General features: G+C 40.8%; 1 protein-coding gene and 2 long non-coding RNA genes across 7 annotated transcripts; 2 read left to right on the top strand and 1 right to left on the bottom strand.

Annotated features, from left to right (window-relative positions):
• Positions 1-41,809: 41,809 nt before the first annotated feature.
• LOC119695352 lies at positions 41,810-44,836 on the bottom strand. Its single transcript, XR_005255186.1, has 2 exons — positions 42,618-44,836; positions 41,810-42,276 (listed from the first exon to the last, which is right to left on the bottom strand). It is a non-coding gene; the product is annotated as an uncharacterized LOC119695352 (long non-coding RNA).
• Positions 44,837-52,118: 7,282 nt separating this feature from the next.
• LOC119695353 lies at positions 52,119-62,592 on the top strand. Its single transcript, XR_005255187.1, has 3 exons — positions 52,119-52,249; positions 59,440-59,531; positions 62,396-62,592. It is a non-coding gene; the product is annotated as an uncharacterized LOC119695353 (long non-coding RNA).
• A 6,187-nt stretch (positions 62,593-68,779) lies between these two features.
• Positions 68,780-142,897, top strand: LPAR1 (lysophosphatidic acid receptor 1). Of its 5 annotated transcripts, XM_038123660.1 has the most exons (6): positions 68,790-68,849; positions 69,317-69,440; positions 70,254-70,287; positions 92,290-92,461; positions 103,806-104,553; positions 134,689-142,897. In XM_038123660.1, the coding sequence occupies exons 4-6, from the start codon at positions 92,402-92,404 to the stop codon at positions 134,988-134,990; spliced, it is 1,110 nt and encodes a 369-aa protein (XP_037979588.1). In that variant the 5' UTR covers positions 68,790-68,849; positions 69,317-69,440; positions 70,254-70,287; positions 92,290-92,401; the 3' UTR covers positions 134,991-142,897. The 5 variants fall into 5 exon arrangements, 4 of the variants coding, with proteins under 4 accessions (XP_037979586.1, XP_037979588.1, XP_037979587.1 ...); XR_005255182.1 differs by lacking the exons at positions 69,317-69,440; positions 70,254-70,287 and adding an exon at positions 131,332-131,459 and having other exon boundaries at positions 68,780-68,849; positions 134,689-134,808; XM_038123659.1 differs by lacking the exon at positions 70,254-70,287.
• The last annotated feature ends 1,282 nt before the right edge of the window (positions 142,898-144,179 follow it).

The raw sequence follows: 144,179 nt of genomic DNA, 5'->3' as shown, positions 1-144,179 counted from the left end.
GGGATGATGTCTGCGAGTGCCCTGGATCCTGCATCTCTATATGCTTGGACTGCTTATGTGTAAAGCAGCAGTAATCATCTTATGCAGCAGGTAATGCTGAGGTTCTGGCCATTCATCTGGTGCTACTGGTATTTTTTAGTCATCACTGTTCTATACAGGCCTCCCAGGGTTTATAACATCATTGAAGATGAAGATGATTAGTAAAAAACATCAGCAATCCCTTATGAGTAACAGAACCAGCTATAACTGTTGTCTCAAAATGAATGGTTAAGTTCTAACCTTATTCTAAGTTGGAAACTAGTCAGTAAAATAAATCCTTAAGAATTTTATTCCTTTCCGTCTTAATTCCCCTGTCTAGATTTCCTGAACGATAGCTTAATAATTTATTGCCTACCCACTCATTATTTTTTTTTCTTTTCCCTTACACTCAGGAGAGAAGTATTTATGACACCCAGACTCTCCTTCCCACAACATCCTTATTAATTTTTACTTAACTTAAAATTATGAATCCTTTCTCATCTAGTCTTACAGTTGGAAAGAGTAGTCAAGCCTGCAGGGCTGGTCTCTGCAAAATTAGCTCCCCTTGAACTAGTTGTTTCCTTGCATGGTCTGCAGGGTTCAGCTTTCAGAAAACAAAGTGAATTTACATGAGTCATCTTTGTCGATTACAGCCTTATGTTAAGGGCACCACAGCAATGTGGAAGCATAGGCTGAGGTTCACTAAGGGGAAAGATGAATGCATGATGAATAAGCCTGCTTGACATGACTGATCCAGAGCACCTAGCTTGTCTCTTGAACAAGCCATGTTTTGCAAATCATATCAGACATTGCATGAACTATCATATTTTGAAATAGTAATCTGTAAATCCAAGTCCAGTGCTCCTCTTGGTAGGACTCCAAGATCTGGTCTTATGTTAAAGAGGTCCATGGTCTTCAAAATTCAAGTCTATCAGCCTCTCCTGTGTTCTCCTGCATGTCTGTTGTTGGACTCCCAGAGATCCAGGCTGAGGTGAATGTTACCAATAAAAAGCTAAGTTGCTAGTGTCTGTGTGACATCCGCTTGCATCACTTAAAAATAAAAAAACAAAACTCTCAGAACTGTGTGACTGGGAAGAAATTATGTGTGAGACAGTACTTGCATTGCTCCTAAGCTCCATGGATGTTACCTCTATTTGAAGATGCCACAGTTCAATTGCTTGAGTGAAGAAAGCAAGTTCTTTTGGAGCCAACAGCTGTAATTTTGCATTTGTTGACTGGGCAGCAGAACAACTTTCTTTCCTGAGCATTTCATTATCACAGTACTTTCTTTTTCCCCATCTCTTTCACTTGCCTGTCCTGCCTCCCCTGCTGCCTCGGCCTGGTTTATTTGATTTATTGCGAAGTCACTGGAGAAGCTCAAGTTACAGCTTTGAAGTACACAGTGACTTAAGGGTCCTTGGCATGCACACACTTCCCCTGCCTAAGTTGCGTCAGGCTTTGCCCACTCTCAGAGAGGCCCTTTCCTGAGTAAGGGAACAGACTTTTATAGCTCTTGATCTTTACAAATTACCTGTGGGCCATACATCAGACTTTGGGTTTTCAACTATTTAGATCTGGGGTTTTATTTATTTTCAGGTATAAGGCATGCATAGCAAGGTTAGATTTGAGAAAACTAAAACAACCCAGAGTTAACAATGGCTGAATTTTATGCAGCTGTACGAAGTTATCAAACATCCTAAGCAATAATAAAAGGAAATACACTATGCAAAACTATTAATAAGAGCCTGTTCTAAAAATTTCTCTTCTCTGTTGATGGGCACATTTGTTTTCAAATTCACAGATGTGACTTTCCAAAAACATAGCTGTCTTATACATCTTCCAAACAACTGTGGTTTTTTTTTAAAACATCTTCCAGAAAACCAAAAGAAAGAAAAGGTATTTATATGCAAAAGTCATCCGAGTAACATTGAAGGAGATTTGCACAACTCAGGACAGCAAGCATAGAATTGCCATCATAGCACATTTTTCCTGTGGTGAAGTGGTTGCTTTGGCAATTTTTTTCTATCCTATTTAATGCATAAGCAAACCTTTCATCAAAAGTGGTTAAATACTCAAAACAAGTTATATACAAGATTGTTTTGTTGTCACTGCAGATATATATATATATACATATATATATGAATACCTTTTTCAGCCGTATAAAAATCTACAGGTTATGTTTACAAATGTGAATTAGATCTTACTCTGAAAAAACTTGTAGATTGGTTTTGGTTTTTTTCAAAGTATCTGAGATAGATAAAGTTACTTCATAACCTCTCTAGCTCATTGCAATTGAACTTGTTATTATTCTCTTGAAACTTCTCTTGAAAGCACAAAAACCTAATCTAGATTTTTCAACCCTTTGTCATAGCAGTCAAGATGTTTTAGATGACAAAAATTATTTCTGCTGGTGCTTTTCATAAAAGTAGAAGCACGATTAGTACCACTCCTTTCTGGTTAGTGCAGACATCATGTGATAGGTGAAGCACCTGTAGGTTGGATTTATAAACAAATTCCAAGCGTCAGAGTTCGTGCTGAGGAGATATGGAAAGATTAGAAGTACATAAGTACTTCTACATAAGTACATATTGCAAGAAACCTATTGTGCTTTCCATGCATAAGTCCTTAACCTTGGCATAGTGTAATAGCTTTTCTCAAATAAATTGGCACTGCTGTACTACTAAATTGCCAGCCTATATACAGATTTGTACATAAAATGTTTATGTTTTTATCCATTGAAAAATATGAAACATTTGGAAAATACTTAGAAATACGTAAGTATTCCACTTGCAAGCACTTCTGGCCAAATCACCAGTGCTTCCTTGAGTATTTTTTCTTGCGGTGTACAAATTGTATATGGGATGCTGGGCATAGCAACATTTTACAGGAACACTTCATCTGAGTCATGCTTTCCTGTCATTCAGAGTACTTGAGCTTGAACTCTGCTGAGTTCAGAAGGCACTTTGTTCTGGGTGTCAGCAACTGTGTCTGGCAGGAATGGGTCCGCTGTCCTGCTGGCACAATGCACTTCTGCTCTGCCGAGGGTATACCTTGCCTAAAATGTGCTCTACAAATGCTCACCATTTTGGCTATTTGAATCTGTCAGGAAATACTTAGCAATTAGGAAGTTTTCTGCTGAGACCTTGACCAAATGCTGCAGCAAGCATTTTGATATGCAGTGTATGATGCTCCCTTTAGTTAAACATTCGAATAGCAATAGGCCTGCATGGAAAAGACTAGGTAGCACAGGTTAAAAAAAAAAAAAAAAAAGAAAAAAAAGTTGGTTGTTTGGCTCTGGCTCCTATTTTTTATTTTTTAAATACACATGACAATTCAGGGATTAACTGATTTCAGAACTTCTCTGACAGAACCCTGCTGAGCATCCAGCTTCTGGGATGGGAAACACAGCTTGCCACACACATACCCTCATGCCCACAGCACCCTGTGTACACAGCTATTGCTTTTGGAGACAAGCAGCTGATGCCTCTGGGAATCAGTTTCTGAACCCTTGAATTATTGAAATACAGCATGTCTGCAGGACCCACTCCAACTTTGTGCAGGAAATGATGAAGTGGGCCGTAAGTGTGCACTAGTTTGAATGCCTCTGCTAATTTCACCGTCGATGAAACCTTTTGCACTTCCTGTGCTTTTTCCGGGGTCTGAATGGGCACTAGTGATATATAGGGACTAGCTAGTTATTAGGTAGGGACTAGCTAGTTTAGCAAGATAAACTGTAATAAAATTAGAAGTGTAACACTTGGTTACAGGATGTGATGAAGACATCAATTAGAAGGACCAGTGAGATGCATTTTTTATGTCTTCAAGGTAAGCTTGATACTGGAAAACATATTCTTCTTCAAAAGAAATTTGTTAATCTACTGTTAATGCTCATCAAGCTCCATGAAAACCAATGAAGACGATCATGGTCTCCAGTATGACCTTCAAAATCTGTGCATTTCTGAACTGTCTTTCGCAGCAAGTGGTTCTTTCACTCTATTGAACTAGTTTTAATTATTTATATTTATCTTAATAGGTGAACAGTACTTGGTTATGTGTGAGCCCATGAAACTAACCATCTCCTGTTGTTCCCCACCTGATGCTGAAATCTCTCTTTCTATAACTTTCAGAGTTGCTATTGAGGGCAGACAGAAGGAAAACCATGGGTTGCTTTTCCTACAGCTGCCTAGCTTGGATTTCTATGCCAAGACACCTGTAGGACAGAAGTTCTTTTCTCTGAGGGAATGCACATGGTATTAATGAGATGTGCAGTAATCAGTAATGCATTTTCAATTCCAAAGCTACGCCAAAGAGAGGTGCTTCAAGGATTAATGGAAAGCAAAACACTAGTTATCTTGTTAAAATTTCATTTACTGTCCATCTTATCAGGACTTACAAATATGAAAGTTATTTATGTTTTTAGGATGTGTGATATTTCATTCACTGGAGTGGCTGTTCCTTGAAGATTTGCCTGATGAGGTAAAAAACAAAGACTAAATAAAAGAAGGAAATATCTTTATTTAATGGTAGGGCCTTCTTCCTCAAGGTTTGGATAATGCTGAGAAAAGGCAAGAAGGATTTTTCCTTTGGTTGAAAGGAAAGCATTAGTTAGTTAATTTTTTTTAAACCCTGCATTTCTTGAGCACTCCAGGATAGTTCCCAAAGTTAGATAGGTCAGCCAGGAGAATAAAAGAAGCATGCAACTGCCTTGCCTCTCATTTCCCCTGTTGTTTTCATGAGCAATCTCCTATCCCCTGTGGTATCAGCTAAAAGAACATCTCAAAGCATGCCCTAAAGCCTTAAACAAATTAGCAGAGGACTGTTTTCCACTGAAATTTGCCTTTGGCCTTAGGCTTCAGTTTAGCAGAGGAAAGTATACAAGATGATTTTTTTTTTGGTAATCAAGGTTTTGGGGCAAAACCTTCCAGCTTGACTCTTTTGAAAGTGTACTACTGCTAGCTGAGCAATGTAGGATGCTCTAAATATTCACCAGTTTTCTTTAAATTATTTTCAAAGAACAGATCTGTCAAGAATCAACATTTTCATGCAGATGGAAGCAGGCTTTTTTTCTATGAGAAGATACAAAGGCCCAAGGGTATTCTCAGTAACAGGAAAATTATTTGCAGTTGGTCAGACAAGCTGTCTGACTCAGGTAATCTACAGTTCATCGGGTCATGTGGTTGAAACTGAAGTCCAAAATGAGACACTCTGTTCAGTTAAAATGAATTGTAATGATTTTTTGTGCATGTGAATGGGCCAGCATGTGTGTTTTTCCATGAGAGAATCTGGAATTATTTACTCTATGTGTGCTAAGGTGTCTGCAAAACTTTTGGACAGCAGCAAACCAAACTGAAGAACAAAGCAGACATTTCATTCATCAATTTACTTTAAGGGGGCAAAAAAAAGGACAGACTATTTCAAGAAAGAAGACACAGATGTTCTACATTAAAAACCAAGAGAATTGGGAGAAACACTCCTTTAGCAGATGACTAGTGTCAAAATATGTAAGAGACTGGTATCTAAAAAATGCTGGTGAACAAAGTCACCAAATACTTCCCCTGAAAGAGGGTGAGAGATGTGTTTAGCATTCTCAGTGGCAATCACCAATGGCCGTCTAAGTGTTTTCTCATCAGCAGGGCTGGGAGAGGAAGGACTTTCTTTGTCATTGCTTGACTCTGGAAGTAATAGGAGGAATTTTCAGTTATTGTTTATACTGTAGGTGTAAACCACATATCCCCAGTGGAAACCCAAGTCATGCAGTGTTAAGCTCTGTGTCAGCACACAGTGCTAGATGATCCCTGTCCTGAGATTTTGTTTCTAAATGAGATTTAAAGACAAAGGCAGGGAAAGATGTTTCTCACAGTTTCCACCCTGTGACTAAATCTCTTGGTCTCTCACAAATTAACCAGTGCCCTTGCCTACTCTTGCAGGTGATGAGACAAAGGAAAGTGTAAACCCAGTCTAATCTGGGTAGGAAACTATTCTGCAAGACTGTTGTGAGGCAATCAGCAGAGCTGACTTCTTCACCAAAAACAAGTGACACGGCATTCCCTCAGCAGTATCCCTTATCAAGCCACAGGCTGGGGCGCTGGATTTTGCTGCTGCCCTGGTAGCAAATTGCCCCACAGTGCAGTGGAGGAGGGCAGGAAAAGGACCAGTCCTTAAGCTTCAGTGATGCTGGTCTATTTTTCCTCATCTTTTTCTGCTGGCCAGGCAACTTCCCTGAATAGTTGCTTACAAAAAGGTCCAGCAAATCTCTAGTTAATGCCTACATGTGCTTCTGATTATCTCTTCTTCCTCCTCCCCCTCCACTGAAAACTTCGGTTTGTGTGCAGCTCACAGAAAGCAGTCAGAGGAAGTACAGGGCTGTTTTAGGGAGCTGCTGATTTTCTCCAGTTGGTCCTGACAGTAGCAAATAAACAATTCTTGTACATATAAAACTAGTATGTAACTTTACTGGGCATTCTTCCTGGACAGGAAACTAGCAGAACAGAAAAAAAGAAAAAAAGTATGGTCACAGCAACAATGGCATATCTTTGATCATCTCCTCGCATTGTTTGGTCCAAGAACCATGAGAGTTTAAGCCCTGCCTGTAGACCACTGCCATGGACACCACTTGGGTGCTCAGCTCTGAGTCTGATCGCTCATTTTCTTCTCACTCACTTGAAGAACAGGAATTTTGCTTCACTGTAGCATCAGGACACACTGCTTTCATCATATGTTCAAAAATTCCTGGATACCTCGAGAATTTTTATCTATATTCCCATGTGCACCTTGTGAAGTCTCCAGTAGACTTTAGTGAAGTAATCAGCAGCACAAGATTCTTCACCAAAAACAAGTGATCTGGCCTGCTCTCTACCATGTGTTTGTAGGAGTCACTGCTCCCTGGGAAGAACCACAAGATACCTAAGTACTGACTTACAAAAAGCTATATTTGAAAAAGTAGCAGGTACTCATGCACAAGTTTTATGCTTGCTCTTTAGGAAAAGGTTTCTTCTCCCAAGGAAGGAAAAATTGCCTATGAGGAGGAGACAAGATTTGCCAAGAAAGCAAGATTGATAGGGAATAATCCTGTGCTTAAAACAAGCATCTTGAGAGCTAGAACAGAAGTCAGAAGATTGGTGGTGGTGTGTTTGTATGCCCTGCATAGTAAATTCCAAAACTGGCAAAAAACGGGCTAAAGGTCACAAATGTCAAAACACCATTTCCAGTCCTCCCTTCCTACTTCATTCGCCGTGTTCAGGAAAATAAGTAGCTGATTATTATGTTGCAAGTCAAGTCCAGGAAAGCTCCCTCATGGGCAGTCATATCTCGTCAGATGGAATTGCTTAGAGATGGTCTCCAACAGTTACAGCACATGTCCTTCCAGCTGTATGGAAGTTTTCCCTGTTATTTGTATTATAATAACATTTTATAATGTATTTTAGAAATACTTGGAGTCCCAGCTGACATAAGTTCCTTACCATATCATTTGCATGGCTGGGGAGAGAATATCCTGTGGTTTTTCAAGCCTGCATATAAACAGTTACTCAGAGATCCACAAACTCTTTCCATAGTATGGTGATAGCACTGGTTTCACCTCATCTTTTGGGTGCAATTATATGGAATTACAATAATGAGAATTTTTAATCCACCCCATTACTTCAGTGAATAGTATCATCCACAACCACCACAATGTGACTTGAAAGTTCTGATGGAATTTCCTGAGAGAAAACAGCTGTTGACTGAAATTTAATTATTTCTGCTTGTGTTTCTAAAAAAAAACCCTAAAACTAAAAAAAAATTCTCAACCAAAGTTTTTGTTGTAAAATTTAAATACTCAAATTGAAATTTTACTGGTTTACACTGAAAATAAGGTTTGTCAGTGGCTTCATTTTGCTCTTTTTTTATGAGAGCAGGGTAGAAAATAATTTTATGGTTTCTACAAAAATACCAATTTTTTAAAAGCTCTGGGTCTGTTCAGAATTGTACATTAACTTATCTATGGGACTTTCAGAAAATACCCATCTGCAAGTAATATATTCCCCAGTGGAACTTATGGACTGACTGGTGGGAGGGAGGGGATGGTGGAAAGGGGAGCAAGAGGAGAGCAGACATACCCTCCTCCAGTGTTTGCAGTCCCAGCACTCAGTGCTCATCCCTGCCTTGCTCCAGCATTGCCATGTGCTGGAGCAGAGCTCCCAGACAGCCTCACAAAGGGCTGCCACAGCACGTCCCCATCTGATCTCAATTTCCGTGGAAAACCTGCCAGCCTTGTGTCGGCAGTGGCCAGCACCCTTCTCCTGCTCAACAAAATACTGAGCAATCTCCGGAGTTGGATGGCATCCAGCCTCCAAGAGGGCTTGGAGGAGGAGTGTCCCCTTTGAAGATTCTGTAGCTTGGACAATGGATCCTTGAGAACAGCACTATCAAACTTGCTAGTTTCTAATGGGGAGTCATTACCCAGTGGAAGATTTATGGCATTATGAAAAAACAAACATTATCAAAATGGCGTTATCAAACAATATTGGAGGAATGAAGATAAAGGTGAGCTTGTCCACACACCTGAAGTCTCCCTGCCCCATGGCAATGCATTTTAAGGACCCCATGTACACCAGGTGTGAGTAATTTACTGTGGGATGGAGTTATGTGTCAGCAGGAAAAGGAAAATGGAAAAAAGGAAAAAGAGAAGGAAAAGGAAAAGGAAAAGGAAAAGGAAAAGGAAAAGGAAAAGGAAAAGGAAAAGGAATAGGAATATTTCTGGCTTTTCTTCTGGAAAATTTATCTCTTTTTTACCTGTTTTGAACCAAATTATCAAGGATATGAAATATTAATAGGGGTTAAAAAGTCTTAGAGTTTTGCTTAAACAGTTACATTTACTTGATGGGGTCTGGCAGAATGAGAAAATACATCGTGATAGCTGATTCTGTCATCAGGTGAGAACCTGTAGCATGACTTTCAACAGTGTCAACCCTTCTACCTTATGACACAGTCTCTCATTTACCCTGACCTGCCTGTGCCTCTAAGTCCTGTTTTTGTAGCTGATGAACTGTAAGCAATGGCTGGCTTTGCACAAAGCAATCGCAAATTGCACTGAGACAGATACCAGCACATTACGCCCAAACTTCACTCCTCGTATTCCTGACTCCCCATGGTGACTGCGGTAGCATTTGTCAGCAGAATGATTCTGATGCTCCATAGTGATAGAAGAAAATTAATGCTTGAGAGGCTGGGTTGCAAAAACAAATGAACTTTTGAATTCTGCTAAATGGAAGAAACCAGATCATTAAGAAAGACAGACTAATGTACTTAGTCTGACGATGATATAAGTAGCCAGAGCATCATCTCATCCATTAAATGCTGCCTTCATTTCCATTTCTGCTACAATTCTCTTTTTTCATCAGTAGGTGCTCTAGTTTTGGTACTGTTAACTGTTAGTAGAGATCTGTCAAATCTAAATTAAAAAGCCATCTATCTGATCATCCTAATTATTGGAGTTTTTTACAATATGGCTCTTTAAATGTCATAAAGGAAGATGGGGACACTTCAAATGTTAATTTCCAAAAGCCTTTGAGCCCATAAAAAAATTGAAGAATTTTACACTATTAACTATATTCTGTAGTTAACTATATGAGCTATATAATAGCAGAGACCTTCCAAATAAGATTGAAAATCTTGAGTGCCATAAAGGAATGCCCAGTTGACACAGAACCACACTTTGCCTGGCATGATCTCCAGCAACTCATGACCTGATTTTTGATATTGGTATTTTTGATCATGTCCAACTTGTCTCAAGTTTTAACCTTCTGCTGTTATCAGGTGCAAAATCTCAGTTTGAGGCAATGTGAAGGAAGTAGCTCATAAGCACTGGGACTAATTGCTAGTTCCCTCCCATTCAGGTGATTTCCACTTTGCACATTTTGATTTTGTGCCTAAATGGTATCAGAACTACTGTGCAGCCCATGCTGAACGGAACACTATCACCTACATGAAAGACAAGCAGTGTGCATAACCTGTCTTCAGGGAAGCCTAAATCTAAGCATAAGCCCTATGAGTCCAGATAAGAAAGAGCCCTTGAAAAATAGAACATGACCTCTGCTTAGTTTTGGCAAACGTGGATACCCAGAACCACCATTCACTGATGGGGAGGGTCCCCCATGTCCAAGGGGACCCTTTAAGAGGGCAAATTGATTTGTTCCTTTTTCCTTAAAGAAGGCATGAGTATAGTTATTTTGCTTCCATGGGCTGCCTCTTTCTACCAAATCAGCTGAAATGGGGGGCTGCCTTCTGTTTAATTCAGATGAGAATGGATAAGAGCCTTTAAAGCTGCTGGGGGACAGAAGCAATCATCTAACTGTTCCCATCATGCACAGAGGGAATGTGATCACATGCACTGAAACAAATAAACAAGATTTGTTTGTTTTCATTTCTGATAATGTCTTTTAGTTGTGCCAGGGTTGAAATGTTGGAAGATTGAACTGGCTTTACCTCTACCTGTGAGATCTGTGCAGTATAGAAACAGTATTGTTACTTCACCCTTCTGTGCAAAAAAATAACTATAGACAGAGAAACATTTCTTATTATATTTAATAGTACAGCACTTGGCTCTTGTTTACCCTTATTTATGCTTAACATTGTAGTTTTAGGCAGCAATATGAGAAGACAGTATAACAAAGGTTCCTGAAACATTCTGATTTTAAAACAAATTCTCTTTTACTATCTCCAGCTCCCTATTGTATTAGTAAATGTTTTAAGCCCAGATTTGGCACAGGACTTAGGGACAAGTCTAAAACAAAGACTATGTTTACTTCCTAGTGTCTCCAGTGCTTTTGAAACTAAACATGTTTACCATTAAGTATAGGCATGAATCTTTCACTAGTGAGTGGTGTAGAACTTGTTCCAAAGCCTTGTGGAATCAACAAAAAGGGTTACATTAATGTTCTTGGTTTCTCTCAAAGAGAGAGCTTTGTTGCTTCAGTGTGTTACTTACCAGACAGGAACTTCAAACTGCATAACAAAAAGCCACCAAATTTCTGAGGTTCTCTGAGAACCTGGGTTTATGTTGAGGATAAGACTGCCTTAAAGCACTTTTCTTCTTGACTTTGCCATCTTCAGAGTCCTCGAGAAGTGAAGCTAGAACAGAGTCCAGCATTTCTGGAAATTCAGTCTTTATAGTCCACAAGTAAACAAATGGATTACACTTTCCTGTAGAGACAATCCACTAGAGTGCAGGCTTTATCCACAACTAAAAGAAGAGAAATAGTCAGGACCTCTTCATGCTCCTGTGTTGCTTGTAGAACAGCCAATGATTGCCCAATTACTCCATAGAAGAGAGAAGAGCATGGACGTGCAGTGCACTCCTAGTTCCAGGGAGATGCTGCTGCTGGCAGGTCCTTTGGCTGCATACCAAACAACAGATCAGCAGCCTTCTCCCACAGCGTCCTCTCTGATTTTAGGGTGTTGTTGCAAGTTTTGCTAGAGGTCCTCCTCTAAGTACAGCTCATTCCTAATTCCTCTACTTTGGTTCCCCTTGCTACAGGTCAGGTTAGCTATGGGTGTTGGAAGTTTGTGCTTCTAGTAAAGTTTATGAATAATTTTGTCCAAAAGCATTTTTGAGAAATGCAGCTTTGCCAAAACTCTTTGTTTTATGAAAGCACTTCAAATTCAGGAAAGCATTTCTTTTCCCCATTTTAGAAAAGACACTGTAACCTTTCATTTCCCTTAACTTTTTTTTTAAAGAAAAACCTGCTTTTTATCTTTGTTCCTCTTCTATGTCCTGCATTTTCTAAATACACTTATCTTGGAAAGTGAGGAAAGAGAATTGAAAACCTAGAAGGAGAGGGATGGGAGTAAACAATGAAAACAGGGAGGGAACCCTCTCTCCTTTCACCATCCTCTCACCCATGTTTTTTTTTGTCCTGTGCTCACTCATGGAAAAAGAAGCACAGAAGCACATGTTTATAATTTAAGTCAGCTTGAAAGACGTAAATGCAGGGTCCTTCACATCTCCCTGCCCAGATGTGCAGAAGTGGGCTGCACAGCTGTGTAGCCCCCTACCAGCCCACTTCAAGTCTCCTGGAGCAGCGATCTGGGGATGGTCAACACCCCCAGTGTCTCATGTATCTCTCAGGCCCGTTAGGATGTCATTTTCCCAAACTGGTCATAGTTTCCTCAGCCACAGATTTCTTGCTGCCCCAATATTCTTCCTCACCTGAGCTAAGCCCACCACATTTTATGTAATCTCATTAGACACATACGTAGTGTAGTTTGCTGCCCTTGAGAAAAGTATGAGTGGTTTTGGATTGTGCACCCACAAGCCAAATTTAATTTACAGTTCTTCTGGACACTTGTCTGGCTGTTAGTAGCCGAAGACTGGATACAATATTCTGTGAAGCAAAATACCATGTTTCACCTACAAGATCTTCGGGCCATGGTAAATTTCAAGGTGATCAGGGAGTCTGGTTTAATAGAAGTCCACAAGCTCAAGACAATGAAATTTCATTTTTCAAATAACAGTCAAAAAATTACAAACAACAGGGGGTGAAGTATTTTAACAGGTCACCATGACATGGCAAAGCTACCACTATGCTTATGAAAGCAGTGGAAAATGAACTTTCATCACTGCCAGTTTATGAGGCTGCCATTAAAAAGGAATTGCAAAGTAATTTCATTTGGTAGTGTAGATGTTTAACCCCAGCCGGCAACTAAGTACCATGCAGTCACTAGAGCCAGCTTCTACTGCGGGGAAGCAGAGCAGAATCAGAAAGGCAAAACCTGTAGATTGAGATAAGAACGGTTTAATTATTGAAATAAAACAAAATAAAAATAATAATTGTGATTAAAAGGTCGGCTCTGGTGAGGAAGAGGCTAACTTTCAAGAAAGAAATGTGGCTGCAGATATAGGGCTAACAAAATAGTTGCAGTTAGCTTTCCGTATTATTAATTTCTCAACTTTTTTTTTCTGCTGAAACTCTTTCGTGGGTGCAGCTGGTACCACTCACACACCATCCTGTTGATTCCTGTGATTTTAAGCTCAGTGGATGGTAGCATTTAGATGTGCAGCAGGCCAATTTGTGGGTGTGGAGCTGGCAGCAAGTTGTGAAGTGCTACCATTTGGCAGTCATCTTGTAGAAACCCCATTATTTACAAGCATGAGTGCACATCTATTGTGTTAGGAACATTCCTTGGAGCCTTTTGCTAATTTCACACCTTGATTCTTTGTAATGACCAAGGTGCCTTTCACATTTTGTAAAGTGTAGACTCTGATGGTGCCACTGCTCCTTTCAGTCCTGGTAGATAGATTTGGATTAGGGCTCTTACTTTCTGTTTTGACAAAATTAATTCCCACCATTAACATTCATTGACCATATCTGCTGATTTTATTTCTCAGTTTCTTTCTAGATTTCCATCATCTGGTTTTCAAGGTCATAACTTTGTGTTTGACTGTCAATGATTCTTTTTTGTTTATAATTTGTTTTATTCTTCTGGACTGCCACAGCTTGGGTTTGATGTGTCTGCTCAAGCCTCCTTGCTTTGCAACTTGACAGAAGACAGAGAGAAAAGTTTCTTCTGCTGACTAGAAGAGAATGCAATAAAAATGAATTTTGCCAAAATTTAATTATTTTTCTTGTTGTCTCAGTTTTTAAATTTCTCTGTACAAACAATGGGACTTTTGAGATGTCTTAAGGCTGCTTTAAATGACCATGTAACTGGTTTGGACCTCAGGCACCCATAGTGATAGGAAACTACTACACTGAAAATTGTCTTTGAACAATTCTAAGTGCATTTAGTGCTCTGGCATAGAAAACCTGCAAAAGCAAAGTGTCTTAAAATTTACTTCAGTCTCAAACTCTAATGAGACTGAGGATTTCCTGCTGTTTCTAGAGAAGTTCCCATTGTTACACAATGCAGAAAGATGTTTATTTGTATGTTTTATTCTACATTAGGTCATGGGGAAAATATTTTAAAAGAATGGGCTATGAAGACTGCCCATTACTGGTTTTTGGTTTGAGGTTTTTTTAATGAAATCTGCATTTCCGCTAAAGTCAATCTGTCTAACAACCAGTTAAGACAGGTATTTTTACTGCATCCTCTAATAAGAATACCATATAATGTCAACTATGTAGTTCTAAAATTTGGACTCCTAGTGCCATTTTCTTCTGCTCTGCAGCTTTTTACTGGGGGTTCAGAAAAGCCAGCAGTTCTATGTTTACTGCGAACACAAAGGGGATGGATGGCTCCCCAGTCCGCCATAGCTGCACGCATGTGAGCAAGCAGAGGAGGCACCGCTCCCAAGGGATTAAATGAGAGACTTGCACCAGGCTGTGTGTGGAGGTGTGATTGCAACACGAGTCTGGACTGGAACAGAGAGCCTGCGCATCCACCCTTGTCCCACCTCGCTGCCTGCCCCACCAGATGTGCTGAGGGGTCTGAAGGTGACGCGTACCATCCCAGTCCAGCAGCCCAGGTCAGAGCCCCCTGCAAATGCAAACCTGCTGCAGACGCCATGCACACACCTGCACTGAGCTGCTGGGCTACAACAGGCTGCAGCAAAAACAGACCTCCAGAGAAAAGAATGAAATTGCACATTGTCAGGAGGGTGATGGAGAGGGCTGGAGAACAGAGGGAGAAAACAGAACAGGAAAGCAGATGGCTGCCTTTTTTTATTTTACTTTTTTTTCAAATGGTTCTATGCTTCCTCCAGCAATGTAAGAGGCGCTGCTGAGGTGCTGAAAGGGGAGAAGGAGGCATACACAGAAAGGTGAAATGGATGCTTGATAAAGGAAATTCGGACCAAGGAGAGAAAACCTGGAACTGTTTCAAAGCAAACCTTCCCTTAACTATGGGGAGCTGGCCTGTGAGTCTAAACAGGCTATGTAATTTGCTATAGCTCATACCCTCTAATTTAGCCACTAGGTGTATTTGTACAGAAATACAGAACTGAAAGCAATTCAGAGCATGTCAGGAAGTGGAGTATGTGTTTCTTGGGACTTTGTCTGGTTGAAGTACACTTAAATACCCATTTGGGAATATAGGTTTGGCAAACAGTGTAGCCAGAAAAAAGAAAAAAAAATTATTTTTACTTCAGAACTCCTCAGTCGTTAGTGAGCTGTGCTGGAAGCATTAATGAATTACCATTTCAGAAGTTTGTTCAGAAGCTGTCACCACAATGTAGCAGCAGTACTGTTTGAAAACCAGGAAAAAAAACACTTTTCAACTTGAGAATATTCAGAGGAGTATTGAAAAATACCTGGAGGTGCAAAATCTTTGTTGGTTGCAGGATTTGCATTCATCTGTCAGGCTTTTTTTTTTTCTTCTATCAAGCGGTAATTCATAGACATCCTCATCAATCCTATAATTTATGGTGGGACAGCACACAGAGACCAGTGATGCTAACAGTATGATTATCCTGCACTTCTTTCTGCAGGAATCAGGAAAGAAGTCAGGAAAGAAACCACTGCAGTGTGTATTGCAGTGAGAGCATGACACCCTGACACTGATTTTGTGGGGCTTGGTAGCATTTTGCAGCAGCATGTTGCTGCTGCAGATAGGGATTATTTATATGAAGCCAATGTCCTCAAGTATGCTAGATCCACGCAGTGGGCAATGATGAATGAAGTACACAGCAAAAATCATGTTTAAGAGACAAAAGTGGAAGTAAGAAATAAGAAACCACAAATGGGAACCAACAGGAAAAGACTGCAAAACAGCAAGATCACATCAATCAGGATAAAATGCTGTGCTTTTGGCACCAATGACCTCACTCTCTCTTGGTCCTTCAGTATTACCTCTCTCAGTGCCATTTCCTGAAAAGGTCAAACTTCTTTACCTAAGTCACTTTATTCTCACAATATTTCACCCACAGATGTTGCTGGTGCTCTCCACATGGAGATGAGCACCCTGAGCCTTAAAATAAGGTCACCCACACTCTCTGTAACAAGTGTGAAATATCAAGCACTGTCAAAGTGCTAAATGCATTTGATTGGAGCTCACATCTGGTTTTAGGAGATTACACCTGGATCAGCTAGAAGCTTTGAACTGGCTTATTACAGTGGGTACAGTTTGTGCAGGAGTGCTGGAGAGGTTACTGCATGCACCTATACACACAGACCTGGGAGATGCAGTGGGTTGGTTTGTTGTGGTTGGAGCTATTCTGTATTATTTTTTAATTTTGCTGGTGCATGCTAGAGGACAATGTTAAATGCTGTAGCTTGTGAGAGTTTTTATAGAATTTAAATACAAAACTCATTGACAGGTTATCTGTCCAGCATATCTGATTACAGAGAAAGGGATATATAATAGATAATTTTTAATATTGTCCATATATTGGTCCTATGTTAACTGTTACCAATTTGTCTATGGTTTATAGGCTGTAGTTTTTATGGAGTATAGGTAATACATTAGTCTGTAGTTAATAAATAACTGACATAGTTACAGTATCTGTTATTGACACAGGAATATTTGCAAATACTAAAGCAACTTATATAATCCCTGTAAAAGCTTTCATTTCCTTAATGTCTGGACTAAATGTAATCATGAGTCACCTAATGGCCTGGAATGGTGTCCTTTGTACACCCAAACACATAAGCTTATGAAGAGGATAGGTGAAGGAAAAAGTGGTGTGGTTTACTGAGGAATCCATTTCTGGCTGTTATGTTTACTTGTAAAAAATTCCCAACATGCTGAAAGGAAATTATTTGCCATTGGGTATGTACTGAAAATCTGTGGCATGGCAACAAAGACCATAATTCATATTTAAGAGGATGGGGTCATGGCTGTGGTCACTTCCCTGGGCTTTTGATCAGGGTTGTGGATGGAGTGGAAATCGCTGCAATGTGATGGATGATCTTGGGCTCTCACAGTAAGGACAAACCTGGCAAACATTACTGTCAGTGGGGCTGGGATCTGAACATGGTCATTAAAATGTAAAATTTTAAGTACTTTCATGCCATCACCAAGAGCCTAATAGCAAAAAAAAAAAAAAAAATTTACTTTAGTCAGACCGTTAGCTTTGCTTCTGCCTCTGTGGATGTGAAGATATAAATGGTTTATGCCCTGCTGAAGGCATAATCAAACAGAATGCATTAGTGCAAACAGAAGCAGCAAAATTACTACTTTGGTTTTCATCTCCATTCTTATCTACAAGACACCAGAAGAGCTGTTTGCTGAAGATGTTCTAATGACAGGATGATACTGTCATGCTAACAAGCACATATCCCAGCTTAAACGTATGTACTTGGGAAAAGAGCACTGCTGTATTTCCCACACATGGAATACAGTGTAGGAGAAACAAATGGTCTTCCGTCAGGTTGACTGCACATCAGAGGATCTGGGTAGATATGGCCTCCCTGCAAGGCTTTCTGGTTCTCATGTTGTCATGGTCTGAGACAGTATTCTCAAGGACTGCTGATCCCACAGTCTTGTTTGCTTTCATGAGGTTAGGGGATTTCATGTCCTGTTATGAAATCAAGCTCCCTAAAACACCATGAGTTTTCTAAATCTAGAAAACCTGGGTTTTCTGATGGCACCGAGATGTCATCCTTGGCACTGGGAATGTTCAGATGTCTCTCCATTCTGGATGAATTTCCCCTTCATGTAATCATTTCAGGATGACATGAAATATTCATGGAGATGTTAGTCCAGACCAATATGTAGCTAAGGTGTTTAACCAATCTTTCAATATGTTTAACGTTCATCTACACCTCTTCTCTACAGAAAATTTGTTCCCATGCACTGGCTTCCCTGAAACTTGTGTCACTCAGCTGGCCTCTTTTCCTTCCATGTTTCACATCCCACGGGACAGTTCACAGTCAGGATACAGAACAGCTGCTTATTGCAATTGTTCAAGGCAAACATGTTCCTTGTCCATGCACAATTCTTCAGTGAAACACCTGCAGCCTGGATAAGAGCATCCTGCTACTTAGTTCAGCCCTACAGCGCTCTGTTTGTTGAAGGCCATTTATAATTATGAGGCTACAGCTGAGGCTTGCCTGAGAGTAGTTGCAAAGGCTAGTTCTCTACACATGCTGGTCTAGAATCTGCTCTTCCCAACAAGCCCACAAACAACTTCTCACTGTTGGCACCTTCCCCATGTTTCCTGGGGTTGAAAGAGGACTTGATTTACATTGAGTTTCAAACTAAGCAGATTGACATCAAAGCAACGGAAATCAGGCCCCAGTAAGTGGTTTATAAATGCAGCCTAAGTGTTTTGAATCAAAACAGTTCTTTCAGTGAATTTGGAGGGGTAAGTCTGTTGTCCTTATCATTTTTAGTTTCTGTCTTGAAAACACTGAAAGGTCACTCACATGAAATCCGCTCGGGGGATCATTAGAAAAAAAGTTTCCATTCCTGAATAAAACCCTTACCGGTAGGTTTTTCCTGTTCTTTCTTTGCATGGTATTACTTGGAGAGTATATAGTAATCTAAACAAGAAAAGTATGTATGGATTTTCTCAGAGAAGCCTCCTGTGGGTTGTATTGTACAAAATTAAGGAGCAGAACCTCAGTTTGTGTACGCTTTTCTCATCCCAAATGGAGAAGACAAGGCTTTGCTCTGCAGTCTTTGCAAACAGCCTTGAGACTGCTTCATACCCCTGGAAAAAGAGCTTATGCAGAGGCACCCAGTGAGGACCAGATGGCTGACTCATAAAGTACTTAACTGAAATGACAGCAATATATAAGTCAGCTGGATGTTTGTTTTAGGAAATGTGCTATCTCTAGGTGTATATCTCTAAGCTGTCAATGACAACATTTCCTTCCAAAGCTTAAAGAACAGTGTCTTTTTGTAGTACTAGTGCATCTATTGGCTGCACCAAATAGCATAAAACAAGTACAATGTCACAAGGAAGGAGGAAGGAAAATCCAACAGCTTTTGACATAAACCTTTTGTTGTAATTGGCCATATGAAGCTTCATGGAGTACATGTGTATAAACACAGCACAGAAGAAGATAAATAAGGCTTCAATAAATATTTTGTATTAAAATTTACCCAAACAACAGAATTATTTAAAATCCAGTTTTCATCCAGATTTGACTATTACAAATGGATCTGGGATATCTGATCAGCTGAACTAGAAACAGCAGGTTTTTACTCAGGAGCTGATGCACCTAGTTGCTCAAAAGAAGCACTATGCCTCAGAGCAATCTTGCCTTCTGTCTTCATCTGCCTGAAATGTCTGAGTAGACACAGTGATGTCACCCTGCTGATGTGACCAGTAGGAGAAGGAAAAAATTCCCAAAGGAAGAGCTTAGACTTTGATAAAACAAGGTAAAGAATGAAGCCCAAAAACTGAGGTGCTTCTGTCTCTTTCTGCCATTGAAGCCCTTCAGAGATGGACACTCCCTCAAGCAAGCCTATGTAGAAGCTCACAATAGGGAATCATTCTCCTACAGAATGAAATTTCCTATGTAACTGTTCTCAAAACATTATAGATTGGGTAAATTATTCTTTCAGTTTCAGCTCATCTTTTCAAAATGGAAACTTCAAACCATCCTTTTTCCTTGACCTTGATTTAGAAGACAACCTCCAAAGAATAATAAAAAAAAATCTGTCATGATTGAAACTCTTCTTTGAGCAATGTTGCTATTAAATGTTTAACATTTAATGTTAACTAACTTCTTTGAGCAATGTTGCTATTAAATGTTTAACATTTTTAACAGCCATGAGGCAATGTCATACCCTTTTTACTGTGGCTAAGAACAGGCAGTGCACTGTAGCTCACTCATGAAGTAAGTGAAACTGTATAAATATTCAGTAAATTACTCTTCACAATGAGCAGTCTGTCTAAGCAAAAGCTTGTGTTATAGTCCAGACAATACTGAGAACTTTCTAGCACTGACCTTAGAGAAGACATACTGTATAGCCCAAATCCAAACATGACCAAGCTATGTACAAGCAAACCAGGGGTACTTTCCTTTCATTAGAATTTCTCCCTGACCTCTGGATGACAAGGGCATAGGAAAAGGAAGCAATTTTTCTTCTGTCCTTGGGGAAAGAACATTCGAAAGAGATTTCCTGTGACTGGTCTACATCATCTCTCTGGTGTCTGATGTGAAACCCTGGATGACCACCTTTCTTAGCATCCATCATAGGCATTTATTCTTTTTTTTTTTTTTCTCCATGAAGGGCCCTGTGTGAAATTCACAAAAGTTTCAAGTGGGTAGTGCAGATAGCTGGATGGGATCAATCAAAATATTTTAGCACTTTAGAGAAAAGAAGTGTCTTACTGGGACAATTGTTCCAAAGTTAATCCTTCTGATCTCCTTAAATTTTAAACTACTTCCCATCTTTTTCTCACCAAAGGCTGTAAAAGTCTATTAATAAAGTTCAATGCAATATCCTTCTTTAAGTGTTTTGTTGAAAGTTTGAGAAGGCCTTTTTTTTTAATCTTATGATAAGTTCAAAAATATATTTAGCACCTCAATTTTTGTCATTTTAAGTTACCACATGCATTGCAGAAATAACACTTCTTATGTACTTCCAATCCTTTTGAGCCTGTTTAACATGGTACGGCCATATGCCAAAATCTTTGTTCTCAGACTCACAGGTCCTCAAGGGAGCCCTTGGCTATGACCAGCACACCAGAAATCATTGCTGGACCTCTCCAGATTTCCCTCTCTGGTGGTATCCATCTAAGGGCAATTTATGATTCCGCATTTCCTACCAGAAGGCCTTCCTAATGTACAGCTTACTGCACATTAGAGCTTTCTTTTTGTTCTACCTGGATGAACAGGATGCCTCAACATTTTCTATCCTCTTTCCTGTTGTGCAAGTTCCTGTACTGTTAGGAAGCACCCACCAAGAGTATCATGGTTTACCTGAGTGTTTTACATGGTAACATAAGCAAGGTTATCCTACACAGAGTGACAGCTGCATGAAAAGAGAGGCACTAAGTGAGAGAAATGAAGGCACAAGTGTGGGAAAACAATTGATTCCTATACTAAACAACTGACCAAAAATACACTGCTGAGCTCTTTTAAATACAGGCCTCTCAGATGTTACAATATTATGAGACTAGCCTTGTAGTCTCATAATATTTCTCAGAGAAACAGACATGTCTTACATTTAGGGTGATGCAGGCTACAGCTGTTATCAGGGTAGACATTAGGATCAGCATTAGAGTTTCAAGGAGGCAAAGAAACAATGGGTAATGGTCTCAGGCATCCTAAATTTTTACTTCCTTTGTGCAAACTGGGGATGGTAAGATCATTGTTATGAGGCTTTAGCAATACAGCACTAAGAATAAAACTAGTTGTAACTCTGGTGAGTGATCAGGATGGAAAATATAGCTGGGCTACAGAGAAAGGAAGGACCTGAAAGCAGACTGGAATACGTTAACATTTTGAGCTTCAGAAAGCAACAAGTTTCTGGCACTACTTTTAGGAGTCAGGGAGATAAGGAAAAACTAGAGGTACAGTGAAATTGGGGAATTCAGGAAGGATCAGCTGTGCTATGCTGAGACATGCCTGGGTCCATACTTTCTGGTTCAAAAATTGGTGGTATTATAGTAAATTGATCAAGCATCTTAATGTGATTTAGGCAGCTAGGATCAAGTGGTCACCTCTGATGAAGACGTTCTGGACAAGTTTCCAAAGGGACCTACAAAGAAATATGCATCACTTACAGGGATGCTTTTAGGTCTTCCACGTTTAGTGGCCTGTAGACTATGTCTGGGGGATTATAATTAGAATTTAGACTTCATAAAATTGATTAACTGAGAAGACAGATGTGTTTAGTACAATCGCCCAGTTAGTTTTTTTCTTTCATGTTTATAATGGGATTAGTGTCAAGAAAGGGACGCTTGAAGCAAAGAAGGCGTTTAAAATTGCCAGATAAACTTGTTTAGAACTACTGGTAGTCACTTGGCCCCAAAATTACTTTTAATTCTGGATTTCATGTGTATGACTTGGACAAGTGTCAGGTGTCACGTGTTGGTTTAGGCAGATAATTGGAAGAAATTTTAAATAGGTCCCTAGGTATGTGTGAAGTTAGTATCACCATTATGCCCAAGATATTTTGCTCTGAGGTTCATACATATCTATGACATAAGGCTCATATTTAGAGTATTCCTTGTCTTGGAGTTAGCAGCATTGTGGCATTTGAAGGAAGAAACCATTGAGGAAGTGTTGAGTTCTGCTCTAATGTCACTGAACTAGAGTTTCACTTGCTAAAAGTCCTCAACACAGGATGATATTGAGGTTTGGGTTTCACAGATATCACCAGACCAAACATAAAACTGTTGCTTAAAACAAGGGCTGTGATTAAGGTTGAAGTTCAGGGTGAGAGGAAAAACACAGAAGAAAAAGTCTAAGAATAGGACAGTAGCCTAAGTTAGGGCCTTGTGTGGCTTGCTGCATATTTTTATCTCTTGGGTTTGTGATGTGGTTGGGGCTTTGTCCTAGATTATTGGTGATATTCTGTTATGAAAAACGAGACAGTGAAAGACTACCAAAAAAACCAAAATCAGAAAAAACAAAAAGTCAAGGTCAAGCAAGTCATGGACAGTGTTTGAACCTTGGTCAATGTTTTCTTGCTGCATACTCCTACTCTGAAACGAAGCCCTGGGCACCCACCACCCTCCCATTAGTCCCATGGCTGTTCCCAATTCTCTCCTGGTGTTAGTGGCCCAGGCAGGAAGGATCCTGGGCTCTGCTGAGGAGCACACCTAGGGAAGATTGAAAGTGGAGTATATTTAAGATTTTAATATTCCCCAAATATTTGTGGATTAAAAAGAGTAAGGGGACAAGCTTTTGCACTATTCCTCAGTTCTGCTGAATTATGTATTCTCTGCTTCTGACTCCAGTTTAACACTTTATTTTGACTTTTGATCCTAGATGTTACCTAACCCATCATTATTTTGATATGTAAAAACACTGGAAGACAAGTGCTGAAGGAGCTTTTATGTTAATTAAATGTCCTTTAGGTATGATGACACTTGGGATTTTTGTTTATCACAGTCTTAAACCAAGACATAACTCTCACAATACCCCTAGATACAGCTGTAGTCTCAAGACAGCTGAGAATCTCAAGCCTAAAATATGACAAAGATAATTTTGGACATCAATCTTCAAATTCTCATTGCAGACCACATACTATCTTTTCATTAGAGCCTTTGAATAAGCAGTCTAACATTCTGAAAATCAGAGTTAAATTAACATAAACAAAAGATACCATATGTAAAATGGATTTGAAACAAATTTTGTGGAAAATATCCCTCTGCGCACCTCATTTCTCCTTATCAGAAATGTACTTGAAAGTGAATGCTGGTTAGACATGCCACCCAAGATTTGCCAATGAATGACAAGTTTAAAACTGAGACCCATGTTGTGATAAATCACAGATTTCCTTCTTTAATATCTTCATGCTTTGTGGAAAGACTAGCCTTTATCTGGGTCTCAAAGCAAAAGAGGACAGGAAGTTTAAACTATTGCATGCACTCTTGTTGGAAACAGCCCCCAGGATATTAATATATTTTTGCATTATAATGACTTCAGAAAAACAGAACACCAGTCTACATTTTTTGTTATTTCTTCCACAGTCTAATAATACCTAGAAAATCTAAGTTTAAAAGTTAATACATACACTTGTTGTGCAAACGTTTTCTTTAGAAGGCAGGTGGTATACTGTACAGGTAAAAATATTTGGGGGTTTCTAGCAGGGAGGATGTATTTCTCAGCCTACATTTAGACATGAAACAAGGGAGCTTTAAAAAACTAAACACGTACCAAATTCTATGTATGTGCAAGATCTCAAATTCATCTGTTTTATCCTTCATTAACCAGAACTCCAATTACTCATAGACTGAACCCTAACTCTGATATGAAGATTAGCCTAAATAGCACTTAGACAACTCCTAAGCTTCAGGGTGGATACAGGAGAACCAGGATGGGTGAAATGTCATTATTGTTTCTGTAAAATTTGAAAAAACCTTCTAAATCCTCAAGGGGGGAAAAAACAGTCAAAATCCTCCAGGGAAAAAAAAAAAAATTTAAAAAAGCCAAACCCACAAGATGCATGTCAAGAAGATGTGCAGGAGATGAGAGGGAAGTTGTGTTCCTTGTGTGCCTTGCTCTCATTTCTGTCCAACAAAACCAGTGAGTCCTCCACTGGGCCCCATGTGACACGAAGCTTTCGTCCTCCCTCGGCAGGGGAGTCCCTCACTGTTGGCTGCCAGCATGGGTGATGCATGCTGTGAGCAAGCATTCTCTGCATCCCCCGTAACAAAGCACATTCCCAGCTGGATTACTCATACTCCACTGGCTTCTGTTTTTCTTCATGTGCACTCATTTGCAAGCCATTAAACAAGAGACACAAAGCTGTCGCTAAAATTGGGTCATGTGTGTGTTGCCCTGTCAAGCCACTGGGTTTGCCAAAACCAGGATTTTCTAGCCATTACAATGGATTTTTTAAAGCTCCATCCATGACAAAATTAACAACAACAACAACAACAACAACAAAAACAGGGGGAAAAGGGAGGTAATAAAAAAAAAATCCCCCCATCCCAAAAACCTGTGCTGCCAAGAAGTAAAGATGAAGTTAGTATCCTGTGACACTTTTTTGATATACTGACATACTGTTCTTCACCATGACATTTAATTTCCAACACAAGCTGATGTTTCTTACTATGTTTAATTATTTTCTGGCTAAGATGCATGTGGAAAGACAATTCTATTTTTTACAGAATATTGGTTTTGTGCAGCAAAAACATCTGGGCTGAACATGAACTGAGCCCTGGGATCAGAGAGTAGATAAATATTTACCCAAATCATATGTCAAACTGGCCACCACTGACATTCAGACTCCGCACATATAGCACCTCTTCCTTTCCAAGAACTACACATCCTTTCTGAGCTCAGGGATCTCTCCGGCTTTTGGGAAAACTGTGTCAGGTTCAGTGGGCTAAGAAGGGTTCAGGAATGATTAATTCCCTGAGGCAGCAGAATCTTAAAGAGAAGTGAGGGAATGAAAGCTTGCAAAAATGATGTTGTTGGAATATCTTTGTTAAAAAGCAAAAGATTTTTGCCCCTGATAACAGGAGATTTACCCTGATAAGGGGGCAAATCCAAGCAATCTAGCTATGAGCACTGCTGGCAAAGTAGGAAAGTGCCTTATACAGGACAAAATGGAAGAATGAGACAAGTAAGAGGTTATTCTGAGCCACATCTTGGATATTTTACTTTGGGGTGCAGGAATGCCCTCAAAAGTGGAGCAGAATTGTGCACAGATTTAGATTTCACTGGAATTTGTGGGGAAGTCATGAAGTAATCCAATAGAAAAGTTTAAAAAAATAAAACTTTTGCTGTCCCTTTAGGGTTGCTGTCATCCTGCACCACGAGATCATGAGATTAGAAGTATGGTGGGAGCATTGGGTCTGGGCAGCAGGACCACTGCTGTTTTTCTCAGCCAAGGTAAGGTAAGAGCAGTCAGTAAAAGTTCCAGCCTGTTTTGCTCTGAATGGTTATGTACTGTCTCTGTGCAGACTATGAAGAACATCACATAATTACTTTTAAGAACAGCAGTCCAGAACCTTAGCACTGTCAGATATGTGCCTCTTGCATTTCACTACAGCCTTTCTCCTTTTCTGCCCATCTGCCGTCTCTGCTGCAGCACAAATGGAACAGGAATACCAGACAGAAACCAGCAAGGTCACAAGTGATTTATCCTTTCTTTCTGTGGCTTTGCACTCTAGTTGCTGGGACCAGCGAGGGAGCACGCTGACAAGGTCTCCATTGTGAGCATGCTCTGGAGAGCCAGAACTGGTTTCATATGAACCTGGGCCAGATCAACACTACGGGCAGAGTTCATCTGAAATTTGAGAAGATGCTTTGATAATTTTGATGACAGATTCAGCTGTAGGAAAAATTAAGGTCTTGCTTGGTTCCCAATGCATGTAAACATTGGCATTATCCAATAAAGAGATAAAACAGAACCATCAATTTAGTTTTGCTCCTCCCACAGAAATATGGTCTGTGGTCCTCCCAGTAAGGTGAGGCTGCTACTGAGCAGGCATTTCGGCCTGAGCAGAGAAGAAATAGTCTGCTGTGCATGCCATTTTAATTAGCATTAATGTTTTTGGCCTTCGATCTACCAGCGAGATACATTTGCTCTTTTATAAGGTAGGGACATGAGCTCCAACTGAGAGATCTATGTAGCAGGACACATTGTACACATCAATAGCTCTGGGGTTTGGACATAATAAGCTAGTTTCAGCTACTGCAGCTTTGGTGGTGTTACATTGGGATAAACTTGAGTCAGTGTTCCTAGCAGTACCTCTAATATTCTTGTATTATTTGATGAGTGGGGCTGGAGGCATAATACAAGATATTTCATTTTCTCACTGGTTATTATTTCATAGTGTTCCTTTGCTAGGCAGATGTCTAGGTGGAAAAGCCAGGCTGAGCCTAGCCCTGCTTCTAGCTCTCTCTGAATTGAGAGCAGCCCTGAAGAAAAGGGGTTTGGGGGTGTTGCTAAATGAAAATTTCAACATGATTCAACAATGTACACTCACAGCCCAGAAGGCTAGGCACGTCCTGGGCTGCATCCAAAGCAGTGTGGGCAGCAGGAGAGGGAGGGGATTCTGCCCCCCTGCTCTGCTCTGAGAGACCCCACCTGGAACTCTGCATCCAGCTCTCGGACCCCAGCACAGGAGGGACACGGACCTGTTGGAATGAGTTCAGAGGAGGGCTGTAAAGATGGTGGCTGGAGCACCTCTCCTATGAAAACAGCTGGGAGCATGGCAGTTCTTCAGCCTGGAGAGGAGACGACTTCAGGGAGACCATGTAGCACCTTCCAGTACATACAAGAGAGCTGTAGAGTGACTTTTGACAAGGGCATATAGTGATAGGATATGGGTAATGGCTTTAAAATGAAAGAAGGTGGGTTTAGATTAGATATCAAGAAGAAATTTTTACTGTGAGGGGCTCAGTGCACTGGCACAGGTTGCTCAGAGCACTTGTGGATCCTCTGAAGTGTTCAAGAACAGGTTGGATGGGGCTTTGAGCCAGTGTAAGGTGTCCATGTGTAAGGTGTCCAGTGTAAGGTGTCCCTGTCCATGCTGAAGCAAGTTGGAACTAGATGATCTTTAACATCCCTTCTAACCCAAACTCTTCTATAATTCTATGATTTTGGTGGGATGAGCAAGCAGCTAGGCAAAGCCACAGCGTACCTGCAGTACCTCTGCTATAGTCCTGATTTGTCAGACTGCTCCTCTGGCTCTGCCACAGATATGTGCAACCATGGCGGGATCACACACATCTTGCTGTTGCTACTTAATTTCTGTTCTGCAACACCGAGCTTTGGATAGCCTTGGCATTCACCACTGAAAATGTTTAAAGACTCCTCTGGTTGGATGCACCATTCCACTGCCAGTCTTTCTTTCAGGAGAGCATTTCCATTATTTCCAGTATCTACGACAGAGGTCATCTTCCCATGCCATCAAATCATAGACAATAACTTGCTTTCTGACAGTGGAGGAGCCTGGAAGAAATCTTCATGTATTTCTTAGAAATCCAATAACAGAGTTAGCTTCTAAGCATGAAAACACATATAATCTTAAATGTCATTGTGGAATATCTCGCAGAAATTAAGCACAACTGCTGACTCCAGTGTGTAAGTATTCAAAGGGTTCCACATGGGGCATAACCTTTCTTGGGAGTGGTTGTGCAGATTGCCTTGTAGTTTCCTGTGTTGTGGTATTGAAAGTCTGGATATGTAACTAAAACACAGCAATAGATTTTTGCTGAAAGAAACCTTATATGAGACTAAAACAGTCTCATGAACATAGCTAAAATACCTTAACAAGGCAGAAGACCTATGTCTATATGTCTTACTGTCATGTGTGTCTTTTCTTTGCTGTTGCTCAGAACAAAAATCTGACTACATGCATGTACACACATACAAACACAGAAACGTTTAACACTATTTCATTGTGAATAGGAAGTATGCTACTCTTGTCCATGGGAAGATGGTCAAACCTGCTGCCAGGAAAAGGAAATTCTTTACATGTGGAAAGTGTAAGATATACTTAGGAGTAAATATTTTATGTCCAGGTGTATCTGAAATATGCACATTTCCAGGCAGATTTTGCTGTCACTGTGGACAGTAGTAAAAGTTCTGCTAATAGGAACAGGAGCAGGAGCAGGAGCAGGAGCAGGAGCAGGAACAGGAACAGGAGCAGGAACAGGAACAGGAACAGGAACAGGAACAGGAGCAGGAACAGGAACAGGAACAGACAGACAGTGATGTCTTAGTATTTTGAGATTTACAGTGTACAGGGTCTGAAAGAAAAGAATTCATTACTGCTGTGAATTTGGATATCATGCAGGCAACGAAGGCTGGAAATTACCTCTTGTGTCACCCTTTCGTGTTTAAACACTGGTCAGAGGCAGTCACTCCAGACAAAATGCAGCCCTTTTAGGATAAGATTGGAAGAAATGGTTTTATCTAAAGTCTGTTCTCTAGTCCCCAGAGGTTTATTCTGAGAATGATTATGAGCTTTAGGGTCTCCCAAAACTGATCCAGAGAAAAGTTGATCATCGCTTGCTTGGATCTGATAGCATTTGTTTGACACTGCATAAATTCTTGGTCAGTTGATAAAATGCCATGGCTCAAAATAGAAATCTGGCAGTTCAATGAGATGGTCTGTTCCCCTTAAGTTGTTTTACAGGGTAGTTCATGGTAACCACTGAAAAACCCACTGAAACCAACTCGTTGAACTGTGTACCTCTGCTAGAAACGGTGTACATTTATGACTCTGGGCCATATTTAAATTACAATTCTCTTAGGATGGTTACAAAAACAGACAAACTGTCTTTGGAGAGATGCAGCGTGACTTTCCAAGCCAGGTTTTCTCAAACTGCAGAATGATGATAATGATGCATGAAATATGTCTGTCCATTACTAAGCTAGTGTGTGACCTTTGATGTCCTCATAAAGGAGAGCTGGATGTGGGTGTGTTTGAAGAGCTCAAACACCTGAGCACCACTGATGCATGCTCTGGGAAGGCTGTCAGGAGCCTCCCAAGGCATCTGGGTCTTCCAGAGAGAAAATATCAAAGTTTTGTAAAGGATTTCTCAGCTGTTCTTTAGCTGATATATGATCTTTTAGCTTATTTACCATCTGCAAAGACAGAAATCTTTTTTTCCTAATTTTTTTATCTTACAAATTCTCTTGCTATTTTTTATCCTGTGTCACTTGGCAGTTTTTATGCCTGCAGGCAATTAAAATTTGTACATATACACTTTGTTCTGAAAATGAGAAATAATACAGGAAAAATGAACATGTAAATGTAAAATAGCCATCACATATTTTCAATTTTTCAGCTGATCTCAATGGGAATTTTTAAACTCATCCAATTTTGAATAAGTATTCCCTTTTCCTCTTCTTGTGGAATTGGAGAGCCTCCCTCTCCAAATTCAAACAAACCATTCATAATGTCCCTTACATCTGAAAGATCTTCATTTTCACATGTAAGACAAAAGAAAATTAACACTCTTCTTTCTGGTTGTTCAGTACATTCCCATATATATTAAGCATGTGTGGCATGTCCCACCAGCCAGCTATCTTTCACATAATTATGTGTGTGCTTGGAGCCATTGCTGCTAAGTATGTGTTACCTCAGTGTGACTTTACTGACGGCTGACAGTGCAAGGTTTACTGAGAGGGATGGCACCTCTTATTAGACAAACACATCTTCTACTGACCAAAAAACAGCCCAGGTGACAGGCACACAATCTTTCTCTATATGTCTTAAACCAAAACAACAGGCTAGAAGATAAACACGTGTGGAAATTAATGTTCCATTTCCATAATTAAAGACATTTTGTGTCTGTGGCACAGGATAATGTCAACAAGGTTATAGAACTCAATGTCTGGAAGGATACACAGAAAAAAAACGAATTCATTTTCACCTCTACGCAGTCCTTTGTGAAGTGGAGAAGACTGTAATTTTTTTTTTATATTTTTAATACAGATTGGAAAAGGCTATAGAGGTATAGCATACATTCTCCCTGAGTCAGTCTAGTGGCTTCTGTGCTCTGAAACACATTTTTTTCAGACGGGAAGCTGAAACAACACGAGCTGATCAGATAATGTCTCCAGATAGATCATGTACATAGGAAATGGGTCATTAGTCACTATTATTCAATGATTTTTGCAGGACACTCCTTTCCCTTCTTCACTAAGGCTGCAAGTTTTGTACAGCACATTCACTTCTGCACCATCCCGGGGTCGGCATTCCTGCAGGGTAATTGGAACCAGCTGCTTACCTACAAAAAAGGCAAGAGGTCACGAAACTTGAATTTTTCTAACCAGAGACATCCCTTTGGAGATAAAGATGACTTTGACAGTGATATTTACTGTCTATTTGTCATTGTAACTACTGCATCATTTTCTTTTCCTGGACACCTACAAGGTCTAGTGGCCCTATTTCTGTGAAGAGTGAGTGCATTTAAACTCTTTTTAGCAAGCAGCAATGATTTTTTTTCCTCTCCATAAAAGCAAACCTGTGTAACGGCACTGTCAGTGCAGTTAAATGATTATATATGCAAGCATTTTCAGGAGAGGCTTAGAGGGTGTTAACTGTGAAAGAAGACACTTCAAACTAAACAGATTCAGCTGGGGGACAAATCCCTCAAATTACATGAAGCTCAGGAAGCCTTGGCAGTAATGTGCATTTGCTTTCTCACTTTCTGAAAGACGAGGCAAACAGAAGCCACAAGAAAGTTTGAAAATATTACCTGGCTTCTCCTGCAGACAACTAAGAGTGCTTAATTTAGAGAAGGTGCATTTGCACATAAACCTTCAAAAAAATGATACAACGATCAGTTATTTTGTGCATGTGTTAAGGAGGTGGGAAGAAATAATTCTCATTTTCATCCAAAAACTTAAGACATGAAGCCTGCCTAGGAGGTGGAACAGGGGACTTAGCAAAGCTAATGGAGTGGCTTTGAGAGGCAGTAGGAAGGAAATTGTGGTTTCATTCAACTGCAATGCTACTGCAGTATTTTACCCCAGTGATTCATTGGAACTTGCAGGGTGTGTCACAAAGAGCCAGGATGTTTAGAGTGAGTGAAGGTGCAGTTGATTAGGCTGCATCCACATCTCAAAAAGCTGGGGAGAGATGCAAGATCTGGGAGAATGGGAAAGAAATACCTGAGAGTGGATGAAATCTGAGCTGCAGCAGCAAAGCAAGAGAGGAGAGAGCTGTAGCCAACATGGTCTTGCCTGTACAGAGGAGAGTGCAATGAGCCTCAAGCAGCTCTCAAACACTAATTTGGATCAGTGTTGGTCAGGACTAGACTAGGAACCTGTAGACTCTCTCAGAGCTGGTAGTGGTGCTTGTCTGCCTCTGAGGCAATGAAGTTTTTGTTAGCATCATGAAATGTATGCAGATGCCCACAGCATAAATCAGGAGGTTTTCCAGAGTTGGGGTGTTGCTGGATTCCATCCTGTCAAGCACTCTGTGAAAGTGACTTGTCTCTTCAATCACCATGGTGGCCTCCTTTTTATTTTAGCAGCTTACCTTGTGTCCCTACAAGGGGACAAAACATTCCATGTTTTAATGAAGAAACACCACTAGTGTGCAGATTTATTTAAAATTATATTATATTATCAGAGTCCTTAATGTTATGACATTTGTTCAGAAATCTCAGGAAACTTCTAGATAGAACTCAGTCATGTGGAATTATGATGCAACTGAATGCTGCTAGTAACGTCAAGAATCTCAATTTTCAGCAAATTACAATCAGCATTTACTTCTGCCTTACAACCCTTACCTAGCCAGGATTTCTGAGATTCACTGCAAACTCAGCTTTAGACAAGCAAAAAATTCCATGGGTAAGTCAAGGAACCACCAAGCTTTCCTAATTGTTTTTTCATCACAGCAATGCAAGCAACAACTTATGCTTTGAAAAGAGCATGTGCTGTGTCTCTTAACTACAGTCTGTGTTTGATCCACTTCAGACACTGCTTCTGAACTTCAGCAAAAGTATTCATCCATTTTTGATTTTGTGGCAGCTCAAACACAGGGTATTTTTGTATCTTCTCTGCTTTTTTCCTTGAGCATTTCTTACTTAGCCAAACTTCACATATTGGTATCACTCTATAAATAAATTCTGCAATGTTTTAGAACCACTCTGTTGACTTGCTGTATTTTGCACAGAGAGACAACAACTGCACATGCCTTGGACCAAATAGTTTATATGTATGAAAAAGGCAGAAGATTATTCCAGTACAGAAGGGCAAAGGCCTGCAAATATTATCTGCAATCCAAGCAAGAAGGGAACCAAACCAAATACAACAGTATAGATAGCCCAACTATCTCTTCAGTATCACTGAGGTCTGCCCATAGCTGGCCTGCAACAGGTAATGAAACTTTAGGCAATGACATGGAACTGGAATAGAGGGGTTTGCAAACCGCTTAGCTGCCAGGAGTGGGTTATTGGAAACAGTGGCCAATGTGCCAAGGAATGCTGACATGGAACTTACATGTAATTACTGAGTTAATGATATTTTCCAGAAATGGAAAAATAGACATTAGTAATGCCCACTGAAATCACTTAGAATATCTGTCAGGCTGACTGACACAGGCTGTATCAATATATTTTCCAGGGTGCCTTGTAGCATGTCTCTTTCTTTGAAGAAAAAGATGGGGATTGTCTGTTGACCTAAATGATCTGTGCCAGAAGCATTTTGATACTGTATGTGTATGTTAATTAAAGGAAAAGCCTTCATCCTGGTCTCAGCTCTGTGACACATCCCACCACAGCAGATCCCTTGGGACTTGCTGGTCCTGCAGGTGTGCCCCAGCACAAGGGCAGAACAAGCATGCTAACACACTCTCCTACCTTGAGAAATGCCAAGACATTTTATTTACAGCAACCTCTAACTTAAAAGCCTGTCTGATAGCACTTGAGGAAGGAAACAATGAAATAAATAGTGTAAAATATTCAAAAGGGAAAGCACTAGACAGGAACTTCAGAAGTAGTTTAAAGCATGTTCCAACTACAATGGAAGTTTTAGAAGGAAGTGAATGAAAATAACCACTCTAGCATTCTTTAGATAGTCTGCACTATTTCAGAAAAAAAAATAAATTGAAGCCTACTTATTTTAATTAAAATTAATAAGATTCCAGGGAAAGGAAAATCAAAACCAGTAGCATCAGAAAACAAAAACAAAAACAAAAACAAAAACAAAAACAAAAACAAAAACAAAAACAAAAACAAAAACAAAAACAAAAACAAAAACAAAAACAACACCGCCAGCTGCGTGAGATAGAGGACAAACAAGAGAAATACAACTCAATTTGATAGGGAAAAAAACACAGGGGAAAAAACCCACAATAATGTAAAATAATTAAAACCTCCAACAATAATGTAAAATAGTTATTTTTCTTTTCATTTTCAATTTGAATTTTGGAGTACATTTATTAACCACTTTTGCCCACTGCTGCATATCATTATGAAGGCTACAATGGCAGCAGCAATGCATAATCTGTGAAGTTCAAGAAACAACTTCATGAGTGGAGATGGGCTCAGGGCTGTGTACAGTACTCGAGAAAAGGTTCAAAACTTAACATTTGTGATGATGGGCAGTCAGCTCAGGATCATAGCACCACAGAGTTATTCTGGTGAAATGACATCAATCTAACCAAATCTATTTCTTACTGTGTCAAAACAGATATAACACCTTTGTCAGATATTTAACTTTTCTAAATGGATTTGGATCTAAAACAAGCCCTAAAAGAGATGTAGTCTCAGTGGAGATTCTTTTTTATTATGTGATCTAGGAATTGCTAAATTTTCTTGGTAAGAAAATATTTCTCACCAACTCTCTAGAGTTTTGACCAAAAAGCTGCAGGACTGAGATGAGACTCATGTCTCCTGATTTTCAAGTGCCCCTATTAGTTTGTATTCATTGTGAGACAGTCAGGATGTGAATTGATGAAGTGGTGTAGTTGCACATGTGAAAATAAAGGACAATTTTTGAAATGTTGAATTTGGTGGTAAATTTCTCTAAAAGCTTAGGCTTACACTAGGATTGTCATGATTGTTTTATTACTCAGTGCCAGGTTTGCTATTCCCTTTGCCCATTTGATCTTAATGAGACCCACATTGCAAAAACATCATGCAGTCTGTAGGGAATACATACAACCTTGCTTATTTAATAATGCTTATTGCTATATTAATAATTGCTATATTAATAATGCTTTAATTTAATGCTTATTTAATATTAGTTACTTCAAGACCACTTAGGATGAGGAGAAAGAGGAAGGCTTGATTCCTGCATGTGCAAAAGTAAAGGCATATACAAGCTGTGTTATGAGATTAAGGGAATACTTGGAACTAATTAGTTCATGCATTGCTTTGAGAATATTATATGCTGGTCTTGAGGAGTGTTACTGATGTCATCTGCCATGAAAGCACAGCTGGAGCACAGCGTGAAGGCAGCAAATCCCTGAGACAGAATCACACTCTTGGTATTTCAGCCACGGCCACGTGTGGTTTTCTGGCAACTGGGCTGTCTTACAGAAAAGAAATTTGTTTGGAAGCAAAGACACAGATCTGCCCCTACAGGTAGGAGGGATTCCTGCCCAAAGGCAGGGTGTCCCTCAGAGCCAGCGTGGCACAGCCATGCACTAGTTCCCACACATTCAGTCAAGCCATGGCCTTTGGGGTCTGTCTGCACCTGCACACTAACCTCGGCCTCATAAAAAACTATGAACATTTCTCACGTCTATGTTACAGAGATGTCTCTGTACCCAAGCAGGACAGAGGTACCAACAAAGCACATAGAACAGTAGATTGAGAGCCACAAAGAGGTGAGGAATGATGGTCCCAATTTAGCGACAGGAAGGAAGGGTTTGGGCTGAAAAGATATCACTTCAAGTCCTGCATGCTGCCTTGAACCACAGGCCAGGAATCCGAGCTCTGAATGATAGTGAATTCCCCATTTGGCATATAAATCCGAAGCCAAGAACCCTCTGTGCTAGGGTAGATCCTAACAAAGGAATAGAGAGAAATACCTGGTTGAAATGAGTGCTAGCTGTATTCTGAATTTTCATGGTTTAAAACTTGGAAAAGGAAAGTCAGGCAGAGCTCAGTACAAATCAGAATGAATTAGGCTGTACATTTATTCAGGGCAAAATTACAACTGTAAGTGCACAGCAGTTTTCTACAGTGCTACCTCACATCTTGTTGATGAGCAGCATACACCCTTCCACTAGCTCGCTTTTCTGACACTGCTGTATCTTGAGTCACTGTCTGAGTCCCATCTTCTTAAGAGTGGACTTCCTCTAACCCCAGTGCAATAAAGAAACTTTTGCCCAGGAGTCTATTTGTAATGTAGTGGTCTTTTCAGAAGTAGAGGCAATTTCCTCCTTCTTCAGCCCTTTCATCTTCTCGATCTTGGGCTAAGCATTCTCTATACTGTAATGTGAAATGCTGTTAAATTCATGACATTGCAGATATCTTTACTCATTTTGATAAAATTATGCTTTCTCTTTCTCCATTCCTTCATAAAAGAGCAGCATGTCATCTGTATTGACAGCTCAGGAAAGGCAATGTCATCTTTCAATTGAAATTTGGCTGCACTGTGAATTGTTTTGCTCTTTTTTTCTCTTTCTTTTCCTGCACAGCTGGAAATTAATTCCTCTTCAGTCCTTTTTGGGATGAGGTGAAGAGCGGAGAGGGAAAAAAACCAAAACTGGCAATAACAGTGCTTGTTCTAGATGAAGTGAAATAAGCTGAAGTTAAACAAGGCAGCATCTGCTCTTCAGTTGTGTCAATGCTGGACTCGTGGAGCAGCAGCTGAAGTGTGGGGAGCATAAACTAGAAATGTTCAGCAGTTCGGTGAGAAGGGGGTTGGCTGCTGACCAAAGGTTTGGGCACAGGGCTGTGAAATGCGTACACGCCCTCCTTGGCCTAAAATGGGGGACAGAGAGAAACACCCTGGTGTTTCACACAAACTGTGGCTGACCCCTCATTCGCACTCAGTAGAGGTGGTTAAGCCTGGGTGTAGTAATGCAGCCACCTCCCTCCCTCCCTGGGAAAGGGTAAAAATTACAGCTCGTAAAAGGCATTTGACACAACTGCAAACGATGAGAACACACACTGGAAGTGGAGCTGAGATGCACAAGACTCCTCCTGAAACACAGCTTGATGCTGCAAAGGAGCTCAGAGCATGACTCAGAGCCGGCTCCTTCCCGTCACCACCATTAGGGCTGCGGGACGGCTCGGCAGGCAACGATATACTGAGTCACCAGCTCCCCTACTTTCATGAAGCTCGGAGGGGAAGAAATTAAATCAGACCACGGATCCAGTGAGGTTTTATTGGGGTTTTGCTTTTGGAAAGTATTCTGTGGGTTTCTGTTGGGCCTGAAGTTTTTCCACAAGCCATCTCAGCCGCTTCCCTGCCTACTTCTCCACCCCACTCAGATATACTGGCTTGAGTGTGTATTCTGCTACCAGCTCAGAAATCATAAAGCTTTCAATTAAGATTTTAAACTTACAAGCAGCAGAAGCAAAACCAGAAAAACAGAAGTACTGGCTTAATTACCCTGAAGCTGTTTAGAGTAGTGTTAAGTGACACCAGTTGTGAAGATTCCCGAAGGTTAACCACACACCTCCTAATTGTTTTGAAATTCTCCACTGTTCTTGCAAGAGAATTCACATCTGCAAGGGCTGGTAGAAAGAAGTCTGAGGAGCCACAAAAAATGAAAGGCAGGCTAACAAAATGGGGGAAACCTGTAGCTTGTTCAAGGTGGGACATGGTTTTTAACAGGAAATCCCTAAGGTTCCATAAAGCCCAAAAAATACTAACTCAAACTTTCAAATGAAAACTCCTGCTATTTTCTTCTGTTTGGCAGCATACTACATGCTTATTAGGACACATCCTCCTGTATGTAAATACTCATAATGTTCATTAGAAGTTAATAGGAAAATGCATTACAGCTCTTTGTTCTTTCAGCAGCTCCTTACATTGGGAACATTTCCTTGCAGTGAGTACTTGTTCTTGAATGCTTGTCTTGCTCTGTGTATGGTGCTTCCTTAGGCTGATGGGTAGAAATGGTACAAAAAGAAAAGAAAAGAAAAATAGCAGAATATAAGGACACAAACACAGAGGCTTGGTTTTGCCCCATCTGCCCTGGATGGGCTATTCCATGCAGTGAAAAAAGAACTAGAAAGTTTAGAACTAATAGATTGTCCATTCTTCTTATTTACAGGGGTTCTATATTGATTTATTGTTTAGATATAAATACTCTCCAAGAAACAATGGCCCAGCATTCCACATAGACAAAACATACAGAAAAGAGGGAGAAAGAACCATAAGTTACGCTGCTAGTCTTTAATTAGATTCACTGCAATGCAAAACCCTTTAGTTGTCGAAGAGAAGGGGTTATCAGTGAAATCTTGAAAGGGACTGAGATTCTCACGTGAGTTGACTATACTATGAGAACATATTGCACCATACAATGCTTTCTTGTCCTTTGATACAAGTTTTTTTCTCTTTGTAATAGCTCCATTCATTCATATTTACTTTACAGTGTCATTCATAATTTCATCTATATTCTCACTGTTACTTATTCCTGAACATGTTTACTTGCCTTTTTTTCCCAGAGCTCTCCAACAAGCCACTGTCTTCCATTTTCAAGCAGAACAACATACCAACAAGCCAATACAGCCATAGAATGATAGCCATAACTTAGAAGAAATCTGGCAGTCACTGGTAAGCCTGTGATAGCTGTCCCCTGAATGCCAGTCTAGCAGAAAAGGATAAGTATTTCCTTCTGTGACACATGTGTGACTGCCACACCACTTGTTTAGGACCCAAAGAAGCAGATTGGCACTGCACTACTGAATGTAAAAATTACTCAATGTGATGTTTTGGGTTTTTTTATTCTTCATCCACAAACTTAAAATCCTCACTGCATTTGCACAAGTGCTTTGGACCTACAATTCCACAGGCATTTCAGTTCCTGTATCATCATCCAAAGTAGCAATTCAACAGGTGAAACTGTTCAGCTGACACAAAAACATAAAATAAGTGGCATCACCCATGTGTGTGTGCAAGATAGTTTTCTATCACAATGACTTTTCTAGTTTGCTGTCACTGTGTGAGTGCCTCTGGATTCACTCCCAGTAGAGGGCAGAAATCAACATGAGGTTCACCAGGCACAAATTTGATATCCTCAGGGTTTGCCAGAGATGCTCAGCAGAGATGTGCCCAACCCAAAATTTTGCATCCAGAGGAGATTTGAGAGAGTTTGGTGTTGCATGTGGTGCTAAATTCAGTATTCACTGCAGTAGCAGTGCTCTAATGAAAAGTTCTTCATCCAAACATCACCAGCTTTCGAGCATATTTGAAATTGATTCCCTCATCCAGGTCTCTCTCAGCTGTAGAGTTCCTTGTTTCCAAAGAAGTGAAAAGCCTTTTTTTGTTTTTAAGGCACTTTTTGCAGGTAATGTATTTTTAACTTCTTAGACATAATGCCATTATATGGTCTGTATAGCATACTGTTCAATGCCCTGTTCAGGAGTATGGTAATTATAGCATCTAGAGCCTAACAAGTCAGAAAACAAAGAAGGAGTTACATTTGAGAATAGCAAGTGCTACAGGGGCCCAAGCCTTTTTCATGCAAACTATACTTCCAGAAAGCAAAGTTAAAATACATATGTGAGAAACTCCAGATTGGGAATGACCTGTATTTCGAGCCATTCTTTTTCCTCTCCTTTTCCCATGAGAACCATTCCCCGTATATCTTGCTTTCATCCCCTGCCTACTGGTGGCGACCCTGTCACCCTTGCACCAGAAAAATAAAAAGGCCTCACAGAAGGTGTTATTTCTACCTCTGAGGACTACTGATGATCTCAGAGAGGTTCAAGATCCTCACAAGGCAGCAAATTCTCTCACCCTGTTCCCTGAAAAACATTTCTTCTATAATCTCTTTTAAAAATGCACACAAAAGGTGCATATCATAACCTGTATCCCCTCAAAAAAACCTGAGTCTGTAAGTAAATTATATTTCTAAAAATTATCATCATTTTCTAAATGTTTGCTTGTTATCCTTAATATTGCATATAATCTAGAGTCACTGTGGCTCTTGGGTTTACCTTCTCTGTGATCATTTCACAAGAGCACTCTCTTGTTTAGGCTTGGCAAAATATAAGATGAAAGATGAATTTATGCATCTGCTTTGCAACATTAATTTGGTGAAATTCTTAACTGCATCTCTTTACCTGTGGTAATGGTGGCTGATGAAGAAAACCAATAGCTGAATACCTTCAGCAGCTGAGGTAAGAAAAAGTCTTCAAACAGGAAGGAAAAGGGAAAAAACCCTAAAACATGTTTAAAATAAGAAGAGAAATGAACACTTTTCTATTCTAGAATATAAACTGGGCTCCTCAGTTAAAATGAGGAATAAAACACCCTTCAATAAAATTCCTACTTCTTTATATATTATAATTTTTTTTTCTTATTTTGCATGCAGCTTGTCACTGTGTACCAGATCAGCAGTCACAATCCTCACCTGAGACCTCAGCACCTCACCTGAAACCACTGAGAACTGTGGTTCAACAAGACATTTTGGAAGAAAAACTGGGAGAGAGGTTCTTCTTCAGTTCTGTTTCCATGGCTAAAAGCTTATTTCTGACAAGCTTGATTGGCAGTGGTGTTCATGCTGAGAACTGCCTCTTCTGAAATACTTTGCAGATGTGTTTCTGGGGGCAGCTGCTGTTTGGAAAGAGAGGCAGGGAAGGTACTGCTCGCTCACACCACACACCCTCCATCCTTATCAGTGGCTTATAGATCTCAGTGTCTGCATCCTCCAATTTTACCAGGAAAACCATAGTCAGAAGTGAGTGTGGAAGAACACTTTGCCCACATTGGCTTACCTGGTTTAGCGTACCTGTCTGCACAGTTGAGATCAAGGGTCCAAGGCTGCAGCTGAAAACATCTCGGCCCTGATATTAAAGCCCACAGAAGCCTCACTGGCAGAGGAACTGATACCTATTGTGAGCTGAGCTGTTGATGTCTCAGATACACAAGACTTCCTTTTGTGGTGCAAAGACTCATACTGCACTGCAGCTCTGTGTGTGGGAAGTGCACTGTGGCCATGTAATAACCATAAGCAATTGCTTGGTCATACATCATTTTGCAAATAAAAGCCATTTTTTGTTCTCCAGTGCCAGTAAGCTAATGAGATGGCAGGTGATTTACCAGATGATGCTATCACATTTGGAAAATTGAAATGTCTTATAGAGTCTGAGAAAATGTACCAATTTCATGGAATAGCGCTGAAGGAGGGAGTTGTATGACATTATGTGTCTCTGTCTCCTCCTGTCTTAAGGTCTTCCTTCCTTCCTTCCTTCCTTCCTTCCTTCCTTCCTTCCTTCCTTCCTTCCTTCCTTCCTTCCTTCCTTCCTTCCTTCCTTCCTTCCTTCCTTCCTTCCTTCCTTCCTTCCTTCCTTCCTTCCTTCCGCCACTTCCGCCACTTCCGCCACTTCCGCCACTTCCTTCCACCATTTCCACCACTTCCTTCCTCTTGTGCTGTTAATATATGAGGTTTTATGTGCTTAATATTCTGCATAGCTAAACTGGTCTGTCCAAACCCACATGAATTCTGCTGCTGGCTCCTTTTGCTTCTCTGCCCCTTCTAAAGTATTTCACCCTTTAGGCTTTCTTCTGAACACAGGACTGGATCCATGACAGCCTCCACTCGAGCAGGACTGCCTGCCAGGCTCTGGGAGCCTTCTGTCAGAGGTTATTTGCAAGGGAGCAGCCTTTGTTCCATGGTGTAGGAGCAAGAGAGCGCCTACGTCCTCAGGCAATTATCATGGCAGTAATGACAGTTGTAAGGGTTAGCTTTTTACAGGGCTACAGTGATTTTTAGTAGAGACAGGCCTGATGACAGCAACCTCAAGATGTCTGAAATACCACAGGGATCCTCTAATGGGATACAGGAATGCCTTTATCCTCATTCACTGGCTACAACTGGAAAGACATATGATTTCAATTTTAGCTAGCTCTGCACCATTTCAGAGAGATATTTACAAGAGTATAAATAGACAGAACAGCTCTGCAGACCAGCTCATTGAAGTACCCCAGAGCATAACACCCGCCCCCAATGCCACAACATAGGATCTACAATAACACCTGATGGAATAGACAAAAACAACACAGAAGAGTTTCATGCTTAACACATGTGATTTCATGTATTTTTTCCTGTCTGAGTACATTTGTGCCTCTCCACTGAACAGCCAGCAGAAGATAAATGCTGAACTAGGCATCCAAAAGGGTTTTTTTAAAAAACATGTTGGCTGCCTTCCCTCTAATAATTTTGTTGGATCCTATAATGGATATTTGTTTGTTTGGGTTTTTGTTTGTTTTTTGTTTAATTATATATATACACATATATATATATATACACACATATATATATGTATTTTAGCAGGTGTTCTTTTAGGGTTGGTATGGAATTGGAACACCATGATTATACTGAAGGAGACAGCTGAAATAATATTCATGTTTCATGTGGCCAAAGAAATGATAGGCTTTCTTGAGGAAGGTGGCCCTATTAGTGCAAACCTGAAGGTACTGAGTACAGTAATGACAGAAGAGAAGCAGAAAGTAAGTCAGTAGCATTAAGAGGATCCAATTTGGAACAAATTAGACCTATTGCAGTAGTAGAACAACTACAGAAGAGTGTCTGGAGGACTAGAAAACCCCCCAGGGATAGTTTGTCCTTGGGGTACCTTTGTGAATTAGTCCTGTTTGCCAGAATCAAGGCACAGAAGGGAAAACATCTAAGTCCCATGAGACATTTTTCAGACTTTTTAAAATTTTATTTTTTTAACTGGCTGTGTTTTGTCTGTGTAGCCGAAATCTACAAAACAAATAAAACCCATTATTAAATAACATGTTGAAAGCTCTGGTCAGCTCCCTCACTGTAGGACTTTCCGGTTTTTCAGTCATGGCTGATACATCTGACAGTGTAAATATGATATGGCTTTCTTGATAGGAACTAAACACTCTTAATTTTTTTTTTTTTTTTTTTTAATCTGACACTGGAGAAACCCAGAGCTTCAGGGAGAAGACAAGGCTCAGTCTGAAAGCTCACACTGGAGCTGGGCACTAGGGAACTTTGCCTCTGGCTGATATCTTGCTGTTTGGAAAGACATTTAATTGTCCTTAAATTTTATTATGAAGAATATCTTGAAACTGTAAGGGCAGAAAAAGAACACAGCAGGAGGACATGTGGCTCATACATCTTCTCAGTAGTCCGGCTTTCTGCGAAAAAATGCAAGCAAACAAGGGATAAGAGGATTTTATTAGTCTTGAATTGCAAAGATCTCCTTTTATATCCCCCAAACCAGACTTGCCAGCACACTGTTCTGCCTTTCCTTATTCTTCTTTTACTACTTGTCCCTGGAATGAAGAATAAAAGAACTATCTATCAACCCTTTGATGCTTTTTCAGCAAAATGCCACCCCACCCCTAAGCTTGGCCACTGCAGTAAAATTTGACCTGGTGCTATTGGTCACTGCTTTCTGTTGTATGAGCAGGTCCTGAGTCTCCATGCAGTACCTAGAAAGGATGATATGAAGATTGTACAGGGGCAAGGCACTCACCTACTTTGTGGACTTGTCTGGCAGGGCTCTTACCATCCAACATTCCCAGTTTTGCCAGTGCAGGAGGGGCAGTTGTGCTGCTCCAAGGCATGCGGGGTTGTGAGTTGTGTGACATTTCAGGCATAAAAGCACTCAGGCCCTGCAGCAAGAGAGGTCAAAGTGCTTCAGACAGGTCAGCTAAGTTTAAAATCCAAAGGGAAATCTTACCTTGTAGAGACTGAGAGGGATAAATAATGAATGGCTGCAACTTACCTTACTTACACTAGGCAGTGTCTAGTGTCATATCTGTCTGTACAAAGCAGGGAGCAAGGCAGCAACACACTCTTTGGCATGTGATGTTACATCTTAACTCAGAGATGTAAGCCAGTGGGAGGATCCCTGTGGGAAGTTTGGTTATACTTTTGTTTGAACGGGGAGATTGTGAATGTGTTGCCTTGTGCACACTGGTACATATGGGTGCATTCAGAACCACACTTGTGTTCCCAGGAATGCTGTGACTTGTCCAGCAGAGCTGGGGAGTCCCTGGCCACTCCCAGTAACCCCGTTCAGCAGGCAACAAGTAAGTGCCCAAGTGATACCAGAGAATTTGCTTCTTGGAAGTACTGAGTTACTTTCACTTGACAACTAGTCAAATTTACCTTTGTGAAGTCCTGCAGGAAAAGTCAACATAGTGTCAGGGGTTTATTAGCATGTGTTCTTCCAAAGGATTTTTTGGCAAAGCACAGCACCAAGCAGGTAGCTGCCCCTCTGAGCCCATCAGTATGGAATATCAAAAAGGAAAAGATAACTGAGGTTGGCTCAACACAGTGTTCTATTTGCCATATTGGTAATGCTTCAGTGTAGACAATATTCTCTCTCAACTGTTAAATTGCTTAATTATCTGAACACCAACCACGGCTAAAAACCCAAAGACAAAGTCACTTTTGGCTTTCACCACTCAAAACTGTCACCTTTAGCCACAGCACTCCCATACAAAGGACACCCTGAAATGAAGGTACAACCATGAAGATATGCAGACAATATCTTTGCAGCACTCAGGTAATGGTTCCCTGGGTCCTGCAGGTCCTGCAGTATTTAATGGTGGATTGCCATTAAATTTCCTCCATTGCCAGAGGAAAGCACTGGGTAAAGGGCAACAAAATTATGAGGAGAAGCTGCTTTTGGATGATCCTTCCTCAGTGCCTGATCACAAAGCTACAGGGCCCTCAGAGTCTCTTCTGATGGCCATTCCTGAAAGCCAAAGGAATTTAATTGTCCAAAACAGTAAGCACACAGATCTAAAAGACAGAGAAAAAATGCTTGCACTGGCAAAAATCTCCATTGTAATCATTGAAAAGTAACTCAGGAGTCATCGCAGAGTGTCTCCTATACTCACAAGAGTGTAGGAGAATAAACTAACCAGATACTCAGCTGCTGAAGCACTGGAAGCACAAAGAAGAGACCAGGAACAGCCATCACCCATGGGAACAATGCCATCAAAGTATGGCAGGTCTGGGTCCAAGTAAGGAGCCGGCAGTAAATCCCAGTGTAGTTTTGGACACAGTAATTCCTGAAGATATTAAGAAGGAACACCTGCCTTAGGTGTGTATTATCTACACAAGAGCATTGTTTATGTATTATGTACACAAGAGCATTATTTATGAATAAACAATATATTCACAGCTTAGTGAAGTAGAAGCTGTACAGTGAGAATTGGACTTCAGTTAGATAAGAGACCTCAGATGTACTGAGCACTGTACCCATGAGGTTTCTTAGGGAGAAAATGGAAATTATTTTCCACAGGGTATGTAGATATCACCCAGTAGGCTGAGGCTTGGTGAGCAACAAGAAGAGCTGCCCAACTACTCAACTGACCACAGAACAAAACTGTATTGGTGAGGATTAGCACAAAACAAAAATTGGAGTAAACACAGACAGATTCTTCCTAGGGGAAAAAAAAAGGAGAAACTAATTAAATACAGGAACTTATGGTAACACAAATCAATAATAATAATGATTAGACAATTAACAACCTCCTCTCATCTGGAAAAAATGTTCTTCTGACCTTAGGTTCACTGCATGCTGAACTTCTCACCGGTAAGTACACTGAGACCCCTGCTTCCCTGCAGAAAAAGAAAAAAGATGTGATGGTAAATAGAATAGTAATCTTTCTTCATGTTTTGAAGTTTCTAGGAATTTAATTACTAAGTTTCAATTCCTTTTGTATATAAAATTGTATTTCCTGGCTATTTTTTCATTAAATATTAGTATTCAATAATTGTAATCATTCTGTTCTGTTCTCCAATTATCTTTTCCAGTAAAGATGTTTCAAAGTAAATCCTTTAGAAATTAATCATAGGGTATTTCTGGGATAACCAAAATTAGGTTTATCAGTGAAATAATTAAGGTGTCACTGCTTACATTATGGCTGGAATTAAGATTCATTTGCAAGTTGTGAAGGTCAGGGCTGTAGAGAAAAATCAAGCATGCCACTGCAAAGCAGATCCACATTAAATTTATGAGAGCAGACATTAGATTTTGCAATGAAAAATTAAAGATTTTGTATCTCTGTCTCTAGAGCAAGCATAAATTTTAGAATTCAGGAAGAAGCACTCAGCATGCCAGTCACTAGACTTCACAGAACAAGATCTTAGGCCTTACAATAACAAAATTAGGAACTAGAATAGAATAAGAACTCCATTTGAAAGGTCTAGCATTAAATTTGTAGAAGAAGAGAGCATACCAAATAAATGTAGTACAAAGCTGCATCATCTTAAGAAAGGAACTGCAGACAATGAAGCAAACTATGAAGCAAATAGTAATATTTAAAGCAGAAAAGGCAGGGTAAGGGTAAGGGTAAGGGGAAAGGAGAGGAAAGGAGAGGAAGGAGAGGAGAGGAGAGGAGAGGAGAGGAGAGGAGAGGAGAGGAGAGGAGAGGAGAGGAGAGGAGAGGAGAGGAGAGGAGAGGAGAGGAGAGGAGAGGAGAGGAGAGAGAGGAGAGGAGAGGAGAGGAGAGGAGAGGAGAGGAGAGGAGAGGAGAGGAGAGGAGAGGAGAGGAGAGAAAAGAAAAGAAAAGAAAAGAAAAGAAAAGAAAAGAAAAGAAAAGAAAAGAAAAGAAAAGAAAAGAAAAGAAAAGAAAAGAAAAGAAAAGAAAAGAAAAGAAAAGAAAAGAAAAGAAAAGAAAAGAAAAGAAAAGAAAAGAAAAGAAAAGAAAAGAGGAAAAAAGGGGGGGGGGAAGGGGGGGGGGGGCGGGGGCAGGAAGGGAGAAAAGAAGCTTACAACCAGACAGAGAGCTTTTAAAAAATAGGGAGTTAGAAGTCAAAGTAAACTCTGTACCACTGCTCCAAAAGAAAACAAAGCAAAATAAACCCTTCATCGTTCACAGTCTATAAGAGTTAAAAAGCTTTCAAAAGGAAAACATGGCATTTAAAAAATGGAAAGGTTACTCAAATGAAAACAACAGGAAAGTTTTGCAAAGGGATTGGGGCAAATTGACAAATGACAAGTCTGTCAGTTGGCTCTATAGTGCATAGGGAGGTGCTCTGGAACATCTCTGAAAAAAAGCAGACATGTTCCCACACCTCTCCTCAAAATATTTAGGACAGTAGATTTCTTCTCTAGAGTCTCTGAGAAACTTCTTAGTCTTCTGTTTATCAATCAGGTAAGGAGTAAGATAAAGGTTATATTCAGTGAAGCTGAAGTAAGGGGATATTCATTCATTAATTCATTGTATTCTGCCCTGTCCTAACACTCTCTACCCTTGTAAAAGCCCCTCTCCCTGTGTTTTATAGCCCCCTTTAGGTATTGGAAAGTGCTGTAAGGTCTTCCTGGAGCCTTCTCATCTCCAGGCTGAACATCACTGACCCTCTGAGCCTCTCCTCATAGCAGAGGTCCTCCATCTCTCTACTCATCTTGGTGACCTCCACTGAACTCACTCCAACAGGTCCATGATCTGTGCTGGGACCCTAGAGCTGGATGCAGTGTTCCAGGTGGGGTGTCACCAGAGCAGAGCAGAGCAGAGCAGAGCAGAGCAGAGCAGAGGGGCAGAATCCCCTCACTCCCCTGCTGCCCACGCTGCTTTGGATGCAGCCCAGGACATGTTTGGCTTTCTGGGCTGGGAGTGCTCATGGTCAGGTCATGTCCAGCCTCTCATCCACAAGAATCCCCAAATGCTTCTTCACGGAGCTGCTCTCAATGAATCCTTGTCCCAGTATAATTCTTGTCCCAGTTCTGTATTCATGTCTGGGATTACTCTGAAGACCATCCTTCAAGTAGAAGAGGTAGAAACTTCATTCTACAGGATACCACTTCAATTCATGCAATACTTAGCTTGAGATTTATTTTTTAATTTACTAGAGTGATATTTAAAGAACAATGGCAGCAATAAGGAGCAAGCAGCAAATCCATGACATTAGATTTCTGCTTCCAAAATACAGAAATACAAATTTCATTAGGAATCACTGTGTCTGAGCCTATGTCTACTGTTAGTCCAGGCACATTAAATGACAAAACTCTCTTTTAAAACATATCTGGAACACATGGATTATTCCCATGGATTACTGTGGAGCACCACATGGACATACTATGTACTCCCCATAAAGAACTCCCTACACCACCTCTCTAGATCTTAAAGCAGTACTGCAGTCAGATGGATGCCAATGTACACCTCAATAAGGAGAAAGATTTGCTATTGGTGAAGTATATCCTCAGTAGCAGAAAAAGCTACACAGCTTCATAGTCAAAAAAATGGCAAAATTCCCCAAAGGGCTAGATCTAGTGTTTGCTACATGTTTCCTGAAGCTGTCTTCCGACTCCAAAGCAAACGTGATTAAGATGGCTATGATGCGTCTGCATGCAATTGCACAGCAAACTGCTTTTAGTTTATTCTCTGCCAATCTGTGACTTCAAAAGTTTACCTTACATTTATATTTAGCTAAGACATGGAAGCCTTGTTGCACCAGGATTTACATACTCTCAATAACTCTGCAAGCAATTATGTTCTTTGCCATGTGACACAGCAGGTTAAAAGCACAGGTTTTTCTTATTCCTGAAGCCCATTTTTTTCTCTCATAGCAAAAGCAAAAATTTTAACTCTTTATCAACTGAAGCTGATCCTTATTGTATAACTAATGCCTTTATTAGCAAAATACATTTTTTTTAGTGTTGTTTATTTCCCTCTTAATATGAGAAATGTGGATTGGCTCTTCAGAGTAATTTTTGTCTGATACTGAGGGAAATCTTCCACCCAGAGATTAGAATGGAAGGGCTGTATATCCAGTTTTATGCAGAGGCACCCTTACAGTTTGCATCTAGTATGCACTTGAGTCCAGACAACTACAAAAGGGGTTTGTTGCTGTAGAAGCTATTTCTGTTGAAAAGGCCATACACACAGGGAAGAGAATTTGGATGGAACATATTTGTATTTTCTAAAAACTACCACCTTTTTTTTTCGCAAAAGCATCCCATGTGACTGGAACTCTGGCTGTGAGCTTTTAGGGCTAAATGGGAAGCATAGATATAGTCTAGAATATATTAGTCATGAAGTTGCTCAATTGTGGATTGTGAGTATTGGTGAAGTTGTTATTTCCATACTAACAGTTTTTTCAGCACTCTTTATAGAAAGTGTTTCTTAGAAATAGGCTGCAATTCTAAGGTACCTCAGACTGGGCAAGACTTTAAATTGATATTGGATGAAGAGCACACTGGGAGCTAGGGCGATTCAGACTTCTAACAGAAAGAAAAAACTAAATTTACTCAGAAACTTCCCATGGTGAAATTCTGGAATTCTCCTACAGTTTTCTTTGAGTACCTTCAAGATGGGGATATGAAGATAGAAAAGGGAATTGTTTCCATTAGGCAGGAGAAATTTTTGCTTCGAGTCAAATTAGTCTTATAGAAAAGCCCAATAAGGAAGGATTTGTTTTGTCTTAGCCCAAATGCACAGACTAAGAGATTCTGTTAGGCATCTGGATATTTAACTGCTTTTCCAAACACAACTCAAATGTATTAAAGATGCAGATTACTCCAGACCATATACAAATAGCTTCTGAAATCAGATGGAAACTTGCTGCATTCACATGTTTGCAATTGCTCCATGTCCTCATGGAATGATGAAGCAGCAGGACATTAAATGGCATGAAAAGTATTTGTAGAACTGTGATTTGTTACACTTGTTACCTCTGACCTGCTCATAATTCATGCTGAAGGCGTAGCACTCACTCTTACCCATGACCCTTTCCTGTGGTAATAGTCTTTGTCCTGTGTTGCACTTGGATATATGACTTATTTTCCCAGTACATCAAAAACATTGTTGACCAGATGCAAAATATTGGAATATCACAGTTCCTGAACAGCGTCACATCCTTTACTGAGGAATCTCTAATCTGGAGATTATCCCGTCCTTTCCTTGCTTGGAATGTGAATTTGCTCTGGAACATGAAAGAATGTCATCTCTATTCCTCCCTGCTATGTTCCTGGTCTGAACATAGACTCATGTCAGAATGCTTTAGTGACAAAATTATTATTTTTCATTGGCTTTCATTCTATCCAGCACTCATGAGCCACCCAGGGTAACTGAGAGGAGTTTTCTTCAATTCTTTTTTCTACTTTTCTGCACAATAGGTGCTCTGAGAAAATATGTTGTTATTCTTAGGGGTGGTGCTGTGCAGGGCTAAGAGTTAGACCTGATGATCCTAGTGGTCCTTTCCAACTCATATTCCAACATATTCTGTGATGCTGTGAGTTGCTTTGTTCTTTTAATCAATCAAATTAATACCAAAATGGCTGTATCATTGAGACAAACAATATCCAGAGAAACAGGCTTCTAACTTCTCTGTGAATGAAAGAGTTTGGGCTTGTTTTCATCTTATTGGTTCTGAGAATATTGAGAAAATTTTCGCTGATGCACATGCTCTTAAGATACTAACCATCTTAGCTGATGAAATTTAAAATAAAAAAATAAAGGCTTCTTTGCTGGAGGAAAAATTACATATGTCATAAAGGACATAGGCCATTGAACTGAGTGAAAAACTTCTTTGCACTAACAAGTGGCAGCCTCTTCCTAACCTTCCCAGTTTTTGATCAACTAAAGAAAATATTGCAAAAGCACATGAGCAGTTTCCATATTTTCCTAGTGTCTTGGAATCCTCTTTCAATTCATTGGTAGCACAAAGTTTCCTTGCAAATCTGTTGTGCAGAAGCTGCTGAGGTCATGCCAGTATATCAGAAACAGTTCTGCATGCATGGAATATGCAGAGCTTGGCTCTTTGGGCTGAAGATCGTGGCAGAAAGGAAGGATGGCTTGTTTCTTCATGGGATGAGGCAGAGACAAAAAATTATACTGTGTACACATTATATTCAGTGCAGGGTCATGAGTGACAAAGAGGGGGCTCTTGTGGTGTTATTTGAATAAAGAACAAGCAGAAGGTTTCTTCATATGACTTCTGTTTTCAAACCATAAGGAGATTTTCCTTTAAGAATCTGTGTTCTGGAAGATACAAGCAGAGGCTGAAAAATTCAGACTATTTTCTGTTCTAAACAAGAGCTTCCTTCCGCTACTGACTGATTAAATACAATGGCAAAATACAGCAACCCAACTGTTTGGAGTTCTAAGTATTGGAAGGATTTAATTAATTTTGAGATAGTCAGTTATACAAGTGCAACGTATAAGTGATAATTAGTTGGTGAATCAGTGAAGCACGGCAGGAGGAGGTGCCTTTCTTTCTCCGTCTGCTGACAAGCTTCCACAAAATGAAAAGATTCAAGGCTGAGGAAACGTCCATTACAAAATGGGCTCACCTTTCCTTGCAATACTGTGTTTGTCCCATTAAAGCCAATTGGTGGTTTGGCAGTGTTTAAATGTTGGAAATACAAATGCTTGCAATGGCAGCTCTGCCTGTTGCTTCAGTACAAGCAGAGCTTTCAGTCCTAGGTGTAACCCCAATTTTTCCCTCAGGATCTGCTGTCTGTATTACAAGCTGACAAAGGAAAAATATCCATCAAGCAGAACCACCTCCCACAGAAGTCCACATGTTCACCACATGTGTTCCTGCCTCACCCTTTGAAGACTCTGCTGGGAGCATCTGTAAATGTTTCCTGTCCATATCGGAGAAGGCAGTGAATTCTCACTTCCTTGAGTCAAACCCTGCAACTTTGCAAGAATTTAAACCTGCTACTGACTTAGACCTCCAGTGCTAAGCAGCACCAGTGGAAGGGCTGAGAAAACCTTTCTCCAAAACTATGGACCTTGTTACAAATACCAGTGTTAATAAGGAGTTAGCTCAGCTGGTGCACTGAAGTGATCACAAAATGAATATGAAAAGCTGATCATCACATCCTATACATATTCACCTGTTCTGTGAATTTACAAAAAAAAACTGCTCAGAAATGCCACATTGCAAAATGGATGGGAAAAGGAGTGTGATGGGTGCAAAAGAACTGCATCCATGAGACTGCTCTGTAGCCTAGCTGGCTAAAAGTCAGTGGAGGAGAGCCTTAAGAACCATCATGAAGTTACAGCAGCTCACCTGTCAGTGACTTCTAGCAGAGAAATCAGGAAGTGCGTTTATGACAGTGTCCTCCAGAAGAATAAACACACTTCCATTGATTCTGGCAGAGGAATGAAGACAACACAGTCAACTAACAATAGCTGCAATTTAAGTCTTACTTGGATCTGGTGCTATTTTATAACCAGAAAATTAGTCTGTCATGGAAATAAGGAGGGGTTACTGGACTCCCCACAGTGATAGCAACTTGATGTGTGCTGCAGCCACCGGATGAATACATTCAGCCTACTATCAAGTGCATAGATAAGAAGAGGACCTTAAGAAGTAGCTTGCATGTGTTATTCTGATGGTTGTCTGCCCTTTAGCTTCTCCCAAAGGCCCTTGAAAGCATTCGGGAACTCAGCTCTGCATATGTGTAGCCGAGGCAACTTGAAGATGCCTGATAGTCCACCCCTTCAAGAAACTACTAGATGCTGAGCTCATGAAAAAGATATGATCACAGGTCACAGCCATGGCATAACATCTGCCCTTCATCACTTGGCCAGAAATACTGGAAATTTTAGGGTGGTTAGTTTTGCATATATCCTACCAAAGAAACATCTATGTGGAGTGCATGCACTCAGGGAGCCATGCAAACACAGGCTGCTGAGGACAGCTGAATGAATGAGTTCAACAAGGCCAAGTGCCAAGTCCTGGTCTTGGGTCACAACAACCACCTATAGTGCTACAGGCTGGCGACAGAGGGACTGGAAAGTAGCTCAGCGGAGAAGGACCTGGGGGTGCTGGTTGCCATCCAGCTGAACATGAGCCAGCATGCACCCAGGTGGCCTAAAAGGACAGTGAAATCCTGGCCTGTACTAGCAATAGTGTGGCCAGCAGGACCAGGGCAGTGACTGTCTCTCTGTAATTGACACTGATAAGATCACACCTTAAGTCCTGTCACCAGTTCTGAGTCCCTCACGACTGGAAAGACACTGACGTGCTGGAGTGTGTCCAGAGAAGTGCAATGGAGATGGGAAAGGGTCTGGAGCACAGGTCTGATGAGAAGTGGCTGAGGAAGCTGGGGCTGTTTAACTTGGAGCAAAAGATGCTCGAAGGAGACCTTATCACCCTCTACAACCACCTGAATGGAACGTGTCGCCAGGTGAGGTATGTCTCTTCTCCCAGGTAACAAGTGACAGTACAGGAGGAAATGGCTTCAAGTTGCACCACATTTAGAATGGATCTTAGGGAAAATTTCTTCACTGAAAGAGTTGCAAGGTATCAGAACAGATTGCCCAGGAAAATGGTGAAGTCACCATCCCTGGAAATGTTTAAAAAATGTGTGGTAATGGTGCTTGAGGACATGGTTTAGTGGTGAACATGATGGTGGTTCTACCTTTACAGCTGGATGATTTTAGGGGTCTTTTCCCACCTTAACAATTCTATGATCTAGCCCATCTCTTACGACTACTCCTGAGAAGTTGGGCAATGTGACACAACATGGCAATGAGTTGTACCTAGTAACATTTGTGCTGTCAACAGTGCAGAGGCAGTTTTCATACTTACACAGGAGTAGTATTGTCAGTGCACACTGACACTGTCCATCCATGACAAATCCTAATATCAATGAAAAGGAAAAGTAGCCACATTTCTAAGGGGTGTTTATGCTAAATCACTGTTTACTCTTTCTCAGCAGCACTTGACTTTTTTCTCCCTTATTGTTATGAATAACAAAAGGCAAGTTTCTCTAGGACCAAAAGAGCCAATAACAAAGATTTCTTGGAAATTTTGGAAGATATTTTGGAATGTTTGAAAGCCAGTGATTTGCTTTGCATCTATCTAAAGTGGGCTAAGTGGATGTATCTAGTCTGTAGAGGGCTAAGCCTATATCCAAACTGTTCACAAAACTTTTCATCCATTGCTCTTTTTACTTCATGGAGTGCAGCATTTGCAGAAAACTTTTTAGATTAGATACAGTTCACAACTTGTTTCCAGACATCATGGTTGTTGCAATCCCAGTTTGGAGCATTTTGACAATAATTTTGTGTTTTCAGTATGCTGGAGGGATCTCTTTTTTTCTTAGGCATTGCTGCTGAGCTCTGCCATAGTTTCTTTTAAGTTGTAGATGTCACATATCCTTTGCATTAGTGCTACAACTTTTTTGACTGTTGCTCTGTTGTTTTTCATCTTCTCAATACAGCTTGTATTGCTGACATTTCTATTAGAGTGATATTAATGATATCTTGGCTAAGTTCCCACATTTCACTGGAAATTGCATTAAGGTGGAACTAACTCTGTTTGAAAGTTACATGTCTTTTATTTATTTTTTAATGTGTTGCTCTACCCAAATCTGAAGATGTTTTGCACCTTTACTTTCAATTCACCCATTTCTTCTTTGCAAATTGTCACTTGGGAGAAGGCTCTGCATTTACCCACTTCACTGTAGTTTCTGCTTCAATCATTAGTTCTTCACTTACCTTTTTTTGCTTTGCATTTGCCTGCCCTGTCTACTTCCTCAGGCACCTCACTTTCTCACCCAGAGTTTTCCAGTGAGCTTTGCAAGAGTTTTCATTGTGTTTTTTTTCTTTCCGGAGAAGTTCTCCACATCTCTCTGTTTCTCTAGTTCTTGCTCATGAGATCGATATCCAGTGGTTCCACATACAGCTTGATGTCTGCTGTATCTGGATAATGTCAATTATTCTTCCTGTGTGCCTTTTCTCCTTTCTCTCAATCAATTCCTCAGTAAAGAAGGAGCTTCTTGCAGCACTGTCTTTCTTTTCCAGTACATGTTCTACCTTATATTACTGCATCTACTCTGCATTTTCCATGATCTGATTTTTCTTTGCAGGAGCCTAGCTGCAGTGTTAGCTCAGCTCTCTCTACTATGCAACACCCCTTAAAATAAAATCATGTATTTCTGAGAACTGACTGTTCCTCTTACTGTGACTGTAGGAACAAAAGTGCAACATGATCTTCTTCGTCACAGAAATTATAATGCTTTCTGGCTGAAGGACAGGAGTTCTGTTTCTGCTTTGTGGGTCCTCTTGCCAATGTTATTTGTGCTGAGTACCGTCTTGCTCAGCTGTTCTTGAAATCAAAAGGGGAACCTCAGAATGAGGAAGGGCAAAGGGATCGGTCCTAGTGTTATATATTTATTACTAAAGCTTTTGCTTGAAGTGCTGCACAATCTTCACAAACCTTAAAAAAATAAAACACCAAAATCACTACCCAGAGCCAGAGCATTAGGAAACTGTTCCATTAGGAACTCAGCAGGAAGGTGAAAAGTTTAAACAAGTGAAAAACAGGGTAATAGACAGCCATTGGAGATTGTGGCGTAGATGCATTTGTACAAAAATCTTAATGAAGTACGTTGTCAAAGACACAATACCTCTAATTCAGCCAATATGTAAACAGGCACATTTTCAGACTAGTAAACCAAACTTCACCCACTTAAACTCTGACTTCTTCTTCGTGTGTGTCTGTACACAGAATCTGCATTTGAGAAAGGAGGGGTTTTATTGGTGAATGTTTTGATACATACCAATCATAAAAATCTTTGAGTTTGTTTTTAAAGTATATTTTAATTTCCTTTAATCAGAGCTGGACAAATTTTGAACAAGTCTAGTTTCTTCTTTCTGGCACTTGCTAGCTCTGACAGCAATTATGTGGACAGCTTCGAGCAAATCACTATATCCCTCATTCCTTAATGGACAATACACATCTTCCCTGTCTCCTGCTCTCTGTTTATTTAGAGTGAAATCTTTAGAAAGTATGAATATCTGTTCATATCTGGCACAATACAGTCCTGATCCCCTTGCGTGGAGCCTCAGAGGCAGGAGAGATGCTGCTGCAGTAGAAAGAGTTTCCAGATGCACCAGCAAAGGACTAAGATGCAGTGAAGGGTAAGCAAGCAGGTGAGCAAGAAACACAAGCACTTTGTGTTTGAGTTGCCATGACTCACAGGAGCTTTCATGCAACCTCTTGCTCACTAACAGCACAAGGCAAGGGCTACACAGTCTAAGATTAAACAAAAGAGCAGAGATGTGTAATTCTTGATAGGTTTGGGTTTAAGTTTTTTGTTTTTTTCAACATAGACACAAGCCTTTTAACACTGCTATGGTTTGGTCTTATTTACACGTTTATAGTTATGGCTCTTCCAGTCCTACTGATAAATGATCCCTTCTACCAAGGTCAGTACTGGTTGCTTCTGTCAAAGCACACCTCTCAAAGACACAAGAAAGTGGTATTGTCTGTAAACAACACTGGAGGACTCTTATTACAAGAGATATTCAGTATGACAGAGGTGTTTTTTAGACATAGCTTAGAAATCTCTTTCATAGTATACCGACTGGCAATTTGAAGTAGACACAGATAAAGAAGGTCAGGGTACTTTGAAAGGAAGAGACCCGAATGAGAAAGAAAAATGTGTGTCCTTTGGCATGTACATTTCTGCTTCAAGCAGTTTCCTCAGCCATTGAAAGGCAGCCTACCTCTTCTCACTGAAATGTTCAGATACACAAACCATGTATTGATCAAATCTTAACATGAAATCTAAAATCAGTCATGCCTATAGGGCAAAACAAGTCTTTTACTGCTGGCAGGAGAGATTTATGGCGTCACCAATGATGCCAGTTTTAAAAAAATGAAAGAGAAATATGCTTGCTTTTAAAACATTCATCTTAGGTGAGGTCTTCAGGTATGGTCTAAACTTTTTTTTTAAAAAAGCATAAGTCATTTATTTTGCCGGCACATTCCTGTAGCATATAGATGACTGGAAAGCACCACAATTCTTGGAGTAAATTGAAATTTTGACTGTTCTCCAGATAATGTTGTTTGCAAAAGGAAACAATGAAACCCATGGAATGATATTGAAGACAAAAGGCATTTTATATTTTTTTATTACCATTATTATTATTATTATGCCATACATTTGGTTTTGTCAACTTCTGTTTTCTTGCTTTTTAATAAATTTTTGCTCTAGAATCTCAGAACATTACACAGCCTTCCAACATTTCTGCTCTACACCCAGTCTTTTCACTCCATGTGATTCAACAAAAGGCATCTCCTTAACACAGTTTCCCTTAATGGCAGCAGCACACTGGCAGTGGTGGAGTTAGAAGGGGGTTTGATAGCCAGGTTTGCATCTTTGGTGTTGTCCCCAGCAGCAAGCTATCCATATATCAAGTGCTTCATGGACCAGAGCATGAGGAATGTTCAGAGTTAGCCTGCTTTCAGATTTGCTGCATGGTGGAAGTGGAACTTTATGGGTCACAGCTGTGCTTAATTGATGGTTTCCTGGCTTTTTATAGTTCTGCCACCTGTGAGCCACCAAGCCTGCCATTGCACACTGGTGGGTGGAGCTACTACAGAGTGGCTCCTAGCTGTGACATGATCATTTTAAATTCCCAGCACAGGATTTCTTTTGCTCTTGGAGATTGGCTGCCTTTTGTCATGGAGGCCCCTATTTTTCCCCCATGTTCTGTGGCCCTGCACCACATGTCCTGTGTTCTGCATCACTGAGAGTCAGGCCTGACATTTCCACTGCCAGTTGGCAGAGCAAGGCCAATCTGGTGGCTGTGATGTCTTCAAGGAGCTCTAGTTTATGTACTATTTGTCATTATGGCAGTTTGCACAGAGCTGGAAGTGTGCAGCACAGACTGAGACCAAGACAATGTCTGTGTCAGTAAAAGTGTGTAGCAAGATGTGGTAAGTAGTGAGGATACTCTATGCCAATGTACTTTTTATGTTATTTAAAACTCCAAGCCAGGAGTCACATGCTTCCAACAGCTAAAGATGAATGGAATGGCCATGCACCAACTGCATTTTTGTTGTTCACTTTAAACTATAGTACTTGTGGGCTCCACTTAAAACTGATGTTTCACTCTTCTGTGGACTGTCAAAGCCTGGTTGCTGCCTCAAAGAGTTTACAAATCCCTAGTGTTACTTTGACCAAGTTTTTCATTGGTGCATTTAAATGGAACATTCGAAATGAGCATATGTATTTTTTGACTGTAGTTACTAATGTCAGAGTTTTCAAGGCTCCCCTCTTCAGTCCATATTCTGAGGGACTCTCTTCTTGAAACCTCTGACTCTGGCATGATCCAGAAATCCTGGGAGCTGTTCAGGACTGCAGCAGGTGCCCACAGATGGGTCCCAGAGCTGTACATGCCACCCTTCTTCCTGCTTCTCCTCCCTCCAGCCTAACCTCCACTATTCCATGTGGATGAGAGTTTCTAAGGACAGTGACTTTTTAGGAAACAGATACTTTTTTTACAGGCAACCGTTCCCTATCCACCTGAAGATAATCCTCCTCCAAATAAAATCCATATGTGGGTAGAAGAGAAGCAGATTCACTGTTCTTGGTAGACTCTTGGAGGCAGAGTGGAAACTAGAATGGGATGGTACAGACACAGAGAGGTATGTTCTCATCATGCCAAGGATGCTGAAAGGAGCTTTTCCTGCTCTGCACAGGCAGCATACTTACTATGAGAGATAACCTATTTCTTGTACTCAGAGTATTTTGTACTTCCAGCAATGTAAAGCCAATAAATTTTTGGCATAAAGCCCAAGCTCCTGACTCAGTAGAGAGCAAAACAGGGAAGTCCTGCTGCCTTTTATTCTCAGGCTTCATCCCAGGGAGCATGGGTATTTGTTCTGCTGAATGGGCAGTGTGAGGAGATTTGCAATTTGAGAAGCAGCCCTGTGCACAGTCCTCGCTAGAATGACTGACCAAAAGAGCATCTGGAAGCCACCAGTCCTGAGTCACAAGGAGCACATAGCTCCAGGCTTCCTGTGAATGTGCTAAAATACAAGCCTGTATTCCTATTTTGAATATGAGGGATATTGTTCTGTCACATTCCTTTCAGGTACTAATGGGAGTCACAGGCCAAGCTACCTAGGCGTGCAGACAGTGGTGTGGACGCTTTCATATAAAAGCCCCTTAAATTACATTGGCCCTTTACTGACACTGAGAACTTGGTTTTGACCCCCAACATTAACTCATCATTCCCTCTATGACCTCTGTACTTTGTGGTAGTTACTGATTTCTGGAGTTCACACAAGTTTTGCATGTGGCTGTGTGAATGACTTCATGGTCTTCTTCTTATTAGGTATTACCTCTCAAAAAAATGTAAACTTTTTCTTACTGCAGTAGGTAAAAGCTTGGCTGAATCATACTAGGCACAAAGAATGGGTCACAATTCAAAAAGGAAAAAGACAATAATAGGGTCCAGAACAGTTTGTCTGAGAATATATTCTTTAATGCGAAAAATTTAAAAGCTCTCCTCACAAAGTTCAGGAAGGCATAATAAACCATGGTACTCAAAGGCTTACTTAGCACATTGTACAGATTGTTATTTAAAATTTAGAGAATGTACACAATGCCAGTCCTCTCATAAATATTTTTTAATAATTTTGCATCAGGATTTTTTTCCAATCTCTCACATAATAGGTAACTTCTCTTATTCAGTGCTCACAGGATCACAAAAGCTCACCTTATCTGAGTTGCAGGAAGATTCACTACCATGCAACAATGTTCACCCTTGTCTGGGAAGGGCCCAGAGAAGTGGATTTCATTTGACTCATCCAGCTGCCCATAGTCCTCAAACACTCCTTAAAGAAAAAAGGATAGATTCTTTACAGTCACATAAGGGAATCCTTCTTTTTTGTCATTGCAATTTTCAAAGACACATATTTTTTACTATGTGTCAGAAAGCAAGATGCATTTCTGGGATGATCAGTGACTCAAAATGGTACCTGGGGGATTTTTTCTGAAAAGAAGGATTATTTCTGCTTTACTCCTGCTTATTTCTTTTTCAGGCTATGAGTCTTGTCCAATAGATGCCAGCCAAATGGAAAGAGGCACGGTGATATTGCTGTTTCCAGTGATTCAAGCCTTACTCTGCCTGAGTCAGGAATAATTTCTTTGACCAAGAGATTGGGTCAAATCCATGGTTTAAGCAGTTCTTCCCAACTAGAACAGGTTCAACAGACAACAGTCTGAACAGAGCAGATTTGTGAAGCCTCAATGTTACACAGCTTAAGAAAGTGGCCACAAGTGTGTGCAGTTCAGCAATAAGGCTCCCAGTATATAGAGACAAACAAGCTTGCACCCTGACCCATTTCTTCCCGTTCAACCTCAACATTTTGCAACTTTTTTTGGAGAGTTTTTGCTGAGAAGGGAAAACTCCAAATTTCAATATATCTGTGTAACTGCTAAATCCAAATTTCTGGTTGAGCAATTTAATAATGTGGGGTTTTAATACACTTCCCTGTAGGGCAAATGCTTCTGCAATACCCATTAACCTTCACAGGGCTCGTGCACCTACCTCAAAGAACGAAAATGTCTTTGTTTTCAGAATTCATGCACATCTTATGATCTGGAGACTGAATTTTGGCCCAGAATCTTCTGTGGACAGGTTCCACAACAATTTGAAGAAATCAGTCTCAGGTGGTATATTAAAGATTTCCTATTGCATTTGATTGTTGCATCCACTTAACGATCATTAAAATGATCACATGTTGCATGTTCTTCATTAATTATAAAATGATTACAAAATAATTTTTTAAATCATCTTCATAAAAATTACCATTATTCTGCTGATGTTAAGCTCAAATATTCAATTACAAGTTTGTGTCCTGACTCCTATGGGGAAAAAATTAACATCCATTTTAATCACTCACTGTTAACTTTCTGGTAGTTAATTCAATCCCAAAACTAGTGAATACCTTTGTCTATTCTGTTGAATAGCAGTAGTGGGTAAAACCATACAGCATGGCCTGTTTCTAATTATACTCTCATGTCTCCTTCTAATGAACAAAAAAATCTCCATTTGGTACGTTGCCTGTTAACCTCTGTAGAGGTCAGTGCCTCGTTCCTGTAAAGCAGCACACCTTTTTCCCTTCTATTTTGACACAGTTATTACTTTCTGGGAAGCAGGATGTTTCTTGTTCAGACTGATGCACAATCAAGCTGGCCCTTTTCACTCAAAGTATTACGTACTTCTGTACTTGAAGGCTCAGGGAAAAGTAATTAAGTCTGACCAGTAGTGTAATAGCTGCCACAGAGGTTGCCTTGGCTACTCATCCTTTGTGTGCAAAATTGATGACTGATAAAAAATGTTTTCCATAAAAATATATACATGATCTTGGCTTGAAGACCTTAAGCCATGGTAGAGCAAGGACTTGAATTCAAATATTGCTAATCCTGAAAAACCTGACAGCCATTACTACCATCAACAAAACTATAGGTAACAGCAACCCATATTCTTCTGCCTACCAAACAGCTTATTTCTGTCATGGTCTAAAAAACCCAGTTCTGTGACAGGAAATTTGAACCAATATACTCTATTGCAAATTAACAAGCTGCTAGTTACCAGCTGTGTACTGAGAAATAAAACAAATAAACCAACACATAGAGAAATATCTCAGCTTTGCACCTGACATCTCTCCTCCTCCCTTTTTACTCCCTTTGTTGCACTCAGCCCCTTTTGACATGTGGGTGATGACACAGGGGACTTGGTTGTTGTCCCTTTACTTTTGCTTTTCTCATTCCTGACATCACTGCCCCAGTACAGGGTCCTGCACAGGCTGTATGCCCTCCTAAGCCTCCTCACTGCCCCTCCTGGGTGACTCTTTGTTCTGTGCTGCTTGAGAGGCTCCTGAAGGAAAAAATTAAAAACCAAAATCTGAGGGGGCCCCAGGTTTGTTTTATGGCACAGAGCTGGAGCTATTTTTTGTTTCTCCCAGTGCTGAGGAGGTCACCATCGGGGCAAGTATGTCTCCAAAGAGTTACTATGGAAATTACCATGCACTTTGAACACCTTTTTCCTACTGAAAGAAAGGAGAGCTGGGCATCTAGAAATCTTGGGAAATCACAGTCCAAGCCAGCCAAAATCAGTCAGCTGGTCAAAAGAGTAGATGTGCCACCAAGAAAGGTGTGCTCATCTTTTGAAAATATGGAGTTAGACTTCCATCAGGTTTAAAGTGGCTTTAGCTGATGAGGTCAGGGGCTCTGTTGCCCTACTTTGCTGGCATTAAAAAAATGGCTTTCTGCTTGTTTTCCATTGAAGCCCTTACTCTGCCTGCCCAGTGAAAGAAACACAAAGGAACTACAAGAACAATTGCAAACAAATGCTGCAAATATGATGTGTGGGATTGTAAACACAAGCAGCGATTCAGCCCTAAATTCAGGCAAAGGGAGTAGCAGGCAACCAGGCCTTCAATTATTAACTAACAAGGCTGTACTGACCCCAAGGTTTTCCTCTGTGCTGGTGAGGCAGAGCAGGAGCATTTCACTGAGCGCACAGCATCAGCGTGATTGGGAAAGCAGTGCGGTGGCAGCCAGCCACCAGAGCACTCCTAAGGGTGCAGCAGCTGGATTACACAGGCTTTGCTGCTGGGGAGCTGAGAAAAGCCTTCAGATATCTTGATCATCCTAGCTTACTCTCTCTAGGTGGGGAACTGAATCCAAACCTACACATCTCTTTACATCTAGGGTGCCCCAGAGTGTCCTCTTCCCCTATTCCTGAAAGACACAGAAGGGTGTCCTGTAGCTTCTTTGTGTGCCCAACCCCTACAGGATGGGTGTTAGGTAATCCTAAGTGTGTGGAACAAGTAATAAGATGGTGTGAATACCATTCTTATAGCTGGAGATCATTTCCTGTCCTTTAGTGTCCCTGAGACATGATGCTGAAGTTCAGGAGAAGCAAACCTCACAGAGCATCCCAGGAAAAACCTGGGAAGTTCTTCTTAGAGAAACGGAGTGCCTTCAGAAATGGGCTTCCAGCTCTGTTATCTGGTATCCATGTCTCCTGCCTTCATGCTAAGGAGGGTTGACATGAGGATTTCCTCCTGCCACCCAACCTCTGCTTCTTTCTTGGTGTGGCCTTGTCCTAAAGAGCAGCATCAGAGAAAACTAATCTCTACCAGCACCATCAGGGGTTTGGAGGAGCTAGGTGAAAAGGGCAGCAAAGGAGCCCCAGGGAAGAGAAGAACTTGCCTCCAAGGGTCCTCTGAGCAGTCTGCATCCACACTTGTCTACTTCCATTTTTTCCCTCATGTTTGCTTTTCATTGTTTTTTGGGTTTTTATTTATTTTACTCTAATTTTAGCTTTCTTAATAAGTGCAACCTCTAAATGGATTGAAATGAAAGTAAAATAAGAAACAAGAGACCTGGGGTCACTTCTGACACTAGAGATTGGAGTCTTTCCAGCCTCTTAAAGACAGGTGTATAGCAAAAGCCCTGCTCTGACAGAAATCCTTTACTCACAGCTATATTCTAATATTCTAGATTTTTTTTCTTTTTCCCTTTAGGTCTGTTCAGACACGAGAATCAGCGATGCGCCACAAAGGATAGAAATATGTTTGTCACCTAACTACACCAGGCCTTTTTGTGACAAAAACTGTCTGCAGAACCACAGTGAAGATAGAGCCAGTGTTGGAGTAGAGTATTGAAGCAGAGGGTAAATTTACAGAGGAGCTAAGTAAGCCAGAAAAATTAAACTGCCTGTGGTAACGTACACACAAAGTGGGTTCCTAGACTGTTCATTAATTAAGCTTGGAGACCGGAAAGATTATTGCAATAGGAATTATGTTTAATAAAGAAGGCATCTGCTCTGGAGGAAAAGTGTATCTCCTAGTGCCAGAAATTGTTCCTGTATTTGCACATATCTGGAAGGAATTTCTCCCTACATACCTACAGCTATGATTTTCTTTTGTCCTACATATCCATCACAGGATAACCCCGTTGACTATAATGGAGTGTCACCTGGAATGCATTTTCCTGTGCTTTGGAAGTAAGAATATATTGTGCATGGATCCTGCATACATTATTTAAATTAAAGAACTAAGAAAACAGTATGAAATGTATTCATCAGCTTGACTGACAGAGGTGTTGCACACCTGCAGGTCAGTGGAAAGTGGGGACAGAGGCATCTCCTCTTTTGCATTCTGAGGAATTCTGAGGTTATTGAAGGTTTTTAATGGTGGTGCAATCAAATCATTATAAGCAAAAAGCTACAAAATCAAATTCAGTACAATGAATGCATCAGTTCATTAATGGAACAGTTCCAGCCATCTGGTATTCATATGTTCTACACTGGGGCTGCTATTGTGCAGACATAAATGACCCAATCTTACCTTCCAGCAAGAGCTTTTATTAACTAAATATATCCAAATTCTTTATTGTTCAGCTAGTATTACAGGTCCTATCCTGTGTTTTGGAAAGGCTGGGTTTTGGGGGATTTTGTTCAGTTTTGGTCAGTTCAGTCCCACACTATTTCCCCTTTGGGTTTGTGTGTGTGTTACCCATCCCATTGTGGACATGGCACCTCTTGGAAAACTTTTAGCAACTTCTGCTGCTAAAGCTCTAGAATAGAGAGAAGGGGTCAATCATTATTTCAGTAAAAATAAAAACATTAAGACACTAGTAAGAAATACAGTCTCTTGAAGGAAAAATTCTAATGTAGCACTGAGTTTTTCACTTGGCATTATTTACTTTTTCAAATGATAGCTCCAGCAGCTTTTCAAAGCCCACAGAATCCCAGAATAGGTGGAAAGGACCACAGTGGGTCATGTGGTGCAACCTCTCTGCTCAAGGAGTCAATCCAGAGCACATAGAATGGGATTGTGTCCAAACACTTCTTGAATTCATCTCCAGTGAGGGTGAGTCCACAACCTCTACAAGCAGCTTGCTCCAGTTCTCAGTCACCTGCAGAGTAAAGAAATTCTTCTTCATGTTCAGGTGGAAATTCCTGAGCATCAGTTTCTGTACATTGCCTTTTGTCCTACTGCTTGGCACCACTGGCACCACCAAGAAGAGCCTGGCTCGCTCCTCTTGGCACTGTCCCTTCAGATATTTATAGATGTTGAAGAGGTCCCCTCTCAGTTGTCAGTTCTTGAGGCTGAACAGGCCCAGCTCCCTCATCATTTCCTTGTAAGAGAGATATTCCAGCCCCTTTGTTGTCCTCTGCTGGATTCATTCCAGGAGCTCCATGTAAGACCTGGCATTTAACCAGACCAAACTGATGTACAAAGTTATATACAGTACAGAGGCACTCAATTTATTGGTATAAAAATATCATCCAGTTCAAAATGAAAGGGCACAGACAGGACAAATTGTGGATTTTAGATGCTGTCTGTTGATTAAGGATCACTGTTGGAGCAGGATTTTATATTCATTGGACCTTGCAGTTATAGCCAAAGGGGCAGGGGCTGGAGCAAGGGACCCAACAGCTGCTGCTGCACTTGCTGGAGGTAAAGCTTTCCTTGTTTTCCCTGTATCTGCATTTTCCCCCTCAGTAGAAGGGAGATTTCAGTCATTTTGTGGCAGACCAGGGCCTTGTGCTCGATGAAAAGACAAATCAGAACATTCACTACCTAGTCATTCCTTAACATCCTACAAACAAAGGTTTTTTTCAACAACCTGGAAAACAGAAGGCTGAATGAGTAGCAGTGTTCAGGCAGCATAAACACAGAGTTTCCCTGAAACAGCGATGGTGACCCAGCCCCAGGCTCCAATGCAGGTGTTCCATAGAGCTGAAGGACACATGGGAGTGTTCAATGCTGCAGCGATCCCATGGGAGATGCCTGCCCAACCTCCCCACCACCTTCCCTCCATGGAAACTGCAGCTATCTTTGTGGTAAGCCTGTGCTTACCACAAAACTGTCGCTTCTCCTCACTGTCTTGCCTCCCTCACCACAGTGAATCCACAAACAACAGCTTCCTGGCCTCCCATGCAGGAGCCTCCTGGCAACCTTCTGCCCCCATGCATGCCCCAGACAAACCCCATACGCTTCACACAGCCATCAGCTCTCTGATGCATCTCATGGCATGTGATATTTATGTGATACATAAGACTCTTAACAGCAACACAGAGGTTTATGGTTCTCTATGAGTTGTTACTGGATTAGTCACTAATGCACTGAACTCCTTTGCATCTCTGGCTGTAACTAGCTGAAGCATCTTGCAAACCCTAGTCCAGTCATCTCAAGGCAACATGGATGTTGCAAGTGCAGGACCAACCCAAACCTTCTTTCACAAAGAGCCCTGAGCCCTGGTCATTTGGACAGACACTGCTTTTATTTCTGGTGCAGGCCTTGTCTAAACAGCCTGTTCTGACCTAGACTTTGCATAGAGTCTGTGACAATCAACCACCTCCTCTGCTTTTGTGGATATATTCCTAATCATCAGCATGCTCAGGCACCTATGGCACTCATTTTTCCTGCAATCCTGGCCTTGCAATCTTGCTGTTAGGGGCTGGGCATGGGCAGAAAGCCATGAAGAGCCAAAGCTTGGCTTCCAGGAGCACTATGGTCACATTCACTTTTCAGCAATCTGCTACTCTTCAGAAGGATTAGGATACCTCAGGTCCAGACAACAGGAGGCTGAACTGGGGAGAGACAGAGTTTCCATGGAAAAAGCTGCTCTTTTGCCTTGAGAACTTAGAGGTTTTAGAGAAGTTTGTGGCTCATGGAACGCCATGCACTACTGTTGCATCATAGCAGGAGCTCCAAGAGACTGAAGCAAGGCAGAAGCACTGCCACAGAACAAAGATGACATAGCATTATGGATAGGGATGCTTTCTTTCTGCAAGATTTCTGATGTGTCTGAAGTTTCTCTGGAAAACAGCACGTTTTCTAACTGTAGGTAATGTTATTTGCTCAGTTTTCTAACTGTAGGCAATGTTATTTCCTCTGCATCCTGTTCTGAACAGAGATTAGTGCATGTGAGCACTGGGCTTGAGAGAGTATGTACATAACAAATGAGCAAAAAGTCAAACTCCAGAGAGTGCTTTATTCTTTGTGAATTGTTGGAGCTGCTCTTTGTAATGTACACATGCTTTAGCAATCTGGGACTCCCACAAATGGTGTGACTCTAAGAAACAAAAGCTGATCAATACACAGTGAATATACTGTTCAAGGTCTGTAATTATTCCTATCTCAGAGAGAGCTGAAGCATGCCATTTTTTTCCACAGGAATTAGTAGTGATCTCATTGAATGTTTCATTCAAAGCACTGAAAATTGCACTGAAAATTTCAGCACATTTCTATTCCAAAATCAAATTATCCACTGCTATCCACACCAGAGCATGCTGCATAGAGAAGTGACAGAGTGAAGAGACATCTCAAGTGTAAATTCCCAGAATTTTTTTAAAATTAAAAACACCAGAGGTACTTTCCTGGCCCAGACCGAAGAGGAATTAGATGTTTAACTTTTCTGGGGTTGTATGAAAAATCTTGCAGCCACTCAATTGAAATTTTATGAATGCTGAGAATTAAATATATCAATGTCTGCACATTAAGCATACTTATGATTTGAATCAATTCATTAAATTGAGCCCATGGAACTTACACGGTTTGTTCTGGAAACAGAAGTTTTTCCAGACTGAAGGATGTGAAAACTGCTTCCCTATCTAATGCAATTCAGTACATCTGTGTGTGATTACATAAACACGTCTCAGACCACAGAACACCACAGCCAAGTCTCATAGCAGTTACATTCATTAAACGTCAGATCATGTGATCTTCCCTGGACCTTCAATATTTGCCTGTTTGTAAGATTTACTGAATATTCCCTATATTTTCTTTTTAGAGCAAGAGTGGCTGACTGAGAATTAATGACATTATCCTCGAATAAATGACAAGTCAATGTTTCAGGGCTGAGCAAGCATGCTTGAAGTCACTAACAGAAAACAAAAGAACTGAAAAAAACATCGCTGCTTTAACTACATCAGTTTGCTGAAACTGGACTCAAAAGTAGTTTTCTTTAAAATGTTTGCGATCATTTTAACTTCACAAAAATCCAGCTCATGCTCATTTTCCCATGAGCTCAGGATGCTATTTTCTGCTATTCTCTTTCAGGGGTCAGTAGCTAGAGTTGCTGCAGAGGACATCCTAACCAGCACTTTTTGAGTAACCATAGGGATGCTAAGCACTGGTGATTTCCAATTTGCAGATGTAGTAGCTCTTAGCAGCAAGCACTGTTCTACTGAAGAAGACTCCTGCATGCCTGAAGTTGTAGGTCTCACCCACAGAGATGTAAATCTTGTCAGATGACCCTTTGCTTGAAGCTTTGATTGCTTTCAAGTTAATCTTGGCTCTTACAGTAGTATCTGGCTGAGGACAGGACCAATTTTGTAGACATGTACAGGCAGTTTGTGTCCCAAAAAAGACGAGTAAAATCTGGTTTATAATGAAGCTACAGCAGATATACTGCCACAAAACTGGAATAAACAATTCTGCATTCTGAAGACCCGTTCTCTAATCAATGACTCATGTATGTCATCCCTTTTGTGCCATCAGGAGAGGACACGTGCAGTTTGAGCACATTGTTTCAAGACTTCAGCTGTCCAGCCTGGATGTGGCCTGTGCATATGGGAGAAAACTGGTAAGACCTGTCACCATAATTGGTGTATAGATGCTAAACCATCTATTAAAGCTTGTAACAGAACATGCTTTTTGGTCACCTCTTGCAAACACTTGGTAGCTTGCTTTGAACAGGTAGAAGATGAAATCCAGCACTTTCCAAAGTTAATAGCCTGCTGAGTACTTAACAAAACTCTTCAGCATATTGAAGTCTGGTCTCAGAGCAAAATTACAAGGCTGAGTACAAAAACAAGGTCTGTGTGGTGACAGCTTCCTAAAGAGAAAGCATCTCACCAGCCATGACAGCAAGAGACCTGCTCTCACTGATGCCAAAACCTTTGTTAATAACCACACATGTAGCGTAGCAGATATTGCCAGCAGCTATGGCAGACAGTGTCATCACTGTGTTGATGCCACAAAAACAAACATCAGAGAATTGTCTCTGCTGCTTTCTGGTTCCTTAAGAAATATGAGTGCTTTAAGTTGTCTTGGTGCTTCATAATAGGCTTTTGTGCTGCTGGAGGTACTGATGGCTTGCCTAGCTGTAGGTATTCTCCCTAGAACTCTCCCTACAGGGGCTAGAAATGCTTAGCCATTTCAGCTACTGAACTCTAAGTGTTGTGCAACATACGTCTTTTCACTTGATGCAAGTACATGCAAAAGTGGCCTCTAGATGCTCCAGCAATCCAATGAAATTTGAGTATTTCACACAAAATACTTATGGAGGGCGGGGATGGGGAAGAAAATGCAATTTAAACCTGGTTTTGTATAATAAAATAGCATTAATCTGGAAAACTATCTCTTGTGCATCCCTATCCCTTTCCAAGGATGAGCGCCGGTGAACCTGTAAATTGACTGTTCCTATAAGGGGGGCTCCCAAACGCTTCTTACTGACATCGGCAGGAGATTCGAAAGTTTCACAGGACGAGAACTGTGGCTGTTCCAGAAACACCTGCACACCACCGCCGCGCAGCCCGAACCCCACCGCCCTTGCTCGAGGAAACCTCCGCGACCGGCCAAGCTCTGTTACGGAGTGCGCGGCCGCCAGCGGGGCACGCCTGGGGTCCGCGGGCGGGGCGGGTACACCTGGGCCCCGCCCGGCGGAGGCGCCCAGGCGGAGCGGGGGCGGAGGGAGCCCAGCTCTTCTCGTCCCGTCCCGTCCCGTCCCGTCCCGTTCCGTTCCCTCCCCGTCCCGTCCCGTCCCGTCTCGTCTCGTCCCATCCCGCTCCGTCCCTCCCCGTCCCTCTCCGCTCTGCTCGGTCCTGTCCCTCCCCGTCCCACCCCTCATTCCTCCCTCCCTCCCTCCTTCTTTCCCCTCCTCCCTCCCTTCCTCCCTCCCTCTGTGCGCGCCGGCGGCGGCGGCGCCGCGCTCCTTCCAGCCGCGCCCGCGCAGCCCCCGCAGGTAAGCGCAGCGCGGCGCGGCGGGCCCGGGGGGCGGGGCGGGGGTCTCACCATTCTTGCTCGAGAAAAGGTGCCCGCTTCCCGGAGGGCTCCGTGCCCACGGCGCCCTTCGCCTCCTGTCTTTGGTTCTTTCTCCGGTGTTTCCGAACCTGGTCTAAGTCCCGCGGCGCGCAGTGGTGTGCCTGGCGGAGCGGCTTGTCAGAGTCCTCTCCGGTGAAGGGCTCCTTCGGGATGGGCTCGACTGAGTTCTAGGCGTCGGGTCAGGCTGCTGTTCCTGCTGGACTAACGTCTCCGGGGCTGGCCTGAAATAAGTGATGGGCACTTGTTTGATTAAGGAGCACTAACAGGACTTACTTAGGGTCTGCCCTCATGTTTTTCTTTTTCTCCTTTTTTTTTTTTTTTTTTTTTTTCCCTTTCGTCGCCCCTTCCACCCCGAAATGTCTTTGGATTTATTTATACCAAATTAAGGCACTGGGAAAAGTCCTAGATAAAAAATGGTTGCCAACTCTCTCTGACTTCCTCAGTCCTTCGGACGAAGAGCCTGCTCAAGTCCGGTGGGAGCAGTGTCGGTGTATCCATGATGTTTACAAAGGTAAAGGACAGGGAGAAGATGAATGACAAGCACAAGGGGGTGATTTATTAGAGAAAGACCGGGAGCTGGGGGGGGAAGCAGGAGGGAAACTAGAGGACAAAAGCCGTTAGCAAACTGAAGTGAGAAGACAGAGGTGGAACCAGAGGGACCAAGTTTCTTCCTCTCGCTTCTTTTCCTATGTTCTTTTAAAATAGGTCCACAGTGGGAACGATACCAAAAAACTGCTTCCTATGGAAATATGTGCTAAGTTTTCATTATCACAAAAATGTTGGAATGTCTAAATTTCATTTTCTTGGGGATATCTCTGTGAAAGAAACTCACGCCTTCACAGATTTCAGTTGTCTGTGAATGTTAGAAGCTGCCTAAATTCCCCCCCCCCCCCCCGTTCTTCTTTTTTTTCCCCATCCTTATTTGCTCCAGGTTTGCATTGGTTTTCTGTGTGTCTTCTTTTTAATTGCTGTTGTTTGCTTGTTTCATTGGTTTTTTGTTTGGTTGAGGGTTTTTTGAAGTTTCAAGGCAAAATAACTTGGGGGAGATCCTGTAGGCAACTTGTGTTCTCAAAGTGTGGGGGAATTGGAGTAGCTGCAAACTTTTTGCTGCTAAAAACTGCTGCAACTCTTATCTTTTCAAAGAAAGTTTTTGCATGCTAGTTCAGGTTTGCAGTGTTGTACCATTTGGTCTAAAATGAATCACTTTCAGGTCTGGGAGTCATGTTTCAATTTGGCGGCCAGGGCTGTGTGCTGTGCAGCCTGTTACTCTTGTGCGAGGATGGGCTATACTGCAGTACTAAAATAATATTTCTGGCAATTTCAGCAGTGGACTGAAGCAATACTCTGCGTTCACAGGCGTAAGTGAAGCTCTGCCCTGCAGCTTGCTATTACTGGCTATAGGCGTGCCGCATGTTTTTCCTTAACTGATATGGGCTCGGACTTACAAAGCAACTTGATAGGCCTGTGTTTTACTGTTGTTTTTATTAAATATTAACCACATGAAATTAAATGCTGTTTTGCTCCAGAATAGGTTGACGCTGTCTCATCCTGTGCAGTTGTTCATGAATGGTGGTTGTTTTCCTTTTTGTGTGGCAAATAACCAAGGAAGCATTACTTAGGAATACTGAGAAGCACTGGTGCATGATCCGTGTGGTGCTGGCTTTATCACTCCCTAATACAGATTGCAGTAGTTAGACCCTTGGCTGCTATAAACCTTGTTCTGAGAACTTAGCAGTAGCGGTGCTGGTTGAAGAGAGGAAAACATTGGCTGGTGTCTGCTTTCTCTTCCTTTGCTCTTCAAAACAAATATTGAGGGTCAAAAGGTTAAACAGCTTTTGAGACAAAACACATGGAAAATTCAAAATTAAAGTAATGCTACTCTGCATACCCAGCTTTAATATGGGAACTCCACGTGTGAGTAACAGACAGCCTTATCACTGTGAACAAAAATACTTTATGGTCATGTGGTTTTGTCAGTAGCTCTGGAAGATTGTAACTAAAATATAATTCCTTCTCCACTTAAAAATGGGAAAAAATGAAAATCTGTCTTTAACTTGGTCTTATAGTGTCACACAGTTAAACTATTTGGGGAATCCAGGAGAGGTTCTTGAAGAAAGTGTTTTGCTCTGCTTTGTACTTACATGGGATTCACTTTGATATCACTGTGATGAGCCCTTAATAACATGTTAATGAATAGTTTGCTGTTTCTCACTGGTCTATCCATGTTGAGCTTGCTTTGTCTCATATGCAGAGGTTTATATCAAAAGGCAATTAATTCTTCTGAGCATTTTATTCCTTTTGGAGACCACCACCATCTTCCCTTTGAATACCCAGCAGCAGTTTGAGCGCTCTCAGAGGTGACTACCATCTCCAGATGTCAGAAGAGCTGGCTTTGAGCACCTCTAGGTGGTGACCTGCCAGCACTTACTGAGCACTGTTGCTGTATATCTGGCTTTTTTATCATATGGATGCAGAGAAAATTGAATGCAGCTCTTCTGCCATCTGGGCTGAGTGGGCAACTCTTCACAGGCCGTCACTTACGGTCTTGGTAATGCTCAAGGATACGTGGAAGAATTTGAAAGTGGTAACCAGTACTGTGTGGCAGTTGTCCTTTTCACTGTTGTTTCCCTCACAAAATTAGAATCTGTTATGTAAGTGCAATTTCCTCCCTTTCAGAAGGTAAAGTGCATGTAATTTAAGGTACATTTAAATTCAGCTTAAATCCTTCTAAATGGGATATTTAAAGAGCTCCTGCTACACATAATGTCAGGGGAAAGATGCATACAAACTTTTTTACTGAAAGAAGAATAGAGTAGTCAATATTTGATCCCTCCAGCATCTTTAATTACTAGATTAGTTCTTTATATGTTGTGCATCTCACTGCTTCATCTTTTACAATGGGCTATATTATATTATTTTTTCTATCAGTTTAGTAGGGTGAAAAGAAAACCAACTTTTCAGAAAATGAAGTGTGTCTTTTCTTCTTCCATCTTCCCATGTCTTTTTCTTTAAGATTGCTTTCAATTTAGGTATGAAAAACAAATTCCTCATTTGTTGCCTTAGGAGTTTTGATAATTTGAAGGGAGAACACTGCTCTCCAGAAATGATTGATCATAAGGGACTTGAGGCAGTAATGGCTTCAGCTGGAAGAGGTTAAGTAGCATCTGATGTGTTTTTGACTTTTCCAGGTGTCACAGGGTGATACTGTAGAGATGTGGCACTCCTCAGCAGTGCTGCATTAGGGCTGAACTTACATGGGGGGAAACATGAAGTGTGTCTTTTTCTTCATAGCTAAAGCAGAAGCTTAAGGCTTCATCCATGGCCCATAAATGTCAATGGCAAAATCTGTATTGGCACTGAATTACTTTGGATCAGGTGCAAGACTGATGGGTTGCTTTGACAGAATTACAAAATTATTCCCAGGGCAGAAGAAAGTTCTGTCAAGGAAATGAGAGCTGCTGTTCTACTTACATGTCAGGGAACTTGAATTTTGGTTTTCTCCATTTATATTTCAAGCTTAGTGTATTTAAAACATGTAGAAGCATTGCCTGTGCATTCTTGCACTTTCATGGATGTACTGGTATATATGACAGTGAACATCTGAATGTCTGATACCTTGGTTTGGTTTTGGTTGAAAGTAGGGGAGAATTCTGAGAAGTGCCTGTCTTTGTGTACCCAGACCTCTCCTTCTCGCCTCCATTGATGTTTCTTGACTGCTTGACACGCTTTCCATACTCCCAAGCTGATTAAGGGCACACCTGGCTTGCAGAACATTGGTAATTGCTTGGATGAAGGTTGCACTCTAGGATAAATTTTCATTTTTTAATGACTGATGTCTCTAATTGTTGAAATACTGTTTCTATTTGTGCAACACTGAGCACCAGAAAAGAAAAGACCCTATGTGCTAGTGCTGGTTTGGGTGGTATATGTGTGTCCCCATCTCACATGGCAACTTCATGACCGTGGCATTTCTTTATAAGCTCTTGACAAACAATTTTGGGGTGGTTAAGGCATTGTATTTCTCTACAGAGGAACAATAGCCTAGCTTGGATTAGTGCAAAGTGTCCAGAATTTCCTGACAGGCACAGCCTCGAATAGTTTGTCGACCATGGTTTTTTCAGTCCTGTCCTGATTTCCTGCTGGATCTGGGTCCTTCTTGACCCAGATACTGTAGGCAGTTAGGTTAGCGCACATAAAGAGGAGAGCACTGGTGCCTTTACCCCAGAAATAAAGATGTATTTCTTCTTAAAAAGAAACTGAATCTTCTCCCTTTGCTTCTGGCAGGAAAAAACAGCCACAGACTTGCGGGGCTGCGGTGGTTCAAGGAGTCTGGATAAGGCATGCCTGCCCCTGCCAGCAGCACAGCCGGAGAGGGGGAACCACATCCCTCCTCCTCAAGCCACTCCCAGGATAAATAGCCTGGACAGGGTTCTGGCCTGGGGTGTGTGCAGAGTGTTTTGCTTTCCAAGTGCCTTGAAGATTTGTGCTGGTGGACTTTTTGATGGATAATGGCCTGGCTGCTGCGGAAACAGGAGCAGAGTTGTGCCTTACTGTTTCCCGCTCATATATTGCAATGTGGTCTGCTGCTGAAATGATGGTAGGCGGTGTGGATCAGTGGCACAAAAAATGCCTTCAGTTGCAAAAGTGGGGAGGTTGGATCTCTTTTAGAGGGAAACCTATTTTGGGAGTACAGATACTGTATTGCAGAGAACTGTGTGTAGACTTTTGTGCCAACTGAATTACCTTTATTTTAGACTTTTTTTTTTTTTTGGTTTCCATATCATATACTCTAGATAAAATTCAGAGGTCCTCTCATTTTCTTTTTAAAAATACAAAGGTGATAAATATGAGAGACCAATATTATCTTTCTGGTTTTGCTTCTAACTGTGACTAAGAAGCAAACACCTTCTGAAGTGGATTTTTGAAACTGCTGAAAAAATGTCTGTCAGTTTGATAGTCATGTATGATAATTCTCAGTTTGGTATGGGCCTCGTGTTGCCATATTACAGACCATTCTGGCTGTTCTGTAGACATTTACATGCCACAATGACCTTTGGAGTAGGATGGATTTCATAGGCACTTAATGCAGTACCTCCATTTCTTTGCCAGCTAGAAAATGTATTGCGTATTGCAGTGCTTGCAGGAGCAAGCCTGAAAGCATTGGATTGACATCAAAGGCAAGATCTTTCTGTACAGAATGCTGGAGATTGTGAGAGGGGCAAAAATCTGGCAAAGGAAATGCATACTGTTTTTCATTGCAAGCCTCTTTCCCTCCCTCCTTCCCATCTTTTAGGGTGAGCATGGCAGATACGAAATGGTGCTGATGCATTATTTATGGGAGCAGAGGTTTTCCCTAGAAGTATTTTTTCCATTTGAGGAGGATTGTTTTCACCCTGGAAAAATAGAGCTAAAGTAGTATCCATTTTTTTATCAAGAAGAAGTTAGCTACAGCAATAAGTATTGGATGAGTATTGAATGTTTACAGCTTAGAGAAATTTGTATCTTCTTTGAGTAAGTGGGTGATTATTTAATAGCAGTGAGCTGAACGTGAGCTCTAACAAAGACTTACTGGAATCCAGGCAGAAAATAGAGATGCTTTACAGGTCACACCTGTTTTTAAGGTGATAATACTTCAGGCTGGTGTTTGTAGGAAAGGAGAAAGACTGATAAATTCTCAAGCTTTCATAGCTACATAGCTTTGAGTGTGGCAAGTGTTGTTTTGTCTGCTGTGAAGAGGTTTTGATAAAGGGACTGTAGCTGCTGGATTTCATTAAATGTTTAGTCTTTGATAGTGCAGTCTGTTTCTGACCTGTTGTGGTTGTCAGATCTGCTGAACAATGTCCTGAAGCCTTGAGCTGCTGCTGGTGACAGAGCAAGGGAACTGGGAAGGCATTGCATAGCTGCAGCATGTGAAGAACAGCATGCCTCACCCAGCTAGGATGTGGGTGTCCACAGCCAGGGTGTGTGTGCAGAAGAAAACTGTAGTTTTATTGCTACTCAATTCTGAATCAGCTTTGCTGGTGTCAAGTGAGCTGGAAGCACTGAAGGAGGGGTGGAAAGTTCTGGGGGTGCCATGAGTGCAGCAGTCACTGTCCCTTCAACTCACAACACAGAAGCCCAGTGGTTGGTGAGCACCCCTACCTTCCTGCTGCTTTGGATCAAGGAGAAGCAAATTGTCAGTGGCACCAGCTGCAGCTGCTGCCAGCTGGATGGCTGGTGGCAGGAGACCTTAGGAGGTCAATGGCAGAGTCAGGAAAAGGTCACCTTGCCCCCTAGATGTTGCCTTGCACTGGGAGGGACTGTGGTGGTCATTGTGGTCAGTATTTTTTTTTTGTTTCTGCGCCTATGTTAGGTGCCCACTGCCTCTCTTGGTGGGATCTGTTTTATTGTAGTTACTGTGTTTTTTTATAATCTCTTAGTGCAACAGTGGTGTCACTTCTTGGGTCCTGGAGCTTTCAAGGTTTCATGGTTGTGATACTAACCATTTTTTCAGTTACTTGTAGCTGAATATGAAGTAGCAAAGGGTGACAGTGTGTATGTATGTCTGATGTTCTATCCAGACACTCCTGAGCTCTTCCATTGATCTTCCAGCTAATATAAGTCAATTGTGCGCTTTTGCGCATAATTGAGTTGTTGTTTCAATGTCTATTGTGATAGGTGTGTTTTCAGTGATTGTCTGTAGGCACTGGATCAGTAGTTTTACAAGATATGTACAGTCCTCTTATGAGTTGCAGTGGAAAGGGTTTCATGTGGTAGTGAAATTGTAATGTAGGATGTAAGGGGGAAATTTGGCTGCCTTGCCTAAGGTTGTGCTTATAGGAGTAAACTTGATGGCATGCTTCTGTAGTTGCATGCTAACTTTGAATATATAAAACTAATAATGAAGTAAAAAGCATTTGGGAAATTGGTAGGGGAATGTTAGCATAGAAGCATAAATTCAGACTGATGATGATAAGCTTGTCAGTCCCAAAGGGAGTGTAAAGTGCAGCAAGGTCTGTATTTTTACTGTGTTGCATGTCAGTGACTATTGCACTTGGAAGGTGTCTTTGCAGATGTGTGTGCAGTCCTGCTAAAGTATTTTATGTTGTATTGGCAAATTATTAGTACATGAGAATAACCTGAATGTTTCTTGCATCCATCAGAGAATGTCTCCGGGAATTTGTGTCTTTTCAGGATGAGCCAGCTAGTAAGAGCATGATGTCCTGTGTGCCACAGTGACACTGGGATGTACTAGCAGTGGTGTTTGACCATATGTTAACCATCCACGTAAGCATTAGATTTGGTTGAGGAGCAAAGCCTGGGCTTTCAGTGAAGAATTCATTGGGATTTTCAGCTGTTTCTATCTATGTGTCTCCCTGTTTGTTTTTACATCCCTGCAGACACAAGTCCAGTGCATCAATAGGTCATTGCCCCTTCATTCCTCTTGCCAAGGGAATAGAATTCTTAAATTGTTTTTCTGAGATACTGCAGCGGGACAAACAACTTCAAGGAAATGTATGTGTAGATAGGTACCCAGCATTCAAGGAGTATGATCTTGAATGTGACTTGTACTTGAAATGTCTATATTATAAATGTCTATCAAGTTTATTGGTCTTTCTGTCTTTATTTTCCTTTCTGTCCCTCCAAAATATGTGCCATATGTGGAGAACAATTCTGTGGAAATGAGGCATGTATCTCTGAGCTGCCCTGGCATGGTTTCTGCACAGGGCTTTGAGAGCTGCCCCAATGTAGCTAGCAATGTAGCTATCAGGATTGTTTTGCTCCTCCTAAATATATTGATGGAACTACTGAAAACTTTATCTCAGAGCAATGTATTTCCCTGTACAGAAGCCTTGCAGAAAAAAGAAGGCTTTTCTGAATTAGTGTTTGCTCCCATCTTTTAGCTTCTTGTTTACAGTAGTTACAGTGTCCTATTTCAGAAGTCCGTGCTAGTGGGACTGGAAACTGACTGAGACTTCAGGGTATTACTATAATCAGAACAATCCTGGTATTAATGAATGGACTAAAAATGAGTCTTTAGAAGAATTCAATTTTGCAAACAGTTGATAGGAATAGCATAGGTTAGTGCCTGCTTCTCCAAGAAGTACAGTGTGTTTCTGTTTCCTGCCTTGGATTGCTTAAGTTTCACTTGCAAAAGCATCCTAGTAAGTTCAGCCTAGAGGAAAAAAATTCAGCAGGAGATGTGCAATCTGATGACAGGAGGGAATTTATGATTTTAAAAAACATAAATGCCTTAAAAATAATATGAGCAAAGGCTTGTGCCATGATCCTGCATATTTCCATCCCCAGCATCTCTTCCACAAAGTTTCTTGCCATGAGTTGCACAGATTTTTATGACCAAGTTCTGTTTGGGAGACTTGTTTACAGCTTTCTCAGTTCTTCTTTCTAAGTTGTTCCCAATATGCTATGAATATTAGGAAGGGATCTATGTGGGGTCTTTGGTATAATTTTTGTGTGAAAACAGTTACTTTTTCCCTCAGAAGTGGCACAAAAGTGCAGGAACAGCTTTGGCAAAGAAGCCACACCCTGCTCCTTCATGCTTCATGTGAGAAAGGAGGGGGGGAAATGCTGACTTTTCTTGGAGCTCCCAAGATGAGGTGACCTTTCTTAGTTGGAAACCTGAATGTGCACTCACCATGCATCTGCCTCCTGCAATTGCACCAGAAGTCATTCTGTGCTCTGTATGTTCCTCTGAGTGTTCCTCCTGTGGTTTGATTAACTTTCCTTCCAAGACCCTGCAAGTGTTATCTCCTGCTTGTATAGTGGAGCCGTGTCTCCACTAGAGGGGGATGCCAGTATTGCTGTAGTGGGAAATTTTGAGGATTTGGTAAGTTGTGGTGCTTTACTCTTCCTTCTCGCCTGCCAGTGTTGCCCTGTCCGTTCTGCCAGCATGCCATAGTGCATTTTTGTATAGAATTATAGAAGGATTTGGGTTGGAAGGGACCTTAAGGATCAGCTAGTCCCAAGCCCCTGCCACAGATAGGAGCACTTTCTACTAGACCAGGTTGCTCAAAGCACTGTGCAGCATAACCTTGAACAGTTCCAGGGATTGAGGTATCCACAGCTTCTCTGGGCAACCTGTTCCCACGTGCCATTACTCTCAACTAAATAATTTATTCTTAATATTAATTGATACATACCTTCTTTCTGGGTCAATTACCCCCTGTCCTATCACTACATACCCTTGTCCCTTTCCAGCTTCATTTTGTAAGCCCCTCTTTAGGTACTGGTAGGTGCTATAAGGTACCTTCCCAGAACCTTGAATTCTCCAGGCTGGATGACCCCATTCTCTCAGCATGTCCTCATAAGAGAGCTGTTTCAGCCTTCTTATCATTTCTCTGGCCTTGTCTGCACTAGCTCTTTCTTTTGTTCAGAGATCCAGAGCTGGATGCAGCACTCCAGGTGGGATCTCCTGAAAGGGGAGTATAAGGTTGCCTGACCTAAGAGAGGCCACTCAGTAATGGGAGGCTGAAAATCAGATCCAGCATGCCTAAGTGAACTGTGTCAGGGATGAGTGAAGCTATGCATGGGCCTCAAGCTTTGGTGGCATGGACGCAGCTGGTGTGTGCAATTGTGGGATGCCTAAAAAGTCTGGTTTGTGGGTGGATTTCAGTACGTTCTCCTTTTGTGGCCTGGATCCCTTGAACTTCTTAGTTTATTTGTGCGGTCACAAAAAAAGTCTTAGTGGTTCCTAAGTAATGCTTTATGGATTATGCTTTTGTTACAAAACTGTCTGAAGGAGGCTTTGAAGTGTGTAGTGTTTAAAGTTTGTACCCATGCTAATGTGCACCAAGTTCCAACGGAAGAGCTAGAGGCAAACTACTAGTTCTTATTTTCTTTTTTCTTTAAGATTAATCCATTGATATTTTGTTGTGCTTTCATCCAATAGGATGGTTTTTTTGCCTTTCTTACTCTTTTAAAGAGCTTCAAAAGGAGTTTATCGAAAAAGTGGTGGGACAGACTAGATAGTGCTTGGACACTAACCTTTCTGTCATCATATGTGTTAGAAAATAGGGGTTTTTGGTTTTTTTCTGTTTTTACATCAACTCTATTCTGCCTCCTGGCTTTCTGTTTTCACTTGAATTTGTGGTATCTCCCAAATATTCTGATTGAATATTTGTTGTTTCTGTTGGGCATTGTATATGTCGAGGATCTAGTCAGAGAAGCTGAATAATCACTGAAGTATGGTGTGAATTTACAACAGCCTACTTAATTCATGTAACCTCTTGCATGCACTAAGAGCTTGTCTGCTAAACACAACTCAGAGTTAATCCAAGTCAATTCTTCAAGTGAATTAGTCAAGCTATGAGCTAATCCTCTGTATTTACCTGATTGTTCAGATAGCCAGCAGCCTAAGTTGCTTTCAACTTCACTTGATAATTGAAAGGGGAAGGGTCGAAGGGAAAGGTGATAAAGTCTTGATGTTTTCTTCATATCCGTCCTTTCAGGGCATATTTCAGTTGTGCTTTGCATTTATAAATCCTGAATTCATAGAATGATCAGCATAAGCTATCCAAGGCCAAAACCCAGTACTCTGCTGCAGTTCTCTACTAAGCATTGCTGACAGAGCCTGCTGCTGCTCCCAGGATATTTTGTGAAGTGTGTTACTTCTTGATCATCCATAAAAACTATTCCACAAAAAGTCCAACCAGTTGAGCTGGCATACTGTAGACAGCAGGGACCATGATGCAGACTGTAAGGACTAGGAAGCCCTGTTGATCTTTGCCAAGAAACTAGGAACCAGCCCCACTTTTACAGCAGGGATTCACAAATTCTGGGTGTATTGTTCTGAGCACACCAGACACTTGGATGATGGACAAGAAGTAATTCTCTTTCATTTGTCAACATCAGGATTTTTGTTGTCTTGAGCTACTGGGTTTGCTCCCCCTCCATTTTGACAAGATCAAAGGTAAGATCTTATTTCTGGGTCACTGCTGTCCATCAGATAAGTTTGTTTGTGACCTGGGGAAAGAGCAGTGACATGAGAATAGGGAATTTAAATCCTGTCATTAAGATAATTCTTTTTTATTGTTAATTCTAAGCTCTCTCAAACTTCATTCAGGTTAACTTTGAAAAATACAGCCCTGCAGAAAGTGTCTGGAGAAGAGTCAGTTGAACCAACGCAGATGTTGCATAAATATTTCTGAAGGATGCATGACTGTTATTTTTGGTTTGACGGGTCGATAAATAGTTCCTGTGTCTGCATTGGTGGTGGCCTGAACCATGTTACACTATTGCCTTACAGTCTTCAATGTATTGTTGTGAGCAGGGGGAATAGTTGGCAAATTTCTGTTTCAGATAAACTAAATTAAACTCCTGTTTGTGTATCATTGGTCATGGCACATGTAGATCTATATTGAGGTGGTGCCTTTGTAATTTGGGATTTGGGGTTTGGCATGCTTAATTGTGAGCTTCCTTGGCTTCACATTCCAGATTATTGTATTTTGTGGTGGTTTATTCTGCCTGAAGATTGAACATCTGTTTTGTGGATGTGGGGTAAAAAGGAAGTATTCATTTTAAGGCTGGCCCCCCTCAAAGATGTTTAGAGAATTGTGACATTTTATTATCATCCAGATGGCTTCTTTTATCTAGCAAAAGGATATTGCCTGAATGTTAAATAAAACTTGTTTCAGAAGAGTACCAGCCTACTACTACTTTTCTGAGTTTAAAACAAAAGGTGGAGTTTACAAATGGAGTCTCTGTTGCTGATCCATGCAAGTGTTGAGTTTTTTATTTCTTCTTGGAAACATATATTAAAATTCTTTTTGTGGGTTGTTTAGAAGATTAAGTTCTTGTGCTTTTTCTGCTGAGTAGTGATAGTTTGGAGAAAAGCATCCTGATTTCTGATATAGCTACCATCATTATATGATATAATGGCTTGGAAGGGACCTTAAAGATCATCTAGTTTCACGCCCCCTGCTGTGGAGATGGGCACTTTCCCTAGACCAGGTTGCTCAAAGCCCCATCCAGTCTGACATTAAACACTTCAAGGGATGGGACATCCACAGCTTCTATGTGCAACCTGTGCCAGTGTCTTATCACCATCACAGTAAAGGATGTCTTCCTAACACATCATCTAAATCTGCTCTCTTTGAGTTTGAATCCATTCCCCCTCCTACTGTCTCTACATGCTCACATGCTCTTGTAAAAAGTCCCTCTATCTTTCTTGAAGTCTCCCTTCAGGTCCTGGTAGGCTGCAATTAGGTCACCCTGCTGCCTTCTCTTTTCCCAGCTGAGCAATCCTGATTGCCTCAACCTTTTCCTATAGGAGAGATGCTCCATCCATCTCAACATCTCCTCTGGACTCAGTCTAACAGGTCCATGTCCTCCCTGTGCTGGGACCCCAGAGCTGGATGCAGAGTTCCAGGTGGAGCAGAATCCTCTCCCTCCTTCCCTCCCCTGCTGCCCACGCTGCTTTGGATGCAGCCCAGGGCACTTTTGGCTTTCTGAGCTGTGAGTGCTCATGGCTGGGTCATGAGCTTCTCACCCACCAGCACCTCCCAGTCCTTCTCACCGGGCTGCTCTTGATCTGTTCACCCCCAGCCTGTACTGATACTGGGAGTGTCCTGACCAAGGTGCAGCACCTTGTTCCTGGTCTTGTTAAACATCATGAGATTCCAGTGGGTTCATTTCTCAACCTTTTCTGGGTCCCTCTGGATGGTGTCTGTCTGCATCTATCTATCTATCTAATTTGTTGAGGGTACACTCTATCCCTGCTGCTGTGTCATTAATAAAGTTGATACAAAAAGCTTTGTCCACTGTTACCCTCTTTAATTACATTAATTAATAAGCAAAATAATAATGAGAATGTATTTGGACCTAAATTCTGTCCACTACTGTTGCAATTCCAGTGTTCAGAATAATTTTAATGAGCAGCTCCTTGCTCTGTCACTCTTTTTCTCTCTCTTTTTTTTTTTTTTCTTTTTAATAACAGAAGAGACAAAAGAGGACAAAGCATGCACCATACTTTCTTTTATACACATCTGTGCGCACAGTGCTGGCAACAGTTGTTGCATCTTAAATGTATCTTAAATTATGAGCTATCTGTGGTTACTTTGAACTTTTCTGCCTCTTCGTTAACTAGTTCAAATTTCATGTCTGTCAGTAGAAATAAACAATTTCAAAAGAGTTTCAGAAACTGTGTGGAAATTACTTCTTTTAGGAGTATTTGGTACTATAGATGTCAGTATGATGAAAGTGTATATTTTGAAAATACAGTCACATGACAGCAGCTTCATTGTGGTTGTGCTATGAGAGACCATCCATATTGTAGTGACTTGTTTTTGTAAGCCTAAGCTGACTGGCATTATTCTCCTGGAGTTGGTGTCTAGCTGTATTTTTCCTCTTTATTTTCTTCTGATTTTGGAAGTTTAAAGTAATGAGATAATGTTGAAATTTGATGATTGCATGAATTATTACTCTGGAATCTTCCTAGTTCTTTAAGTCACTGTTACTTGAAATGCAAAAATTAAAAATTCACTTTTAAGAATATCTTCCGGTTCTGGTATTTACCAATTTAAAAAATATTGTGAAGCTAATGCTGCAGTTGTTTCTTGAAGATGGTGCTGTGGCTAGCAGAGCAGTTTTTGTGTGTTTGGTGTGATTATTTTTATACTGACCTGTTCATTGTGTTGAAGAAGCTCCTAGTACTTCCCAAGAAACATGCATCTAACAGCCAGCATCCCTTGCATTAAGGCGATGCTCAGTCTTTTCCCCCGGAGAGTGAGAAGAAGTTCTCCAGCCTTTATAAGTGGCAAAGGAACAATCATCTCTAAGCAATTCCTCACAAGCAAACACTTATGGAAGTCATTAGGAGAGAAGCTAGATAATGACTGAAATAATTCTAGAAGTGCTGGATAGTAATGGGAAGGCAGACTGATGTGTTAGCTTTAAAGGGCAAACTGCAGGAAAATGAGAAAAGTTCTGCATGGCTTCATCAGTTTTTTTTAGTTTTCAGACAAAGTTTCTCTTTTCAGAGAAGTATGAGACTTCAAGAGAAGATGAGGTATCATTCTGGGTTTAAAAAACAGCAACAAAATGCTCCCCAAGAGATGGGTGTGGAATAGATACAATATGGAAATAATCAGGAAAGGAGGTTTAGCAAGTGAGAGAATTGCACAGGATCGTGCAAACTGACCTAGGTCAGGGAAGAACGGAAAGGATTCTGGAAAAGTACAACTACATAAAATAAGTGAAAGTTTTGTCTGACTGCAAATGAGATTAAGTGCCTCAATCTGTAGCAGAGAAAAAGGTATCCTGTGTTTAGCAAGGAAAAGGAGTATGATTCAGTTTTTGAGAGCACAATCATGACAGTTCCAGAAAAAAAAAAAAAAAAAAGTTGAGATGTTAATGGAAATTAGGAGTGTGTATATTTTCCTTTATTTTGGTAAATTTCTCTTCATCAGTATGCAGAGAAACTTGGATTAGCCTGCTGCTGATGCAGTTTGTATCATAACTGACATGATTTAGGGTGAATATGTTCATGACTTCACATGTTACAATGCTATATCCTATGGGTTTTTCCTTTCAAATTATTCTTTCTGTCACTTAATAAAATGTGACATTTTCTTTTCCCTCAAAAAACCCCAAAATAACGAAATACACAACACTAAGACAAAAACAATTCCTGAAAGAATGAACATCTTTTAATTTTGGGAATAATCTACTCACTGAAGATCATCTGGAGGTCCTTTCTGGGACAGGACCTCAGAGCACATAATGAAGAAAGGTAGACGTGTAGTTTAATTACAGACTCTTGAGCTGTCTGCCCTTTGGTGGAACACCTGTCGTGACTGTGATCAGTCTTCTTTTGTCATCCTCAGAAGGGGTATGAGACAAATTAGAGTGGCATATGGAAAAGATTACCCTGCAAGGTAAAGGCTTGAGGATATTGTACTATCTACTGGTTTGTTTGGTTATTTACATTGAAAATCTGTGAAGAGAGGTTTCTGTCCTTTTACACATTCAGATTGCTCTTCTGCTTTTATTTGGGGATGTGGGCAGGCTCTCTAACCTTGCCCTGGTGGGGTCACTGTGAAGGTGTCTGCTGAACTACATTCTTTGTGACACCAGATGATTTCTCTGAGGGAGTGCAACTGCATTATGATACTATTTTATTGTAAATTAATTCAGTGCATGATAAATTGTTAAGGTGACAGATCAACTCCCTAATCTGACAGTGGGGAAAGAGGACAGTTTCACACCACACTCCCTCTGCAGAGTTCATGAAACTATTTAGCTTGGTTAAGGAAGCTCCACCTGTGGCATCTTTGCTGAACTTGCAGGCTCTATTCTGTCATGGGAAGACTTAGCAGCAGTCTTGAAGTACTTGTATTATTGAGGCCAGAACAATGATCTTCCCCAGATTAGCCACAGAGCTTCTATTCAAAAAGGTCTGAATGACGCAATTATTTTTTTCCTTGTTTGAAGTGCAGACTGCACTGTGAATGCAAATGGATTAGATTTGAGATCCTCTGTGGAACCTTGAATTGTGGAAGAGTCCTACTGAATTTAAGAGCAGTTTTTGAAATTTGTATAGAAATAAATTTCTAGCCTCAAATCACTACTGAATTCTTCATCTTTTTTCCTTACCTAAGAAAGACTAACAACTGTATTTTGAAAGTAAAGACTGAGGTAATGGAAACTGGAAATCTCTTTTAGCCCTGGGAAGTTGCAAACGTCCTTGCAGCAGCTTTTGAAAAGTCTAAAAGTCTTTGAGGTGTACAGGTGTGATTTGGTGGAAGACAGAAGGGAAGACAGGAAACATGAGTTTCTTTTTCTCTTTTTTTCTGGTTAGTAATGCACTTTGGGGCTTCTGCATTTTAGTTTGATCTTCAAGTGAGCTCTCGTGTATGTTTTGGTTTGGGGTTTTTTTGTCAGATGCTTTTCAGGTACCTGAGCACCTTGAAGTTGCATTTTCCTTGGTTTGCTTAAATAAAAGCTGAGTGCTCTGGCTAGCTGATGCTGTTTCAGTGAAGCAATCTGCAAGCTGATAGATGGCTAAACATGCTGCTGTCCTGCTTTTAATGCTGTTCATTGGTGAATATATGCTTTGGCTGACAAATTGCAATCAAAGCAGGCATCATACCAGCCCAAAAGTAGATATATTACTTACATGGAACCATAGCAGTAATAAAATCCCTGACTCTTTTTTGTATCACAGAATCACTTCCAAGACAATTGTTTAGGATGCTGTCATTCTGAAGGGGCAGCAGTGGTGTAGGCATTACCTGTTTTGACATGTTCAGTGATTAGGTTTGATCTGTAATTGGGAGAGATTTTTGTCCTGTTTTTCTGGTTGTCAAAGTCCTGAGTGCTCTGATTGTGGAAAACAAAGAAAAAAATCCTACAAAACCACACACTCATACACAAAAAAAAAAAAAAAATAAAAAAAAAACAACACCAAAAAACCAGAAAAACAAGAAAAAACCAAACCAAAAAAAAAACAAAACCACACACCTCCATTTTTTTTTTTTTTTTAATGACAGTGAAACATTTAAAACACTACATTATTCTTATTGCAGGTCTCCTTCCCTCCCTTTTAAGCCTCAATGATATTTTGTTTAGCCAGTTTCTGGGTTGTGAATTTATTGTGTCAGGTTGGAAAATGACAGTTTTTAATAATTGCTCTGGGTATGTTAGTGCTCAGAAAGTGCAATGCTTCATCAAGCATTGCAGAAGCAGCCTGGATAGAAATTGATGCTGTTAGATTCACCTTCTCAGACTGTGAGAGAAAATTCTGATCTCTTACACAATATCTGCAAGGAATTTACATTTAATGTCAAAGTGAATTAACTATAGACAACTGCAAAAAGATTACTAGGTCCCTAGGGGATTCCTCCACAGAGACAGGGATTTGATGGAAAAATGTTTCTAGATATAAATTGATTTCCAGTTGTGGTTTGGGTAAATATGTGCACTGTGTTTTGGGGATGAGGTCCTATTTCTATAAGCATCTTTTATTCTGTGTAGTTATTGCCCATCTTTGGTGCATATGTAAGAGCTTTTGCCCCTATATAGCATGCTAATCCAACAGCATCATGAAAAATTCACCTTGTTTCCTGTGGGTATCTCAGTTTCTTCTGCAGAAGTGAACGAATAAGCTCAGTTTTGTTGTACCTTCAGTCTATCTTTGGTCTTTAGTCTTAAACTTAAAAATCTGGCCAATTTCTTAGTGCTTATTGTAACTTTTAGTAACTGACGCCAAAAGTATCCCACTTCTGATACTGGAAAATGCAGAGTCAGGTATGTTTTACTATGGGTTTTGGGTTTGTTTCGTTTTTCAGTATTTGCAATGTGGAGATTTCCTATTGTTGTGTCTGAACCTTTTCATATGTTAGCAAATTCCATTCTGTTTTTCTAGACAGTGAAGTTAGACTCAAGAAATGTCTGGCTTTACTGGCAGGGACTGTTTCCAGGGGGTTTATGGTACAGCCAGCACAGGAGACATGGTGAGCTTGTCCCTTGTTTTTGGCACTCCCCTTTCAGACTTCCACAACCCCTCAGCAATACTTCACAAATCCATTTTCACAGTGAATTTATTCATTCTTATTAAGAGCTTCCAAGAGGGTGAGAAGCTATAGCTCTGTAGTTTTTTCAAGCAGTCTGGCTAGTGATTAGAAACAGCAGACAGGAAGGCTTTAGGGGTGGACCTATTTGTGGAAATGGTCTTCACTGAGATGACAGAGGTGTTGAACGTGCTATAAGAAGAGGTGTAACTTGTGCATTTTATTGGTAGTTGTACCAGTTTGATAGCGAACCACTGAGAGATTCCAAGTCAGAAGTACAGTTTAATAGGAAAATTAAAGTAAAGGCAGAAAACACTGGCTTAAACTGACAGAGTCAAAATACAACCTGACACCCTGTTGGTCAGGGGGGTGATAGCAGTCCAGTTAAGTGGTGGATGCGGTTCTGTTGAAGTGGTGATCCTGTAGTAAAGTCTGGTCCTGCTCCAGTGGTGGTTGTGGAGCTCTTGAACTATGGGAATCCAGTGGTAGATTGTCTGGTGTTCCAAATCTCAGGTTATGTCCAGGTAGGAATGCTTGGTTCCTCCCCTGGGCGGAGCATCTCACAGAGGGATGATGTAATTTTATGAGTCATGCAGGGAGACCTTGATGGCCCATTAGCAAAAGATATCCCTCAGAGAGAGCTGTCAGGGATGAGTCATGGAAGAGATAAAGAGCACTGCCCTACCTGGTTTTAATAGCTTATGAAAATGGTCACAGAGTACATACTTTTGGTTGCATCTTATGTTGTAACCTAAGACAGTTGGTCTGAAGGTGTGCTGATTGTTGCAGACACCACTACTGGACATGTTTAATCAATGCCATATACTAGATCTATTTCAGTACTTATTGCCATTAGATAGTGGATGTGATGACACTCTTTATCTTGCCTTCTGGAGAGGGGCGTCGGGTAGTAGAGCCAGGCTGACACAAACCAATGCACAGAATTTACTCTGTAAAATATGTGTATTCAAACACACCCCATCAGTAAAGTTTGATGGGGACCGCTAATTTTGTGCTAGTTTCCAAACTGTTAGTGCATCTCCTGAGGCAAGAGAAACAGTAGTCTCTTTGCTCAGACATCAGAAATTTGATGGGGAGATGGTAGGGAGTCTCATTAAATGAAAAAGAAATTGCTCACTGTTGTTCAGAAGAACTTCAGGGCAAGTGTTCAACAACGGGCTCCACCATCTGTCTGGAAATCTCCTCTTTTATTTCTTTTCTGCTTCTTTTGCCCAATATTGAATCACAGCTATTACCTTCTTACATCTTTTTTAAGTACTGAACAGAGTGCAGGGGGTTATCCTCAGTTGCAGATACAACATATCATGGAAGAGAGGGAGGGCAGAATTAGGAGGAAATTGTAAAGATCATAACCATTTCCACTGAGGAGTACACTAAATGCAGGTAGCTCAGCTTGCAACCTGCACACACTAAGCTACTTGCATTAAATATATTCCTCAAAACAAATTAGTTTGATTTGTCCTAATGCTTTGGTGGTATCATGGTTTTTGGTGAAGTAACCTCAAGGGATCTGCCTGGGAAATTCAGTTTTTAGAAGTAAAATAACAAGATGGACGTTGTCAGTTTCCAGTGGATGAAATCAGTTATGCTGATTAAATAACAGCTATTTCCCCACTAGCCAGCAAGAAAGAAACAGACTGTCTTAGTCATTGTGATTTTTTTTTTTTGAGTATCCATATTCCAAAGCAGAGTCAGATTGTAAGCCCTCTCAGGTGACATGGAAAAAAATTTGGAGAAATTAAACTATAGATTGTTCATGCAGTAGCCCTTGGGCCAGTCAGGATGAGACAGGATGTAAAAAGTGTGCTCTGCACTGCAACCAGGGAGAATGGACCTTCCTGGAATCTCTCGCAAGTACCTGGAGAGATTCGAGGACAACCCATGGAGTTCTGAAGTCAGCAATACAAAGGATCCAAGGCATCCTACACCCTGGCTGAAAAAGCATATCTGGCAGCTTATGAAGGGGATCAATGTGCTTCAGAAGTGATTGGCACCAAAGTATAGCACCTCCTGGCATCCTGGCTGCACCCCGGTTGGGCTGGATATTCAAAAGGAAAGTCCCTTCCACACTTCATGCTACTGATGCCACGTGGAATAAGTGGGTTGCACTTGGTCACACAGCAAGATCAAATAGGAAATCCAAATCACCAGAAGTAATCATGGACTGGTACAAAAGCAAAAATTTCAGTTTATCATCAGAAATGGAGGAGGAGGTAGTGCTGATGTGCTGAGGAAACCTTATCATGTTGTCAGCTACCTGAAAATGGGAAGCTATGTTCTCTCTTTACTGACAGTTTGTGCCATATCTTATGGATATGTCAAAAATGAAAAGCTGCTCTATGGAGTCCTGTATGGCAAGTTGCGAAGCCGTTGATGGAAAGGTTGGATCAAGTCAGGTTGCAGAGCTTAAAGCCATCCAGCTGGCTTTGGATATCACTGAATGAGAGAAGTGGCCGTGCTCTATCTCTGCACTGACTCATGGACCATGGCAAATGCTTAGTGGGGATGGCTGGAATGATGGAAAAAAGACAGTTGGCAGCACAGAGGAAAACACATCTGGGCTTCTGAATTGTGGCAAGACATCTCTGCCCGGGTAGAGGAGTTGCTGTAAAAGTGTGTGCTGTAGATGCACATGCACCCAAGAGTCAGGCTTGTGAAGAACATTGCAACAGCAGACCGGTGGATGAGCTGCTAAGGTTGAAGTGTCTTGGGTGGGTCTGGACTGGCAACAAGAATTGCTTCTGGCTCAGTGGGCCCATAATGCTTCTGATCATCAGAAAAGAGACGCAGTACACAGTTGGGCTTGTGATCTAGGGGTGGATAGCATGGCAGTACCTCCCAAGTTATCCACAACTGTGAGACCTGCGCTGCCATCAAACAGGCCAAGCGAATGAAGCCCATGTGGTATGGTAGGCAGTGGTCCAAGTACAAGTATGGGGAGCCCTGGCAGATTGACTACATCACACTGCTCCAGACACGCCAAGGCAAGTGCTACGTGCTGACCATGCTGGAAGGCAATACTGGATGGCTGGAGGCCTGCCTTGTGCCTCACGCCACTGCCCGGAACACTATCTTGGGCCTGGAAAAGCAAGTCCTTTGGAGTTATGGTACCCCCCAAAGAACTGAGTCCAACAACAGAAGTCATTTCAAAAATAGACACCTGAGCCTGGAGCCCTGTGCACTGCCTAGGTGGTTGTTCTATGCCCCAAAAGTCACCACAGGGCGCTGGAAGTAAGGGAATCTTGCATTCAAGAAACAGGAGAGGCTTGCAGTCAGGAGAAAAAACATGGGTACAGAGGGTCTGTGCATGGTTCATCATCTTAGAGGCAGCACGGCCAAAGATTGGTCTTTGAGCACTTCTGCATGTAAATCACCTTTTATGTATACTTATGCTATTAATATTGTTGCTGTTACTGTTTGTATTCTTATTTAATTGCTGTTTCCAGTAAATTGGTGTTATCTCAACTTGAGGCAGAAAAACACCTGTTGTGCTACCTATCACTTAACAAGTAGTAAAATGAAATGGTAGGCAGGACAAGTCATTGCTGTTGCTCTTCCCTGGATGGCATTTGTTTGTCTTTGTGACTGTTAAGGCTGCCATGGTGGGGTGATGTATTTATTTGTGAGCTGAATTAATTAATTGCAAGGAGGATTGTTTAGTGAAGGCTGCCAGAGGCGAGTGATGCCAAGTGAATACTTTCAGATGGCAGAAAGTCAGATGTGACATCTGGAAGTGTGACATTTGTGTGAGATCTTTTTCTTACTTTCTCACCTTTTTTACATGGTGTTCAAATGTTTTGTTTTCTTTGATGAATTTACAGGACCTATCCATCTGGGATCAATTAGTACTTTACACTATGAGCTGAACAGACTTCAGATTTTTTTTCTTAGTTTTTCACTTTTTTTTCTTTATGATGTTCCGTAGTAAAATTTTTTGTTTTCTCAGCTTTTTGTTTGACAGGCAGGGTTCTAAGCATACCTTTGGTTTTGGTTCAGACAGTATTCTCTACAGTCAACTTTAACTGTAATTTTTTCCCCACCTTCATTATCCAAAAGTGGCAGCATTTCAGAATTAAGAGAAAAGACTTTAAAATAAACTAACAATGACTGTTGTAAATTAGGTGCACTGAAACTGCTGCTTTTAAGCATGCCATGAGAAGAACAAAAAAAAAATTTCTTCTGAGATAATACGAGACATTGATGAAATATGTTGGTTGAGGATTTCAGGCTGTTGATAGAGCTTTACTGAAAATCACTGTCAAGTTGCAGAAGCTTTCCTAAGTCAAAATTCCAAGCTGATGCTATCTGTTTCCCTCATATGTCCATAGAAAAATTAGTGAATTTCTGAAAATTAGTTCAACTCTCATTTGTTAAAGAAAACAGGAAGCCTGAAGGTTGTGTTTGTTCTTTTACTTCGTGAAGACTATATTGGAGAGATGCTGCAACTCCATTTTCTGCCCTCCCCATGAGTATAAGAGAAGAAATTTGGAGTAGGGAGTGGAAAGAATGAAAGTTTACTAGCCATAACTGAGTAGGAAAGAATAGGGGTCACTGAAAAGCTATATAAAGATGGAAAAAGTGATCCTAGAGCCTGGAAGATGAGACAGCTACATGTGACGTAAGGCATGTGGGGATGTGTTGAAATGTGAAGCAGGCATTTCAAGATGATGCTTTTTAAGAAGGAGGAATAATTTCCACAGTGGTGTGCAAAGGCTGAGTTTAAATTAACAAGACCAAAAACAAAAACATAACTGAATCAGAAAAGCATGTGGAGCATAACTTTCCTACAGCACTTATCTGTTCTTTCTTGGCTTGGTAAGTTTTGCCTTTGAAAAAATGAACTTATGGTCAGGGAAGTTATTGGCATTGTCTGTGTAACTATAGCATGTCCTCAGTTTGAAAGATACCACAGAAATTTGGAGTAATTTTTGGTATGTTTATTGGATGCTGATTACATTTTGCATGAGTAGATTTCTGCCATGACTTGCAGAATAGGGAGTGACAGATGAAGACAGCAATATGTGTCTCTCCAAAATCCTTTCTGTGGTGACTAATTTGTGGGTTGTGTTGTATATGTCTGGTCTCACTAAGGGAAAAAGCCAGCAGATGTTTTAGTCTAGAATTTTTTAATGGAATTACTATCTTGGACATTTACAGGGGTTTCCCCCTCCACCTCTTTGTTAGTTTGTTTTCTTTGCACACAAGAGTAGAAAAATAAAAGAACATATATACGTAAGCTAGACTGACCTTGATAAACATGATAGCTATGGAGATAACTTAATTCTTTTGAATCAGTTGAGCAGATTTTACAGTTTGGTATATTCATGTACTGCAAATCTGAGACTACCTGGAAAAAAAGGCTGTCATACTTTTAAGTCATGATGTGTAAGCTGTTTTTCTTAACAAAGAAAAAAGTTCACGTGATCCCTGAACTGAGGGGATAAATGTATCCTGAATTCCAGTGAGTAATTCAATGAGTACTCTTTTGTGGGGATTTTATTTTTCCTTTTGTCGTGGGGGAAAAAAAGTCAATATAGTTCCAGTATTCTGTAGGTAACCATATTTCCTGCAAAAGAAAAGCAGTCTGTGCGTTAGCCTTCTTGCTGATTTCAGTTTGTGTGAGTCTAGATTGTGTTGTCAAGTTGATTTTTTTCCTGTTCTGGATCAAATTTCAGTATACCTTTTGAGACTTCTGCAAATCTATTGGAGTGGTCATGTCAACAAGTGGGGCTGTACAAACTCAGTTTTGCAGCAGCCCAGGATCTTGGGTGTTGACTGCCTATACCCAGTTCTCTTGTTATTCTCAACAGATTTTTTTTTCTTTCCTGTTAGGAGTAAATATCAGTATGACTAGAGTCTGAGGAAGGACTTCTGTGTTCCTACCAAAAGCTTGCTGGTGCAGAGGAACAGTGCAAGGAGAGCAGCAGGGACTTTTTGAGCTACCATGGATATCCCCACTGATTTGGTGCCATCGTCCATGATGTCCCAACCTGAGGTGATTGAGGTGAGTATACCACGATGAAACTGTAGCAGGGGAACTGATTAAACCTCTTTTTTATTTCCTTGTTGAATCCTAGCTTTTTTTCCTCTCTCATTTTGAGTAATCAGAGGAGTTTTCTGGAAATACTATATTAAAGACACTCATCACTCACTAAGAGTGTTATAATTTGAGACATGACATTGCTGTGTTATAGTACTATTTGTAGCTTTTATATCTGAGCTGACGTCATAAGCCATGGGATATGGCTTCGGTCAGTTTGGGTCAGCTGGTCTGGTTGTGTCCCCTCCCAGGATCTTGTCCACCCCTAGGCCCCTTGATGGAGTGAGGAATGTTGGAGAGACAGCGCTGATGCTGGGCCAGTGCTGCTCAGCAATAGCCAAAACACCGGTGTGTTATCAGCACCTTTCCAATTACCAGTGCAAAGTGCAGCAGCATTGTGGGAGCTGTTTAGGGGGAATGAGCTCCTGCTCAGCCAGACCCATTATAATCTCCACCCCTTATTCCATACCATTTATGTCACACTGAGATCCCACATAATTAATGTGTCTTCTGACTGTTCCTTTGTATTTATTTCTCGTTACTGGAACCCCTTCTTACCCATACATACAACTTAAACTACATCCTGAAACCATCTCTCTACCAAACATACATGTTCATTAACTACTCTCCCCTGCTCTCTGAGAGACAGATATTATTATTGTCCTGTTTCATGGGCTTCCTCCAGATCTCCAGTCCATCGGGATGAGTGTTCAGGACAGGACCCAATGGTATACTTGATCATTGGGCACGAACACCAGCCTGGCCTGGGTTGTCATCGCATTCTCCTTGCTCCTCACAAAATTCATTCTTGATCAGTTCGTGTCAACTCCTGCTACTTTACTTCCTGCAGAATACAACTTACACCACAGAATGTTTTTTTCCACCAGGATTAAATCTCCTTGAGGCACACACTGTGTCTCCCCATCCTTCCACATTACCCACCAAGTCATTACCCACCAAGTACACCTAGGTCCTTGGGCAAAGACAATCCCACAAATTGGTTTGTCTTAGTGGGAGGAGAAACCCACACTGACTTCTCCAGCTACTTCCCTGTGTATTGCAGGGACCGTCTCTCCTCCCACAGTGTGAAGGGATTTTGTTTGGGTAGGACGAGGGCAGTCAGCAGATCCCCCTAGTGTTTACCAGACAAATGGCTTATGCTAAATTTGCATCCCAGTGCTTCCATGCCCTATTACCTAATGCTCTTAATATAGTCTTCAGCAGTCCATTATATCTCTGAATCTTCCCAGAGGCTTATGGGTGATAAGGGATGTGATATATCCATTCAATGCTGTGTTTCTTTGCCCAAGATTTGAGGTTATTTTGCAAATGAGTCCCATTGTCTGATTTGATTCCCTCTGGTGTACCATGTCGCTACAAAATGTGTCTCTCAAGGTCTGAGATGGCATTCCAAGGAGTGGCAATGGTTTACAGGGCATGCTTCCAACCAGACAGTTGTTGCCTCTACTGTGGTGAGTATATAGCTCTTGCTTTGGTGCATTCGTGGCAGTGGTCCAATGTAGTCAATTTGTCAGCCCTCACCATTTTGGAAACCCAGCCACCACCCTCTATTCCAAGGAGATTTCACTCATGCTCTTGATTGCAGCATGTTTCATATTTATGTGCATCTAAGGATTGTTGTTTAGGACAAATGCCTTCTCAAAAGGAAAATAAGAGCAGCTGCAGTGTGAGAATGAGCAGAAGAAAAGCTATCACTTGTAAGGGACTTGATGATCAGCATGGTCACCTTTCTGTTGTGTTGTATAAATGCACATATCCTGGGCCTACACAGAGTTTTCGCTGCATAAATTTTGCCTGGACTTAGATGACTAGGCCAAAGACTAGAAATAAATAGGTGATTCTGGTTATTGATTATTAATGTAGAGGTCTCTCTCTGAACTCAAGTTTTAGAATCTCTGTTTCAATGAGATTTGACTTGGGAGCCAAAAATAAATGACAACAAGAAGCAGAGGAAAGACTGGTATCTCAGTGTAGGAGACTATGGTAGAAAAATACCATTTCACCCTCATGTTGCAAAAGTAGGCTCAAAATTCGTATGTGTACAAGAAGACTTAAATGATTACATGAATTCCCACAGATTTCAGTAAATCATTGTGGATATGACAGTTTATAAAAGTCTTCAATCATATATAAACATCTTCAAGCATCTCCAGACAATCTGCTGGGAGCCATCTATATGTTTCTGAGAGTAAGAAACCTTTTAAACCTTTTTAATACACAAGGACATAGTGAGATATATATGTAAAGAGACAATTACTAGATTAAATATTGAAGTAAAGCACTTTATGGATACAGTTTAGAAAACAACATTGACTAAATTTTTTTTTTCCCCCAGCGGACATTATTTTGCTTTTTGAAATTGAGGAGGTGCCATGGTGTGCTGCAGAAGTAATTTGGAGACTAGTGTTTTAAGGAAGATATTTTTTTTTTTAAACTTGGAAATAATCTTGCATGCCTTTTGCATGAGCTAGACAGCATCTTTGTTACAAAAGAAGGGTTTTGTGACTTTGCTTTTAATTTTCTTTTTTTTTTTTTTAATCCTTATCTTTAAACTTTCTTTTGACATCATCAGCATAGTTGGCTTCCTTCACATTTGGTCAATTTAGATTCAGAAGTAAATACTACTTATTTTGCATACCTATATATGTATATGCATGCATGTTTAGACATTGCAGTAATAAATACTTCGCTGCTTATCATCAGTCCTTTAACTTCACCAGGCAAACAAGCTTATTTCCCCTGGGAGATAATCTCAGAGACCTCAGCAGTACCTTTTTTTTTTAAGCCAGAGCTCCTTCTGATAGGTTTTTGCTTGGACTTCAATCTTACAGCTGCTCATTGTGGCACTACAGTAAGAGAAGTTCCTGTTGATTTAGTGGCAAATAGCGTTTTCCCAAGATTTGTCCTCTGAGTCAGGTAACAAAAGGCTCACATTTTGAAAAAGTTTTTGAAAGTCACTTCTGGGTACCAGATGTGAAATTGCTAATATTGTCTTAAATATTTTTGCAGCTAGTGTGTCAACATAGGGCCTGCTTCTGGTGCTGCTCTACAACCCTCTATTGAAGCAATGCATTTGTCACAGTCATGTTTCTTCATACCCTCCAAGCACACTAATCTATTCAAATGTCCCTCTTCTTTTTCACTCCCAGTATCTTGTTACCAGACACAAGAAGTGGTGAGTAAGAGCAAAGGCATCCTGGTCATGTGTAAAGGTGAAGGATAAGTAAAGTTTCAAGGTAGTTTACCTGTCCGTAGCTGTGATTTGAAACAGAAAATAGGCATCAGCACTCACAAAATGTCAAAGAAGTCAAGGAAACAAAAAATTTCCCAAATATGCTTTGAGTTTTTTGCCACAGGATTTCATTGTAAGGCAAAAAAGGTCTCACAATTTATCACAATAAATCACAATCTAGGGACTTCTGATTAGATAAGCTGTTCTGTTCTTAAAGAGAGAGAAATAAAATGTAACAGATTTATGATTTTTAATTTGGAGATACTTTTTATACATGTTATGACTTCATACCTCAAATATGGATAAGCAAAACAATCTCGTAGAAACCTGACTAGTCTGATAATGCATTAAACAAAGTAAAATAATTCTGTAAGAAGCATTTAGCATCCCAGAGGGCTTTTCTGTTTGCAAAAAAAAGAAACATCACAAGTGGTGACCCATACTGATTAAAGTATTCTCTGAAGTAATTAGTATTTTCTCTCTTTGTGAATGGCATGAGATGAATTCTGCAGTAAAAGCTTTGAAGAAGTAATGACTTGAGCTCCAGTTACTTAATGAACCAGGGACTTCCAACAGTGCCTCAGAAACAAGAAAACAACAAAAATTCATCGTTCTCTCTTTGCATTTGCCAGCAGTGGATCCTACCAGCCAAATCCTAGAAGCAAATGAGTACATTTAAATAACTGCTTTGCAGCTGTTCCAAAGAGAAATCCAGAGCAGTTTCCATTAGAATGGCCTTTCATGGCCAGAGCCAAAAACCACCTCTCCCACTCTGTACCACTGAACACATCTCCATTTTCTCCTCATTTTGTCTGAATTGGGGTGGAAGAATTTAAGCTATCATTGCCACAGAATGGTTATCCTTCTCATAATATGCTTGAGAACAGGCTGCTGTGAGCTGGCACAGCTGTTGACACCTCTTTCAAAAAATATTTGCACAAAAACATTTGCATTTTGGATTTGGTGCCCAAGTTTCTGCAGTCAAAAAGTGTGTGGATTTTTTTGTCCCCCTTGAGCTGAATTAACATATTAGCCTTGTTACCAAAACAGACCTCTTGTGGTGGTAAATACAGCAAAGAGGAAAACAAAAGGAAATGGTGAGGCTGGAAAAAACAATTTGTGATTAGAAGTATATCAATTCAGTAACAGACATCTAGGGAAAACTAAAATACCAGCACACCTTATTTTAAAATTATTTTGCTAGATGAGATTACTGGAAAATGCATCTCAATTTTGTTTGAAGTAGACCAATACTGCCTTAAAGAGACCCCGTTGTTTCTAAAGCTCTGAGACAAAGATTTTTCAATATTCTGTTAATATATTTCACTAATATCTCAATATATCAAAGCAAAAGAAACCCAAATTTTCTAACATATATCTAATGAACTAAATGTACTTGTTGTACTTTACTGTATTGTAAACACAGAGTAGTCTTCTTATTTCCATCTGTAAATCTCTACTTCCAGCCCCAAAATCAAATTTGCTATGCTTTTTGCTTGTAGGCTAAACTCTCCCAAGAGCTCACTTTGCTGATTTCCTTGGTGAGGAGCGATGGGAGGGGTGCCCTGGAGGTGGAAGCAGCCCCAGTGTAGCCCACAGCGTTTTTTCAGCATAAAATTGCTATCTTTGACCTGCTGTAGCCAATAATTATCTCCCAGCTTGGTTTACTAACTGGGCTTAAAGGATGCACGTTGTAAACAATGAAATGATTTATGCATGAAAACTCATGTGGGATGTTTTAGGTGCAGATTTTTTTTCCCCTCCGACTGCTTCCACTCTGGTTTTCAAAGTGCACAGATAGGACTCTGTGTGTTGCAACTCTCTCCAGAAAACCCCTCCCAAGGTGGGGATCTTCGATAAAGGTCTGTCCTGCACTGCAGTCATCCTCACAGCAGCATTCAGGGACACACAGCCGTTTGCAACTGGGCAACTGTGGGTGAGCTGGGCAAGAAAGTGGAGCAGCCCAATGTGCATCATGGCAAAGATGTTTTCTGAAGACATAAGAGGTGGAATATTTCAGTCACTAAATGAGATGATGGACTATAATTGTCTTCCTGTGTCTCCCACAAAGCCACGAAGTGTTGAGCCTGTGCCCATGTCTGGCTAGTTTCTGTGAAGCTCAGCTGGTCATGAAAACTACCCCAAAGGAAAAGAAGCCCTTTCTGTACTTTGGAACACTTGGGCTTAAGTACCTAATTTGGGCTCAATATGCTCTACCTGCACCACAACAAATTACTTTTTTTTTTTTTTTTTTTTTTCAGAAATCTCCACATTACAGTGGGGAGATCTCCCTTTGAGCTGGGAACACAGATAAGGGAGGGCAGAGAAAAAATAAATCCTTAGTAATCAACATATATAAGTAGTTCTAGGAGTGTAAGTGAGGGTGTGATAATGCAGAAATATGCCCTGATTCAAACAGTCTTCATTTCCTCCTCTACTGGAAAACTTCCCTATGAACATTTATGTAGTACTTGTGAGGGACACAGCTCATCAAAAATGCTGGATCTGTGGAAAAGAAGCAGCAATACAACAGTGTGTGAATTCCTGGCTAAGTTGTGGATACATAAGGCCATTCTGTCTTTTCTTTTTCAATTTTTCTTTTAATTAATTCTAGCTTTTAATTTATTAATTTTTTTATTTGCAGAATTTTGGAAGGTCAACAACCTCGCCGGTTTTTTAGCCAATCTGTGTAATCATAGTTAAATCAATGGGATCTGTGTCACTTGTGAGTTATACCTTCCAAGAGTAAAACTGCCTGCTTTATCACTGTTGCTGGGGGCTGGTTCTCTTTAATACACTGAGTGCCTAGAATGTTGAGCTGCATTTTCAGATATAAACTGTAGGATACAGAGAAATTCTCAGTGTAATTTCTAGTAGTTGGGACATTTGTCAGCTCTGAGACTCTGTAGTAATGCAGTCTGCTACAAAAGCATCCTAAAAATTACTGGACGCACTAGTTGTTGCTACATGATCCTGAAGTAACTTTATGCTTTAGGGATGTTATTATAGCATTAAAGGGATCCCCTTTAGAGATTAAGAGAGAGATTAATTTCCTCCTGTCTTGTCACCTTTGTGAAGGTCAAAATGAATCTAGTGAAATGAAGTAACCTGCTGTGACAGAACCACCCCATCTTATTATACAGATTTATCTTTAAGTCTGTTGAATGGTTACTTTGGGAAATGCAATTCTGAAGAGGAGGAGCCATTCTGTGTTGGTGATAGGGTTTCCTACTTCCATTGTGCAGATGAAAACTATGTCTATGCAAAAGGCTATAATGAATCAGGACCCTTGTCTTGTGACTTCATGATTTATTTTTTTTTTACTTCTACTTTTATCTTTGAAGGAAACACATATTTTCTGCTTTATTTTAAAGCTTTTCTTTCATGTTCTGCAGTTTGAAAAGGAATCTATTTTTTCATTAGGTAATGGACAACTGTTTTTGCAAATTGAATTTTTTTTCCTCATCTGTTACAACTTTACTTTCATAAACCCCATGTTTAGCAGTTGTGGATTGACGAAGACTTTACATATTGATTCAATTACACCTATACTTACTTGCTTATCCTTATTTTAAAGATATTCTTAATTTATACCCTTTTTTGGAGATTTTGAAATTAGTAGTTCTCTGAAGTTTTTCAGCTTGACCCCTTCTGGTATGTTGGTAAACTTAAGATATTTACATAAGTTGAAAGCAGTGGTACTGATTTCCATTCACTGCTGCTCTAAATGTAAATATACGAGAGTTATTACAGTTTTGTAGTCTTAGTTTACCACAACAATATTAGAAAAATTAGTTGTTTTTTATCTCCTCTGTGTTCTGGGTAAGAAAACAGCGGCATGTGGAGGTTAATTCAGCAAAAGACAAGAAAGAGAAAAGCAGACTGTGTTTGGAGAGTCTAGGGTTAAGATATTTTTAAGAGATTTCTGGATGTGGATTCTTTTTTTGTGGCTTACAAGTTTGAAAAGTGCTGTAAAAGTCAGACCTTAGTATTCAAAGAATGTTCCGCTCTGCTTCTCTCAACAAGAAATAGGTGCACCCATGGGTATTGGGGGTGGGGAGACCGTAACCTGCCTTTTTTTGTTTCGTGGATCAAGGAACTCTCCAAACTCTGAGATTGCAGAGGGGTTTGTAAACTGATCATCTTCCCCTCAGGCACGTCGTGCTAATTAATGCTTTGTTTAGGCAGGATCAGTCAGTGGTATTTGAAAACTTTTTGATGTTTGTTTTCCACCCCAAGCATCTCTCCATACACAGTCCTTACCAGGTGAGCAGCCTCACCGGGTGAGCTGTCACTCACCATGGAGCTGGCAGGATTTAGAGATCCCCTCTTGCCGTCTGCTCCAGGCAGACTGTGTGTTCTCCACTGCTGTCTCTGCCCCAGGAGGGGCAGGTAGTAATGGGCTGCTCTCCCAAGGACATCCAGTGGTCAAGCTATTGTGGATCCAAATCCTCATCCTGTTCTTCAGGGTGTGATGCAGAGGTGGCACAGAAACAAGATGAATCAGGCACAAAACATGGGAAAGCTTACATGGGCTCTTTTTCCCAGTTTTCCCACTGGCACCCCTGTAGTGAGCCCAAATAACCAGAGGAGCGGAGACAAACAGGCAAATAGTGCCTGAGAAGGCCTGTGCCAAGGTGATTTGAATGACTAATTGCTGAAGAAGAGTGACTTTTATTTATTAAGTCCTAGTGCCAAATTTCCTGGTTTGTGTGCACTGTGCTGTGGTTATAACAGTCTCATGATATTAAGAGTTTGAATTCCATGTACTTGTGATTTTCTTCTTTGATTTGGGACAAATGTGTCTTGGGTCATCTTCATACGGCAAGAGGAGACTTTGCTTTTAGTCTGCTTTTACTCTATTTTTCTTTATCTGTCTTGTTGGTTTATAACTCAATGTTTACTTCTTCCACACAAATTCATTCTAGAGGTTTAGTTAACATGGGCAATTTGCAGCTAAGTTTGTTTTAAACTTCTGTTGAGATATACTGAATGGATGAGGTAAATCTCCGGGCAGCACACATCTGGCTTAGACAGGCAGTGAAACACACTGAGTGAAACTTCAGGAAATTAAAATATAAACTTCCTGCCCCTTTTCCTGCAGGGGCAGGAGAGGGGATGGGGTCTGCCTGCTTGCATATGCCTTTGTGGTATGTTAACACTTTGAGTACTGAGAGATACAGTGCATTTCCCTCCTGCTTGAGCCTTTCCAGTATCACAGCTAAATGTGATGCCTTGGGATTTTTACGTTTGTGACCTGGGAGGTCAAAACCTTCCTTTAAGATATACAGTGGCATCCGAGAAAGCTGATCATATGTAAGTCCCCTGCTGGAACTTTTGCCAGCAAACTGTCTCATCTTCTCTTCTTTCCCTTGGGGGTGGGGGGTACAGGGCATGGAAATATTACTTTTACAGGAGATCCCAGGTTATAGATTAGAATGCCTTAAAAACAAAACTTCTCCAAAATCCCTTACATGAACACAACGTTTTGGTTTTCTGTCTTCAAAATGAGAGAAGCAGCAAGTGAGCTTCATGCTAACTTCTCTGAGATTGCTCAAGTGCTGTCATAGTTTTAAATTTGCTCTGTAGCATTTTACATACCCTTATGTGTGTATATATATTCCACCTTGCTTGGCATTTTGGGATTAAGTTGTATTTTTTGTCATATTTTGTTTCAGATTTCAAACTAAAAGGTAGGGGAGAACATTGCAAAATCAGGGAATAATTCACATTTTAAGCCCATGTGCAAAATAAAACTGCAAAAAAAAAAAAAAAAAAGAAGGAAAAAGAAAGTAAAAGCATAATACTGGCCACATTTTAAATTTCTGAATTAAAAACATATGTTTTCCCAGATGTAGCAGGCCTCTTTCCATAGGAGCAACAGTGGAGCAGGAATCATTACATGTGGGCAGCAGACATCTGAAAGAACAAAACAGAGTGACAGATACACAGGCAAAGAGAATTTATTCAAGATCACAAGTATTCACTAGATCCTGCATCCAGATATTTCTACAGAGACTAAAAATCCTGTGCATTACATAATTAATGCAGATGTTGGCATGCTTTTATAAGGGCCACTAATTCATTCATATGACTTCCTCTCTCCCTCAAGGGTTCTTATACTTGACCTGTTATTACTACAAGGTCTTTAACCAAAGAATTAAAGCCAGATGTCTTGTAGCTCGGTCTTCTTTTGTTAAACATTCCCTTACAATAATTTTTTTTTAATATGCAACAGATCCTTCATGAGAACTTTCAAAATTTCTTAAATAATTAAGGCTAAAATGCTTCAAACCCAAGGGCTGATATATCCTAGAGGAAATATAAAAGTATTATACTGACTGTGCTGAGAAATACTATTTACTCTAACTTTTTATTATCCTGGGACTGCAAATGTTTCTAGTCAGTGTTTAGGCTGGATGTAAAATCTTTCTTGAAAGACCTTTTTCTTTAACATAAATTTAAATGTCATGTAGTCCATTTGGGATATAGGTGGAAAGTTTGGTATTTTGCTTTATTGGAATTGACTTAATTGCATTGACAAATGTAGAAATGAAAAGAAACAGAAACAGTTTTGGGTAATTCTAAGCAGATCTTTATCAGATACTATTTTCGCTTGAGTCAAGTTACGAATTCTATTTCCATTTTTGTTTTCAACAAGAAGGTTAGGTTAGCTCTAGCACTTTAGCAGAGTAACTGGAGCTGTTCAAAACCTATGGGTAATTTTGTATGTTTTAATGGGAAGAAAATACCGTCTTTCAGTGTTGTTGATCTATCTGTTCCTTGATTTGGCTTCTTACCTGCATTGCTAAAACTAGTCCTGTTTTTGTAAAAGTTCAAGTTTAGTCAATACATTTCCAGAACAATAAAAGCAGAGAGGCAAAGGCAGATCTTATTTAGAAAGAGACTTTTTTGACATGTGTTTCTTGGTTTGATTTTTTAAAAAATTATTATTTTACATCTTTGTTGTTTAGCCATGCTAAACAAGGAACCAGGATATTATTCAGAGGGGTTTCTTTTCCTAAGGTTTGCCTTTTGGGAATTGCACCTTGAGTAATTGAATGGAACTGAAAAAGGAAACTCATTAGGCATTTTCTTATAAGCCAACAGTTTTATCCAAAACTTCCACATTCTAGTGGAATATGGGCTGGTTTGTTGCCCCCCTAGCTGTTCTCAGTGGAGTACTCTGCAGAAAAAAATTAATCCTGTGTTCTCTGACATAGCCACAGCAATAGTTAATGCAGGAAACAAGGGTGGATGCTTTTAACACTAGTTAAGCTAAATATTACTTTTCTTATTTCTTGGCTCACTCCTATTTCAAATTGGAATAAGTTAGTTCTGGTGAGTTATATTCAAAAGAATTGTGTATTTCAAACCATTTCTAGAAACGTGGCTGGTGCTCATAGAAATGCTATGTCATGCTTCCTCTATTGTTCATAAAAGCACTTTCTGTGGGCATACGTTATCCTTTGAAATTCATGGTCTCAGAACATACTGACAGTCTTTATTTAGGGTGTTCTTCCCACATTTTAAGACAGGACAAGAAGGAATACCCATGATGGAAAATTGAATGAGTTAAAACCTGCTTGGAAATGTAATGCACATTTCCTCCTCTTTGAAGAACTGTTCTTCCGCTACAGTCAAACAACAGTTCTGTGCACTGATAACATAAATGAAGTGTCTAGCAGAGTTATTTTTCTTAATTATGAATTGCATGCCTTTAACTGAATCTCTCAGCAGATCTGCTTGGCCAGAAGCTCATTTTCTATGCAATTTACAACTACATCAGAAATCATGCTGGCTCCCAGAGCAGATGGAACCATTTCTGGTTGTTTCTAATCTGGTTGCTGTTTCTAGATTCCTCAGACCAATTGTTTGTGAGTTGTGGAATGCCATTTGGTCTGAAACAATAAATTTGTTCTAAAGAGTGTTCCTTTCCTGTCCCCCTCCCCGCTCTTTGTGTACATCTTAGCCATGAAGGCAATCATATATTTTCAGTTCTGATGTCATTCTGGGTTTTTTTTCTCTCTCTTTTTTTTTTCTCTCTTCTTTCAGTCCACAGCCATGAGTGAACCACAGTGCTACTACAATGAAACCATTGCCTTCTTTTATAACCGAAGTGGAAAATATCTAGCCACTGAATGGAACACTGTCAGCAAGCTTGTAATGGGACTGGGGATTACCGTCTGCATCTTCATAATGCTGGCCAACCTTTTGGTTATGGTGGCTATTTATGTCAATCGCCGATTCCACTTTCCTATTTATTACTTAATGGCCAACTTAGCTGCTGCGGACTTTTTTGCAGGGCTGGCCTACTTTTACTTAATGTTCAACACAGGACCCAACACTAGAAGACTGACTGTAAGCACCTGGCTTCTCCGTCAGGGTCTCATTGATACCAGTCTGACAGCCTCTGTAGCCAATTTGTTGGCCATTGCTATTGAGCGGCACATTACGGTTTTCCGAATGCAGCTACACACTCGGATGAGCAACCGCCGAGTGGTCATTGTCATTGTTGTAATCTGGACTATGGCCATCGTCATGGGTGCCATACCGAGTGTCGGATGGAACTGTATTTGTGATATCACCCACTGCTCCAACATGGCACCACTCTATAGTGACTCCTACCTGGTCTTCTGGGCTATTTTCAACCTGGTCACTTTTGTGGTCATGGTGGTCCTATATGCTCACATCTTTGGGTACGTTCGCCAAAGGACTATGAGAATGTCCAGACACAGTTCTGGACCCCGCAGGAATCGGGACACCATGATGAGCCTCCTGAAGACTGTGGTCATTGTGCTTGGTAAGTGCTTATTTTTCCCACCCTGTTCTCCCTGCTCTGTTTCTTATCAGGTGATTTCAGTAATGCATGCTCAGCTCCTGGGGTCAGCAGAATTTGGAAGATGCTGGAAGAGGTGCAGACAATAAGAACACCCAGAGTCCACTACTGTGACCACTGGGACTATCAAGTTTATTTATGGAAATTGATGTGACATGGTCACTCAGCCCTCTAGCATGAAACCAATGAAAGTCCAGACGTAATGTGGTGGTTTTTTGCAGCAATGCATGTTTAAAATCTTTTCTAGCAACCTATTATATAATGTTTGTCCTTTTGCCTTTGAAGATGCCAAATGGCTTCAAACTTGAAATAGTACAGGGAAGGCTCAGTATTCCAGTGAAGTATCTGTTGTCTCCTGTTTGTCACCTGAAAGGTGTTGTGTGTATTCATGTGAAATTCCAATATATGGAGAACAGTCAGGAGCTACAGGCTATTCACAAAAAGATTATGTGTTAAGCAGGACTGCTTGTACCCAGTCCTGTAGTGTTTGGTGCATTTGCTAATACAGGAAAGTAGCGTGTGAGATACTGGTGTGCTTCAGCACACAGCTTAGGAGGTGCATAGGCTTCAGTGCTTGGCATGAGGGAAATACCATAACAAATTTTGGATTCAGGGGGTTATTGTAATTTTGTGAAAAGTTTTACTTGGTTTGTTTCTGGGGCTCCCAGTTTGCTTATGCAGAAGCACAGCTTAAAGACTGAGTACCGTTCCCTGTTGATCTTCTTTGCTGTTTGTTCCGTTCTTTGTTCCTGCAGATGATAGTGAGCTGAAGGCAGCAAGGATGGTGCAGGTTGTCTCCTTGTCCCAATATGCGTTCTCACATATTAGGTCTTCCAGTACAGTACCTGGGTCTCCAGGCATCCCAGTACCCTGTGGCATCAGATGATTCCCCTAACAGTTCATAAATGCAATTGTTATGCAGTCCACAAATCCTAAAACTTAGCCCTATTTCTGTCCTTGACATTATGGTTCCCATAGTTTTATGCTGTGACTTGACCTTTCTATCATAAACGTGGCAGAATGGTGGCAGAGATTCTGTGTGAGTCCCTGTGTCAACTCACTTTTTAGTTTAGGAATTTACATCTTGTACTCTGACCTAGTGATTTGCTTTTTTACCAGAATATGAATTGTGCAGTTTACTAACCAGTTAAACCATTGATCAGATGTATTCTTCACATCCTGCTCTTCTCTTTAAGGAAGGAACTTACATGAGTTTTCCAAAGGAGACTGTAGTGGTTGGTGAAATATCTCCTGATCTCCTGGTTCAAAAATCTCTTCTTTCTCATGGCAGAGAAGGTGAGATTGGCAGAGATTCTCATGGCAGAAGGCGAGATGAGGTTAAGAATACCAAGAAAATTTGAGTTTTGCTGTCCTCTTTTAGGAAACAGTTCTCTGCTTTCCTTCTTGAAGACAGAATTGTTCATACAGTATTTCCTATTAGGTGAAGGACAGGCTCATTAAAAAGAAAAAAAAAAAAAAAAAGAAAGAAAAAAAAAAAAAGAAGACCCCCAAAACAGCTACTAAAAAAAGTGGATGGAAAATAGTAGGCACTTCTACCAATGCAATGTGGAGTTGCAGTCCAAACAGTTACTGAATGAATAGCAAATGTCAGCTAATCCCAAGCATGTACGGTACTAGAGATATGTGTATGCAGCAAAAAGCATCCTTCTCCTGTGGGAAGAGGTCAGAGGGAATATGTACAGGCCACTCACTGTGGCCACAACAGTAGTGGTGTACAAAGAATGTAAAGTGACCCCTTTTTTCTCTAATAAGTATGGTTTTTTTCAGGTATTGTTCTAGAAAGAGTGAAACAACTCCAGGGGTTAAGGGGCATTAGCTAAACTGAAGGTGAATTCAGTTTAGCTGTAATACCTCTGATTCCTCATAAAGGTGAGGTTTTTCGGGACTGCAAGTGGCATGTGTTGAAGCTTTATTCAAAATTAAATCAGGATCTTATATCTTAAGTAACTGTTGCACTTTATTCAGTGTTTTGCACACCCTGTGCTTAAGTGTCTCTTTAATCTGCATAAAAATACCATTTACAGAAACAATAGCTTATTATTTTATTAAATCTGTTCAAAGGAAACAAAAGTGCTTGTAGGTTGTGGCACTCTATCATTTTTGCAGCTCCCACTTTGGTATTATTTTGCAAAGGGTTTGGGTTTTGGTTCAGTTTGGGTTTTTTCCTAAGCAATGTGGTTTCTAGAGGAAAGCTACAGGAGGTCAGTCATAGGCCTGTAATGTAAAGAAGCAGCAGTGCTTTCACCTCCTTACCACCTGGGAGGCATAGTTGCAAGATAAAGATGGCTGGGAAACAGCTGTGGGTTTGTTGTGTAAATTCTTTTTATTTAGGAAATAAATAAATAAAGAATAGACTGAAGTCAAGAATTAGGCTTTGGGGTAACCGCAGAGACTTTGGGGGAGTTAAATATTTGTGCATCAAGGTGTTACCAGACTGCTACGTACACCATGAGAAGTTTTCATTAATTGCCATCAGCTGGGGAGTATCATCCCATATTGCTGAATTTGCAGTCCTCCTCAGGGGAGGATTGTTTTGTGGTTCTAAAGAAGAAAAGCTAAGCATCACTTCAAAGGACTTCTGGGCAACAGATATCTCAGATATCAGCAGGTATCTCTCAAGCAAACTGTGTGGTCGGCATGTTGATCAGGCAGGTGTGGTGGTGCTCTATCACTGTTTGCAGTCTACTTGTAAGTCTGGCTTAAAGTTTTCTTAAGCAGAAGATTTAATTTCAAGGGTCATACTTCCTGAGTGCCTTCTTGAAAAGGTAGTGCTTCAAGTTTATCTACTGGAGCTTTGGGAAGGGCAGAAAGGTGAGTGTGTTAGTCTGCATGGAGCAATTTGCTGAACATTTAACTCATGTTATCTGGCTTTTTCTACATCAGTGAACCTCAAAAACACAGAGGAAAAGAACCCCTGCCTTTCTTAATGGTGCAGATCAGGGTAATGATACATTGCTCAATACACCGGTTTGAGGCAGAAACCAACTTTTTGTAGGAAGTGAAGCTGGGAAGGAGCGTAGTTTATCTGAAGATGCCTCTCCCTCCTCTCCTTCCCCACAGCTGAGTGGGGAAGGGAGCTGGTTTTTGTCAGCCTGCTTTACATAGGAGAAGACAATTCATTTTGGAGGAGAGGGAGTGTGCCCTGGGATTGAAAGGAAAACAGAACTGGGTCTCTGGGTAAACCTGTGAGCATTGGCAGAGGGAGGCAAATCATTCCTCATTTTAGAATCTTTGTTAAAATGTTGCTCAGCCATAAGTAACCCTATTGTGAATTGGGCAGCCGTGAACTGTTCATTTGACTTTTAAACTTCCATAAACGGGTGTCCTGGAGTTGTCCTGCTGGCTGTACTCCCAGGCAAAGCCATGCTGCTGCTGGTGCAAGGAGAAGACCATCTTTTCCCCTGTCTGCATTCTCACTGTGTTTGGGGAGCAGGAGGGGGAGGGAATTATACAAGAGCTTCTTGTTTGTTAGCTGCCTAACACGGCCTGTCCTCCTCATGCCTTGCTCCAGGAGGAGAAGAGCTGCCCCAAAGGGGTGCAGTCCTGCAGGCAGTGATGCTGTCAGCATGTGCAGAGAGGGTGCCAGCTGCCTCTGACAAGAGGGTGATTGTGTGGGGAGGGCTATGGCCGCTTGACGCACTGACTGGAGCGGTCGGGATCTGGCACACTGCGTCATCCCACAGAGCGGGTGGGATGCTGAATCCTAGGAACGAGTCAAAAGCAGAGAACAGATTTTTTCTTTTTTTTTTTGTGCCCTCTTGTTTTTTTCCTTGAGTAAAAGAGTTTAAACAGAAGGAAGTGATTTCACAGCTGAGCTCTTTTTTCTTTTAACAAGGCTGCTTTTGAAATCTTTCAAAAGTAACAAGGAACATAAAGCTCTTTCTCTAAACCATGCCTTTCCTTTGCATTGGAACTAAGGAAGAACTGATCTGTGTACTGCACATAGCCATAAAATCATGTCTGGTTTGGCTTGCGGCTCAGTGACACTTTGCCTTTCACCACCACCATGTGTTCCCTTTAAATGAGCAATCAGGGAACAGGCAGAAACTGAGCAGATACATCAGCTGAAACTTGGCATCCTGTCTTCTGTTCTCCACTTTTTCTCATGTTACATTTAAAGACAAAGCTAAACTGTTTTTCTGCTGGGGATCATAGTTAGACTCTGAAAGCATATGTCTGGGCCAGTTGTAGGTTTGGCCCAAAACTGGATGACAAAATCTAACTATTGTTTTAAGAAGTAGTGAAAGCATCAAATTAAGGATTTCAGAGCCCAGCCCTGGATAAACTAGCTCTGGTCTGGATTTCCTTGGCCTGGAGTCAGTCATGAAAGGCTAGGGTCTTTCAGGTATTTTCAGGTGCATACCTGCATTTCTAGAGAAGTACTGGCTTAGAACGTTGCTGTTGAAAAGTTAGCCTTTATTTCTCCTGCCTAAATGCTGATTAAATATCCATCCTAATTTGTCACCTCTCATTTTTACAGTGAGGATAACTCTGCCATACAGTTCCATATGCATCTTTGGGCATTCCTCTCTGTTTAGAATTTAGACTGTGAGATTGTGATACTGAGGGTTTATAACTGAATTTCAAATAAGCACGATATCAACAATCCTTTTTTGTATTTTACTAATCCTGATGATTAGCTTTCTATGTTGGGTGAGTTCTCAATGTTGTTTGGCCAAAATTAGGCATGCCTATTGAGCTAAGAACCACAGCTAGCTCCCAGGATGTAGGGAGACCAAACAATGAATTCAGAATTGTTTACTCTTTATATTCCTGGGAAGTAAAAAAGACACGACTTTCCTGCCTGTAGAATCATCCACTTTGTTTGCAGAAATGTGGTTTACTCTGTAATATTGGGACACTAATGTGGGCTCAGGTAAAAAAGGTGAAGGTTTCTTTTTGTATAAACTCTGAGTTTGTATAAATTTTGATTTAAAGGCATCTCACAGTGTTTGAAGACAGTCCTTTACTTATTATAATGAAGAAATAAATATAAGAAAAACATCTGGAAATTCAGTATAAACATCTGGAAGGGTAGAACTGCTCAGCAACAGCTTTTTTTCCTGCCCTCTCTGCAGCAGTTATGAATTGCATGAGACTTATTTATGAACTTTTGTAGCTTTTCTTTCACATCAGGTACCAAATGGGGTTGGAAAACAGCAAAAGCTTTAAATGCACATGAGTGTTCACATGTGCTGTAGCTACACCATTGAAGCAAATAAAGTACATTATTGATAACTTTAACTTTTCTGAATGGTTGTTTTGACATGCAGTCTGCATCTTCACTCCCTTTTTCTTCTCACGCAGTAAAAGCACTTGATTATCAGTAGAATATAAAAAGACTGTGAAATAATGCTACAGCCTGCCTGACAGCACATGGTGTCTTGACAGGGGCATGTCTTTATTTCCATACTCCTCATGCAGCATCGGGTAATTGACTAGAATGGTTTATCTTTGTTGGCCTTAAGGCTTGAACAATACGAAATACATTTCATCAGTTACCTAGGCTATGGTCCTGGACTGAGATGAAGATGATCATGTCTAGATGGAGCTTGGTTATGGTGTCTCTCAAACTTTGACAGACCTTCCCTGCCCATGGAACATTATTCCTGTGGGCCAAAGGATGTATCAGCCCTCTTAGCACAGTGCAGCTTATAAGATGATCTTTTGGAGAAGCCTGGGTTTAACTCTGAGCCCAGTGACTGTAAAAAGACAACTTCACCTATTTACCTCCTCCTTGAGGAGTCCTGCTGCTGTTGGGAGAGATGAGCTTTGCAGCAGCATTTTTCCTGAGATGACTGAAATTGAGGATGCTGTCTTAGCCTGGAGATGTCCTTCTACCAGGTAGCAGTGGCCTTATGAGGCGAAGAGCAGCATCCAGTCAGGTATTTTTCCTTGTAATTATCACATTTTCCATAGAGAGTTGGGCTGGGCAGTGACATAATGCTGGAGTTCAGATGAGAGCAGCATTTTTCACAGCTTCTTGTCTGGAAGTGGTGCAGTGTGAAGCCATAAATACTGTGTTACCCTGTGGTCTGCACAGGGGGCCAGTTCAGAGTCACCAACCCTGCCTGACCCCCGCACCACAGAAATGTTGCTTGTGTATTGATTTAATCCTGACAGAAAAATAGGGCAATAAACTCTGTAGTTGGTGCAGGCAATACAAATCTGGGCATCAATGACTTTCTGTTCTAGCTCACAGGTTGCCGTTATGTGCAGTCCTAGTGTTTTTATATCAGTATATTTTAAATGTCCATAGACTGTGAATTTAACCCTACAGTCAAGTAAACTGGGAAACTGTAGCCTAAATGGAAAGTTCATAAGTTTAAAGGATAAAATCCTGTTTCATAGTATGGAGAGCAAAGGTTTGTAACAAATGCTTTCAGAGATGCAGTGTGACAACAGTACTTTTGAGCTGTATCATCAAATATTTGCCTGAAAAAGTGAAATCTTGATTTAAATTATTAATATCGCACACCTTATTTATCCTTCTGGATTTTGGATGACTTCGATTCCTCCCTCTTCTCCTCCCTCTTCTCCCTTTTCTCTCTCTGCCTTAGGAGTAGTTTTGATTGCTGCTCAAAAGCCTCCTTGAGGGATAAAACATGCAATTTAGGGAGTTGGTGGTTTCTAGGCCGTGCCATTTCCACTTATTGTGAATTATGTATTATCTTTTTGGTTTTGTTGTTGTATTTTTTCATTTCCCCTGTGCATATTAATGACATTCTAGTATTGACTTAAGTAACAGTGTGTTTACAGCTTGCCAGTAGATGAAGGGGAATAAAAGTCTTTGTGTTGTTGCATATGTTTGTTAGAGGGTTTAATTGTGAAATCATTCTGATTTAATAACAAGAATTTTAACTTTTAGTCAGTGATTCATAACAAGTGTACTAATATTTTTATGTGTGTAAATGTAAATATCTGTATTCTATTTTCTTGATAAATACAGACTGATCACTATGTTAGGTCTAGCACTGTTCTCTAACAGGAAGACAAATTTTCACAAAGAATTGTTGAAAAATCAGTTAGGTTTTATTTTTCCAGTTCAAATAGTGGAGGCATGAAAACTTGCCAAGAATCTATGTACAATATGTATGTAATTATGCAGTGATTGTAGTGTGTTTTAAATTTAACACCCTTTGTAGAATTTTTCTTGATTGCTTGATATATTTCATGCTGCTGGTAGAATCAGTACTATGTGTGCTCTGTCTCAAAATCTCAGACACTGATCATTTTTATTGTCATTTATAGTCCAGCAGATGAATTCTGGTGGATCTTCTTGAATTTTTTCTAGTAGTCCCAAACCAAATTCTTCCTGTTAATGGTTGGCTGGTGAGAATGCTGGAAGGAAAAATAATAAGGAAGCATAGGATCTGGAAATTAGAGTGTGGTCAGTTTGTTTCTGTGATAAACTTCATAAGTAGCTTTTTCTTCCAAAACACTTGATGAAGCAAAAGTTATTGATGCCTTGTATCTAGGCAACTCTCTCTGAACCCAGAGTATGGCTGGATGTGTAGAAAGTCTCATTCTCAATGTTTTGCTTAATTTCTTCACTGACTCTCTCAGTCGATGTTACTGCATCCACAGTTAAAGCTGATACATCCCTGTCTTTTCTCTAAAGTATTCCAGATATCCGTGCAGCATTCAATGCTTCCTGACCCTGGGGAATCCATTTAGAAGTTTTCTCCTTCTTTCTCCTTCAGTTAAGAATCAGAAATACTTATTTTCATTCAGAATCCTTTGAAAATACACTTTGAGGACCTTCCATCATTTCCCAAGACAGGAATATGGTTTTATTTTATTTTATTCTTGAGAGAGAAAAATGTCTCTAGTAAATACATTCCTTTAAGTATGATGAAAATGAGGCCTTGTTTAACAAAAGTCTTTCCCCTGACTTCAGTATAATTTATTACTTTTCAGGGAAAAATAAATTTAAAGGGCAGATGAAAGCTCTCTTCATTTTTCCAGGAATGGCCAGAAAGTAGTAAGAATGACCTTAAGTAGTTCTTACACTTCACATTTTGATTAAAAAAAAAAATTACAAACAAAAAACTAATTCTTCTTGCTTGCATAGGTTTTGACCTTTTCCAAGAAGCTTCTAAAAATTTATTGCAATGGCAATAGTAGGTATATTTCTCAACAGGCCTTGAGAATGGATTTTTATTTTCCTTTAATTTAATAATAGGATTTGGAAATAGCACCTTGACCTTGAAAAGTAGAATCCGAGATTTTCACTTGGATCCAGGTAAAATAACAAAATGCTGACTAAGGAATGATATTCACTTACTGAAAATCCACACCAAATCAAAATTAATTGGTAACCTATCTGACTCTGAGATCAGTGCTACATTAGCAGTGCTGCGTCCTCAAGTAAGTAATCATCAACATGGGCTTCTCCAAAACAATGCAGATGGGTATGTTTTGTGGGACATTTGCCCTAAAACAGAGGCCTTGGTAAACTTTGCTGAAATTTCTGCAGGGCAGAAATTGTTACCAAGAAGAAATTTTGAAAATCAGTGTGTACAAGAAGGCTTACAGTGAAATACCAGCACATGACCAAGTCCTGCTCATCTCTCAAAATTTGAGAATTTTGAATTTTTTGGAAGAGAGGATGGGAACCCATCCTTTCTTTAGAAGAGGCAAAAATAGTGCTTTTAAAAAATGGCTGTTCACAACACAACATTTTTGTCCTCCAGAAAGCACTTAGTTGCATAGAGAATTTGCTTTTAAATGTTTTGCTTATTTTGTTTGTGGACCTTCCACATTATATTTCTTGCCCCCTCATCTGAAACTGATACATCTTTGGCAACTCTTAAAAGGAAAGCGTTTGCAGTCTGAAGGTACGGGGTAAGGTCCATGTCCACCCACTGGCTTCTGTTTTCACCTTTGTGGTACCATTTATCTTTCCTGTGTTTCAGCAGACACCACCCAAGTGCTAAGTCAAATGTACAGCTAGACCTCAGCTTCAGAAATTTTGTGAACAAAAATGCCAGCTGTTAACTAGTCTCATTGTAAAACTGCATTCAATGAGGCACTGAACTCTTGTTTGTTTCCACCAGTGGAAAGAAAGCACTGACAACAACAGACTGTTTTGTGCAAGAGAAGCAGTGGTCCTCCTACATTGCTTCCTTGCACATGAAGCAGTATGATTGCACATTGCAGTATGATTAAGTATTCTGGGCTTGTTTTTTTTCTGGGATAATCCATGAAAACAGAAGAAAAACAATTTTTCAGTATCAAAATAATTTTGCCCTTATAGTTTCAATGAAACTATGGCTTTTAACCTCAAATCACATCAGTCAAAGAGTTACTGCTGATGGCAAAACTTGCTGAGACATTTGAGGTACAGCAGCCAGTCAGTGCAGTGGGAAACGGTCAGCAGTGATTGATAGCTTTCAGACAGCAGCCATGGTTCCATCCTTCTAGCCTCAGCATAAAAAGAATGTTTATCAAAAAGGCTTAGTTTCTGCGTTTTTTTAAATAAAGGTATTTATAATCTGAATGTGGAAGGAAGATATGATTCTGAGTTCTTCTGGTGGCAGCAGGACAGCTTCCTATTTTCATGTTTCATACTCATACTCATGGGGATGCAGTCACTGAGCTCATTGATGGACTATTTTTACTTTCTTTTTTTTTTCTTTCAGAGATATTTTTAGGGTTTTTTTTCTTCCTTCCCCCCCACCCCCCCCCCCCAGCTCTTCCTCTGTAAGTTTCTCTCAAACACTTACATTTGATAATTTGATACCCTTCTTTAAAGCTGAAAGCAGCAATCGCAGCAGAAGATCCCCATCCTTTCTGTAGTTCTTGTTTGGGAAAATTTCATGTCACACTTCGACTTTCCTTAGCATAAGATAATGTCTCTGAAGTTCATTTTCCTGTATCCATATGGAGAAATGATGATATTGCATCCAAGTGTGCTGCATGTGTAGTGTGACAGGTCCACTGCTGTACACATATCCTCTGCCATCAATGCCTAGAGAACAGCAAGAGCTCAGAGCTTGTATGGAAGGTCATGAGACTTTGGAAGCTATGACATCATTTTTAAATCTGAGGTATTTAATTTGCATGCTCTGGTGTTGTCCATCAGCCTGCACTACTTAGTGATGTACAGGAGCAAAGGGAATTGCTCAAACCCACTAGCAAGCCGGAGGAATTTGAACAGGGATGAGTGCTTTGAAGTTTGTGGATAGGGTAGTGTAAAGTTTTGCAACTGGGAAAGTGAGAACTTGGTCTGTAGAACTGCCCCAGATATATCTGCCATGGGGCTGGCCATCTGCTGCTGTTAGGAGAGTAGCCTCTTGTGTGTTGCAGAGGTTGCAGTAATTAATTCCTTGATATTGGCATTAAAGCCTGTGAGGTTACTGCAAAGAAAAAAGGTTGAGGCATGTTTGAGAGGAGTGAGAGAGTAATGCTATTGCATTTTTTTGTGTTTGACTAAGAGCTATCTGCCTGGTCTTTCTGTTTTAATAAAATACGTGGTATCTGATTACAAGTTTGTTAATATAACCATTGATATGTGAGAACAGTTAAGATTTTTGAAATATCTTCCTTCATTAAAGAAGTCATCTCCTGAAGAAAAGGGAGGGGATTTAGCTGTTAAAAGGAGGAAAGGCTGCCAAGTTCTCCTGGATTCAGTACCTTTATTGTTCTTCTAAAAGCAGTTTTAAAGGAACTGTTTCACATCTTCTGGTATTGATATAACCTTAGAAAGAACTTGTTCTGACATATGGCATTGATAATTCTCATCTTCCCTTGTTTTAAGTTGCTTTAAGGTGCTCACTTTTTACTTTTCTAGAAAAGTACAAGGAGGAATTTATAGATGAATTTTCTAAGCAAAAGCTCAGTATATAGAGAGTAAAAAATTATTGTTTAAAACTATTGTGGAACGGTTGCTTGGCTTGGTTCACTCTATGGGGAGGAGGAATCAATTTAAGTAAGCAAACAAAGCAAAGTACTTAGCTTGAAATAAGTAATGTAGCATTCTTTAGAAGAACTTTCAGCCGATTCACCCATCAAATACCTGAGTGCTGTCCTATACCATGTGTAGTCCTGTTATAAAGCAGAAGGCCTTCAGGTACACTGGCCTGGCCCCAGCAAGGAGGGTAAGACGTGTGGATAAAACCATCTGCACTCCAGAAATACTAGCTTTTAAGCACATTCCAGAGAGCACAGTACTGATTGATGCTGTTTCCCATGAAATTTGCCTTTTATTTAATATTTTTTTTTATTCTTCACCCTCCTGCCTCTCCTTTCCCTCTGTTCCCATCTCTCCACTCTCTTTATTTCTTGGTGTTGCCTTGCCTCTGTTTGGCTGGCAGGCAGGAGCAGCACCTCTGACAGCCAGCTTAACTGACAGGGTAATTTGTGGGAACCTGAGCTGTCAAAGGATTTTTCTGGGGCCTTCACAGTAGAGACCACCCTGTCTTGGAGCACTGATGCCCCATCTCACATGCCTCTGAGCTGGATTGGGCTGCCAGACTGTCCTGGCTTGTGGCATGGCATAGAAAAGCAATTTCAGGCCTATTTCCAGAAAACAAATTGTAGCCACCTTCCTGCAAATGACAGTCATAGGCATAAATATCCTGTATACAGAGATTTACTCTTAGAAGAAAGAACAATTTTTTTTTCCTGATTATTGGAACCAGGTTGTGAAACAGCAGGCCCATGTTCCATTTTTGCCCTGCCAGTTCGCCATTTAGGCCTCTGATTGATTTATCTCTCTGATTGTAGGAAAGAAGTACCTCAGCAGGAGGAGTACTGAGTACTTTGCCTGCTGGGTAGGCAGACATTTGCTTCCAGCTTCCCTGACTATGCTGATCCAAGAAAGGGGGGCACCAGGATGCAAAAGAGCCTGCTGTCTTTGGCCACTGGCCAGGCACAGGTCGATTTACTATTGCTGCTGAGATTTGGGGGGTTTAGGGGTTGGTTTTTTTCCTTGGCTAGCTCCTTCTGCATCCACAGGAGCTCGGAGAAACCAGCCAGGGCTGAGACACATCCTCTGGTTAAAGGTGCAGAGGATACATGATTTTCCAGGGCTATAACCTCTCCTCAGTGCCCTGGTAAACTCAACATCAAAAAGATACTATTTTTTTCATTTTATTTTATATTTTAATTTTATTTTATTTCATTTCTTTTTTGTAGTTGTCTTGTACTTCCAGTTTCTAAGTCCAGGACTTCATTGATCATCAGTAATTAAAAAAGCAGATTGCCCAGAAATAATGGCCAGTTAAGGTTTGATTCATAAGAAAATTTCCCCTCTTTGAGTATTTACCATTGGGAGGGGTGTACATCCAGAGATGCAGCAGTTTTCTAGGATGCAATGCCTACAACAGTGCCTCAAATTCCAAAATCTCGTACATTTAAAATGAGCTGAGAGAGCTGGCTGAAGCACAAGTTCTGCATTTGTCTGTGTAAACATACGGATTTCTCCACAAGTACTGTTGAAATCTTAGCAGGGACACGAACCAGATTTCAAACCTGGCCTTGATCTTGAAAACAGTGATGAAATACATTAAAACCTTGACCACAAAGCATTCATAAGCTTTGTACTTTATGCACTTCAGTTTAAAACAATTCACCTTTCTCCCCAAAGTTTGCAGAGTGGTCTCATGCATCCACAGGCTACCAAGAATTACCCTTGACTCCTACACTACACTGAATCTTGCAAAGTGTCTCTTATGGGACGTCTTCATGGTGTATTGCACTGTTGAGTGCAGATTTCCCCCACAATAACAAAGAAAATATTGTACTTGCCTTTATTAGAGAAGCATGGCATCCTTTTCATTTGAAATTTAAGTTCACTGTCTCTTTTTGCTGTAGTTGCTTTCAAACAGAAGAGGTAAATGTCTAACAGATGCAGCAGTTTCACTGAGCATTCCTCAGATGTACGTAAGCCAGCAGAAAGCACAACAAGTAAAAATGCCAGCCCAAGTAGAAAGCTTCTGATACTGTTGTAAAGAGTTACGTTGGGTTTTTTTAATAGGATGTAGTGTTAGTACAGTGCACAGGCTCTAGTACCCTGATAGAATTGCCTCAATATCTGCATGCATGCAATTTTGAAGGCAGCATTTTGCAGCAGTGTATTATGGTAGGGCTTCTGTGTGTGCTGACATCTGTGATAGTAAGAGATGTTTGTTGCCACATCTTGAAACAATATCCTCCACTTCTGTGACACAGACTGACCGCTTTCAAAAAAATGAGAGAAGTCCACATACTTGGAAGATGGGTAGTTTATTTTTTTGTTGTTTAAACACCTCTATTTCTCACACCTCAGAAAAATGAAACACAAAGTTATTGAAAACACCAGGCACATTGCCAGCTTTTTAAAGACCTGTGAAAACAGTTATTAGGCTAGCAGTAGGTTTGGAAACTTGATGAACAAACATGAGAGGTATCAGTAAGAGAGATATGTGGAAATATTTAATAATTCAGTAGTTCTGTTCATGTATGAATTGTTCTTTAATTTAGATGGAGGACTTGTGTTAGAATATTTTCACCATTTTTGATTAAAGGGTCTGTAGGCATAACGCAGTTTGTGCCCTTGGTATGAGGGTTTTCCAGGAGCCCCCTTACTGTTGTGACCACAGCTGCCCTCTTCATGGCAGTGTCTTCTGGCTCCAGGACCTGCTTAGATTTCAGAGCACTCAAGAGCTGATAAAGACACCTCTATGGTGCTGTCACATTAAGAGTAAGGCAAACCTTTCTGACATATGAGTAAAGAAATTTAATGGGGAAATAAATGCCCTTGTTTTCCAGCTGGTCCTCAGATGTCAAAGGGGCTAGTGGTGGCTGGGCTTAGATTCTGGATCACAGACAATTCCACACTAACAGAACTACAAAGGCAGTGCAGCACTCTAAATCCAGCAAATCCAGCAATGTCCAATAAGCACTACTCCTATTACAGACTCACAGGGAGAACAATACTGTGCAATACATTGTAAGCCTAGTCATGCACAGTGAACCCTCAGAGCCAGAACAAAAAGGTTTGATGGCATTCAGTAGCACTCACAACCAGGTACAAAACTGTGTTATTTCATGAGCAAAAGATGCGGGTTCTTCTTGGATTGCTCATAATCAATACAATCTCTGTGAAAGCATGCTTGAATACTTAAAATACAAATAATACAGGTGACAAAAAAAAATGCATTAAATTGCAAGATGAGTATGTGTGCTAGAAGTGTGATAACAACAGAAGCTAGCTCTCTGAATTTCCCTTAAGTATAATACTTAGTATAGCTGAGTGAGACCCAATAGGTGTTACTGTGGGTGAGGAGATGTGTACAGCCCATTGACCATGCCTGGATACATTGAGAAAAGACAGCTAGGGATAAAGATGGAGAGGTGGCAAGTTACAAATGGCTCTCTTCTGCCATAAAATAACTCTTGGGGTTGTCTCTTTCCACCTGGCTGACACATCTCAACACAATATTTCTCTGGAAAAGATTGAGTTTTTGTTGTGTCCATAAACTTTTACGTGTGTCTGTTGCAATGATATGCAATGCTCTTGCAGGCATTGCTACCTCTGCATCTCCCTTTCCCTGTGCTTGTGGATAGTGCTCATATGGTAACCCCTTTATATGGTCATCTCACTGCTTTTCACAAAGCCTCCTGGCAATGTCTACTGGAATCAGCAAATCAGCTAATTTCTTTACTTACTGATGGGTTTGCTCTTGCCTGTGCACTGCACCATCTACTGTGAACATGTGGATTTTCCATTGAAAAAGCTTGTGTTGCAGCAACATTCAAGCTCAGACTTCACAGCTAGCAGTAGTGTTTTACAGCCACAACTGAACCATGGGAGATCTCTGCATTCAGCCCTCTCCCATCAACCCTGAACTCCTGCACAAAGTAACCCTTATGGATATAGGAATTAGTCTGTCATGCAGAATAAAGGAAGAAATTAAGAACATCCAGGCTGTGGATCAGTTACTGGTGCCTTTTTTCTTGGTTTTTTGTTTGTTTCTTTTATGAATGAAACATACAGCCATATCTGTAGTAACATGCTGCCATAATTGCACAAACATGGAACTCATCAAAGCCAGTGAACATCAAAAAGGTGGATTTCAACAGTTACAGTTTTAATCTGTAGGGAGCTCCCCTGGTCCACAGAGAAGGTATGAGATCCACTACCATCTGAGACAGTAACACTGTTTATAACTTACTGGAACAAAACTTTCCTGTTTGGGGAGAGTAAGAGAGGTCCAGCAATACTGCTTCTCCCCATTCTCATTCATTCCCATCCCCAGGCACACACAACTCAGGTTTTACGAAACCCCATGTTTCAGGTACTGATGCAAGCTCCTCCAAACTTGGGTCAGGTGGGAGGAGAGCAAAGTTCACATAAAAGCTGTGTCAATAAGGGAGAAGGATGGCTGGATTGTAACCAGGATAATATATTGTGCAGTGGAGCACAGAACTCCCCAACCCAAGAGACTCATATGGCATCCCAACACCACAGGCTTTGTGCAGTGCTCAGCCAGCTTCCCACATGAGTGCCACAAAAAGTGGATCAAAGTAGCAGGGAGTGAAAACCATCCTGCCCAGACCATGTTACTTGCCTTGCACCTGAAGCTTAGCCACTAATGCTGCATTGTTAGAGGAATTCAAGGTGGTGAAACTTGAATGAGCCTTCTCTAATAAATGCAATTAAAGACAAGAGGACACACAACAAAAAATATGATTAGTGAGTGCTTGTTTTCAGAAAAATATGTACTGGAAATACTGTGAAATCAAGAAATTTGCAGTAGGTCAGTCTATTCACAGCTACATATTCTCATGCCTATAGATAATTAATGAGCACGATTACAGTATCAGGGTTTGGATAGCATACAACAGCAAGAACACCAATGACAGTAAAATGCTTGTGGTGTCACTGGGTGCCTGAGGAAACTGAATGCTCATTATTTTGAAGGGCAAATAAGTGGGCTTATCTCTTGCTGCTTGTCTCTCCTAGAAAACACCAGGGACAAAGAAATCTCTGCTTCTGTTCTCCTTCTGTAGCTTGCAGAACAGTTAGACCCCAGCAAATAGAAAGCTCGCAGTGGTGTTTGGTTTAGCTCCTTATTTTTTAAGGCACAGCTGTGATCAATCTCCAGGCTATAAAGTTTATAAGAAGGATCTGGAAGCATGGGCTTTTCCTACAGCACCGAAATGGCCCCTCTGCCTTGCATTTGTCCCTCATTTAGCTAGCCTGACTTTAGTGTAGCTGCTGCTCTGAGCTCTGTAGAAAAATGGGGAGAAGCCATCAAGTATCACCAGGAACTTTAAATGAAGTCCAGCAAAAGCTGATCTGAGTTTGCCTCAGGGCTTTTTCTTTATGCATCTTCCCTATACACTGCTGCTGTGTTGGAGTTTACCTCAGTGTTGCTTGAATCTTCCATTGTTAAAACATTTTAAAAGAAAATAAAGTCATCTCTGAGTGTTTCCCTTCAGTGCATTGCTGAGTTGTTAGGAGAGTTTTAATCTCTTCTGAAGGAGGAAAAAAGCTTTGTATTTCGTTTAGAACAGCAGAGGTACTTCTTAGAAGCAGCTAATTTGCTGAGTAGAAGGATTTTGCAAGCGATTTTCTTACAATGTACTAATTGCTTGTTTATCTCTTTTTTTAAACCCAAAAATTCCTCAGTGGAGGGCCTTTTTGCCTGGAAGGTCTCATTTTATCTCATGCAGTTTCCTGTTTACTTTAGGCGCAAGCCTACAAGGATCTGCTAAAACAAAATAAAAAACCACAATCCTGGAAAAGTCTTTCAGATTCATATATCAGCATGTCTGTCCCAAAATAATCTGACTTGAACTACTGTGGGCAATGATGAACTAAAACATCAACATGAACTAAAACTAAGAATGATCCCATAGGTACTTATTTGGGGGGGTTGGGGGGGGTGCAGTGTTGGAGGAGGAATACTCTGTGGAAGTGCTTTGGTTAGTTAGAATTGCAATAAAACATATTTCCCCTGTCCCCAGGTTCTACCTCCTCAGCATGTGCTGGTAATATTGAGCAGTGCTGGTGGGCACAGCCTTTCTGCTTGGTGTGGTACATTTTTATTTTTTTTTAACATGGAGCAAACAAAAGCTGGGACCAGAGATTCGAGGAGGTGTCTTTTTTTTGATCCTTTCAAAATGCTTTTGATCCTGTTTCACCCCTTCTGCTACTCTGTCAGTTTACTGCCTCCTCAGCCCCTTAGGTGGGCTGCAAACATGTGCAGCTGCTGAATGTAATGCAAGTGGAAATGGTCTTTGTGGTTTGGTAGCAGTCTTGGTCCTTTGCTTCCTCTTCCATCAGGAAACAACAACTGGCATGTGCTAGTTCCGTTTTCTATTTCACAGTTCTGCATCCATTGTATTGTTTAAAGCAGGACACAATATAGTAGATAGCCTATGCATACTAAGACCTTCTTTTGAGGACTGATAACTTTGCCAAAACTTCTTGTGGGTTTCCACAGAGTGTGGAGGAGCCTTTTTTTTTTTCCTTTCGGAGGCTTTCCAAAAGGAAAGTTTTCAATGCAGCTGTAGCGATTGCAGTTGTTTGTTTTTGCAATTGCTCCTGGGAGTTAGTGGAGTTATAATATCTTTGATGGCTGACTCCCTGCTTGTATGCTGTCCCCTCCCTTGGAGCCAACATCCCAGCCCTGCACCTAGAGCCTGTTGACACAGAGGGGTCAGGGCAGCATGCTCCACACACATGCCTGGAGATGGCACAGGATCACCCAGAGAGGATTAGACCGCTGTAAGGGCCATCAGATGAGACAGAACATATTAGGCTTGCTTTCTGCATGCTTCATCACTGTCTGCATGAAGTCTCAGGCATTCCAAGTGTGAAGCAAATGCTTTCACAAGTATTTTCTGTCTCTGGCAGTTATGGTGTGATCTGCATTGTATGTCATTATCTGCCACATCTGATGGAACTGTTATTAGTGGTTATTTTTAAAAGTAGAGTTCTACCCTGCTGTACATAGTGGTGATCTTTTTTTTTACCAGATCAGCTTGGTCTGCATCTTAAAAAGTTGTTTAAACTGTCTTTTCTGTTTTGAAAACATTCTAGATTGTTTAATTTTCAGCTGGCAAAGATTTTACTTTGGATGGCATATAAATCTTTCATCACTTGAGGACTGAAGTTCGTGGCAAACAGAGTGCTAAAAAGGAAGAGTTTTCAAGTTCTTGCCCTGCAGAAGCAGCATGTTCACTGGCAGATCCATGGGGAGCAGCCCTTGTGTGAGCACAGCCATGAGCTCTGCCCTGGCAGCAGCATCTCCTCTCTGTGTCACTGTGAGAAACAAGCTGGCATTGCCCTTGGGCTGAAGACAGGTGACAGAAGAGAATGATTACTGTTGTCTTTGACAGCCTCATTAGAGAGGCCAAGAGTTCAGTGGGAACTCCTGCTCATACCCAGCAGCAGAAAATCCAGGACAAAGCCAAGCAGCAAGCAAGGCATGCTGCAGAGAAAGCACCAGTGTTAACACCTCTGCTTTCCTTGCTTGGTAGATAGGGGGCTGGATCTAAATGACCTTTGTCTGGCACTTCTCATAACACCCCTGAAAGAGATGAAGGTGGCTGGGAGTCAGCCCATTTTCGGCACAGACAGTTATTTCAGTTTTCTGTTGCTATTCAATTGCTCTTTCATGGGAGGGTGGGAGTAAGGCAACTGAAAGTTAAGAGACTTAGCACCTTTTTTTTTAAAAAACTTAATCATTGTTGTCCCTTGTTATATATAGCCAAAACCTACAGTCTTTTATAGGCACACTGGAGCAAACTGTCTGCCAAAGGTCAAAGGAGTCAGATCCTCAGAAATACGCAGACTGAGGAACCTTCAAAAAAGAATGATAGTGTGCTTTTTTTGTGGTTTCAGAGGCTATTTATATGGCAATCTTTAGGCTAAGCAACCAAGGATGTGGTGCTAACACAGTCCAAGCACACTATTCTTGGGTGCTTTTAGGTGCCATACTTTTCTTAGCAGAGCTTAAATTTAGAACAGGAGAGCAGACTGCCAAAGGTAGAAGACTGTTCCTGTAAGCCAGTAGAAAGACAAGAATCTGTTCTGTAAGCCGAATCAAGCTCACTTCTCCAATAAATGCAGTGATTTTGGGGAAGCTTAGTTGTAGGGAGAAGGAAGAAGTCATAGGGAGAAGACATCACTTGTCTAACACAGGAGCAGATTTAGTGACTAATCCTAAGTGGATGAGTCTGGGATGCCCTCATTTGTAGTCATGAGGGTGTAGCTACATACCCAGGGTTTTACACCAGTGTGTACTGCTGAAAGAAGGAACTAGCTGAAGATACACCTTTTTCCCCCTATATAATGCATGGCAATGTGATTCTTCATGATATGACTTGAAAGAGAGGCTAGATTTTATTAGAGCTCTCTTCTGTGTTTGTCTGAAAATTTCAAATCAATCTAGATTCTGATATGGTAAATTATTATTAAAAAATTACAGAGAAGCTGCCCCTGGAATCCATCAGCAACAGTGAAACATTTTCAGTCCTGTTCACTGATTTTCTCATTTGAAGTACAGAAAATACTGTTGTTACCACATTGAAATTATATGCAGCAAGACAGCAAGCATCCTAATGGTGAATCCAGAGAAATCTGTGAGAGCCAAAAGGTAGCTGCATCCCTTTAAACAGTGTCTCATCTTTGCAGTGTGGAAATGCAGAACAAAACCTGTATTTTCTGCCCTAGATACCAGCCTCATCTAGATAATTTTTAACAGATACATGTAAAATTAAGTGCCAAAACCTAGAATTTACCCTTTTAATAATCTGTTAGTATATACTTACCACAATCAAAACACGGATGGTTCTTTACTCAGTGCTTCTCCTGTGATGTGCAATGCCACATCTGTCTGCTCCTCTCTGTTTTAGCAGTGCCATTTGTAGGTGCCCCCCTGATGGTCTGATAGCCTGAATAATGTCTGAATTACTTTAACACTGCTTGGGTGGTGAGGTGTGCAGGCAACTCAGGTAATAGTGCCATTCATGTGCAGTCTGTCCAAAGCTACTTTTGCTTTAAAGCAGTAGTTTGATTGGTTATATTCAGGTGAGGACTAGAAAGGCTTTTCTAAATTGTCCAAAGGTAGGCAGATTTTTCTGAGCAGATTTATCCTATTTATCCTAGAGTGGCATTCCCTTTTCCTTAGGGGCTTACCCTGTTGCCCACTTCACTTTGGAGCTTGTGCTCTTCATTTTCTCAGAGAGGCACAGCTGTCAGCATGGATTCTGCTTCTTAAAATCACTTTGTGTGACTGATCTTAATGCAGTTCCCTCAAAGGATGTCTACCACAGCTTAACCAGGTAGCTATAATCAGATTAATGTTAGTGTGGCTATATAAATTAAAAACACACATAGTTTTTCTGTAGTTGAGGTAGAGCTGGTAACACTTGGTAACACTTTTTCCTACTCAGAGTCTGGTATTAGCATGTTAAATAAAACAAGTTTATCCCTATTAAGGGAACCGACGGAGGCTAATATTTTTCTTCTAATATTATTAGTTTAATCTTATGTAAGAATCAAGGCAGTCCTTTACATATTAAATTGCATCCACCCAGGCTTCATTTGGAATCTTGTGTTGCAACTGGAGCTTATCCAAACATAATACCAGTAACACTTAATGTCCTTAACAACAAAGGAAAATACAATTAAACAATCTCACATAGCAAAGTTGTTTGATATCTGCTAAACATGCTGTATTGTTTGGGCGTAGCATTCTATCGATGTAGCAGAGTACCGCAGAAGTTATATGGATTTCTGTAGAACAAATTGGGCAGAACAGGGCTTTTTCAATATGGCCATGAATTATTTTTCTGTGATTGGAAACTGCAGTTACTAAACAAGCAGCGAAACACCTAAGTACCAAGCACACTAAACATACCTTGCAGAAGTAGGCAGAGTCCAGACTGCAAGCCCTGCTTGTTGAGTGCCAGCTGTCCTGCCCTTGCCTCACGCAACCTCTTGCAGTGAGCCTTCACTTCTGCAGAAGCGTTTTCATGTTTCAGGAGACCTGGTGACCTCCAGCTGCCTCACATATGGGACCTGAAAGCCTAACCAAGAGGACCCACAGGGTCCTCTTGCTGCCTCCACCTGAAGTCCCAAGTCATTCCTATGAGCAGTCAGGGCCCCTAAAGAGAATCCTAACTGAGTTTGGACAAGGGTGTAAACAGGTTGCCGGGTATCAGCTAAAGGTTGTTTATTTGACCCATTAGAGCAAATTTAGAGAAGGGCCAAGATGATCAGAGCGTGGAGCAGAGGCTGAGATCATTGAGCTTGTTCAGCCTGAAGAAGAAAAGGGTCTGGGAAGAACTTATAGCAGCTCTCAGTACCAGAAAGGGGCCTTCAAAACCACTGAAGAGGGTCTTTTTACAAGGGCATGGAGTGATAGAACAAGTGGGAATGGCTTCAAATGGAAAAGGAGTAGATTAAGATTAGAAATTAGGAGGAAATTCTTTACTATGAGGGTGATGAGGCACTGGAAAGGTTGCCCAGAGAAATTGTGATTGTCCCATCACTGGAAGTGTTCATCGACAGGGCTCTGAGCAATCTGATGAAATGGGTGTTATCCCTTCTCATGGTGGGGGGTAAGAACTACATGTTTAAGGTCCCTTCCAACCCAAGTCTTTCTGGACTTCTAAAATTCTTGCTTCTACTTTTCCCTAGACATCTCTTGCCTGCTTTTCTTTGTCCTGAGACCCAGGGGGACCAGTACCAGGAGCATCTTATCAGCTGGGCTTACGTGTTCATTTTGCAGCCAAGCTACCAACACTTATTTGGGACCGTAGTAGTGTTTGTTTTCAAGTTAGAGCATAAAGACTTGTCTAGAACACCAGAAAATTGAAAGAGACACCAAAATTTCCTCTGTGTGTCAGGTTATTTGGCAACGGAGAAACTCTATGAGGACTACTGTTTGTCTTTACACAGAGATAAATAATCAGATTGCTTTGGCAACAGCCAAGCTTTTATTCAGACATGAGTTTCACATATCTTTATGAATTTAGAAATCAGTTGAAATTCTGACCACTGGCATTTAATGACTTCCTGTTTTTGTCTAAAGTCCTTTCTGTAGATAAAAACCTTTGTTTCTCCCTTTGAAGGGGGGCAGTGCACCATCTCCCTCCTGCAGTTACTAGATCAGGAGCAAATTCCATTTTTCTTGTTTTGAGGGATTCAAATGGATACAGATAAATTGCAACAGGATTAAGCTTTTGCTTTTATTTTTGGAATGTGTTTTTGCACATTCCTCTTTTCAAGTTGTTCTTTAAAGCCATTACAAGTATGTTCTAAGAGAGGACTATTCAAGCACCTTTGGTTTGCAGATGTCGATTGAGAAACCCTCCTGGTCTCCTCCATTTGCGTTAGCACTGAAGTTCTCCTTCAGAGATGTCAGCTGTGGAATACTTGAGGGCAGCTGGACCAGCTGGCCAAAAACCAGTATACTCATTTGCAAGACTGCAAGCATCAGGTGGGGAATTACAAGTGTTAACCTGGGCTAGAGTTTAGCAAGTACCCATGAAATAGGCAGATCGCTTCTGGTGGCTTGCTACTGCCCAGTTTCATTTTCTCTTCAGTTAGTTTTATTTTGTTATTGGTCCTCCCCAGTATTTTATGTCTTTTTGCTGTTTCACACTTTCAAAGCTTTAGATGCTACAGAGATACCAAAGTGCTTGGAGGCCATGTGGTATTGGAAACATCCACATCTGGTGGCAGGTTTTGTGGAAGGACCACCTGGTGGTGTCCTGGTGGGAAGACATGCAGCAGATAGGATCTCCAGAAGGAAAGCTGGGAATCCCAGTATCAGTGTACCCTGCCACCAGCACATGCCAGTGAGCGCTTGGGGCAGTAAGCACAAGGTACTGCAGAGAGTGAGCTCACAAAGTTTCCCACAGCTGCCACTTGGGAGTCTGGCTGAGACTCTGCTCTTCATCACCTCTGGTCTGGATTTGCAAAGTGAAGCAGGAAGAGAAGATGAAAGATGTTGGCTCAGCCTGAGATAAGGGAAGGTATGATCACTGTAGATGCAGCCCTGCTCGCCACAGGCATTTTGTGTCTGCGTATCTCCATGCTGCTCAGAGATGGTGGTCATGCAGCTACTGATGCCAATGGAATTATTGGCTAATGGTTGTTGTCAGCTCCCTGTGTAACACCATAATAGGTCAGATGTTTTTTCAGTTAACCCTTTGTGTAGCAGGTATGGATGCCAAAGTGTGTCTGGTTTAAAAAAAAAGGCTTTGACCTAAAGATTTCACCAAGATATTTATGTGTTTTTCAATATGGGCCATGTGGTGATGTGAGTACTGGAAGAGAGCAGGTAGAGCAGAGGCCAGCCTGTAGCAAAGGAGTCTAGGTACCAGTAGAAATATCATTGGTAGTCAAGATGGTGTGTCCCCCTAGAAAGATTTTTTTACTTTCTTTTTTCTGAAATGAAAGAAGGTGATGAGGATTGGATGGGTGAAAAGACACACGTGAAATGCTAAATATTAAGGCCCAGAAAGAGGTGATGCTAACATACACAGGACTTCACTCTTTGGGGTCAAGGCTTGCTGCTCCTCCCAGCCCAGCCAGAGCACAGGCAGAGCCCCAAGGCTGCTTTCATGTTAAGTCATTAACATGTTTTAAACCAGACAAATGTGTGAAGATGGAAGCAGATGGATTCCTCAGAGAAGGTATGGTTTGTTGACAAAGATAGCCATGCCTTAAAAACCAAAAAATTCTGTGCACCTTCAAAGGTGAAGACAGATGTTTGAAGCAGACACATTCTGAATTCCTGCTGAGAAGAGGAAACACATTTTTGAGCAATACGTGATTTCTCTATTCCTACACAATCTAGCCATTATTTTGTACAAAGTCTGGCCAAACTTGCTAGCTGAAGTTCCCAGAATAAGATTCAGCAAGGGGTTGGATTGTGCGCATGCATGTAGCTGTGGAAAAGGTAGGATATCAGGAATCTGATGCAGTACTAGCATAACCAGTTTATTCTAAAATCTCTTTACAAACCATGGGTACAGTAGACTGAAAAATCTCGCAAACCCGACAGTTACAGAATTCATGCAGAGTTAAGATATTTGATAAAGCTGAGGATTGGTTTTTATCCATAACTTGCACATTTAGAGCTGCGCAGCTCCTGGGAGACTAGGGATGGGGCATATATAGTGTGATGAAAGACAAGATAGTAGCTTGTATCACCCAGCTCCTTTCATATGCTCTCTAATTTTGTATTCTCTCTTATGTGCTCACATCCTCTTGCTTCAAATCATCTTAGAGGAGTATATGTAAGATAGCATTACATGAATATTAATGTAGATTTTATTTATGTTTGCATTGTTTCTCATTTCCTGTTTTACACTGCTATCCCATCTTTCTTTCTGGAGATATTTCCTCTTTCTTTCACACACAGCCTCACCAGATTCATGTTTGGCTTAAACAAAAAGGCATCCATAGTGTTAAAGTCTCCCAGAGGCACATCAGAGAAGGCAGCATTTTACAATCAATCAAAAACTGCAGGAGTGTGCTATGAATCTCTTACTCTTTCAGAATTCATGCAGCTTCCTTAAATAAAGACACCTTGAATAAATGAAGCTGTTCTGATAGCACCTTTTTCAACATGGCCATTTTTACCTGTGCCCTGTAGGCAGCTCTCCCCCACCTGGGGTATTTTTCAATTATCTTCCCTCACTGTCATCCTCCTCAAGTTTTTTGGAGTCTGTGGATGGAGAGGCAAGCCTTTCATATATAAAGTTCTTCAGAATTTGTCAAGTTTAGCACACAATTATTTAAATCTATTAATCTAATCCAAATGTGGTAGTCACATTTTATTTCTTCACAGGAAAATTCCATAGGTTATAGCAAACATTACCCCTATGTTAATTATTTCCAGCAGAAAATGCAAAAACCAAAAACAGTGTTTTCATTCACATAGAACTATGAGCATATATTGTAATAGTGTTGTGTCAAAATTGGGAAAAAATAGGTCAGACTAGAATTAGAAGAATTGCTCCTACACTCTGTATGTTTACAGCATGATAAATCCTCTTCATGATCTTTGGCATCTATAATCATTCATTCATTTTAGATTTCATGCTGTCATGTTTGTGTCAGGGGAAAACAATACATAGCTGTAAACAGGCACTATTTCTTGCAATATTTATCTCTGTTCATGCCATGCATAAGACAATGCTCAGTGTAATAAGGAGGACTATTGATGCAATTTACAAATGGCTAGGGCATGAAGAAGTGCAGTTGTGTTATAGCTGATGAGCTTGCGCCTCAGCTAGCATAGCAAGTGGCTTTCCCTGATGAGGATGGGATTATATCAGAATGTGGAAAATGCCGGGCACTTCTGCAGCCCTTTTTGGCTATGGTTTTGTTAATTACAACAAATCATTCTCCCAGAGTGTTGCATTTAGCCTGCACCAAGTGCAAAAGGACTCTTCTTTCTGTTGGTAGCTGTGATAGCAGTGATGTTCAATGTCCTTTCCTCTCTCAGTCACCGTTGTCCCAGAGGAAGAGGGGATGCAGCTGCCTGTCACAAGTACCACTCTGAGGGCAGGAGGGGATTTGGAGAGGAAAGCAGATGGACAAGAGTAGGAGGGCAACAGCAGCAGATTATAAATGTTCCTACAGTTGAACTGGAATGGATCTTTTCTGGTTTTGATATGCTAGTTCCTTATCCTATTCCTGTAATCTTTAAAAAACTGCACATACAGGAGAGATTTTTTTTTCTTCTCTCACCCCCTAAAAGAGGCCCTTTCAATTTTTTTTTCCTCTCCATGTAGACTGAGGAATTTGCAGGGTGAGTGTGAACCCATGCCAGATATCAGGGTTAACACACAAGATGAATAGAAGAGAGCACATAAAAGGGACACAGTATGGTTAAGGCAAAGAAGGGTGTTTCAGAATAGGTGTGCATTGACAAGAGCTACATCTCTCTGGAGCCTCTGAAGGACAGCAGTGTATGACTTGGCAGAAGCAGAAGTGCTTCTTTTATTTTGCTCTTTTGAGTTAGAGGAAAACAAATGTTCACAGAATAAACACAGACACAGGCTCTCCAAGGCAAAAGACAAAATGAAAAAAGAGTGCTGCTGAGGAAACACTTCGCCTGCTAACACAAGAAGTTTCATGAGTAGCCAACCAGTCTGGTATCCTAGTAATGAGTGACTAGCACTCAGTGTTTATTCTTGTGTAGCTTATTTCTTTTCTGCTGCTGGTTTTTGGAGTTGTTTTCTCTTTTGTTCTTGCACTCACCCATTTTTGTGTGATTTATCATGGCTGGTTTCATATGCCTACTGCCTACAATAGTTTTTAGTCTCTTGAATCAAACCTTGCTATGGAGGCCTTGTCTTGTTTACCCAAGGGTTTCCAACATCCAGCTACCATGGAGACATAATCTGCACTGATGCACCAGACAAGGGTTCAAGACAGATGAGATGCAGTCATATCAAGCATATTGGAAAGCTTCCAGTGAGCTTCTACCACAGCTCTGCGAGACAGACAATGCACAAGGAGTCAGAGTTTCATTTCTTATTGGGACGAGAGGTATCACACCTCAGCAGAAAATAAGATTAGGTCATAAATGCTTTTTGTAACTCATTCCTGCTGTAAAACATGCTTCTCATTCTGTAGGGATCCTTCAACCTTTTAAGATGTGCTATTTCTCTGGTTCCCTCAAGCTTTTCTGTCTAATGGCTAGCCATTCACTCCTGATGGGCATTCAGCCTGATTGGCATTTCTTCTTCACCCAGCCCTCTGTGGCCTGACCCACAGGACAGACCTTGGCCATGCTCCATGGGAATGTTCCTTCTGCTGCAACTGAAGATCTCATTTAGCTTCTTGCAGTGCCATCACCTTTGAAGGACTGCCAGGGCTGGAGGTAATATCCCAAGGTGCTCTCTGTCCAGGGAGCAGTGCTCTTCAGCCACCCAAAGACATAAAGTCTGCACTTTTTTTCAAGTACGTTGGGTTCTCCTAGTGCCATGGTATGACTGTGGCATATCCACAAAGGTTCAAGTCATTGAATGCAACAGATCTGCTTTGTATGTCATTGTAATTTAGGTTTGACCAAGTTTGTAAAATGTTAAGATGCACCTGGAAATTACTAACACTGTACTTTAGACTGCTGTCGGTTCTGATTCTGAGCAGAAAAACATCAATATTTTGGTGTATGCTTAAGGCTTTCCAGTATATGGCATCAGGAAGCTTTTAGATGTCTCTGTTTTATTAAATGTGGTATTTTTAGATCTTCATTCTTGGTGAAGTCAATTCACAACAACAAGATTTCTAGGAGGGGAAGAATTTAATGTCACTTCCAGCTTACTTCAACAAATATTCTAAGAGGAAAAAAAAATTCAATCCTTGTTTTCTTGTAGAAAAAGTCCATCTTTAACAGATGAAGTTTCCTGAATCTGAAGTATTAAGATCCTGACAATTATGTTTTCCTCTGTACCTAATTCAAACACATCCTTTCCTGAGTGATGCTTCTCAGTATTTTCCAGTGTACCAACAGTTAAATAAAAAGTGAGCAAAGCTGAGGCATTTTTGTGTCGCCCTTTACATGCACTTAATAAGCTGCCAGAGCCATTAGCATGGGGGAATGTTTTGCTAGGAGCAGAAGGGTGACAACTTGCACAATGGTGACTTCCTTCCAGAGCTGGGTGGGAAGGCAACTTTTGTTTTTATCATTTTTCAGTGTAGCTTGAGCTGCACAGAGCAATTAGTTGGTTGCTCAACCACGGTCCACTTTTTCTTGAGTGCAGCCGATCAGGCCTCAGCACGTCGGTTATCAGACTTGTCTGAGATGCTGAGGAGCCCAGAGAGGCTCAGGAGCTCCATCTGAGACAAGTGTTCAGTGCAGTGGGCTGCTTGGGGGTTTTTGTGGATGACTTTATGGTGTTGTCAGGAGCTAATTCCTATCTGCCTCACCATAGAGCTTTTTCTTCTTGCTGTTTCTGACATATCAAAAATTATGCTAACAGAATGTTCTGTTGTTCCTTAGCAACAGATTAAAAAAAATAATAATTGGAAGCCTTCAATTGCAACTTTTAACAATGCTATGAGAGCTTTCCTGCTAGCTCCATTGTTTCCACATCGGACTTTTCTGCTACAGGCCTGGTGAGGATGCTGTCATTGTCTTTTGTCCTTCACTGTAAATCCCATGACTTGCAGTGTTCCCATCTCTGATCTTGTTCTCCCAAGGCAGCTTGTAGTGAAGAAAATACATGCTTAAGCTAGAACAAAGTCCACTGCTGCCTTTCTAGCTGGGAGGCTGAACACAACATGCACAATTTCAACAGTGAGTGGTTGACTTTGAATTAATGACTTTGCTTCTGCAAAAAAACAGCTCAGCAGAGCTTTTCTATGCAGGGGGCAGATTCTATCAGCATGGACAATACTGCAAATAAAGAGATGCAGTTTTCCACTCATATGGCAACAGGTACAAGGAGGGGACAAAAGCCTGTAGTCCTTTGCATGGGTTTCAAGTACTGTTTTCTAGGACTACTGGAATCCAAAAGAGCTGCAAAAAGACAAAAGCTATGAAGTGGGTTCATGTGTTTGATGCCACCTCAGCGTGGGAAATTTTCATCCCCATGCTGTCAAATTGCTCCTAGAGACCCTAACAAAGTCATTTGGTGAAAGAGCTTGATGCTCTGACTGGGCAGCTGGCAATTCATCTCCCAGCTTCTTTCCATTGGTGAGCTTTGTTGGTCAGCAAAGCGATAGGCATTGAGTGGCACCATTAGTTGCAAGCAAACTCAGTTTAGGGATGCTTTTGGTGTGTAAAAAGCCTGTGTGTGTGGTTTCCTGGTTGGTAACTAGTGTCTTGTCACCTGGCATATATTGTAGGCTTGCAAACCCCTTTGGAAAATCTTCTGTTTGATCTGTGTAGGTTTGCTGTCCAAACTACACAGACAGTTTACAGTTGTCACTGCCCAAGCTGGAGATGGCTGGCATCTTCTTGGCAGGCATGACAAAGTCTGCCTGGTGTGAGAACTGACTTAGGTGCTAGTACTGCAAGAGATCGTAACTGTAATAAAAACGAGAGCAGTATGTAAACAAGTAAATACCACAGTGACAGGAGAACCAGTTTGAAAACAGCGCTCTCAGCATAGTGCTGGGAAGTCCTTATTGCTGCTGCCTGTGCTAATCCTGGTGTTGATAAGACTTTGGTTTCCACCTCAGTAAAGCAGCCTGGAAAATTTCAGGAGTCCTGTCTTTGTTCTGACATGATTGGTGTGTAAGGGTTTCCCCAGCAGAGCTTATATTTAAAGCCTCTCTAACCTCCTATAACTCCTGCAAGGAGTTACAATCTTCCTTTAATTCAGTACTTCCAATAAAGTACAAAGCATTTGATTTAATTTCTGCATTGAGCCCTGAATTTTGTTCTGGGCTTTGTTCATCTCAAAGCTTTGGAAAACAGAGAAAGGAAGGGGGAAGCATTTTAATCGGTGTAAGACTCTGTGGCTTTGACACTATTGAAGCCTGATGAGCCTCTGAATTTTGATTGAATAGAGCCCTAAGAAAAGAAGTAGATCTGTTGAAGGACGGCATTTCAGTGCAAGAAGGATGTGTGTTTAGGACTTTCCATTACATAATGGGGCTGAAATGGATTAACAAGACCCAGGCTTTCTTTTCCTTGAGAATTGCTGCTGCTGCCTGCACCACTCTTTTTCTATTACTGATGCTTCAGCCACAGCACTCACAGAAAGGTTTCCTTTGTTGTTATTAGTTTGAGAAGTAAATTGCAGTATTGTTTCTTCTGATCAAGAGATTGATTAGTCAGGGGTCTCTAGCTGAAGGGAAAAAATGTTCCTCATTATCAACTTTAAATGTAAATGTATTTGCCAAGCAGAGTTTCAGATGGTGGGAGGCTGGGGCTGGGGCTTGGGGGTGTGTCTTGCTCTTTTGATGTGCTGCCCATAATCATTTACAGATCTTTGAAAGGCATCCCTCTCATTGGGTCAGTGAAAAGAGAGTGTGGGAACAATGCTCCTGAAAGAGAAAATTAACCATTGCTGCTCTGTCTGAATGGTTCTTGTGGTGTTTTGACAAGCAATGGTGTATTAGTATATTTGTAGACTTTGTGTTTTGTCCATTCTTTCTAGGGGCTTTCATAATCTGCTGGACCCCAGGATTAGTCTTGCTGCTCCTTGATGTTTGCTGTCCCCAGTGCAATGTCCTGGCCTATGAAAAATTCTTCCTACTCCTGGCAGAGTTCAACTCTGCCATGAACCCCATCATCTACTCCTACCGGGACAAGGAAATGAGTGCGACATTCAAGCAGATCCTGTGCTGCCAGCGCAGTGAGAGCACCAACGGCCCCACCGAAGGCTCGGATCGGTCAGCCTCCTCCCTCAACCACACCATCCTGGCTGGCGTCCACAGCAACGACCACTCCGTGGTGTGACACCACAGCCAGCCACGTGACCAACAAAGAACAGAAGGCAACGCTGCGGGTGGGGTCAGGTGCGCAGCCCCGGGGAAGGTAACCCACTCACATTTTCTCAAACACTAATGGACTACAAGTGCATCTTTTCCAGGGGGCCTGACATACCAGCGCAGACCGCCCTATCGACAGGATTGGCCATGCTGCGAAGCCTTTGATTTCTACTTTGAGAAAGTAGAAAGTAGTTGCTTTGCAGAAGAGGCCATCAATAACCCACAGAAAGCCTTGCTGAGACTTTGTTGGACTTTGCTGCATCTTGGTGCCAGTCTGAATCAACTCTGATTAATTAAGCTTATACCTGCTTCACTGCATTTACATGTAGCCACTTAGTATTTTTAAAAAGGGAGTAAAGGGGATAAAAATATGCCTATCATTTAATAGACATGTAATATGTATCACCATCAGCATGCTTGTGATGAACATTTTCTGTGCAGGGAGTAAAACTGTGCTCTAGTCTTTGTATCCTTAGCCACACTGTCATAACTACAGTAAAAAGAAAAGTATTTTTTTTCTAACACAGGCAACAGGAAGATGAGGGAAACTGACTCCTCTTAGCTTCATTACTGGTGTTAGAGAATGCATGTTCTGTGTGTATGCAGATTGTTTTAATTATGAAAAAATCTCTTTGTAAAGTCTGCTGGAAAGTAGAAAAACATAGACTGTATTCCAGTGTTTGTTTAGATTATGAAATAAACAGTACTTTAGTCACAATGTATATAAGGTTCTTCTTTGAAGTACAGTATGAAATTTGTAACATGTGAGGGGTACTAGGTTTTTTGTGGATAAGTTCTTAAAGTAGGACACATCCCTAAGGCTCTTAAAGGGCTACAGTCAGGTTGGTAAATTGCAAAAATTGTATTTATGGCATATTCTTGGAATGCTTTTCTTGTTCATGGCAAAAAGCATACGCATTTTTAATGGCGAAAAAGAAAAGGTATGTTTTTATGGAACCTTTCTTGTAATTGAGAACAAAACACCTTCTGTATTTTTGGACTGAGAAGTATTTGTAGGGTACCATTCAAATGATGCTTCCTTCATTTCAAAAGCAGTGGGCTACTAAGAGCCAAGGCACAATTTTATTTTGTAAAGCCGACACTTTACGAGATAGTCATCCATTCCAAATGACTGGACCATATTACAGATAATAGCCACACATGTACACTGTTATAAATACCTAAGCTAACAGGTGTTTTTTTCATATGAGACTATTTTGAAGAGAAATGTCACTCATGTGAATATCAGTTACGAAGAATCACTGATAGTAAACAAAACTCATCAAGAGGGGTACATGTGTGCAAAAGTGGGATCTTGCTGATAAAAAATTTGGGACCTCTTTCCAGGAAACTGTGTGTTATTCTAACAATGTAAAATATATCAACAGTAAATTCCTGGCACTGTTCTCGTCATTGTAATTTGTCTCTATAACAAAAAGAAAAAAACAAACAAGACAGAAAAAGGGGAAAAAAACAAACAAAAAAAACCCCACACTCACAAAAAAAATAACCCCACAAAACAAAACAAAAAACCCCAGAGATATATAGCCTTCATTGTACCATACTGGAATGTAACTTAAGGGATGATATTCTCCCATTCGGGCAGGGAAAAAATGGAGAGTGGAGGGTCAGTTCAGCAAAATCCAGTGTTTTCACTATCTCTTGCTTTGAGGAGATGCTTGGATTTTATGCTTCCAAGCAAAAAATTGATTGCAATAGGCAGTTCCTTACTGAGAGAGGGAAGAGAAAAATCCTGCTTCCACTGAATGAAGTGAGAGTTATGACACTGCTTTCAGTACAACTGAAATCTACCTGAACTGTCAAGCTAGTTTTGTGTAGACACTGTGGAAAGTGGAGTAGGCAGAGAGAAAAAACATTACATTGTCTGCCAGTTGACCAAGGTTTTGAATATATCCACTTGCTTTGAACACAACCGGTCTTTTTTCTGACTGTATTTGAGAGCAAGTGAATGTACTGGTTGATTTGGTTTTATTCGCAGAACTGTACTGAGAAACAGAAGAACAGGCTGTATGAACTTTTTCTTTTAAAAGCATCTGCTTGCTAATGCAGTCATACTTTTTCCTTAGTGCCTGCTTGATACTTGAACTAGTGCAGCTAAGCAGAAGAAAGGAGAGGGTAAGATTGCCTCCAAAGACAGAGGATATCTGAGTGAAAAAGAATTTCTTTTTCTCAAGAGTGCTTGGAGTTCCTTTCTTCCTTGGATCCAGCAAGAGTACTTTTTCCTATCCCTAACATCCCCACAAAAGTAGAAGATTGTAGACACTTTAGGCTAGGGTTTGGGGGTTTTTGAACTGGGGGGGTTGCCCTTTCCTTGTGTTCTTTTCACTGCTATTTGCATGCTTTTATTGAATCTCATCTGGAAAGGGGGGAGGATGATGTTACAAAATAGCAGCAAGTCATTCACCCTAGTTTAACCTGCTGGAAGTCTGGCGGGTTTTGAGAAGCCATGGCTGAATAACTTGCAAACAGGAGTGGTGTGCTTGTTTGAACATGGGTGGGTCCAAAGGCCTCTTGTGAAGACAGATGCCCAAGGAGGTTTTCTGTCGTCACTGTGATTGTGACAGAGGGTAGTTGATGTCCAGGTACATAGTTCAACCCAAGGAGGCACTCAACAACTCAAGAAGGTGAACCTTTTGAACTCTTAGGAGTGGTTAAATTTCAGTTGTCAGGTATATTAATCCAGGAGCATGTCTGACAACAGGTGGCTTTTCTTCTAAAAGATGAAGTGCAGTGTTTCAGATCAAATGCGGTAGGAGGAATATTGCTTGTACAATTCTGTTAGAGGAGCTCACTGAGCATATGGCTGCAGTATAACAATTTGATTAGTGCTTTGTGTTGTTGACATGTTGTTCCTATATTCTTAAGAAATCTGATCTGTGAATTGAGTAGTTCTTTGCAAGCTAATGAAATTAAAGCTCCAGTGAGCAAAGAGAATAAAAACCAGAGCCTGGGATAGAAGGATTCATTTGCTGTGTTCCTTAGAATGGTTCCCAGCCATTTGTTGTCATCTCAGAATTTTTTTAAGTTTTGCTCTTCTATGCCGATTTTCCAGCCTCATTGTGCAGTTGTAGAACTCACTTCTGCTATGTGAAAACATGGTGCAAAGTACTTAGCAAAAAAGATTGCCCCACTTATTTTTACTTATCTCAAATTCTTCAAAAGATTTTAGAAGACTTCTTAAAATACCAAACGATCCTCCCACAGTCATTAAAATTCTTTTGTTGCTGATTGCCTCTGGTCCAAGTAAATCCTCTTGAAGTTCAAATGTAATGGTGTTTGTGTCAGCAATTGTAGTGGTGGGAAGTTGTGTATTAAAAGGAATATCATTTGCAGATCAAGGAAAATGTGTTTTTCTACTTCATGTATTTTCAGTGGGGGTATAAATCTGAAAACTAATTTAAAAGATGGCCTTTGAATTTTAATTCTGTTGCTGTGATATATACAGAAGCTAGGTATCCCATTGGTCAGAAAAAGCACAACTTTTTTTATGAAAGATTGAAAATATATTCTATGTATGTTTGACACATTGATTTTCTTGTCAGCACCTTTTTTTTTTTTGTTCTGAGTTTTCTGGGATCCCTTGGCAGCTTCAGGCTGGCTTCTGACTGAGATACTAAAAGCTGGGCAGATAGAAGAGAGGGCAGACCAAAAAAAGGCTTTTTCACTGATTCCTAAAATTAAGCATACCTTTCTGTCCATAGTGCACCAGTAATGGAGTTTTTTTTAATAGTTGCCACATTGGTTTTTTTAACTCTGCCTTTGCCACAGTCACAGCTGTAGCAGCATTTAAACAATTAGGCAACAAAGGCTTGGAGTAGGCACTTGGGGAAAAGGAAAGGGCAGGCCTACTATCTTCATGGGGCAAACTAAGCCTGAGTAACTTGGATGTCAAAGAGGAAAGGACATGTCTTATGTCCAGTGTTTTAGTTCTCCTTCTTCTGCTGAGTAACTTCTGAATATCAACATAAATTTGTCCCAGTATGGGATTGCACTTAAATTAAACTTTTCAGGTCACTCCATGGACTATCTTTTGGTCTGTACTGGTGTGGTGGGCAGGGCTTTAACCATGGCCAGTCTGGGTCCCAGGAGCAGTGTGTCAGGGGAAACTGAAGTGGGCTCTGCTTCTGAAGCAGGTTTTGTAGCTTTTTCTGACCTTCATGTTGCTCCAGAAGTGTGCTACCAAATACCATACTTAACTACTGTAAAGCCATCTAGGGTTTCTGTCTGTGACACTGCTGCAGCCAGATCTGTCTGCAGTGGATATCCAAAAAACAAGCAGATTTTTCTGTAAAAGAAATAAAAACCCACCATGCCGATTACTCTAAAAGATAGGATTAAAAAGAACAGCAGCAGATGGAGAAGCTTTGATGCAAACACTCCTGGTCTGTCTTTCAGTCTGTGTGAATCAAGGTGATGCAAAGCAGGGTAGGCAAAGGCGTTTCTCTAGGGCATTGTCCCCACCTCGTGCAGAGGCATGACCCCATCCCTGGCATCCCTGTCATTGTTCTGGGTCTCTTTTGACTTTGAGACTGGATGTAGCTGGCAGAGGTCAGTCTTAGCAAACTGGCTAATTTTTTCCACTTGCTGCAGAGGTAAATACAGGCTTTTCCTTTTTCTGGTCCTGGTAAGGGCTTTCGTGTTATTGCGAGTGTACCTGTTGTGTCCTTTCAAACCAGTTCGTGCTGTGAGGCATAAGTCTGTGCTATACACTGATGTCTGTAAGGAGGGGATTTGCAACTGCAATCACATTTGTTCAGACAAATTGCTTGGCTTTTCCATTTGATTGGAAAGGCCACTTCCAATAGAGAGTTAGCTTAACTGACATCTACACCTGTCCAGCCACAGCTCCTTAAGAAAATGTGCCCTTATCTTTCCTTCAATTTTCCTCTCTTAGAGGATTTTCTAAGAAGCTATTGACCCAGCTCCTCTTTTCTAAATCTATCAAGAAGACAAAAAAGAGGTTGATATTTAAAGAAAACAAAACAGCTAAAACAAAACAATTACAACAAAAACCTCACAAAACAAACTAAAAAAGCCACAAGAAAAACACAGAGCACATGGATATTAAACTATGCTGCTGTCTTCTGCGGTACATAGAAATCCAACACACTGATAGCTGCCAACATTTTATCAAGAGCCTCCATGAAATGTTCCCTTTTGCCTGTGATAAAATTCTGATAACCAGAAGTGTATGTGGGAGACTCAGGAATCTGTTAATTTTTCCTGTTTAAATAAAGCCGTGTTTGTAATTCAAAAGTATTGAGAGAGCCAATGAGCTTTGGCAAACAATTTTGTTACTAAGTGCACTTACTGTAAATGTTTAGAGGTTGTATCTAGTACAATAAAGTATTTGGCATGTGTAATACGGAGCGTGAAAGAAATACCCTTTTTCGGGAGAGCTGGTATTTTTGAATGTGGAGAGGAATTTACCAAAAACTGTATCAAGGCACAGGCTTTTCTCTTCCAGGAGATAGCACAGAGCTAAAACATGGGCAGCAAAGGGACAGGTTATTTCCAGTAAATCACTTAATCCACTCTGTGATTCTTATATACCCACCTTCCTTTCTTTGAAGTTCACATTTGCAGCATTTAACCTCAGACCTCATCTTGTTACTATAGAGAAAACATTTCCTGCGCAGAGAAAACAAACTTACTGCTTCTTTTCCTTCTTCCTATTCCTTCCTTCCTCCCTCTGCTTTCTTCCTTTTCCTTTTGCTCTTCATCTTCCTTGCTTTTTTTCTTGTGCATGGACATGTATCTCCTACAATGTGTCCCCAGTTTGGATTTAACCACAGAAGGTTAACTAAACCAAATCTGGTTGGCTTATATATAGAAATGGATGTGTCTACACATAGAACTGTGTAGCCATAGGAAAAGGGCAGAAGTGAAATAAAATTATTTTTTTCAGTACTGTTTGAGTATAAGTTTTTATGACTGTATTTTTCTGCTAAATCCTATTTCACATTTTGAAGAAAAGAGGACTTATGCAAAGGGTTCATTAGCCCCCTGCCTTTTGTTAGAAAAGCCAATCACTTACACACTGATGGAAGCCAAGTGTCTGCTTCAGCAAAACGACAGAAAAAGAAGTTGGTGTTCCTAATCATTCTAAGCATTATTAAGTACAAAAATAAAAAATGAGAAGAGTTCAAGTTTTTTCATCTCCCCAGATCCTGGTGATTCATGACTAATGCCTTGGTGCTGGGCTTTCCATGGCATCGCGTGCGTAATGTAAAGCAGCCCCATACAGCTTGATTACTGGACATAATGAGCAGAAAGCCAAAACATACAATTGCAAAATAAATCACGTCTCATGAAAATGCACTGCAATACCTCTGGGATTTTCTGCTTGAGCCCTGGATCACCATTTGCTGGGAAAGCCAGACTGTTTATATGGCGATCTGTTAACATTAAATACACAACACGTGCAGTGCTGCAGCTCTCAGCCTCAGCGTGCAGCAGGAGACTCACAGAGCTAGAGCTCTGAGAGCAGAGAGCCAGCACATTTGAAGTCACAGTGCCCAGAGCCTGCATCCCCTGGGCCAACACTCCCTTCCTGCTTTGTGTCTTTTTGTGCCCCTTCAGGATAGGTGTGTCTGGGTTGGCAGCACTGCCTCTCGTGAGCTGGACCCAGCAGGAGCAAATGCAAGTCAGCCTCTTTCATGTCAATCAAAGCCTTTCTCCCCTTAGCTGCTTAGACTTCACATGGTTACAGATCTGCTTCTCCCTCCTCTAGTCCTTGCATGCCCAGCCTCCTGCTGAAAATTCTTATCCACCCCTCAGAGTCTTTCCAGAAAGTTCCTTATTTGTGTTGCCTTTCTCTGTGCCTCCTCCAGAAAGCCTAAACCATCTTTGTGACAACACAGCTAGGTGTTTTACACCACAGATGCAGTTCCTTTGTAATTCCCTGGAGGACAAGGTGGAAATGGAGTTCAGTAGGCAGCCTGTCACAAGTGGTGTTCCCCAGGGCCCAGTTTTGGAGCCAGTTTGGTTTAATATCTTTATCTATGCCTGAAGGGTGTCACTGTCCCTGGAGATATTTAAAAGATGTGCAGATGTGGCACTTAGGAACAGTGCCCAGTAAGGATTGCTGCTGGGCCTTACAGTGATAGGCTAATGGTTACAGTCAATGGTCTTAAAGATCTTTTATAACCAAAATCATTCTATGATTCAATGGGAAATAAATAAATACAATGTATACAGAAAAAGGAAGTGAAAAATTGTGGGAAGGAAGAGACAATGCAGAAGATACTCCCCTACCTTCTGTGCAGAATCTGGTTTATAACCCTTTCAAAGACTTTCTGGCAAGTTCAGGAAAGAATCCTTGGTTGTTGCTTTTGTTCAAAAGGAAAGAATAATGCCCCTTCTATGGCATTACTTTTTTTTGTTTCTGATGCAAAACTTTGTTGTTTTAGGTGTATCTAGTTTAATAAGAGATCAAAAGGCCAACTGAAACACGTAGAAGCCTTCCCATTTACCACCCACACTGAGCACAAAATTAAGCTGTTTTCATATAAATGGTGTTTTACCACTCAAAAGATTGAAGGATGCTTCAAGGATCACTGATAAAGGTTGGGGTTTCTCTATTTCTCTGTTTTTCCAGAGTTCATGATATCTGGATATTTTGCTGCTTATTCTGCCACAGATTTTTAAGTTTGTACATTCTTCTTGTCCTCAAGTGTCTCTTTGCAATCCTGCTTTTCAAAATATGTAAACACTCCTTAGTTCGAGGGAGTTACTCAAAAATGTGCCTGATTTGAGCTAGTCCAGCTGCTACTGCCTTCCAGACCCCTCTCCTGTCTGATCACAGTGAGGTCTGATTTTGAGCCACAAATATATACTAACAAGTGACAATTACTTTGTTTGGAAATTTTTGTGTCAGGGAAAATGTCAGTATCATATATATGTCTCTACAGCTAATGCAATATTCTTCAGGCAAGCTGGCTGCCCATATGGTGTTTCTTAAAGCGACTCATCAGGAAAACAGACTGTCCTGAGCTGGACTGGGTTAAGGTTTTGAAAAAGGTGACTGACCTTTCTTTCCTTTTTGAAACATCATTCCTACATCTTTGCATGAATATGCTTAGAGGTGAGCTGTTGTTTGGTCTCCAGATCATCTGTCCTTTTTCCTGCTGTTCAGACATATGCACACTCCTATTTGTGCTCCTGAAAAAGCCTGCATATTTTCTATAAAGTGGAAAACCTGATTTTCAGTCCACATGCTTAGAAGCACAAAGCATTCACACCTGACCTACCACAGAGTGCACAGGGAGTGGGAAGTGTGAGAGTGAGACCTTGACTCTCAGACCCCTTTACTTGACAGCTGATCACATGCATAGTCTATGTTTTGATGTCTCCTTTGTTCTGAGAACACCAGACGTGTTTAATGACTTCTTCTAAGAGCAGACATAAAACACAGTCCTGACACAGGCAATGATTTTGTTTAGCCAAATTCCATGAAAACTTGCAGGATTGGAAAACTTTCAGGAAAAACTTGAAGGGTGTATTTTTTTATTTCTATTTTTTACTTCCGTGCAGAAAACTGGAAAAGAGTGGGCAGCATTACTTTTTTTTTTGTAGGCAAAAACATACCCTGAATCTAAGTAGGAGTTCCGACATCCTGGGAAGGCACAAAGAACAAGACTAAAGGGAGAAACTACTTTTTTCTTTTTTTTAATAGCAATCCATGGATGACAACTTCCTTTTTCGAACAAACCATGTGTAACCTAGCGGCTGTAGGAAGATTACTGCACTTAACAACTGCTGCCAGCCTCTGAACCTGACCTACCCCCTCTGAGCTCAGGGAAGGGGGAGCAGTCAGGGAGGTTTTTTTCACCCTCCTTCCATGGCAGCATGGTGTAGAGGCAGCAGGGACCAAACAGGTTGTGGAGGGGGGGGGTAATCACTACTTGTCTCTCTGAGGTGTGAAGTCAGCCCAGGTGAGCAGCTGTGCCAGAGCCGCCCAGCAAGCAGAGGTAGCCACAAATGAGCCACAGGGCCATAGCAAAAAATGTTTGGAAGGAGTTATATGAAATGGAGACAAGCTGGACTACCCTCTTGTCTCCTCTAGTGTTTTACAAAGTGGAATCTCTGTGGAGATACCGCAGAACACCAACAAATTGGGATTGAAGGACTATAT

This window comes from Motacilla alba, chromosome Z, assembly GCF_015832195.1.
Source record: "Motacilla alba alba isolate MOTALB_02 chromosome Z, Motacilla_alba_V1.0_pri, whole genome shotgun sequence".
Classification (NCBI taxonomy): Eukaryota; Metazoa; Chordata; class Aves; order Passeriformes; family Motacillidae; genus Motacilla; species Motacilla alba.
This window is presented reverse-complemented; position numbering and strand designations above follow the sequence as displayed.

Excerpts from the sequence above, each read along its gene's own strand:
- LPAR1 (XM_038123658.1), top strand. The coding sequence starts at position 92,402 with ATGGATATCCCCACTGATTTGGTGCCATCGTCCATGATGTCCCAACCT. Across the intron at positions 92,462-103,805 it reads CCCAACCTGAGGTGATTGAG|TCCACAGCCATGAGTGAACC; the intron begins GTGAGTATACCA and ends CTCTTCTTTCAG. Across the intron at positions 104,554-134,688 it reads GACTGTGGTCATTGTGCTTG|GGGCTTTCATAATCTGCTGG; the intron begins GTAAGTGCTTAT and ends CATTCTTTCTAG.